Here is a 144,179-nt window from a genome sequence, read left to right as displayed (position 1 = left end):
CGGCTGTCATCATTATCCCCCTGTAAGAATTAGACAAATTTATTATACTTAGGGGGGCACTTAGAGTACAGGGGAGATTGGACTTTGCATTACTTCATTGGCATGCTGTGGCTGGTACTGTGGCAGCCAACTCCCACATGGGGACGGATTCTTACTCTTCCCATCTTCATTTCTTAATCAGATAGAAGCAAATATGCAAAGCAAAACATAAAATTATTTATTAGGGTATGTTATACCAGTGCTTAAAAACAATGCAGCAAAAACTACAAATAGCATAGAACTTTATCCCCGTGTATTTTGGATAAGATTTTATGGTAGCACAGGAACAGTTTCTTAGGGATTTGACATAGCAAGGGCATCTTATGGCCTTTCCAGGTATGAAATTCAGAACATTTTCAAGGTTTGTTGGCAGCGCAAATGGCAAGTTACTGTGGACTAGATGAAGTGATGCTGCCACAAATGGGAAGCGACAGATGAGGAGGCAACAACAGCTCTCAGGGTGCAGACAGACACTCCACTGCAGCACAGGACAGCTGTAGTTTGTTCAGTCCAAAATTGCTGCTAAGAGTCACCACTGAGTGAGATAAAGCTGAACTGATTACTAATACTGAGTGTCTAGTCCTTTTCTCATAGTCTGAATCTGTACATTGTATCATATCTGTTAGGAATGAACACAAATTAGGTACAGAGCTCAGAAGTGCAGATAACTGGGGAATTGTATGTTTATGAGATAAAAATTATATTTTTCCTGCCAAATACAAGAGGACTATTTAAAGAGGAGAATTTTCCATGGGGGAAAGACCATTTCTGAGAGTTTTTTCCCATTGTTTTTCAGCATCATTTCAGCCCAGACAAGGAAGCCAAGCTACCAGGAACAGGGCAATATCACCTGTGAGTGATCACCTGTGAGTGATGCAAAAGCAGCTGGACAAAAAGACAGTCAGGGATTAGTTGTTGTGGCATTTTGGGGGGCTATTGATCTAGCTCCTGAAAACAACTGGCAATGTTCAACTGGAGTTGAGAGCTGCTGCATGAGGGACAGGAAACTGGGGTGGATTCTCTTTCCCAAAAATGATCCTCTGGTAAGAGAGGACCAATAACTGAGGAGAAAAGAAATATAAGGACAAGTGAAGAAAATTGTTAGTAAGGGACAGAAAATGCTAGGCCTTTTTATAGTCCACTGACTCCCTTGCCAAACAGCTTTGTCCTGCTGCAGAAGGATAATCCTGGACAGAGAACAGCCAGCCATGGAAGGCATTTCAAGAGCAGGGTATATATGATGCCATGTACTTCTTCTCCAGGCCTTAGTGGAGGAAAAGAAGCAGAGTGTCCTGATGGGCAGAAGCAGGCACAGATGGGATGTTCTTTCATCATTCTTTTTTGTGGTGTGGCACCTGGGCTGAACACATTCATTTGTATTGCACTGCATGGTGTGTGAATGCTTAGCAGACATAGGCATCTGAAATCAAGGTATTAATGGAGATCAGGAGCAGAACGACCTAAATGTGATCACAAATAAGATTTAGTATTGCACTGCAGGACAGTAACTCCCACACTGAAGCAAAGAAGGAGTTTGAACATGTGGGCTGCTGGCTTCATGCACTGTGGCAAGGACTTACACATCGATGTTCTATAAAACATCCTAAAGAGTGTCTGTGAATAGCCCTGGGGTGCAGCAAGAGCTGGCTAGCTCTCCAATACATTGCATTTGAATTTAGGGAGTGAGGGACCTGAATTGGGCTTGGGTCAGCCAGCAGCAGTTCAAACCTTGTCAATTGTGCCAGGCTACACACCTGAGCAGACTTAGCTTGAACAAAGTACTGCACTGGGGCTCCCACAGCCTGGGCAGCATTTGCTGGTGGGACTTTCTGAAGAGAGTGGAAAAATACTGAGCTAGACAAGCAGGGCAAGCAAGGAGGAGACATTGAAGACTATTCTGTAAAGAGCCCAACTATGGCAAAGTGCCTGGAAACAAGCTTCCTTGAGAGCAAACTGTTGCACGTGAAATGCTGTGCTATGATAGGGAGTCGATGATTATTGACTTCGCAGGTGAATGACCAAAGTGCCCGCATGAGAAAATGAGCTCTTGGTTTGCCATACAGGTATTTGTTAAGCTTTCATGTGTTGAGCAACAGGAATGCAAGACCTCTTTCAGTGTGGAGACAAGAGGCATCAGAGAAGTAGGAGTACTCATCTGAATTAAAAATCAACTTTTGCTATACTGGTGTTCCTGGCAGGTTACACCTGCTTCCCACCCCGTGCCTTGCTGCCACTCTGTCTGGAGCAACGTGCTCTTAACAATAGCTGGTGGCTGGAAGGTACAGCATGTGCTGCATGCTCATTTCCCCTTCCTCCCACCCTGATTGTTATTGCAGCAGGCGGGAGCAAGAAGGGCTCTTTAACACCATTAAGCTGTGAGAAACCGTGACAGTGAGGACCTGACTCCATGCAATATGTAGTTGAAGAAAAATGTTTAAATAGAGAAGATGCCTTCCTGTAAGAACTTTGTACTGTAAAGTGTATGTATACACACAAATACTCACATGCACATGCATCCGGGAGGAGGCGTGTGTCCGTGGGGGGAAATCCTGCCTGCACCACTCAGTGAACAAATTCCCACTGTCTCTGGCAGAGCAAAGCTTCATTCCCACTGCCCCTGGCAGAGCAAAGCTTCAGCAGCTCTCTGTGCATGTGGTGGGACCTTATGCCAGTGCTCAGGCAGGCACACTGTGAGCACCTTACTCACTCCCTGCAGAACTGGGGATGGCACCTGGGCCATGCTGGCAGGACACTGAAGCACGCTGAGGGCCTGTCCTCAAGGCAAGGCCACTCTGCACGCCCTGCTGGCACAGCTGCCTGCCTCACATCTGGGCTGGGGCAGCTTTGCCAGCAGGGAGTGCAGAGTGGCCTTCCCACAGGTCCCCTCAAGGGACTGGTGGGGGTCTTTGGTTGCCTGTTTGGTTTTGGCTTGGGGACTCTCTCTTTGGTTTTTTCCCCCCTCCTAGTCTGTCTTTTAACATGTGTTTGGATTAATCTAAAAGTTGGTGAACTGCCTCCATGTAGTCTGTTCGCAAAATAGGTAGAACAGTTTTTGAGGGTCAATTAGAAAGGCCAACAAGCCTTTGGATAATCCTGACATTAGATTCACTGATTTCATCTATCTTCTTTTACCCTTGGATCTGCCTTTGGGCAGGCAGAAATTCAAGAAACCTACAACCTACAACTGACTTTAGTAGCTACTGTCTTGAAAACTACTATTTTAATGTTGATCATAATTCTGTTCCAGTCAACTTTTTTCAACTGATTTGAATTTGTGCAGCTCTAAGCATACTTCAGTGACAACATAGATGCAAATTTAAGATACTAGCATAATGAATATAAATCTGGGTTTCCTTAGGTACTATTTGGAGATTCAGTAAAAGCAATTTAGGGCACCAAAGTTTAAAGACCTGCTTTAGTATGTTTAGCTACAGTGTGCCAAAACTTAAGTGGCTATTTTCATCTCAATCCCTGCATGCAGTGAGCCAGCCACCTGATTTTAGCAACAGAAAATGAGTGTTCATAACTATCATTTTCTAATAGCTGGATTCTCATTTTTTTGGCCTTCTCTTGCACCATAGGTATCACTAACCAGCATCACCATGAGTGACCAGCACTGAGCTGCCACCCTCATCCTGACTGCCCACTCCAGCTCTTGGAGCATGGAATTAGGGGGCTCCCAAAATCAGAGCTGTGATTCCTGCAGGAAAGCATTATGTATCCATGTCTGGGACCAGATCTGGGGCAGTATGCCAAGCTCTTTTGTGAATTTGGCCTGAACTGTAATTACCATGACTGATGGGTGCCTGCTGCTGAAAATCTGCTGCAGTGTTACGGGTGCTGAACATTTGGACAATCCCAAAATAAAGGCCAGCCAGTCAGTGCAATGCTGCCTTGGTTTGAGGGTGACATGAAGGACAGCAGGACAGAGGCCAGAGCTGCTTGTAAAGGAAAGCAAAAATGTGTTCAGAGTAAGAGGCACTCTTTGTTCAAGATTTCAAATGTCTGGTAAAACCAAGCCAAAACAGGAGTATTACTGAAAAATGTCAAGCGTACCTATTTTTGTGTAATAAGTATAAAGTACCAAATCACTTCCACAATAATCTGACGTTCTTTTAAGACTAGCATGTCCTCAGTTTCTGTGGAAGAGTTTTGAACCAAGAACCTTCCAGTTGCTCTAGACAAACTAGACACAAGCTTCCATGTGGAGCTGTGTTCCCTTGGCCGTTCTCTGTATTTCACCGGGAACGTTGCTGGGAACTTTGCAAGCTGATGAAGAAGAAAAAATGCAGAACTGCTCTGGAGCTCTTAGTGAGTGAAATTCATTACAATTTAATGATTTTTTTTCCATTCATTTTAAAGATGTGCATGAACTACTTCAGAATGTCATTATCATCTGGTTTTTAATTATTTTTTCATATTCTATACACTGTCCCCTTGGCACACCCTATATAGGGAAGTTTGTACTGGATAACACATAAAGGACTGTGGTAACCATGCTATTAAGATGAAATTGCAGACGTTGCCACAGTACCTACAAATTATATTCTATCAAATTTACCTTCAAACAGTAACGTCAGCTGCCCCCAAGCATGTCTGGATGACCCCACATGTGTTAGCCATACACTGCAATGACACACATGTGTTTCCACACAGCACATCCCTGCACTGGCGGCACAGGTTTCTTTGTTCAGAGTCATATTGTGCATTTGTTTGTTCCTCATGTTTCTGCTCCTCCAGCTTTCCTTCGATGTAAATTTAATACAACTTCTTTTTCTTTTTTTCCCCCCCTGTCATTATTTGAAACAGAAACTCTGGGACAATAGCAGCATCAAATATTGGATATATGGAAAAACATTAGGTAGTGTGTTATACTTTTTCTGTAAGTCTAAGCCATAATAAAAAAGTACATATTTCTCAAAAGAAAAATAATAGGCTTGACATTTTTCCAGGAGCTACAGACTTTGAGTTTGAGTCAGGCTGTGATGCCATGGCAATGAGGTGGCCAAAGTCTACTGCAGAGCCCTTGTGTCAGGGGTGCCAGGAGGACACTGACTGCCTACAACACTGTTAGAGACATTTTATTTGAAGTGGACGTTGCTTGTAAGTCCCTTACAAATCCTATGCTGTGCCATACACAGTTTCGGAAAAAGAGTGGAAAGACTTGTGTGAAGGTTGAGAAAGATGCTTAGCCTTAAGCTTTGCATTCCTCTTTAAATGTTTCTGAGCAACACTTTCACTCATTATTAGCTTAGTGTATGAAGATCATGCTACTCTGTGCTTAACATTTAAACAAAATTTCTGTGATCTCTGGCCCTGGCTCCCAAAGCGACTGTGAGAATTGAACAGGACAGATGGTAGCAGCCTTCCCCAGTGGATGCTACAGAATATTTCTGTAATGATTTAAAGCCATGCTAAACAATAGCTTGTTCACATTCAAATGCAGAGCATCCCAATGTGCTTCATGAGACAGGGGAGAGAGCTGAAATTGCTTTCGCGGTGATGCTGGGCACAATTAAAGGCTTATGTCTGAATCTTACATGTATCAAACTGCTGTACAACAAGGGAAACAGCTCCCTAAGTAGCTTTTAACAAAACACTAAATATACTATCATAACAATAAAACCTAACTATCCAGCTGCTGGTGAATTATGTACATGTGGTACTGTGTCCATCACATCTCCTCTCTCCCCTTTAATCCATCCCTTCCTGCTACTGGAAAATAGCAAAGGTCCTCCAAGGAGCAGCTGAAAAGTTTAATAAAAATAAGTCAGAGCTGCTTAATCTGTTTTTGTGATCTGGCTGCACTTTTTCTGAAAATCATGATTGTTCCTTTGGCAAAGTTCATTGCAAAGTGAGAGCTTTTAGTGTGGCCCCAAAAGAGGGGAGAAAAAAGCCAGTTGCTGTCTTCTCTTTTGACATGGCAAATCAAGGCAAATGTGTGAAGGTATTAGAGCCCCACTGCAGAGCAGGAAGAGGAAAACAAATGACACCACGCCATATGCCCCTAATCCCAATTAAAATGCATTCAAACTCATTTCTCTTCTCCTCAGCTTACCTTTTCCACACCAGTGAACAAGCATGTTTGACAACAGAGTGTGGGAATTTCTAGTTCACTGAGCAGCTTTCCTTTCTCTTTGCTCCTGCATCTACCTGAGGCTGCAGCTCCAAACCCTCACCATGTGCTTTAAAGCAAATCCTGTCTCCCCTCACCACACAGCCAGGCATGCACACATTGCCAGGGACTCCAAGGGAGCAAATCGAGAAGCAACAGACACAGCTTGAGGTTAAACATTCTCAGTGGCCAAGCTGGGCTTTGTAGGAAATCAAATATTTTAGACTCCCTGATGATGCTGTGCTTAGCTCAGCATTTTTTCCATTATGGAGGTTCCTCTGTTTGAGCAATACAGCAGGAGAAGCATTGAGAAGGGTGAGCAGGACCTTCTGCCTTCAACAGGCACAGAGAAGCAGGCACAGCAGCCAAGGCGAGACCTTCTCAGTGCCACTGCTGAAGAAGGGGGCAGGGGGAAAATGCTGCAGGGTGCTTAGAAGACTGGAAAATACCTGGAGTCAGTGGGGACATGAGTACATGAGAGGAAGGCAGCATGAGCTACTTATTAGAGGCTGAATGGATAGAGATGGGGAAAGAATGTTAGTGTGGCAAATCAATCGACAAGCACCAAAATTATTTTGAAAAATGCAAAAAGATGCACTTGCCATTATAAAATCAAATAGGAAGAGCACCAAATAAACATGGTCTATGATTCATAAAACCATTGTTAAATAGATAGCAGAATCTTTTTCTCAGGCAGGAGAACAGGCAACTTCAGCTTTTTCTCATTTCTACTTTTCACAAGGTCCTTCCTTGCCCTCTTCATCTTCCCATTGACATAAAAGCTATTGACTGGATCTATAAGCACAGCATTGCTTTTCATTGTCTCTTGATTTAAACTCTGTTGCTTTCTTCCTTGTAGGGTATCTCAGATCTCAATGAGAATTCAAAACACTTCCTTATAACTTTGCAGTCTCCAGGTTTTGGGTTTTACATCCCCCTCCTTGCCAGCCTTTTCAGAGCACCATCCCACTGCTTCCTACACAGAGTACAGCTGCCAGGCTGATGATACAGATGCAGAGATAAAATTCTATTCTCAAAAGTTGGCTTAGTAAAATGATTTAAGCATACAGTTCCAGATAGTTTTCTCTGTATGCATTTTCTTTATGCTTTTAGATTCATAGCATTGATCTTTGCCTATTGAACAGGTAAAGAAATAACAACACAAGGAAGGTGTTAACCTCCATGCTCGTTCATGCCACAGGGAAAGTGAGCAGTTAAAAATACCAAGTGGCTCAATAGCTGTTTAGTCAAACGAGGCTGCTCTGCAAAGTGCAAGGAAACAGGACCTAATGGTCCAGAGCTATTTCTTCCCTTTGCCCCAAGCCTGGCTTCTTCCAACACCAAGATCTCCTCAGTCCTTCTCCAGACTTCTCAGTGTCTTTTCCAGTCCCAAGCCACTCTGTGTTTCTCAGATCTACTCTTTCATCTCCTTACCCCAGCCTCACCTCCATGCTGAGCTAGTCTGGGTCCCACTGTAGTTGCATTTGGTCTTGCCTGGCTCATTCACTGTGACAGCTTTCAGTGAACTGCCTGCCTGTGTGCTCAGAAGAAATGTCTCCTGCACCAGTTATTCCCCATCTTTACACTTTCTTATGCTAGAAAGGCTCCAGCAAAGGTCTAAAGGGGGAGGTCATGTATTATCTTATTCCTTAAAAAGGCAGAGAATTTCTAGAAAAATTCATCCGTAAAAGGATGCCTAGCATGGAAAATTTCATTCAAATTTTGCAAAATTTATGCAAACAGCCTCTTGCAAGGAGAAATGCAGGAAAGGATGGCTATTTGTGGCACACCAAGTCTGTGACTGAATTACATGAGCTCTTGTCCACTGCTTTCCTAACCAGGAATAAGAGCTCCCAAATGAGTTAAGTGTATCTCTATGTCAAGCCATATTAGTGCTGTACGAACTGTAATATTTGCTTAAAATCCTCTTACAGACAATGTCCTGATTCAAACTGGATTCCATAGCTGTGGCAAACAAGGTCATTATTATACAGCTTGTTATACCATGACAGCTGGCAGAGGTGAGATTGGTAATTCACATGCAACTCTGAAAATGTGGCTACACTTCTGTCACCCACCAGAACTTCTTAATGGCTGCTTGGACAGGCTTCTACTGAACAGGATTGGTACTGATGCTTCAGGCCAATGGAAAGAAACACCTGAGGATGAGGTAGGTTTCTCCTGGCATATGCTGAGGTTATGCCCATGGTCACTTTTTGCTGTATGACTGTGAAGATCATGCTGGCTCTGTCATGTGAGATAACCATGAGAGAAATCTGCAAGAAGGTACAAAATTTTGAGATTGCCTCATGATATTCAGGGTTTGACAGGCCCATTGTTTATACAGCATTAATACCAAATTGATGCTTTTGGGAAACTCCACCCATGAGCGATCCAGAAAATTTCCTGATATGCCCAACAAGATTTCAGCCAAGTGCCATAATTGAAGGTTGCAAAATAATTTTTCAGAGGAAAAGGATGGGAGAGAATAGAGGGTGAAAATACAGGGCAGAAGAGATAAGCAAAGAACTGATGGGCTATGGAAGAATGGACAATACAGGCATGACAAATATTAGTGCAGAGAGAGGCAGAGCTTGTCAGTCCATTTGTGAGGACTGTACAACCATAATATCAGAGGCTGCATTTATGCAGAATGGGGTTCATATTTTTCCTCTCTCTGTCTATCTCTCTGCCTGCATTCAGCCTCTGCTGGCATTGCCTCTTCCTCTCACACCCTCAAAACTTGAAGCTTCCTCTCCTTGGAAGATTTAGGGTCTGGCAGGACTTACAACATGGCCTAGAAAATTACACTGGAGCACATAACTTTCTTCCCCAATTCTTTCTATAGCTCCTGGTCATGCTCTGCAGCAATACAAAGCTTATCTTGTTGGCTGTGCCAGCCTCTTGAGCAATCCACTTTTGGAGGTAATGGGTCACTGATTGAGAAACTAAAACTAAAAGGTCTGGAAAAAATTATACACTCTAATGCTTAAAGAGAATATTAAAATGATGCTTGCAGCTGGATTTTGCTGTTTGGTAACACCATGACCAAGCCAACTTCAGAGGTTAAATCACCAGATCTTCTTGATGTTGACCAAATGCTTCTCCTCAGTCAAATGCTTTTCAAAGCCAAGGTAACCCAGGTACACAGACACAATCAACATACTGATGCTTATGAACTGAAGTTAAAAAACAGGTATAGGATGTTGTTAGAGGTTAAGAGTTTGGACTACAAAGGCAGATAAAAGTGACTGCCTATGACATGAGCCCTGAGGTGGAAGGGGAGTTATCTGCCTTCCACATCTTGCTTCACCCACTGAGCCCCCATGATCCCAACACGTGCCTGCACAAGGCCCTGTCCTCAGATAAACCCACATTAAAGAGAAGGAATGAAACATCCGACACCCCCAGGTGATTCAGACTGAAGTGCACAGAAATATCTCTGGCTCCAAGGGAAGATGGAGCAGATAAACCAGGGAGCAGCAGCCAAACCACCAGCAGCTGGCCACTGAGGTGGCTTTCAAGAATATGTCTCTGTGTCCCAAGAAACCACCTCACATCCACAATTCCAGCAGCCAGAGTGACCAGAAGACAGCCAGCCTCTGTCCCATAAACTGGCCTGGAAGAAGTGAGTAAAGGAGACAGAGCTGAAGGGCGCTGCTAGCATGAAGAAACCACAAGGCAAGTGGGCATTTTAGAAAATAGAAGAGACAATATTGGCACTGGGAGGTCTCCTGAAAATGCTCAGAAATGAAGCTCAGTGTGATATGAAAAATATTTCTCTTCCAAGGCAGTTTAACTGGAGCAGCTTCTCAGGAAGGGAGGAAAATGTGCCCTGGGTCTCCCACATAATAAAACATGAGACTGGGTTATGCAAGGTCCTTACTTATCAAAATGTCTAATTCAAGACAATCAGAAAAAGCCAAGCAGAGCCAACGTGTATTTCTGTCAAGACCTTTTCCCTCTAATTAAAAAAAAAAAAAAAGTCAAAAAATAAGTAAAAGAAGTCAGGAAGAATGGCAGGTTCAGTCCAGAGCCATCCTGGAGCCGTGGAGCCTGGAGAGCTGCCAGGCAAGCTGGCAGGAAGTCAGGCGGGCTTGTGATGGAAACCTGCCCTGTGTTTCATCGGAAGTGCATTCAAACAGAGACGTTTCTGCAGAACATTTTGCTTACGACAAATCGGCATTCTCTGACAAAAACCTGGGCTGGCAGAAACCTCCCAGCCCCTGCTCCCGATGGCATAATCCTTCCTTACATAATAAAAAAAGTAAAAAAAAAGAAGGAAGAGGAAACAAACTGGGTGTGTCATAGCTAATGTTAACAGGCTACATTATATATAGTTTTGTAAGTGATTCCTTATATGGAGCAAATCTTAAAAATGAGCTCTTGAGCATTTCAGTCTGATCTTCCACAAGTGCTGAAGGCTCAGATTTGTTACGCTACAATGTACACAAACATAGAAGTAACAGCCAGTTTTGGGTGAAGATGGAGCAATTTTATTGTATCCATCATCTTTCCTTTCTGAATAGCATTTTTCAGATATTACAAGTTGTTAGTTATTAATTCCTCCTTGTTCCTACCAAGTCCATTAGATAGGAAAATATTGATAACTTCTCCCCTAAACACAGATTCTGTAACAAGGACATAACTCTCTCACTTTGAAATTACTAACTAGAGCATTTAGAGAAAAGAGAGAAATGTAGAAAATATATACACAAGTTGGGTTACCTGGATAGTTGACAGCATTTTTCTTCTTCAAATAAAAAAAGACAAGGTGAGGCATATTTCCTCTTTTATGGTTTTGAGTGATACTGGAAGCCTCTCTTGGTCTAGCATCTCTTCCAAAGGAGAACCCAAAAGGTGTAGGAGAAGGTCTGCATATAAACTGGGGACTTAGTCCTACATTCTCTTCATTCACCTGAGAACCAGAGCCAGACCTGAGAGGCTCTAATTTAGATAGCTGTGAAATAAATAGCACAGTAACCTTTTAAACTAAGCAGAAGCTCGTTAAGTGACCATATTTGTTTTTCGTGTACCGTTAAAGGAAACAGACATCAGCTGCAATTCAAACTTTCTTTCTTTGCCCCCCAGTTATGTGAGCACAGTGCACAAGATTAAGACATTTCCAGCATGTAAATTCAATCACGTGAGAAGTCCCACTGATTTCAGGCAGTGACTTCCTATTGAGTCAGCAAAGCCCTTCTGCCTGTGTGTGATTTTAAGGTGACTGATCTCCCTGGCTGCGCCGCCGGCGGGAGGTGCATCAGCAGGATGTCCTGCGGCCCTGGCCCCCAGCAGACGTCTTGGCTATGTCCTGCCTCTAGTTTGGGACAAGATCCGTGTGACCACGAGTTCCCACACGCTGTGCTTTCGTCCCTGCGTCCAGAGCCAGCAAGAAGTGCACTGTGCTGTGAGAGCCTGCAGCCGGGCTGCCAGGGGCATGCTCGAGGGGGGCATCGCTGCTGCTGCATGGACAAAAGCCCAGCTTCGTGCTTAGTCTTACCCACATGCTGAAACTCTTTGGTAATTTGGAGTGGTACTATATCAGCCCTGGCTCGAAGGAGACTTCCACAACTTCTCTAATGAACCTCTCACAGTCTTTCAATAATGCAGCTATTTATAGGCGAGGTCTATACCGAATAGATTGCAGAAGCTGCACAAAAGCTCACAGTGTTTCAGCAATGAAGCTGCAGAGAAACATCAGAGCAGACTGAAATCACACAGTATAGTTACATGCAATCAAATATAATCTATGTTTTGCATGATTAGACTCACTGCTTAACTGAAAAATTAATGGCATTTCAACACATTTAGATAATTTTCTTAGACGTGAGAGCTGTTTTTGGGAAGTACAAGAATTTTCAAGTCTTAGACTAAGGGCTAAACCCTGCTCTTGCTCACGACATCAAATTTTAGGTGTGGCATCACTGAAGTTTAACAGAATACCCCCAAGTAGTCAGAGTAGAAATTGGACATTGTCAGAAATCATCACCAACCATGTCATCTTTCTCTTTCAAATTACTCCTTTTAGGCTTTAGCAAATATCCCGGGTCTTGCAGTCCCAGCACGTATCATGAAATGAAAATATTAATTAAAAACTGTTCAACCAATGCACTCATGAGAAAGCATCGCTGCTGTTCTTTTTATCACCGAAGCCCATTTCATCTTAAACATTTCTGAGATGTGCAAGATGAAGGTAACACAAAGCAACAGAACTTTGTGCATATGGCTCACCTGAATCTTTCTTAAAAAAATCAGAGAAAGAATTTTACTGCTTTGACCTTCCCGGACTTGTGTCTCTCTGACACTTGTTCATGAGGTCCCAGTAAACAGCAGATTTACACAAATATGCTTTGCTTATGAATGTTATAAATATTTTCCTGAATCTTAAGAATTGACATTCAATGCACAGGGTTGGAGTAAGCACTGCAGGCCTTTGGCTTTCACTACTGTGGTCAGAAGAGGGTTTAGTGACACCCTTTAGCATAGAGACTCCCAGCTCTTGCTACCTGCTGTGAGCTAAGGTTTTATCTCTATAAAAGGAGCAGGGATTTCCTCTGGGGATTAGGAGGAGATAAAAACCCAAGACAGAGCTACTATCTCATTACATTGCAAAGCACAAATGGATGAAAATGACAGTCAGTGATTGTCTTTCCTTTTTCTCTTCTGGCAATTGATTCTTCTTTAGTGGCTCTGAAAAGAAATAAGGTCCCTCTTTTTTATGCAGGTCTGTAAGGACACAGGCCACAGATGGACTTACAAACATAACTGCTACTGAGAGCTGCAGAATTCTATATTTATATGGCATTGAGACTCTCAGTATTTCTTCTCAGTCCATTCCTGCTTCTGCAAGTGCACTGAGCAGGTCCCTGCTACAGGCATGGGAAAATCATATAACCCCAGCCACCAGCACCCTCATTAACGCCAATGGGCCATCTTGAAGTAGATTTTCCTGCACTGGTTTAGACTGTTGATATACCCCAGGCAGAGGAATTTCACATCCAGTCCTTCTCAGACTTTTGAAGGATGAGGTTAGGCTAGGCATGTGGATCCAAACCAAAGTTCCTGTTGCAGCGGACTTGTATGAGTAGCCTAGAAATTCCCAGAGACCCCTGAACAGAACTATTAAACCATCCAACAGCAGCTCTTTTGACACATCCAGATAGTTTTTTTCCACCTGCTTCATTAACTTTTGCTTCTAAACTGTGGGAAAATGAAGCCAGGCAAGACAAAGACCTTGACCTGATTGTGTAGCTTCATGGCAGGAAATGCATTAGTGAAAAAGACAATCTTTCTGCTTTAAGTTTTATTTACAATTACACTGGTGATACCTTGTCTAGAACTGCTGACTGTCTTAGAAAGAAACAATTTAGAAAGGATGACACATTTTGTCTCATGTAAGGTACCAGTGCTCACCAGTAAAATGTGACAACACCATTAAACAATCAAAGATTTTATTTTCTTATTATTGTTTAATTGTAGGAACAATATTAAGCTATAAATATACTCTATGACAGATAAAAGCATCTTATCCCTCACTGACCAGTTTAGAAACATTTTTTTTTCTGCTGGATTTAAAATTCCTGGTGAAATTGGTGAGGAGTGCACTCAGCACATCCTGTTAGCTGAGTCAATTGAAATTGCACCTGTTCTTAGATGCAAGTCCTAACAAATGCAACCCATATACATTGTAAAGAAAAGGACTTGTATGCACTTTTTCCAATTAACATCTGCCTTTTGGCAAGTCATTAACCTATTTTCTCACAAAGAAATAGCTTCAATTGTATTATGCATCCGAAGCGTGCAAAAGTCCCTGAGGGGGTACTCTGACAAAAACATACTGTTCCTGGATCCAATGTGAACATACATATTCATTAATTGTTTGGGGCAATGAGTACAGAATTTCTGATTTACAAGTCCTACAAGGTAAACAGGTTACATAAAGCTATGTCCCTGGAAATAGCCACATCCTGGCCACTGTTGCTCAGTAGAAAAATCAAGAGTGATTTTGTGCTGTGATATGGCAATTAAAATAATTCAGCAACACTGTAACAAAAACTTCTGTGAAAAGAACATTGTTTACCCTAAAATAGTACTGCATATTTATTTATTTAAAGAGACATAATTTTCCTCATTCTATATGGATCTGTTCAGGACATCCTAAAATGGCAATGAGAACCTATTCTACCAACATTTTTCCAGCTAAAAGATTAATATGATCAAAATTTAAAACTACGGATTTAGATTTCTCACCATGAAGATGATAATGAAAAAACTAATTATTATCTTACATAAAAGCAAGAAAAAACAATCCCCCAAAGACAAGGGAATTGTTCAGATGCATTCACCTCCAGGAACTGATTTTCCAAAACCCTAAATTTATAAAAAATATATCAATATCCAAAAGTGAATGCTGAAGTAACAACTGGTAGCATTTCTTTTAATTTGGAAGAGCATTTTTAGTTTGAAATGTCTGCTGAAATACATTGCAATGAGCTGCTGAGCTCTGCTTTGACACTTGAGGAATTTGAAGTTGGGTTTCTCCAGAGACAGTCTCCCAGCAACAACTATTGCTGCCACCACCTTCTCTCTCTCGATACACAAACCTTGGGGATCTAGCACGTCATTATTTTAATAAGTAATTGAGCCATTTTTTCAGTAGCAGGTCTGAAAGCTGGAAGCAGTCTTTCTCCAGCAGGGGGGCCTATTTATATTTAGTATCAGAGGGATAATTTAGCCTGAGGGAAACTGTACTGCATCAGGTACATTGTTCAGCTTGTTTAGAACAAGTTTGGGCTATCAGTACTTCAATGCAGTCTCCAATACAAATATAATTTTCATAATTATAAGATCCATGCAATTATTTTTTTCACATAGTGCAAAAGCACAGCTAAGACTAAACAGCAGTCATTTCCCTCTAGTTTTATCATTAAAATTAGTCAAGTCACCAGTTACTTGATAGAGTACAAACCCTAGAGTAAATGCTTCTGAGAGTTTAACAGCCTTGGCAGGTGCTTTTAAAGGAAGTATTTCTGTTCCAAAACTTTATTAGAAATAATATGGATGAAGAGAATAAGATAACTAGACCACATCAATGCTTTTTGAAAAGAAACATCATGTTAGATGGTTGTGGCTGTGTTTTAGGAAAGCCATCACAGCTTGAGGAAAATACATCCATCCTGTTTTCAAGCAACCATGACCAGACATCCTCCCAAGTGTCATCATGCTGAGTTTCACTATCAACAGACCACCTGACAGAATGACAATAACATGTCTTAATTTGGGAATGTTGTGTTGGTTCACCAGATGCACAACAACGGAGAAATAAACTGGATTAAGTAGTAAATGCTCCAGATAATAGGTACTGAAAAGGTAGAGGGATTAGTGACAGGAGCTAAAGCAGAAGGGAAAAATTCAGCAGAGATTTTACTTAAAAATATGGAAGCAAAAGAAATATCTAAATCTTATTGATAAATAATCATGAAAAAAACTTAAAAGAAAAATCTGCAGATTTAAGACCTACATATATATATATATATAGTCCCCCAAGAGAAAACAAGAAAAAAGCAAAAATTTTAATAGCTACATGGTTTTGTGTCTTCTCATGGAGACAAGAAAAGGCAAAAGCCACACGAGTATTTGCAAATTCATAAAGTGAAGTACATTTGATCCAAAAGACAGCATTTACATAACTTTGTGTTATATAGGAGTATAAACAATTGCATAATCAAAGGTCAGGCTGGAATACATATGACCATTCTCTGACAAAAATCTGTGGTTAGGATGCTGCCTAGAAACAGCTGCATCCAAAAATTTTATAAGAGACTGCTTCTTTGCAGAACTCAAGACTGAGCTGCAAATATTGAGTACCTACTGGTAAAAATCAGAGTTAACAAAGGAAGTGAGGTGATGTCTGGCTATCTGAAGATGGTTGCTGAAAGAGAAAATAAGTTATACAAGAAAAATTGACTGCACATTTCTGTGGCCTGAACTGCAGTCATATTTACACAGTGAGTGTGTGTACTAAAGTTGAACTCTGCTGATGTTAATGAGGTTCAGCCTGGGAAATGGGCTTTATCTATATACAGTCAGGTGAGAATTGGATTAAAGTGCTTCCCCATTTCAAGTGTCCTATTTTTCAACAGACATGTAAAGTTACAGAAACGCATGATTACCTAGTTTTGACTGTGGATTTACAACAGGTGTTCTGCCAATGACATTTGAAAAAATAGACAGACATAAAGAAAATATTTTCCATTAAATAATACCCAAAATCATCTTTCTAAGAATTACGTTTTTATTAAAAATAAAACCCAAATGATCATACACTGCAAAGTTTTTCCTGACTTATGTCTGCATTCACAATGCATTACTTGATCAGGTACATTCACAGCACGCAAAGCTTGAGCACACGTGGACATTCTTATAGGATAAGAATCTTTTGTATTTATGACCTAGATTTTGCATATTTTTGTGTTTGGTTCAAATATATTCTTCAGAAGTATAACGCTCATTTTTATTTTTATAAATATGAAAAGTGAATTTTGATGGGGATACGATAAGCAGAAGTGTTCAAGTGCATCAAAACTCATGTTTTGCAGCTGGATTCACAAAGATGCAATTATAGCTTCAAAGTTAAAGTGACTTAATTTCTGCATTTGTAACTAAGAGCTTTCACACTACATCTTCTTGCAATCATTACTAAAATGTTTAGAAAACATGGAATAGCACACTACTTTTTGGTAAAACACTTGAGAATATGTAAGGGACAAAGAACACCTCTGGCATTTTTGTATTATGTTTGCCAACATATCTTACTTAATTTAGGTGTTTAAGTAACCTTGTCTTAGCACAAAGAACATTATTTTCACAATTGTTCACTGAGTTTAAAAATCAAATAAGAGTTCTGGAATGTTCAATGGAAATGATTTAGAAAGTTCTAGTTTTGATTGGGTTGCACTTCATTGAATAGATAACCAGAATAGCTGCTTGCTACCAATGTTTGAAACTTTTTTAATTTCTTCCATTTTATTACTTTGATTTGATGTTTCTGCTTACAGCAAAATCCAGTGAAAAAACATTCCTTGTGATTTTACTCATCACATACTCATACATACTCATCAACATAGTTCATTTTCGTATTTTATTAGTTCTGTTTTCCCTTAAGTAACATTTTTTGCTGATCTTTTATGCATTCTTTCAATTTATCTTCTGTACAAGTGAGACGTTCTTCCAGGACTGAAATGGTCTGCATGAAGAAGAGAATAATTTCAATTGGGTTTATATTATTCACACAGCATTATAAAAGCGTGCAACATAAGAAAAGTAATTTTAACTCAACAGGAAAAAATACTCTAAGATGGCTTCTCCTTAGCTATTCCACTATTTACAACTGTATTTAAAAATTACAGCTTTGCCTCCATGGAGATTGTCTAAAGGCTTTTGTTTTCACAAAACATTTTCACTGAGAAAGAGAAATACATACATGTATAATGTAAAGTACTCTGAAATACTATGTGAAAGTTGCATCCACAATCCAATAGAAAAACAGCCATCACTGTGACCACAAATGATATCTTTCAAAAAACTAAAAGAAACTTTTAAGGCATCCCCAAGAAAAGGAAGTGAGAAAAAATATACTATTAAAAGGCATTTATTCTCCATTATATTATCTTCAGTGGAAGAAGTAGGTTTTTGGACCCAGGCTGGCAGTTTCTTTTACAACTTACTACACAAATAATTTCCAACTCATGGCTTGACTCCATACTTCCCAAAACCTGTTTCTTCGTACTTAACATATATATTGCAAAAGAACACAGAAAAAAAACCCCTTAGCTGCTCCATTTTGAAGTGATTTAATGTCAATATATTACAGACTACAAAGAAGTATCTGAAAATATAAGCTAAATCTGGATTAAAAAGATGTATTGAGCATTTGCAAACAAACGACTCAGAGTCACTGACTGAGACTGAGTATTTGTGCAGTTTCATTGGCACAAGGACTTACTGCACTGCTTGGATTCCTACCTAAGCTAACACCTCACACACTAAGTTGGGAAAGGGATTTAATGGTACATTGACAATTTACTTTGTTCATCCCCTGCTAGTGCATGATTGTTCCAGCTGGAATGTCTGCTAAACAACTGGATTCTGACAAAACTACCCAGATCCACTGAAAAACAGTGATTCTCTTCAGCCAGAGTTAAAAATACAGCAACAATCTTTATGGTTATGTACCAGGAAGCTTTCACTTTGGCAAACACAATACATGCAATCAATATTTTCTGAAAGGAAAACACCAAAACAGTCACTTGACTATACAGCTATTCAATATAACCCCATAGTCTTTAATGTTCTGATTTATAAACATGACTCCAGGCTACTGCTGCCCTTTGATAGCACTGCCATTTTGCACTGCAAGCGTCACCTGTTATTGCATACTTACTAGAGTTAACATCTCCAGCTGGCCCACAATGTGGTCCAAAGCACAGTCCACGGAGGAGGAGATGCCTCTCTGCTGTTCCACATTAAGCACAGCTGACCCACTCTCACTCTCTGCCTTCCTTTTTGAACTTCTTGCTGAGGGAGAAGCAGAGGGACTCAGCAGTTCTTCACTTTTGCCAACACCCTTGAATACAGAAACATAATTTGAAGATTCAGCTGCCTTTGTCTTCATTTAAGTGGAACCACATCAGAAGATAGACAGGATAGCCAAAACTCAGGCTTTTAATTTAAAAAAAAATCTACACACACACACATATATATATACATGCATACACACAAGGACCCTCAGATTTGCTTTTTGTACCAGGTTCAATTCGTAACACTTCAATTTGTGCTGACCTAAGAGAGAATTCCAGCTGTGATGGATGAGGCAACAAGGGAAATCTTAGCAGTCTTTAGGTACATGTTTCAGGTGCATGTGATTGAAGAGCTACATGCTGTACCACTAGGGCTTGAATAAATACAATTAATGAGGGGCATTTTCTTCAAAAAGACAGCCCTGGTTGACAAAGAAATTCACTCAGAGTAGTCATACAGATGAAAAATCCATATGTTACTAGACAACCACAAGTGCTTCTTCCAACTTCATAGTATGAAACCTTTGTTTAGCATGAACTAACCTCTTATTTCAGCTTTTTTAAAAAGTAGTTTTCAGTTGCTTGTTCAGTGATGCTACTTTTTGAAAAATTGATTCCTTCAGAAAATGGGAGAAGGAAACAACAGAGAAGATCCATACAATGCAATGTTGAGAGGAAAAACTTTGATGTGTAAACTCTGCTTCAGGCTAAGTGAGAGAGCATGATCTTCTCCACCAATTCAGTTTTGTCTGTGCCTTGAAGTTCTTAATGGCATTTTTGAGTCATGAAAGGTTAAATCATCACTAATTCATTATAAAGTCCTTCACAACAACTTTACCTGAATAATTAATGACTTATTGAAATTTCTTTGAAAACTTCTTATATCTTCAGACAACTTTAGTTTACTTATACACTAAAATAAACAGCAGTAGTTAAGTTTTACTATTTCTAATTATATTTGATATATCTACATTTACAAAATAAACCTTTAAAATGGTTCCAATTAAACTATTTCTCTAGAATTTATTGACAGCCCACGAAAATATCTATTAGCTATGCAAAGGGAAAATTTTAGTCTCACCTGATGTATTTAAAATACACAATATTTACAATGTGCCCAAAATATATTTATGTTGTAAGGCTGAACAGATTTTCAAAGTAGAGGGTATTAAAATCATTGTCAAACACTAAAAAAAAATCTCCTAAGTCTCTAAAATAATCTTGTAGAATGTAAATTGCTAGGCAGAATTATTAGCAGACTTTTACAAGATCACCTAGGTATGTTGATGAGTTTCTGTCAAGAATGATTTACATGTAGTTGACCCGGCCTTTGAATCATGTAGGATTAGAGACTGATGGATTAAATACTGCCACGATGACAATGCAACTACTTTAAATTTAAGTAATACTAAATCATATCAATATTATTGTGAACTTATATTGCTGCATTATCCACAATAACATTCTTGTGTCTTCAGTGCCATTCTGCACAGTCCTGTGTGGTGGGAAACAGCTGAAAGCAGAGACTGTGGTGAGGTAAGAGAGCAAAAAAGAAAGTCTTACAACCCTCTCTAGGTTAAAAGTTCCATTGTGCAGTTGCATTCTACAAGGACAGGTCTCAAGCCCCCAGGCAAGAACCCATGAAGTGCAGAGCATGGTTAGTAAAGGTAGGGGCACATATCCAGGCAGGCACTTCAGACCTTAACTGACAATGCTACAAAGTCAAAGGGAACCCATCTCAAGGTTTGATAGTACCATGGTATTCACTGACATCACTTCCACTGATTTCTGTATCCTAGCATTGTCAGTTAAGGTCTGAAGTAAGAGAGATTATTTCAACCCAAGGAGGAAAGCTATCAATTCAGTAAAGAGAGCAAATGCTAAGCTACTAAAAGTCTCACCACTTTTTTCCTACAGCAAAATTGATCCAAACTTCAATATAGCAGACAAATAGATCTGAAAGAATGTTTTGTATCTCAGTAAACTGCCACCAGGATTCTAAGTCATAGTAATGGAAAAGTCCTCTTATAATTTACTGGGTTAAGCAGCAAATTGAGATTTTTCTGCTACATATTCAAAGACTTGGAAGCACAATACAACATAAAAGCATTTACAGAAATAAGACAAAGACCTTGATGTTTGTCAAAACTCAAACAAGATAAGCAAATAACTCCGCTTTCAAAATTTGTAAGAGAAATTAAGAAAGACCATTTCAAATTTTCAACTTATCTAACTTGTTACTTTTATTATAGTCTGGAAATTTGTATAGACTTTTTTGAATACTATCAGACATCAAGTATGCTGCTATAATTTTGAGGTTATCTGCTTTATATTTTAACCTTTCCTAATATCTAACTTTACAATCTCCTCCAGCTCAGCAAAGGGTCCAAAATGGCTGAAATCTAACACAACACTCAAATGCTAAAACCTTGCTGTAAAAAGTGACACTAGTGTCAAAGACTTCCCTTACTTTTGGATACCAGCTAGTTCATGTCCAACACTTTTATTCAGCACATTTCACTTTAAAGGAAGTTCTTTTAAAGAAAGTCTTTCTACTCAAAGTCTATTTCAAACGAAAAGTTTCAAGAACTAAATGTTGTCTTTCCTTCAAATTAGCCCCTTTCTAAAGTACTTGAAATGCCACCAATCCATAAACAACAATTCTGTATGTCACCAGCAATGTAGTAAAAATGTCTCATATTAAAAAAACCCCAAACTATTCTGAGAGTCACCAAAGCTATAGCTTATTTTGAGACAATAAATGTTAATAAGGCAATCAATTTTAAATTGTTACTTCTGAGCAAAGCAAAGAATAAAATTAAAATGTGTACAGTGTTTCCATTCACAGACCATTAGTAATAACATAAACTCACATTTGGGCAACTTCATGCAAGTTACAAATAAGGAGGAGAAGGAACAGATTTAATTAATCAATAGGAAGTTATTATCATGACATTACCAGCGGATGTTCAGCAGAAAATTAAATTTAGCTTATAAAATGATGTCACAAACAGCAAACCATAATTGCTCATCTTTGTTTTCTGTCAAGCAAAATAGCCAAAACTCTGTGGGTGGTACTTGATCAATTTGTGAAAAATCCTTACACATAACCTTATCACCTCTGCCTGTTCCCAAAAGTTTTCCCATGAAACATTCACACAGCACACAGACACAAACACTGCATCCCAGCCTCCCTTTGCTTCATAACTGTTAATAATAGAATCTGAGTAAAATGCATCCATATATAAGGATGCCTGAGCAGTTTTATTTATAGAAATTAAAAAAAAATCCCTCAAGGGAAGTAAGAGAAAAAGAAAAAATACAAGTCCCTTTCACACAATTGCCTATCAACAGGCTTCCATCCTCTATGAGCTCCAAATTTGGAAACTACAAAACAGAGTTTCTAAAAGCATATATTAGAATCTTATAATTAAGATGGGCTTATAAAAAAGTGATATTGGTAAGCTTCCTAATGACTCACAAAAATTGGCATGGCTTGCTTTTTAAAATTAAACCTTAAAATTTTGAACACATGGTATATATGCCTACTAATAGTAAAATATTTCTGATACTGTGATTAAAACAACTACAAATAATTAGTCATTAGTAGGGCATAAAGCTCAAACAGATCAAAAAGTAAAGGCATAAGAGAGTAGTGTCCCACCTTACCAGATGTTGAATTCCTGTGACTTTTGGTTATTTGAAATCACGGGAAATTTTCAGGAGAAACAGTACTATTATTATCACTACTTTTTTCCTCCTCTTGTGAACCTACCCTCATATAAAAATGGTTCACTGTGGAAATGCTAAATTTAACCATGCAAGAGTTGGGGTTTTTTTGTTTGTTTGTTTGTTTGTTTGTTTTTTTTTTTGTTGTTGTTGTTTTTGGAGGTTTTTTGTGGTTTTTTTGGTTGGGTTTTTTTTTTGTTTGGTTGGGTTTTTTTGGTTTTTTTTTTTGTTGTTGCTGTTTGCGTTTTTTGGGGGGGGTTGGGCTTTTTGTAGGATATAATTATTCACAGATCACTTCTTCTGCTGTGAAATTATTTTTTTCAGTCAATGAGTGATCCACATAAAACAGCTCTCTGATCTATTAGTCGAAGACTGAGTATGTTCAATCACAATCTGTTTTATCAGCTCCTACTGAAAAAAACTTCCCTGTAGTTTCAGCTGATGACAGCATTCTCTGTTTCCTCTCCTCTTGCATGCACATGAATCAGCACAGCAACAACTTGCCATGTGCTACCTGTGGCTTTCTGCCCTGTGTCATCTGATGAGGTACCTCTGGAATTGTTTATTTGCAAATTTTAATGAAGTTTTGCATTCAAGCAGTAAAACACAGATAAACTATGCGGCGCTTAGTAGAGCAAAGCTCTACTAAGCATTTCTAGCTCGAGCAGTCCGCTTTCAGAACTTGTAATGCAGACTCTCACACTTCAAAGTCTTCCATGTCGTCTTACACATCAGAATCTTCTCCAGCTTTTAAAAAAATGCCCAAGCTGAAATAGAAAATTTAAAGCGCATTTAACAGAAGTGCATCACATCCAGTCTGACACGGAAACACCTGGAAGGACCCCTGAAGGTAGCACACCCTTCAGTTTAGAGGCTGATCATGAGCAGTGGTACCAGGTTACAAACTCACAGCCAATAAAACAGGCCAACCTATCAGACTGTATTCTTTAGCAAAACTGGCACTTCCACCTTAGATGGAAAGCATAACATTTTAAGTCTTGAAAACAGCAAATTCAGCCTGAATCTAACTGAGTTTATAGACGTCAGAAGGCCAGTACAAAGCAATGAAAACTCTTAGCTTACTTTGGTGGAGTTTTTTATCTAATTATCTGGAGAAAATTAACTGAAATCCTGATGGACTTACAGCTATGGTCTGATTAATCAGATTTATTTATTTCTATCAGGATGACAGCTATACTGAATTTAGTATTCCTATGATGGTATGAAATAATAAACTCCCCTGCCCATAGGCACATCTCAAGATATCCTGAAAGTTCTAGGCAAAGAAATTACATCACATTTTACAAGCAACCTTTCACACACATATTGAGAAACTGACTACATAGTTTTCTTATGTCATCTTTTTCCCAAAGTGCTGCTTCTGGTTTGAGAAAACCCTGTAAAACAGTACATCCAATGCACGCAGTATTTTATAATTCCACATATACAGAATGTAGTAAAGAACAAAAATATTTTCTCTGTATTCCATCCATTCAAGAAAGCACTGAAAATGAACATATAATAACCCCTGTTTTCTAAAAAAAAAATTTAAAATTATTTCTATTACCCTAATAAAAACCTCTTAGAAGTCCGTGAATATTTGAGTGCATCCAGTTTGAAATGAATAATATTCCTGAAATACTTCTTTCTAAACTCTCAGATCATCAGTAATAAACTTTACTTAAAACCAGGTGATTTTTTCTTTCTAATTTGCTTATTGATGTTAATTTCTAATATTAATAGTACCCTGCACAGTCTGTATGAGTTTAAACTTTTAGAAAAAGCTAAGGATTTCTCCCCAAAAATAGGCAATACTGGTGAAAAGTTAGGAATTGATAATTAAAAACCAACTGAACAAAAAACCTCACAAAACAACAAACAAACAAAAAAAGCTTCCAACAAAACAACCAAATAAAAAACCCCAAAGCATATCATAAACATCCAAAACAAACCAGGCAGAAATCATTGGAGGTTCAATTTCCAAAGGTGAGAATCCCCTGTCAGGAAGTCAATTCTAATGTAACAGTTCAGGAAGACTATACTCAAACACTTTCATAAGTTATAAAAATACTTGCACCACAGGCACCAAAATATAAAAATGTACCCTGTAGAAGAAAGGCAAAGAAAGGTAATCAATTACCTCCAGTATGTCTTCAGCTTCAGCAAGAAGCTTTGCAAAACTAAGGAGAAATAACATGAAACTATAGAAGCATTTCCTACTATTTACAATTATGAAATAAAGTAGTCAAGTTTAATTTAGGCAAATTACTTTGGACTGCTTGCATGCATACCCAAGGGAACATCTTATGGTTGAAATTGAGAAAAATTTCCATGATGGTTTCTTTTTACCTGCATAGAGTCCTATAAAAATTGTATTACAAACTCTGCTTGAACTTCTTATCCACTCCAGGGCAGAGAAAAGTTAAAGGAGGGCAGGAGGAATACTTGCAACAGAAACTGGAAATATAATGAAACGCTTAATAGAAGGAAGTAACGATAGAAAATTAATAACTCTATGTGGACAAGGTCTCCTTTCTACCACTATAAATAGAATATTCTGCTATTTTTGATATTACAAATGTTAATGAATAAAAACAAAGGTATAAAAACCCTAGGACTTTCCTAGCACGCGGGCAAACTCCCTGTACTTCAAATTGCAGATTGTGGGGGTTGACAGAGGGCATCAAGCACATGGGAGGAAGGAGGCAGGGTGTGAGTGAGAGTAGAGCATCCTCACCAGGAACATATCTAATCAGAGAAATGACAGCCATTCTTCTGGCTTGCCTGCTCATGACTCCTTTCTGTCCTCTTTCCCCTACCTAGAAAAACTGAATGAAAGCCTTTAGACCAATACCTATCTAGAAAAGTCTAACTGAACTTTACAAAGAAACGATACCTGGTAGCAGTGACTTTGTTGTACAGAGTCTTAAATTATATATAAAGGACAGCACTTCCTCTATCTCATTCAAAGTCACCTAGTATATCCATATTCAACATGAATTTACAATGAAAAGAGGTTGATCAACAAACCCAGAGGCATTTCTTGTTCTCGAAGGCATGTTTACTCCTGAGAAAAAAATAAAACAAAAGAATATACTTTACAACATGCAATTGATTTCTCCTAAATAAGGCTTTCATACTTAACCTGTTGGGGCAAAACTAATCTTGAACAACTTACACTGTATGTAAAGGAGAAGAAGTAAAGGAACACACTTGTGTCTTAAATCCCACTTCTCAATAAGAATGAACAAAAAATTACTGAATAGACAAAAAAATCCAGAATAGACAGGCTCTGCCAGAACAAGAACTGAAGGCTGTGAATAATGTTCTCCTCAGCCCGGCAGACAGCTGAGAAGGGCTGCAGTCCCTGGGCTCCAGCCAGGGGTCTGGTGCTCCTCAAGAGCAGGAGGCTGGCACAGGGCAGAGCTGTCTGTGCTGCAGAGCCTTGCTCCATGCCCTGGCACTGTAGCAGGCCCCCTGCTGCAGGAGCACATGGAGGCTGTTTGCCAGCCCCTACATAAATATATACTTATATGCATATCTACACACAACTTCCTTCAAAGTTATATGCAAAGCTAAAAGAAACTCCTTTCTGCCAGCAGAGCTGCATCTGTATCAATGCTTTTTGTCAGGGTAAGTGTCTGTGCTATGGTACAAATTTTCTTATTTTGCTACCTCGTATCATCATAACTTGTGTAATAACAAAACTTTGTTGCACAGACAAACCTAAATCACCTCCTGTTAGGGGATGCTATGGGGGCAGGACGTCCACACAATAATTTCACAGAGAAATCTCTTCCTAGTTGAGATCTGGCAGCTTTGATTTCCTTTCAGAGCAGCAGTAACCACAGGCGGTTATACCACTTGACCAGGTGGCAGTTGACAATGGAGTTTGTTTACTCCACAGAAGCAAGTGTCAAATCTCCTCTAATACAAATTACTTACAGGAAAATAACAAAGAGTTAAAAGCATTTGAAATTAAGTTAGCAATCCAGCATAGCAGAGTCCAAAGTTAAATCCAACAGGGCCAGCACAACTGCTTGAACACTTTGCCAAAGAGACAGATACTACTATCTGCAAAAGAAAAAAAGAAGTCCAATATTTCATAGTTTAGAACTGAAATCCTCTGACTATAGCCATAAAAAGATATTTTACTATGTAATAGAAAAACATGGCTCTTCAGCATTTTACCAAGGTTTTTGTTAATGAAATGCTACACCTTTAGTGGATGGTGAAGGTTTCAAAAGAACTTCAAACATTTTAACAAGAGTGCCACAATACTCCCAATGAGGATAAAATGAAGCTTCAAAATTTTGATTGAAAAGTCAAATTTATGTGCTTTTATTAGATTTCACAAAATACCTGGAGAAAGTAGCAAAAGTCCATCCTGAGCTATTTCAGTGCTCAGCATTAGTAAATATTCAGAAGGTCTGGATAAGCTATCCCATTTGTCAAGGTAAAAATAATACTCAGTCCTGCTTTGTTCAGAGGTGGGATTGTAAAAAAATGCTTTGGTAGCACCAGAACAACTTTGCACTTAAGTCAGTTGAGTTTTGCAATTTACTGTGATAGAATCAAATTAGGGAACAACAGAAATTGAGAAATTTGAAAATTACATACAAATATCAAAGAAATGTTAACTTTGGAGTGGTCTGACAGGCCTGTTTCACTCTTGAAAAATAATTTCTGTAACTCAAGGATTATTTGTACTTTAAAACTATCAGAAACAAAAGAAGCCCCAGCAACAGCATTCTTATTAGCTAGAGATGTTAAAGCATTATGCATATTTTTTATGTGTTTAATGGCATCTTTTTATCTTCCATTTCAGAGGATAATAAATGTTGTATTTATATTTCTGGCAAAATACTTTCTACTCCAACCACAGCAAAAAAGACTAATGGTTTGTGCTGCAAATAACTTCACAAGTCAGATAATGATACTGTTTTTTAATATATCCTGCAATAATGGAGAAAATAGCAGGGGTGTGGGGAAGCTGAAATTCCATCAGTAATCACAAAGGATAAACAGGAGAATTGCATGGTCACAGGTCACAGTCAGCATGAGAACTGTATCAGGAAAAAGCCAAAAAATCAACTAAAAAGTTGACCTAGGGCATATAGAGCAAATATTTAAGGCTTAACATCAATACAGTTTGAGGGGACAGAAAAAAATGGTTTTTCAAACTGAAGACCTCTCTAATGAAATATTTAGTCAAACTGTTACTGATAAAATCATCCCTTTTTTTTTTATATCCATAATATGCATGCTGCAATTTTATTAATGCATTTTAGGTTGTAATGCATCATGAACTCAATTATCTTGCTAGTGTTTCTTCAAAAACTGTTAAATCAGAAAGACACTGCAGAATTATATTGGTTTTAGTGACTCCATTGAAATCTGCTCTTGTTTTAGTCCCACACAAAACATAACCAGCTATCTGGAAAATCAAGCTTACAGGTGACAAAAAAGACATCCTGTAAACTACTAAAACAGTCAGGGTGACTTGGCATTCTGACTTTATTCAACTGTCAAAATGCAACTTTATGTACACATGCAAGGCATCAGAGAAGAATACACTACGGAGTAATACACTACAGAAAGTGGAGGGTTGAAAATATCTACAATGACACATAACTGGACAAAATGATAAACCTTTATGATATGGTTACTGAGTGAAGAATCTGTATCTTACATGCAACTAACTGAAACTGCTAAGCAACTAGCATTTTACTATTTCACTACACTAGCAAAAATTGGAAGTATGGACTTAGAATTCCTTTCCCAAGAGACATAAGGAAGGAAGAAACACCTTGGAAGAGTAACCTTTTCAGTGAGGAACATTTGATATTGGTTAATCTAAGAACAGCTTAAGGATAAAGCAATTCTTTTAAATCCCTGTTGCAAGTAAGAAGTCTTCCTTTACAATAAAAATACTGCAGTATTTAACTCCAAGTTGCATTGCAATGCCTTCACTACAGGATCTAACATGCCGAGTGGAACTCACACTTTGGTGTACAGGAAGTAACTATGCAGTAAGAGCATACCAGAGGACAGCATCTCTCCCCTCCCCACCTCCCTCCTTCAAACAACCCAAACTGCTGCAACCAGAGTATCATATGTCAGGGGATACAGAGAAAAAAAGAACAAGCCCAAACCCACCCAACCAACTCTTCAGAGCAGTAATGCTGATGGTGTCACCCAGAGCTACTCATTTTTCCCCAAATATTTTTTATTCCAAAATGCAACAGAATCCAGTGTTCCTCTTCCAGAATCACTAACCATAGACTGTTTTTCACTTGCTTTCCTCTGATTTCATATACTCTCAGAGCTTTTACTTTACAATGCTTCAAATTCAAGCAAAAAGGATGGAGCTGCCTCCATTCAGTCTCAGTTACCTGCTGTTTACATTACACCCATGCAGACAGAAAAAATCTGAATCCTCTCAGGCTGAAAAAAAACCCTGAATCCAACATATGTACTTCCTGAACAAAAGGAAACAATTACTACCACCTCCTTTCCTCCTATTTTTTTCCATTACAACTTAAGAAAGATATTCAGCTGTTGCATGCATGTAACACACCTGTTTGTATTACAGCACAATCACACTGGATACGTGGCTCCACAGACATCAGTCAATATAGTCAGGTTACAGCCAGCTCTGATCTACTCCATCTCTAAATCATTTTTTCTCATTATTTCCTTTGTGCTCCTATTAGTGTTTGGACAGCTGAACAGATTGGGGAATTGACAGGGATGAAATTAACCAGATAAAAACAGCCATGAAGTTGAAATGACTGTGAAATCATCCTTTAGCATTGTTCTACCTAATTTCTAACCCCCACACTGTTTTGGTGGAAGATACAAGCCAAGATGTTTTTCTACATCAAACACCTATCTGCTGGAGAAAATCTTTCTTCCTTAGTTGCTGAATTTTATTTGAAAAGTCTCATTTTTCAGTCTTGTTTTAAGCAACCTATGTAATCTTTGGATGTGACTCAGTGTCTCCATTATCTCACATAAAGCAAGTAACTACATCTCTTACTGCAAACTCGACAGTAATGCAGCATGGCTTCAAGGAGAGATGTGTTGTATTGGAACAACTAAGATATTTGGAAAACACTTAAAAAAGCTTTTAGTCAGAAAGCATCCTCTGGGTTTAGATATCACTCTAATCTAAGTGATAAATATAATTTGCTAGCACTTGTTTAAGCACTGTCATTTAGGAAAAAAATAAGACTTTAAAGCAGTATTCAAGTGTTTGCTTTTATAACAAACTTGCTTTAACAATTCTGAATAGCATATGGATTTTATATATAAATAAATTTCATTCAAGCATGTATATAAATACATTATATATAAATTTCAGTCAAGTTCAGTCATAATATAATATACATAAATTTCAGTCAAGTTTCTACGCCACAGTTGCAAGCATGCTGTGCTAAACTTAGACTCTAGTTGTATTTAAGAATAAAGAGTATTTCAAGGGCAGTATTTAGCTTTACAACCTTGTTTTCTGACATACTTGATCTGTAGCTCAGCTTTACTATGCAACTTAAAAAAAGAAAATCCTGCAGCTTCCTCTAAGAGGCACACATTGTGAGCTAAACTTTGCATTCCCTTGCTTTTTAGTCCCACAAAATGTGCAATCTCAGAATTATTAAAGTTCTGTGAATACTAAGAAGTTGAAAACTTTATTTGTACTACTGCATTAAAAAAGCTAAACTAGGTGCTTACAGGGTAACAGAACCACTGAATGATAACTTCATTAACTTCCATTAAGCTAAATGACTCACAAATGGCATTTAGATCAGCAGTAAATCATCATCTAGGTCAGCAGGAAGCTCATTACAGACTGACAATCCAAGTGACAGAAACACTTTTCTACAAGTGCTATAGTAGCAATTTCCTGTGTGAAAGGCTTGCTGCTGTTCCTGCATTCCTCAGGGGACACTTCTCAGAGGATGTTACTCTTCCCCAGGAAGAGGAAGGAACCAGTTGATATTGGATGTGTGGGCTGATAGCTGTCGGGCATTTTCTGCATGCCGCAGAATCAGCTGTGAGAACTGTGAATACAGCTTAGATTTCCAGTCAAAGCAGAGGAAAACACTGCTTCAGCAGACAAGGTCAGAGCGTACATGTACAGTATCTCAGGAAACTGGGAGAGAAATAATACCTGGAACTTCCATCCCTCCAGTTCCCAGAAATGTGCTAATGTGCTAAAGGAACAATATACACACATGGATCAACTTGAAAAACATTCCTGAAACACAGCTGCCCTAAGTAAGACCCTAGACAAAGTAAAATTTTGCCAGTCTTAAAAGGTCTGTCTTCTTACAAAATACTTGTGTATGTGTGCACGTGTACAATTTTTTCCTGTTAGGTCCCTCTGCTAGGCTTGAGTTCTATAGGAACTCAAGCTCCCTCCATGTGTGTTGAGACACTGTTACAGGGTGGGTCACCAGTAGCTACTCCATGCCTATTCCAGTATCACATCCACTGACTTTTTCTGAAGTGATAGCACTAATATGTTTCCTTATTCTAACTGCTTATTTCCAAATTTCATTAAAAAAACAACCCACCAATTATTTGATTATGAAATTATTAAGGAGACAGAACGGTGACAGACAAATAAACAGCACAATTTCATAAAGTACATTTCCTCAGGAAAGCAGGCTAAAAATAGCATAAGAAATATTATATTCTTGCACTCTCTAGTGCCCAAATTCAGAACTCAGTCTCCGATAAAAATCTGACTTTCTCTCCAGCTCCAGTTCACTCAGAGAATATAATCAAGACCATTAAGGAACATTAGGATACGTATTATTACTTAATTATGTAGAGGCACAACATACTTCCTGTTCTCTCCTTGTAAACCAGCAGTTATATGCTGTATTAGAATAGCATCACCACAAAATGCAAGGAGCATTTGGATCATATGCCTCTTTTATTGCATGCATTGGGTTCACATTCAAGCATTTGATCCTTAAGTTCTATTTGATGTTAGTGGTACCAAAGCATACTAATTTTAAGATTACGTACACAAATCTTTCTAAACATGCCTAGACATCTACAGCAGCTCAAAATGCAAGTTTAGAAATTCCCTGTTCAATATGAGAAACACTTCATCTTTTCTGCACTTGTGATGAGTCATTTTGCTCATATACACCATACCTTCTTTAGAAGGCTCTTAGCTGGGCAACAGAAAAAGATGTCTACTATTTCATGCTTATTCCAGATGGATTAGGAGTAGCCTTTGGGGGGAATGGGAGACATTCCTTCTCCAAGAGCAGCTGAACATGTTTAACTGCAGAGTTTTGGGGAGAAGGCAGCCTGTCCTCTTGCACCACCCCCACACATTCTACCTGCCTAGCATGCAAAGAGTAGAAAGGTCTGTCTAAAGTGTACTATAAAGCCAAGATGACACTAAAAATTGCCTGTCTAAAAGCAAGATTGGACAGAGAGGGAGATTCATTTGCAAAGACACAAAAGCACAATTCTTATTTTTATTCTGCTGCACTGAGCACTTCAGACTTCCTCCATTTACAGTATTTATTCTGTGTTTGTATAAGATTTAGCATGAGCCATTCAGAGCCTGTTTGAGAGTTTTTTTGTATGCTTATCTATGAAAAAGGTGCAGATGGCTTTATCTCAAAACTTTGGAGACACAGTATCTCTTCACACTATTTTCTAACTTAATTCCGTTTGTCATTGGGAGTTCAGGGAGTTCAATTCAAATAAGCATTTACTGGTAATCAGAAGAACGGCAGTAAATGAAAAAAAAGTTCATAGCTATTCAGTGAGTGGCCTTTCTTATTTCCCTGTCTGGGAACAAAGAAGGTAAGGTGATGGAAGAGGCTGGGAACTGTCAATTCTTATCAAAGCCCTTTTACCCATGGGATCACTCCCCAGTGCAGAGCTCAGTCTAACTGGAAACTGAGTTTTGGACAAGAAACACAAGTGGGGCAGTGATTCCAGTCTTTCTTTCAAAGGGAATACTGCTGGAACTTTTCTTTGGTAGAGAAAAATGTATACATACCATGTAATGATCAGAGTTTTTGTCTGAGGACATTTAGGAAAGTTGATATCATTGAATTACAGAAAGCTATTGTGCTTTCAAATGATCTATAAGAAATAGCAAAGGTAACTACTCTGCACAATGAAGTGACATATGAGTTTTGTTCTACCAGCTGTTCCCTTCTGAATTGGACTTAGGCCCCAGAGGAGATGATCTACGTATAAAATTGCCATTACTTCCTTTCTTCCTTTTACCCTCCCCTTAACCTCACTGAAGACAGTTGGTGTTTATTTCCTTGTAAGGCTGAAGCTAGGAAAGGATGCAAATCAGAGTAAATCTGAAGTTGCATGGTAAGGAAAATATGAAATGTTTTAAAAATTAGTTTTAACATACAATTTCTATTGTCATCCTCTCCTACTGGATTCTGGAGTTATGTTAAGGAACAAGGAAGAGATATTACTGCAAGAACTTTTCAAAGCAAATTTCTATGAGGAAGAAGAGCTGACTAAGCCTTAATGTATGCAGAAATAGAAAAATACATGCAAATTTTTCATTCATAATTGCTGCCTTTCCAAATACATGGGGTGTTTTTTGATCGTGGAGCTTGGTTGGTTTTTCGGGGCTTTTTTTTTAATTCAAAACAAAGGCAGAGAAAAGTGTATCAAAAATACCTAAACCCTGAAACACAAACTGTGAAAGCGACATGTACAGAACAAATTGAGGGCACAGATACTTCTATTTTTTGCCTCAAGACACATACTACAAATGCAGTACAGATAAACCTTCTATTTTAAAACTTAGTATGTTCTTTTTGCTCCAAACAGAAACAATCCTTATCTTTCCTTACTCAGTAATTAACCCAGTCTTAACTTTGCAGGAGTTGTACTGTAAATGAACAATAAGAATTTCTTGTTTTTAGTGTTAAATGGCACTAGAAGAGAAAGAACAGCAAACATCTCCCAGCTAGTGCAGACATTCTGACTTCCAGATTACAGTACATTGCTTTGCGTCCTCCAAATCCTGTTTACATGAGCAAGGTCAGGGGATGAAACATTAGAGAGCCTCTACAGTGATTTCCTGCTTCTGTCAGTAAAAACTACAGAGACACCATCAACTTTCCCTTGTTTCCAACAGCTTATCAGGGACCGGAGGTTACCAGTGTAGTGCCTTGCAGAATTGAAAAGACCCAACCTCTCTCATGATTAAAACTAAAATTGAAGGATGAAACAGAAAGAAGTAGTCCCAAAGAGAAACAAAACTTCCAATTTTTCCTTTTCAATAGTTCAGAAAACAAAGGCAATGTTGAGCTGTTTGACACGTGGAGGAGTGGGAGAGAGGCACTAACGCTTTCAGAGTCTTCAGTGGAATAGAAAGGAGAAAGAAGCACCACCCCCAGCCCCCACATTTGACCTCAATTTAGTGAATATTTTCAGAGTGCAAAAGGCTAGAACACACCCAATTTCTGGTAACTGCAACATAGGAGGACTCTTATCATTGAAAAAGTCAGGACATTACATAAGTACCAGTTTGTTAGGCATTCACAACTAATTTTTACAGTGCTTTCAATAATACACATGAGAACTGAATAAATGAATCATCAAATCCAAAGCTATTTCCTAACCATAATAATACACAGGAATTCTTAACGGCTTTGTAATTGTAGTCCAAAAGAAAGTAACTCCATACTACAGATTTCACTGAAATTTTTCCACTGACGCAAGGATCATACTCCCTTCACTGAGTTTACAAAAAAAGTTGCATCAGTATGAACCTTAGAAGAAAAAAGATTTTTCATTCACCATGTTCAAAACAACTGGCTTTAACACTAAGCTAGAAAAGAAGCTGAAAAGATAAGGTGTTTACAATTCAGGCAATTTAATAATGTGTTTTTAGTAAAATCCCTGTAAGAACATTCATATCTGCCTATCTTAGCTTAACCTCTGAAGCAAGAAAATAGAACTAAATTAAAAAACAACAAAACACAAAAGCAGGCATTTTAAGTGTGGAAGCTGTGATGGATTGTTGCTTTTGATGAAGCCAGAAATTAAAATTCCTTGAAAAGAGGAGAAGTAGGAGGAAGAGATAATACTAATATTTTCTTAAGACAGCTACAGCTCAAAATAAATGAACTGCTAAGAAAATATCTAAATATATATTTTAAATTCACAATAAAGAATCAAGAGTATTATATTTTTAAATATTTGTTTTTAAAATCTTCTCTAAGCAGACTGTTGTCTAGAATAGATGACGGTGATACTTTGCTGCACCCTAATTCTCTAGAGTAGTGTGTCCTCTTTTGGGCTTCTTGGTCCCAGATAGACACTGACATCCTGAAGCAAATCAAGTTGAGAGTGAACAAGATAACAAAGGGGCTGGAACATGATATCGAGAAAAGGTAGAGAACCAGGTTTGTTCTCTGGAAGAAAAGGTACAGGGAGATCTTGCTGCCATCTCAGATATCTAATGGGTAGATAGAAAGAAGACAGACACACACATGTTAGAGGACCACTGTGAATTCAAGGCAATAAATATGTTGGAACATAGGATATTCTAGTTACATATTATTAAAAAAAATATTTTCATCAACCAAACATTAGAGCAAGCTGCCCAGAAAGGTGGTGGAATCTCTATCCTTACACATTATGAACAAAAGAACTGGACAAGGCTTATAAGAACCTGATCCAAGCTGGCCTTGCTTTAAGGGGAAGGTTAGATGAAATTACTCCAAACATCCCTCTCAACTGATACTATATTACTTTCATTAACAAATCTTCAAAGAAGGAAGGAAAAGGAAAAACCCTTTTGCTTTGTCACAAATCATCTTATGGGCAGTAATAATGCATTTCCCATAAAGGAGTAGAAGAATGGACAATTCAAGTTGAAGAAAAGATTCTCAGTAAGAAGAGCACTTTCTTCTATTGTCCTTCTCCTGGACTAGACTGAGACCTATAGAAGTTTTTGACCACTTACTGTCAGGAATTTTGGTAGTTATTCAACAAAACATTACAAGGTTTTGCATAGACTTTCACTCTTCCTGAAGGGGTTTCAGGGAGCTTTAAGAAACTCACCAGAAATCCTACAGAAGTTTCAGTGTTGTTACCCCAGAGAAAGGCTGTATTTAAAGACTCGCATTTTTGTGGATCACTATCTCAAGTATCTCTCTCCTTCAGCAGAAAAATTGAAGTAAATATGTTAATTAACTACTTTCAGTGGTCTAGTGACTTGCCAATATGTTTTGTAAACAACCCTTAAGATCCTGCTGTGTTACATGCGTGATAAATGCATTGAACAACAATGCATAAAAATACCTAAATGCAGACTGCATTTTTCTCTCTGCACATGTCAGAAGGGCAGAAGAACTCCTCAAGGCAGAGCCTTAAAAGAATAAGTAGGTATAGATAAGACACACATAAATTAACCCAGCAATCTGATCAAAGATTTTTGCTATTTAAACAGCATTCTTTCAGTAGAAGCAGTGCCAAAAAGCCATAAACAGATTTAAAATGGGTCTTGAAATGTTTGCAGGGGAAAAAATTGCACAGTGATAATGTCTTTGACAACCAGTAGAAAAAGAGAAACCCATTGAGGCTGGAATCAGGGATATGTATGAGATAGGATGATGAATTAGACTAGGACTAGAGGATGGTGACCTCAACTTGAAAAAGGACTAAGAAAAAAAATACAAATAATACACAAAAGTAGTATCATTCAATTGAGGACAAACTGTATCAAAAGGAAATCTGTCAGTGAAGGTGTGATAGAAATAAAGGCAGTGTCTGCTCTTTTCTCCTTGTTTCTTATGAAGAACACATCAAGCCTCTATTAGACAGCCTCCATACATTAGGGAAACTGAGAAAGCTTCAGATAAAAAGGTCCAAGTCACTGAGATCTAGAACCCTCTAGAAACAAGACACAAAGAGTCTAGGTGGCTGGCCTGATTAAGAAACAGATGATAATTCTACACATGACAGAAGCTGGTAATGTGGCAGACAGACAATGGACAGGAAGATGATACTAAAGGATGAGCTGACATTAGAAAGCAGGGAGGACCAGATTGGTTAGCAAAGTTGAATAATGTTATTGACTGTGGCAGAGGAAGGATATTATTGGCAAAGAAAACATGCAAATGATTCCTGAATTTGTGTGAACAGTGGCAGGGTTAGGGTTAACCTGTGTTGAAAAGGACAGTTGCCATTAATGATACAATCTGAGTAACAAGGATATAGAAATGTTTCTAGATGGAAAAAGAGGCAGATGGGGAATGCTGAAATACAACAGTGGTGAGAACCAATGATAACTGGTAGATTGAGATGCTGGGGGAAAAAAAATTGTGATTACTGACACAGTCAAAAAGCATAAATTCTGAAGCAGTATTTCTATACTGAAGATTGTAAAGCCAGAAAGACAGCAGTCAAAAAAGTGCTGTACTTCTTGGGTCAATGTACTCCTTTGAGTTCTGGGCATAAAGTTTTATCAGGTGCTTTCATAGGAAAAGAATTAAGGGAAACTAAGTGATTTTTAGGTATGGAATAAAGAATTACAGTGCAACCACACATTTGAACTCTGTGATGAGCAGAGTGAGTAATGAACACAGAGTACTTAAAAGTGATAGGTAGTCAATAAATTATATCCACCACAATGCACTGTCTGTGAAGCCTACTAAACAGATGCCTGTAAATCTACAAAGAACCATATTTCCATTAGGAAAACATGACAACTGATAAACCTTAAAATAGATAACATTATCACCTCTCAAATATAAGTTCTTATATGATTATTTGTTTTGAAGTAAAGGTTTCTCATCAACCTGTGCATCATGATCTTCAAAAATGATCTTAAAAAATTTTACATAGTACCTTCACAACATAGCTTTCAAAAAGCATTCAGGACAAAATAGAACAGCAGAAACCACACCTGCTGCCTTTTCATAAGTATTAACCCTTCTACCACACAAACTTTTTATGGTAACTACAATTGCTCAAGACACAATTTTGCATTCACAGGAACAGATTCAGAGCTAAAAGAAAAATTCTCATTTTAACCTAATTCTAGAACAGCATGTCTTTTAAATTTCATACCAGGAGAGTATATTTCTCCTCGCACGAAACTGCCGCTAAAACATTGCCTTCCTCTCCTCCCACACACCATACCAATGTCATATGTAAAGCTAACACTAGAAGACTCTAATCCCATCACTCTGTCTTAAAATGTATTACTTTTTTTTTTCTCCTTCTAGGGAACTATTAAATGCCTTAAAAAGAGAAATAATAAAACATCAGTTTAGAATTGTATTGGTGAGACAATAATTCTTTAGTGCTACCATTATTTGAAGATAACAAAAAGTGTTTGAGAATAAGCCACGAATTTTAACAGGAATATTTAGATGTACTTAGCATGGGCTTATAAATAGAATTTGTGCTTAGTATAGTGGTAAAACTGTAGGTATGAAATGAAAGCTTTGCTATTACACCATCTTCTGGTTAGACCTGGAAACTGTGACAGAAAGTTTAAGCTGAGAATTTAGGATATTGAGCTCTGAGCACTCAACAATTGCTAAAAAATCAATTTCATTCATATGGACAGTAAAAGCACATTTCCAGAACATGTTAGCTATACCTCACCCCTTCTTTCTTTTTTTTTTTTTTAATAACTTACTGGAGTACTGATATATGAAGATGTTCGAATATCGATGATAACTGGGTCAGGTGTTTGCATATCAGGCACATCAAAGGTAGGGTCGACCTGTTGAAAATAAATTATATCATTATTTCAGCACCAACAGAGAAAAGGAAATAAGACTGAAATAAAAAGTGAGAACACACTTAGCAGCCTAGATCAATTGGTTCCCAATCCCTATTCAAGTTCCTTAAGTCATCCATTACTAACAGACTGTCGATATGCTTACTTCTTCTGTACCAGCTCTGATTGCCAAAATAACTTTGAAAGCACTTCTGTGGAAAACAGGTAATAGGTAACACAGAAATCTGTGATAAGATAACAGATCAAAGACAAACGATGTTGCTCCTGAAACCACAGGAAAAACTGCTTTATACTGGGACAAATTCAGAGGCTGATTGATCAGAAAGAATGACAGATGACAGAAATCTCACCACAGTATCTGCAATTTTGCTCTTAATATCACAGTTACTACTTGCTTATTTTTGGCCATAGGAGTTAGTCTATAACTTCAGCAATATTTTGCTAATGTCCCTTCCTGAAAGTGAAGCATTAGGAAAGTATCAGAGATTATGAAATTTGAGAAAGCTGTTTTTCTCTTACAGTTTCACCTAAGGGATCAGAATATCCTCCCTATAAAAATCTGTGTGCATATTATCCCTACCACTATATTACCTAGGTGTATCACAGCCCAAGATGTTTGCCTTCTCAGAATGATGCATGGAAGTACTACTCTTAACATTTTATGAACTGGCAAAATTTACAGAAAGACTTTTAAATCACCAAGAAGTCTGATGTAATATCATCAGTAATCCAGAGACAGTATTAATCCCAACTACCTTATTGAAAGCAGAAAAAAATCCCAGAACCCCCAAAGCTCACACTTGCCTAGTGACAGGATTAAGTTTGGTCACTGAAAGTTTCGTAGCTACAAGAGTCATTTTACTTTGACTTCTCAAGAGGAAGATCCTACTATTTCACCTGAAGACTGTCAAAATTCTGGCTCAGCCAGAGCTGCTCTCTCAGTAACTGCTTCAGTGCTATTTCCAAAAGGAAAAATCCCTGATGTCCATACATTGGTATAAAGACCTTTAGGTCAGAGACATGTTTGTTAAGTAGCTAGAATACAATCTTATATCTGGAATTAATACTCAGGGAAGGAGGGTAGCAACACCTTGTACTGCCTGGAGACTTTTCATTCAGTTTATTTAGATTTACATAACTTAAATGCAGAAATTTAGGTTAAAATTAATAGAAGCAAGATCTCCCTCAGTAAATACAAGTTGAAGAAGACGGACAAAGTTTACTAGCAAGCTAGAAGGTAAAGAAACATTTAAAAACAGATATTACTTGATTATTCAAAGTGAAAGTGATTCTTACACTTTGCAGCACTTACAAATCAGAGATGACAAACCTTCCTTAAGGTGAGATCTTAACACTGTTTTTAAGCTTGTTCACTTCTCTGAGTAGCAGTGCTTAGTTTTTTCTTTTGTTCAGTTTCAACAAGCCATTCTTTATCTGTGATCTTTTTTTCTGTCTTCTGATTACAGGTGCATCAGTCAAGAATGAGCAGGGACTCAGGGACAATCAAGAAAACCCATTGAGCTACATGGTCATCACAGCTGAACACTTAAAATTCTCTCTCATTTGTAGATATTAGGATCAAGACTTGTTTTCTTTCAATTTTGTCATATAGACTTGGAGGAAAGAAAGGGAAAGAGGAGAACCAAAGCCAGGTAACATGGTCTATGTAATAACCTTTATTTAGCTGAAAATTCTACCATTTTAACTGGACTTCTCCTCTAGCATCTTCTCTGCAGAAACATGATTAATCAAAACCTCCTCTGCAGACAGTATTGCTTACCACTTTTTCACTGTTAAGGTGAGCAGGAGAGGAAGTGCAAATTTTACTGTTTTGCCTCTGTACATATCATATCTATTGAGATTACACAGCCAACTGTCCACAGAGTTTCCATTTGTTCAATGCCCAGGATAATCAGGGTCAGTTGCTTCTGACATTGTCAGCCCTACAGTAAATATAATTAATGTATTATCCAAGTGCCAATCATACTAGGTACAGGTAAGACTAAAGTCATTTTCTGACACACATCATTTGGGCACCAAAGAGAGGACAATGCATCTGCAGGATTCTGCAGAAGGGGGATAGTAGATGCTTACTACCTATCAGTACTCTAATGTGGAGGAACTACTGCAGTATTATCACTAATAGCTCTTGAAACATCTTCTTTGAGATAGTATCTCTTTGTTGCATACATGGAGATATTGCAGAATGAGTTAAATTCTTGATACTGGTTGGTAAATAAACACATGGTATTATTAAGTTTTTAAAAATGCTCTTTTTGTAGAAGTGTCACATCCTGAAGCTAGAATCAAAGTTCCTCTGATTATGCTTCTGCTTATTGCTTTGGCAGTGATAAGGGGAGGATGAAGACCACTGTAAACACTGACTGGAGGTGGAGGAACTGTCATAAGCCATACTAAAATAATTGATATAAAATTATTAAGCAACTACTCAGAAATAGCATCTAAAAGGTGTTTAAAAATGCACAAAAATATGAAGGCTGTATCTAAGTACTTCATACAAATATTAGTGTTTAATATTGCACTAAAAATGAATGAGGTAATGGAATGAAGCTAAAAGTAAAAGTTTCAAATTACTTGACATTTCCTGACAAGGTGATGTGGTTAGCTGTAAAATAATCTTACCAAGGGAAATCTTCAAGGTAAGTCTTTGAAAAGACTTAACTTTAAGAAACAAGACAGAAAAACCAGAGCACTAAAATGCAAGGCAGGGAGTACTGTCACATATTCCAGGTTTTCAAAAACACTCTTTTCAAAGCCTTGTTTTAATTACTTGGTAAACTGATACATATTTTCAATATCATCTTTTAACATGATAATGCAGTTATCACATTTTGATCCATAATACAATAAAATATATTTGAAGGGAAGGTTTCTACAGAATCTCTCATGAATTAGAAAAATTCAAAGAGGAAGTTTTAAATTACTCACAAAGTATTTCTTAGGAATGTGATTTGTGAAATAGTCTCTCCAAACACATTAAGAGAAAATTAGCTTTCAATTTGACCAAACACTGTTCTTCATTCTAGACTGGGGCCCTCAAGCCAAGCAAGCCATATAATCTTTTTTCTACTGCCATCTAGTGTATATTTTAATTTCCTTCATCTGAGAAAATATTTACAAACTGAAAATACACAGAAAATTTTAAGATTAAATTAAATCAATAAAAGCTCTTTGTGCACAAGAGATAAACTCTATGCACCTTAATGTGTTCAAACCTCAAAGTTGTTTTGAAAGAAATTAATTTATTTTAAAGAAGTCTTTAGCACATGAAAGGTCAATTACATACAAACATGGTAAATTCAGAAATACAATTCTCACCAAGTGGAATGTAGTTTTTATTATACTTCACTAAAATTGCATAACTGATTAAACTACTATTTTCAAATAACTCCACAAGGTCCTTAAGTTAAACAGAGACAACTGGGATTTAGCTAAGTTTAGACATACTGCTAGACACCTGTATTTGAGCTGGTAATCACCTAAGATTATCTCTGTGACCAACAGAAAAAAATAGGTGCCTTTAGAGAACAAATAATTTATTTACATTTCCAAGTTGTCTGAAAAATTGAAATTATTATAAGCATTAAAACTCTACTTACTCAAATATTCAAGAATCACATTGATGAGTGCAGTTGTAGAACAATTATAAACTCAGTATTTTACAACTCAAGAACATGAAATTCAACACTGCATTAAAATTCAGGCTACAGCTGGGCTGAGAAGACACAACTAATGATTTTCTTGTAAAAGTTAATTATGCCTCAAAAATAGGTAGGTAGAGAGAAAATAAAATAGGGAAGGTATCCAAATTTTACTGGCTCAATGTATAGCTTTGAAGAATGAATAAGAAAAAGAGATCAGAAAAGGCAAAATACACTCAAGTTTCATATTTCTATTACTATCCTGAAGGCAAAACACCAGATGATACCTGCAATTCTTAATGCCCTTGTGTCAGCTGCTTTATTCAAAACAGCATTTCCAACTGGTGATGTGTGAATACGTTGCAACTGTGCCTCTGATCCAATCTGAATAAATTCTAAGCCAGCTCCATTTTTGTGTATACTATTATTCCCCCAGAATATAGTTCTGGAATTACAAGGACTTTGCCACACTGAGATAAGCAGGGATAGAGAAGCAATAGCTAACCAAATGCATTAAAAAAAAAAAAAGAAAGGTGTGAAACACTTGGAATTTTTAAAAATAGGGGGCAAATTACTATCCTCTTGAGTTCTGCCTGCACATCTGCTGAACTTTTTGTGTTCTAACACCTTTAATTTTATCCTAAGACAATCCCTCTTCAGTCCTATTGTAGAGGTGACTAAACCAGCTGAGCATAACTCAAGGCAATGTACTACATCACATCTCAAGCATTTAGATGACATTGTAGTGGCTTGTAGCAAACCTTAAGCAGTCATTGATACTTTGAAAAATCCCGTCTCCAAACAGCCTCCTCTGCCTGCCTGTAACTCTTGTTTACGTTATCAAGTCTCTTACTTGTTACTTCTGTTTAGTTAAGATGAATTATCTTACCCTGTTCACATAGAAATATGATGAGAAAGGAAGAAAATAACAAGAAAGAAAGCAGTTCTGCATATGAGCTGAGGTGTAGATGAGATAATAGGAAAAACTTGGCATTGCAACTGCTATGCTGTAGTGGAATAGATCACACAGAGAGACAGGGGAATCTCCAAACCTCTTCAAGACCCCCTAACAGACACAGCTGAACTGATGTACCACTGATAAGAAGAACAGATCATCTCCAGAAGCTCCCTCTGACATGCCTGTAATTCCATTCCTCCTTTCCCTTATATATTAGAAACATGGTGAGCCTTTGAAAGATCAAGGTAGGATTGCAGTGGAACAGCCTAATGCTAGAATTCTCTGTATTGCCTCTGGCTTAGAAAGACGTTGGCATGTAAAAAAAAAATTAACTGAAGAAGGGCAAAAATACTTTTTTTGTCCTTTTCTTTTTTGTACTTTTTTTCTTTTTCTTTTTTCCCAGATTACAGCACAGTGGGCCTAGACATTATGCTTTTTCTTAGTTACAAGAGGAAATAGTTAAGAAGATGGAGCACTGAAAAATTTCAAGCACAGTGCTACCTAAGAATTAGTGCATGCTATCTAAAGCATGTTACTGCTGGTAGCAACCTGATACCAGTTTTGTCTGTATAAATCATGGTTTTGTCCAGTTGGTGAGGTCTATTCTTCCTGATCGCAACAAAAATCCCAGAGTTTTTGTTGAGATAGACAGGAGGAGCCATAAAAACAAGCAAAGACAAATGGAGTGAGAAAATGTGATAATTTCACCTTAACACCATCTCAATTATTATACTATTACATTAATTCTAAAAATTAGCTGCAAAAGCCATTCTAATCGCCATATTATTTAATTTACAATAGGAAAATATATTATATTACAATAATGAGTTTTGTTGAAACTGCCAGACACTGTTCTGTCTCAAAGAATATAACATACTTGATGTTTACTTGAGAGAAAGATATTCTACTGATAAATATGATGTTAATAGAAAACTAAATGCAGCAACTCTCATTAAAACCCTGAAAACAGCCCAGAAAATATAACACAGAGTCCAAAACTTCGCTATGACAAAGCCATAGAGCTCCTTCACTACTACAGAGCAGCCCAAGAGCCTATTAGCTTCTACAAATGCTGCAGCCATTAATAAATGCCTAGATAAAGCTAAGTTAACTCTGTCAAAGCTAACTAATAAATAATTTCTTGACATTCAACTACTGAATTTCCTTGATGAGCCTTTTCAGTATTGATAATGAGGCTTCCTTGCCTTAGTTTAACTTTAGCCTGAACTCATTAATGCTTTTCCAGAGCTTCTTAATTACCCAGGACCAGGAACAAGAAAAAAAAAATTGAAAAATTCATTTAGAGTATATTCACATCTTTACCAGGCATGTAAACAGCAGAGACGTCTGGAAATGTTGACCTGAAGACAATGGACCCCTGCAGCTATAAGCCATTGTGCTTGTTTAGTACATGTTATAACTGAGTGCAATTTGAATGATCTTGAAGCAAAATGTTGCTCCAGCAAGACTGGCTTGAATCTGCTGGCAAATGCTGTGATTGAGTTTGTTCTGGCACTGATCAGCTATACTGAAGGCTGGTACCAGTAAACTGAACATCATTCATTTACCTTGCAACAAACATGAAAGTCCAGCACGGAAGTTTGTTTATGAAGTTTGTTCATTAATGAAGCTTTTGGTAAGAACAGGATGCAGTCATCCTGTTCTGACCAAAATGCTAACCATTAGAAAGCTACACATCCAACTTGGCAATAGAACCAGCACAGAAGAAGTTTTATTTTGTCAAGAGTTGTCTTCCTCCAGCAAATATTCTCAATCTTTATACCACTCATTTGCATGTATTCATACTGCAAACACACCCACCCACCCCCCAGAAAAAGCTCAATATCCCCAGATGTCAATGTTTTAAAACTCTGATTAGGAAACAAATGCCATGGCAGCAGTATCTACATTTTCTAGGTAGGCAACCAGGCAATGGTAAATTTCTCTAGTACTCTGATAGCATATTACAGCAACCAGAAAGTTCTGATTGCTGTTCTTGATTTATCTCAAGTAAGTTCTTCAACACTAGAGGAACCTGGAGACTATCAAAAAAGAGAAGAAAATATAGGTAATCACCATGCAGGAGCCAGCCAGCTCTATCAGGGACTGTGACAAATAAAGCATAAACAATGGCCTCATTGAAGGCATAGCACTATTTACCTATTGAGCATAACTTTTAGACTATTTGACAAACACAAGATTTTTCCTAATACTGACAAAGAACATTTGACATTGTACTTTGATTCCCTAATTTCCAACACTTTCAGTGGATGCCAGTAGATAGTTTGACAGTAACTACTGTTCAAGAATGAAATATCAGGAAATCGGACTTCATAGTGCTGTAAAACACACTGCTAGCCTAGAAAGTCTTTTAGGTAGATAACAAGACCTTCTTACAACACCTAAAGGTCTTGGAAAGAGGGACAGCTTGTGACAAGCAAGTATTTGACTTTCAGTAATATCACCACTTTGTCCTCCTTATAACAATGTATTTTGATAAGTATTGTAAAGCTCAAGATACCTACTGCAACATTTGCAGGGTTATTTCAGAAACCAGATAATCAGGTATGTTTTGCTTGAATGAGATGTAGAGTATAGACACAGAAGAAGCATCAAAGTAATTTCAGCTTAAACCTGCCAGCATCAGCTTGCCTAGTAACCCTAATGAGGATTCATAAATTATGGTGCTTCAAAAGTATTACACATAACAATAAAAAGCTCCCTGATATACATAAAATATTTAACTATAAATGTCAGACAGTGTTAACAGAAGCTTCTTGTTTCCTATATTAGACAATTTATTGCACTCACCTCAACTGATGTAAGTTTTTCATCATGGAAATGACATGACCTTGGGTAAATATCAAGAAGATGAGGAGGATCATCAATATGTGTTCTTCTAAAATTGTGTTCGAGAACTTCTTCATAATCCAAAGTATCAAAGTTGGTTTTCCATAGTAACACCTATAAGAAATCTTCATATCAGTAACTACTTGAAGGCTATTCAGTGCTCAAAATCTAACTATTTAGTAAAGTCTGCTATTACTAGTAGATAACTGCATCATAACAATACTGTAATGATGTCTTAGTCTGATCTCTACTGCAACACAGGCACTTCCCCAGAGTATGTTTACTTCAAATCTAAAAGATGTGGTTCAATCTATTAACAAAGTAACCTCTAAAACACATCTATAATCACAAACTGTCCCACTGAACTGTCCCAAGTTACTTTTCTGCCAGATTAAGGAATCATATACTGTTGAATTTCTTCCCCCTATAAAGGCTTGCAGGTCTAACAAGAAAGTTTGAAGGAATAAGAGAAATAAGAGAGTTCCACAGAATTCTAAAACACCTGGTTCCAGTGTTTTAGCAACAGGAATCTCTTTTCTGAACTTTGTCTCATTATGTTCTAGGTAGAAACCATATATGAAGCCGCACATACATAACCAAATGCAGAAGGTCATGGGACACAGAGGTAGTCCAAAGGTATTCTATCCAGTCTTATGAATATTCCACATAGGCTACTACTTTTCAAACAAATAGGTATAACTTTGCTCTTTCACGTAAAAGGTCTTATGTTTTCCATGGCAACAGGTTAATGAAACAAATTGCAATGTGCACATGCAGCCAAAAATGTGAGGAACATGACAGAACACTACACTTTGAGATCTTGTTTGAGAAAAGAAGCAAATAGAAAGAAACAAAAGTATCCAGTGTTTGTTTCAAATATTTAACCTCCATCTGAACAACCCTGTCAGCTGGTTCTGCACCAACGAGAAACTTGATACAAGAAGCAGAGATACTGGTTTTCCTTCTTTGATGGAAAGGTATGGAAGGATCTGTTGATTGAAAACATCTTGAAATAATATACGTATGAAGGAAGCAGTCTTCCATAAACTTGAGAGTGTATCAGCTGCCTCAGTGTATGCTGTGAACAGACCATATATTTTGGGTACTGCATGAGAGGTAGAAGATGATACTTCTATGGCCAACCTCTGTTCATAAGCATGATATTGCCAGCAGAACTTTCCCAACAAATACACCCCAATAATCACAGTGAATTGAGAACTCCTCCTGGCATACCTGGAAGAAGGCTGTGGACAGGTCAGTAAAATAGGATGTTTAAGAAGTATGTGTGTATACACCAAAAGAAAATGGACACAGAATAAAGTTCTTATGTTTACTATAGATAAAGATATACACCTTGGTAGTTACCCAACAGTGGTTAGCACATTTTAAAATGTAGAAAAGTGAAAGCTGCAGCAAAGTAAGTATTCCTCTCCCACCAAAATTTTCATAAAACAAAGGGAAAAACTTCAACAAACACAGGAAGGCCCATTTTTAAGGTAATTGAAAGTTATTAGATCTGCTGTGACTACTTTTTAATTCAACATTTAATTCAACATTTCATCAGTGTTTCCTGATGAAACGGGATCTTCCCTCTCATATATTCACCATGAACCCACTATACCAAACTGCTGAGGACTAGAAGACATGGATTTTTACCTACTTTTTCCAAGCTCTCATGCCCCAGCTTTACAACAGAAAATCAGGGCAGGAAAAAGGCAATGACATGACTGCACTGAACACACATGTCATTCAGTAGGCCCCAAGTTCAAAGAACCTTGAAGTAAGACAAGCATTCCAGGGTATGGGAGGCTGTGCTAGGTTTAATACTCTAAGTCTTTGCCTTCATCAGAGCTTCGCAGATTGATGTTCTGTCATGTGAACACATGCACTTTTGCTCCTCTCAAGTATAATGTACCAACAGTCATAAAACTCAGAATAAATACTCATGGAAGGTAAGGTTAACAATTCAGAATTACATAGGGCTAAGTTGCATTTTGGGACTTAAAATCTTATTTAGAATTTCAGTATGGAAAATCAAAGATCATACTAGTGGGTCAAGAAATAAGTATCTTTCTCCCATTCTCAGTTGGTTTTTGTGGGGTTTTTTCCCTGCTTGTAAAATTAATATTGGATGTTTGATAACATTTTCACTTTTCCAATAACTTCACGTCTTGGCAGTACATTTTATTTAACACTTTCTGATAGAAAGCAATTTTTTTTTATCTCCCAAGACTATCTCTGCTACTAGCTGAAATTTATTTCAAACTCTACAAAAGAGAATATAGCCATGAATTATGGTAAACTCAAAAAAAATCTTAATTTCAACAGCACAGCTTTTTATATGTACATTGAGCTTTTAGCTTTTTGTAACAGAAAAACATGAAAAAGACAACTAAGGAACATTTCAGACTGAAAATTTAAATCTTGTGCTACAAAATTTCTTTCTTTTTGGAAACTTTATAGACTTGATAGAGATGATTCCAAGGTTGATAGTATGTGTTCTTAATTATGAAATTTATTACAGAAGATAGAGATTAATTATAAGACTTACCGCTAACTTTTTTTTAATGCTCAAATTACTCTCTTCCCTTTATAAAATCCAATACTTTACTGTTTCACCGAAGTAAATTAGTAAAGGTAACACAAGAGGTTTTTTTCCCCAATTCTAGCCAAAGTTTTCCCAGTAATACAACTTAATACCTACAATTACAGAGTAAAGACTTTAAAAGCAGTGAAAACCTAACAAAGCAGGTACCACTTAATAGTAATTGCAACATAACTACTTCATTGACACTGAATTGCAACACTTTATATATTCTTAGTCAAAAACCACTAATTACTTTTAGCCATATTATTAAAATATGTAAAATAGACGTGGTTAGTCTTCTCCTCATCATAACATCCAATGGAAAGTCTAAATAACACACGAGTAGCCAGAATGCATGTGAGTAATTAGCAAGTTATTGCGACATACTATATTTAACTCCCATCCACCATAACAAACAAAGACATTTCATTTAAGGAGACAATACCACAAACCTGAGCATCCACTCCACCTGAGGCAAAATTTTCACCACCTTTTGAAAAAGCCACACAAAGTACAGGTCCCTGGAAAAAAAATAGCATACAGTAAAATTAGGCTATTACTGTAATCATGATATTTTAGTGCAGAGAAAAACACCAATGCCATTACCTAATGTAATAGATTTTTCAATTTTAATAAAATAAGGAACAATTTTACTGTAGTGAAATTTCTGCAAAACTTGATTGAAAAGTTAATATTGCACATTTTCATAAGATGCTACATTTACAACTACAACAATCTATACTAGGAAAATAGTGGCATTATCCTTAGATTTTATACTTCATCTTTGCAATGAAAAATTACAAAATATATATTACATTACTGAAAGGCAATATGTTTGAATGATTCATTATCAAAAACAGGGTTTGTTTGGCATTAACAGGAAAAGGAGGAAATGCCTTCCATTCTTCACAAAAGTTATATTCTGTAAGCTTCCCCCTACTTAGAAAACACTGTTTTTCAATAAACAATAGGACTGAAGTGCCAAATAACATGATTTTGAAAATCAAGTGAAATATTAATGAATTTAGAACAATTTTACTTAACATCAAGTGTGTCATATTGACAGTTAAAAAGCATGGTAACAGGTAAAAACTGATGCATTTCCTCAACCACTTGTGACAAGGTACATTAACACAACACCTTGCTGTCCGCTAAATTTAATCTGCAAGTTGCAAGATAAAAGACACAATGGCATAAATGTTACTTTCCCTCTGTAAAGATACTGAACAGCCTATTAAGATCTCCATTTAAAGAGGGTTATTGTGTATACCTTGTGTCCATGAAGAGTGTAAATAAGTCTTTCTCCTAAGAGGTCCAGAATCTTAAGGGTACCGTCAGAAGAAGCAGTGATGAGGTAGTTACCAGAAGGATGGAATGATATACAATTAACCCCTGCTCTGTGAACTGATTTACAGAAAACAATATTCAAAAGCTGTAGATATCTACTAAGAAGATATGTACACTTTATTTCTTTGCTCTTTTCTACTTCCCAAAGAACTACTTCATTTAAGAAAAAAACAACAAAAGTGCTGAGGCATAGAAGACTTGTCAGAGTATTTGCTCAGTTCAGGTCTAAAAATTAAGGGAAGCAAAGAAATAAAAAATATTCTGACTAGATTCTTGGTGTTGCTAGACTACAAAAAGATACTTACAACATGTCAATATGACTTGTTTGTCAACTTTCCCCAATAATACTCTTAATAAATCACATTTAATTGCAAAGAGTCCCATTGTAAAGAAAATAAAACAAACTACATTGTTTTTACCTTTGAAATGCTGCAGTAGCTTGTTCGTTCGAATATCCCATAGTTTCACTGTGTTGTTGGAACCTGCAGAAGCTATACATGTTCCACTTGGGTTGAAATCCACAGAAGTTGGAAATCTAAATATAATTAATGAAAACAGATTTATAATGCGTTCCCACAGAAATATTTAGGTGCGTGTATATATACAAAGCCCACGATATTAACACTAAGATACCACAAACGTGTGTGGAATCTACATGTATGGAAACTCAAATAAGGCATTTCAAGTAACTGAAATAAGCATAAGAAAACAAGATGTACATGATAAATCATAATCTCACTTTTGTTCAAAACACGGTATAATTGATCCAAGTCAAACCTTCAGAGTTTGTGCTAGAGTACAAAGGTCCTGGAAGATAGTGCTGCAAAGAGTTCATAACAAATAAAATAATTTTGTCTAAGAACTGGCAACACTTTGGACTTGAAAAAGGATGAAGGCAGACATGAAAATCAGCAAAGCATATATATAAGATAAATATTCCATTGAGTTGTTAATTAAAACTCTGGATCCAAGATGTTTAAGAAAACTGCATATAAGTAAAAGCAAGTATTTTTTAAACTTAAATTAGGCAGATCACTGAAAGTGTTACTGAAAGTAACAAAATACTGTTTTCATCAACAGGTGGAAAAGTCTTCAAGCTTTCTTCTTGTTGAAGCATCCAATATCAAACAGCATTACCAAAATTGAGGGAAAACATGGAAACATTCCAAAATCCAAGAATAATCTTACTTCTGTTTGGATTATCTCTTGATTGCTGGAAAACAGCTGTTTAAGTGCAGCCAGTTAACCTCTTTAGAAAACCATTATATGAATTATTTTAGTTGACATGGGTTGTAGAAGTCTGATCTGTTTTCAGATTTAACATATATAGATGTTAATACCACAGAACATTAAATTAATGCCAGTAAAATTACACTATTACATTTCTCCTTTTTTTCTAGTAAAACTTACCCTTCATAATCTGAGAAGGTATTAATGCAAATTTTATTTCTTGTATCCCAGATTTTAATAGATTTGTCCTCACCACAAGATGCTATTATTCTTCCATCAGGCGAAAATCTGGAACACACAGGTGTATACATTACTTAAGAACTGATTCTGCCTATATTAGCATTAGAGACATAAGTAACAAAACACCAGAACCAAGGAAGCCTGTTTGAAATAAGGATGCATAGCATTTAAAGGACATTTGAACTTCTAGTATTTCTCATGGACTAATAAAACTGAAAAGCTTCTTCCCTATTCCACTCTGGCCCATTTCACAAGGAACTACAATTAAAAACAGAGCCATAAGCAAGAGGAAGAGAGGGGGTTGAGGGGAAGGTATCAGCAGCCTAAGGATGTCACTACAGATGACAAAGAGATTAATAAAGAAAACTATAGGTAGAAATACACAGAGGACACAGTAGAATCTTGTGTTCAATGTTAACCTATATTTATGTTCTCTGAGTTCTTTTTAAACTTACAAATAGTGGGCAAAACATTCACAATTATTCCTAGACTAGCAGACCAGGTTTTTATAGAGGAAAACTGACTTGTCTATAACTTCCTCAAGCATTATTATTTCACTTATTGAGCAACTGCACAATGACACTGAAAAACTGTTCAAGAACTTCCACATGTGATTTCCTAGAACTTTCCTTCTTCTTATATCAGGCCTCTCTTAGCTGCAGATTTTCCATTAATATGGAGGAAAGGAAAAATTTTTTTCAAAGATAGCAAACAATATTTTCTTGCCCTTGAGAAGCTGTCCTGTCTTTAAAGAGTATAAATCCTAACTTGCAGTCCAAAGGCCATTTCTTTTACCTTTTCCAATTATGTAAGCTTAACTCATCTGGATTCATGACCATTCTTTAATGTCACTATGATTCCAAGAACAGTTGACAAAACCCCTACAACGCATAGATAAATCTAGACATGAGTGCTGGGAAATAATACAACAAAAAAACAAACAAAACTGGAGAAGACAACACACTGACTAAAAATAAATACAGAAGACCCCATTTGTCCTTTAAGGTAGTAGAATGAAGACAGCAACTGATTTAGTACGTACACATACTAACATAGAGGAAGCTTTCATACTTCAGCTAGGTCTCCACAAAACTTGTGCACATAAGATTCATTTATTAAAATTTAATTACTGGTGAGAGATCATTGCTTGTCATTCACAGATGTTTCTTCTCTTATTTCTACCCTGGGATATAAAATCCCCTTTGTTAGGAATTCTACTTTACCAAGAGAATAAAAACAACACTTACTTGGCACAGCAAACCCAACCAGTGTGTTGGAATAGGGTAAACAAAAGGCGCTGATAGCAAACACTCCATATTTTTATTAATTTATCATTGGACGCTGAAACTACAGAGTAGCCATCGTGGGAGAAGCTCACACTCCGAACAGATGCTGTATGACCTTTCAGTACTGATGACTCTCCATGACTAAAGGGAGAGCAAAGAGAAGGAAACAAAACCCCAAATACCAAGTCACAAATCACAGTTATATTAAAGAGCTTAAATCCCCATAAAACTCAATGTTGGCATTTTTATAATCTTACTCAAATGAAAAAGCAGTATACAGAGGCCAAATCTTAATGGCACCATTATATTTTACTTATTTAAATATTATTAGGATAACATTCCTTAAGTTGCATTTAACATGACAAATTTTACAGAACAGTGAAATTAAGTAGCATCATTGGCCTTTAGTCTCATTAGCCTAAGTATTCGAAAGAGAATTTTTCTATATAGTAATCTATAAAACACTTGAAAGTTCAAGCAACATCAGTCTAAGATCATACTGAATTACTCAGAATTACCACTACTCGAGAACAGTCTGATAAAGCAAGTCAAATAATTTTTTCCCCAAAAAAACTATTGTTCTCTTCATCACTTGTCTCCCCAAAACGAAGTGCAGCCATGCAATCCTTATTAAAATATCATCTTGAAGCCAGAGAAATATTACAAAGCATAGTATGAAATTGTGACCTCTGAGTTGTTATATTTTTCTTTTGAAACTACAGAATATTCAGAAAAGAACAAAGTAATACAGTAAAGAACTGTGTTGCTTGTGGTCCCCAGTCTCTGTTTCTGTCAAAGCCCAGGCATGGGGGAAGGAAAAAGAAATTTTTTTGAGTAAAGCCTCCAATATTCACACTGCACAATAAAGAAACACATCCAGCATTGCTCAGTTATACTCACATGCAAGGAATCCATAGCCTGACAGTGTGATCCTGAGAAGCTGAAGCCAGCACCCGCCCATCTGGTGAGAACTCTACACTTGTCACCGCTTCTGCATGCCCTGAAAATCTGTAGGCACTGCACGGCGTCCTCAGCTTCCACAATATGAGCAGCCTGTCCACAGAGCAGGTAACTGCAAAAGTGAAAGACATTAGGAGCCTGCTCACTGTTCTTATGAAAGTCAGAGCTAACAACTATGGATTTGGATTCACTGGAGAACTTAATGGGTATGATGGGAGGGAGGACTTATTAGGCTTTAATAGATACTTAGCCTAAGCAGAAGCCTAGTAGCCAGTAATGGCAACACCAGGCTTTCAGAAGGATGTCACAAGACTGGAAGAAGTAAAGGATAATTCTTAACAGGTAGCTCTCTCACATACTAAGCCAACTGGCTTACAAGTACTTTGATGACAGAGAGCAAAACGTTCAAAGCCAAACATCATGCACGTGAGTATGAATCCAGATTTGGTTTTACCAAATCCTAAGAACAATAGGCAAATTCTTCAGTAATCTCATTTTGATCTCTTGAGATAGAATTTGTTTCAGGTATCAAGAGTTCAACTCCAAAAAAACATGCCAACTTAAACTGAAGACGTGACTTCTAATACTCGAGTGACAATATTGATATATGATAATTCTATAATCCTATTTAAGAATCAATTTTATAATACTAACATTTGTCTAGTTCAAAAGAGAACATAAAGTTGTTAGCCTGAAAATAGAGCATGCTTGAGAGTGGTTTTTTTGTGGTCACTTTACAGGTGAACTATACTATCTACAGTCAAAAAGGCAAACCTAACTTTTACCAGAGCTTGATCATTTTCAGGAAACTATAAGAAGCAAAGATAATAAGCAGTTGAATTAAACTGGTACATGTGATTTTCTTACATCCCTACCATCTTCATCTCTGCTAAATGTTACTATATAGACATAAATAAAAACAAGGTATTCACACTCCCATCCCTCAGTTGTCAAATTCTGCAGCAGAGAAAAGAAGGGAGAGGAAGAACAGGGGCCTCCTGGAAGCTGGAAGAGTATACGAAGATGGCTTTTCTCTTCCCAGTTTCTTTCAAGCACCAACTTAGCACAAAGAAATTGAGTTTCCTTATTATCACATGTCAAGGCAAGCCTCAAACAAAATATTAGGGTATTAGAATATTAACTATTAAATTTCCTTTATGAATTTGCTACAAAGATACTGCTTTTATTCCTAAAAGACTAGCTTCTGCTAAAAGATGTGAGACCAGACTATCCCTATGCCTGCATCAATGGACCTATATTTGGTAAAGAAATACAGGATATTTTTCCACCACTTCAACTTTTCAAAACCTTGTTTTACAGCAGGGTCTTTCTAATTGTACTTGAAAGAATTCCTTTTTCCCTTTGATTCTGAAAAGTGATCTAGAGTGGAATAAAACTAAAAGGAAAAAGTGAAACATAAGCTAAAATAGAATTTGAAGGCATAGGGCTGGAAATGTGAAACAGACAAGGCTGATGGTTTCTAAAACAAATCATTGATGAACTATGAAATACCTGTGGTATCTTATGAACTGCATGGAGGCTGTGCAGTATCAGATTTCAGTTCTAAAAACTGAGGGTAATATTCTTAGAAAGATGACAGCACCATTCATTCAAACCCTGGTTTCTTGTAGCTTGCTGTCTCATAGATAGGCTGTCTGAAGGTAAATGAGGCACAAGCAGTGATCTGAAGTTCTCCTTCCTGCGGGACATCCATGACCATCGTTCTTATTTTTCCTCTGGACTCCCTGCCACCTACGCAATACTTAAATATTGGATCAGAAACAAAAAAAGCACAGAAGGTGCTGAAGAAATTTTTCAGGATGTGCCATAGCACAAATAGGCCTGCTGCTCTTCAGAGAATACATGACATAACCAGAACCATGTTTAGAGGTGAAAGACAATTTGCCCTTGCTATGATTAACTGAAAAATATAACTAAAATGTAGAAAACTGAAAATTCAGAATGAGCTGACTCCAATATACAACTTACTCCAGTTTATAACCTGAGTGCCTTTTCTTCTTTAAACATCAATGCTTCTGTAAACACCCACATATAGCAGACACATCACTGGATAATTTGCTTTTCTGCTGATGAGTCATTAGAGAACTGAACACCAAAAAATAAAGACTTGGTCTTATGCAAAGGCCAGGTTGAGAGATCTACAGCCAAGTCGCATATAAGCAGATACCTAAGCTTCACATATGCCATGAAAATGTTTCATTGCAAATACCATAAAATCTAAGTTCAATTTATGAATTGTGACTATTGATGGCATACATTTTTATATATACACACAGACAAATATATGAACACAAGTTGCTGTAATACAGAATAACCATTTCACTCTCATGTCCCACAATAACAAACTGGTGACTAAAAAAGTTGGGCAAAGATCAAAAGAGACAAACTCAGACAGGCTTTAACAGCTCGATGTACATCTCTCAAAATACTGAAGCATCTCCAATATAATTAATCACTCAGTGCAAGAATTACAGGGCAGATGGAATACAGCACAAACGATGGGTGTGTGAATATTCAAACCCTACCACTGCCAACAAACCCCCACACTTTACAGGAACCCTGCAGCTCTCAATGATACAGTACAACTTCACAATGCAAACACATTTTGCAATGAATTGCAAGATTTCCTACTTGGAGAAAAATTATTATTAATGGAACTTCTGTCAAAAAAGCCAATCTGGAACTCTAAGCACATTGGATAAAATATGAAGAACTTTTAATAACTCCCATAAATTCAAGTTATTGGCAGATTTAGTTGCATTCTGTATGCATGTACAAAAGAGGAAAAGAACTGAGAGGAATCAGCACACTAGCCAACATTTAATTTTCTAGATTTTATTTTTTCAAAAGAAATCCCAAAGCCCTCCACATTTATTCAGTGTAAAGTTTACATTCAATTTTTTAAAGTCACTTAGAATCAGTAGTTTAAAATATATACAAGCATTCACCAAATCTTCAAAGTCTAACAGAATAGAAAACTATTCAGATTTTCAGATTTTCCAGAAATCTCTACATACTGAAAAATAATTGGATAGGAGTATTGAAATGGTAAGGTGTTGTCTGTTTTTTCCTTCTTTCTTTCTCTCTCTCTCTTGCTCTAGTCTCTCCTCCTTTTATTCACATTTTTTATTCCCATTGGGAAGGTTTTTTATTTTTTTTCTTTTTTTAGGGACAGGTAATTTAATTTGGTTTTCTTTTTTTTCTCCCCAGTTTGTTTCTAAATCACTCCAAAAATAGAAAGGGAGGTCATGGGGAGAAGGAAGGGTTCAGATACATAGAGAGAATAACTTTTCAAACTCAGAGGCATATTCACTTATAATTATTGCTTAAATAGATAAGGAACACTTTGAATGTCAGGTTTAACTTGAAAGTACTTCTTTATACAAAAAGTAGTTTTTGCCAAGTGCTAAAAAATTAACCGTATAAAATTTGCATAGTCTGTATTCATACCATTTAATTACTTTCATCTGAAGAAACATGCATTGCACACACTATTTATGATCTGCCACATAAGAGAACCTAGGCCTTTTCCCTGTCATTTCTATTGAATGCAACAGCCTACAGAAAAGCAGCCTACAGCTTTCACAAAAGCACATACTTTATATAATTTATTGCTCCAGTACCTAATGACTGGCTGCCTTTTAAAATTCAATAAATGGTTCGTAACTTGCAGGTACACAAAAGAATTCCTGCTGCAAAGTGGAATGCAATTTTTCAGGAATGTTTCCCTTATGTAGTAAAAAGTTCCCTTTTTTTTTAAACAAACAAACAAAAAAACCACTAACAACAAAAACTCAACTTAGGGGGAAAAGGAAGATAAAGGGGGAAAGAAATGAAATTGCAAATAACTGCCTAAAAATAAATTAAAGTCTTAAAAGAATCCATGCCACACAGTGGCAAGCATTTTTAGCATGACTCAATGCTGCATTACAAGCTCCAAATTTTCTTCTGTCCATCTTCTATGTTGACCTGCTTCCACCCAAACCTCTTTCAAGCTTTCAAGTCACTACAATTTAAGAATATGTTATAACTTACTTTATTTTTGGCAAAACTTCTACTATATCACGTCTCACTTGTCCCTTTTTAACCCTTCTACCTACTAACACCTGTAGCAAATCTACATCCACTACATTCCTCAATGCTCACTAGCTTAAGTTTTTACCTACCATGTAAAGACTTACTACACTATGGCTACTGAAGAACATTTATCACTTCAGTGAGAGTAATAAAAACAGCTGGAATGCCCAACACACTAAGAAAAGTGTTCAACTTAAATCTTACGAAACTAAAATACAGATACTAATGCAAGATTTTTTTTCAAGTACGCAATATATCTATCACATCTACCATCTGTAATCACTATCAAAACAGATTAGGGACACTAAGAGACACTATTCGAGAATCAGTATTCTTCAAAAACCCAGCATAACAGAAAAAACAAAACATTCTAAACAAGTAATTATTTGTATCACCAACAAATCTTAGTGTTTTCCTTTGTCTTCTCAACTCCCTTCATGTCAGAAGCTTCAGCTTCCCAGTCTTACCCAAGGTCTCCAGTGGTATTGTTTTGACTAGAAACAGGCAACTTATGCTGTATTATTTCAAAACTCTTCCTAGGGCTGACCCAAGCCAGCTGTTGGCAAAACACAAAAAGCAAAATAAAACAGCCCAAACGTTCCCCTGTTACCTTTCTCTACCCTGCTGACAGACCTAATGAAAAAAAACCAACAACAACAAAAAACCACCACAAAAGAGCACATAACTTTTGTGTCCCTAAGATATGGAGCTGAACATGGAAAAGCTTACAGAGAAGCAATGTATACATTAAATATATAGCTGAGAAACAGCAGTAGCTAAGGCAATTTTGTGATTCCTTTCCTTCTCCACTGCCTTTAAACAAAATTCTTACTTGCAGCCATCCCTATTTCTTCCATTTCTGGTAACACCAGCATGTCCTTGGTTCCACTGCTACCACACTCTCCTCTAAATGCATGAGGGCTCCTGACTAAGCCCCATGGGGTAAGACTTTTACAATAGGTACAAGACTGCAAAGCAGTGCCAAAGCCCTTCTAGTAAATAAACTTCCTATTCTTCTGTATAATATAGTACCCTTAACAGCCTGTACATTCCCAGAAAAATGCAGACCATTACAAGGCTTGGATTCAACTTTCCACATCAATGTCCATTCAATCACATGCTACTGTAGCATTACTTAGGGTGTTAGACACATATTTTATAATGTATCTGTAACACAGTCGGCTAATACCACTGCAAGAACCTTAGCTTTTACTTCTGTAAGTAAAAATTTTTTGTTTACATGGAACATTATCTCACAGGATTACTGCATAATTTTAAGATTAAAAAAATCCCGCTTCAGTACCCTCAGAAGCCTTTGTTTTATAATCAAGACTGAGGAAAGTAATAATGGATCAAAATTTTACAAAAATAAAAGGCATTAGATGTTCTAATCCATGTTTTAAAAACCAAACCCCACTATTTACTTTTGCTTTCCATACAGTTCATCATAATAGACAGTTTCTATACCACTACAGACAGATGTGAAAAGATTCCAAGGTATTCAATAAAACATTGCTATCTGCTCGCATGTAAAAAGCTTGGAGATCACAGTCCATCCGATTCATACTACCAGTAGTGCTTATTTCTCAAATTTCCAAATCTGATTTTTATCTCCGGCACTACAAGTTCTCATTTGCACATCAGCATGCCCCTCAGTCGTACGATAAGCAGTAAGGCACTTCCCCGAATGAGGATGATAAATAGTCCCATCTTCTTTGAAGTGCCAGATAATAATTTCTGGGACAGGAGATCCATCTTTTGGGCAGCTCCTCATACCTATGAAGTCTTCACGCTCAGGGACTTCAGCACATAGCTCAGTTACAGAGTTAAATCTAATCTCCTGATTTGATGTATATTCAAAAAATTGGTTGCCTCCCTGACCATGACAGCCAAAGAGAGACAGGTGAGACCCAGTAGGATTATGCTCCTGTAAGACATAGTCAAGGCACTCTGAAGGTATTCCTGCACTGCGGATAGCGCCGTGCCAGCCAGGACGATCTTCTGGTACATGCAACTCGGCAAATACATTTTTTAAATACCAGTGAAAACTCTTGCATTTCAAACGCTCCCTAAGAATCTTTCTTTCAGAAATGTCTCCATAGTTTTCTTTCCTTGCTGAAGGATTTCTGTTGTAAAAGTGATCTTTGAACTCATCCATCCACACCTCAGCAGCACGTGCTGTGTTCTGAAGGAAATTTGGTCTAGCATAGGGCGCACGCTTTGGAAACACATGGCCCACATGGGAGCATGGATGAATTTCCAACATGCCTCCGCACTGCCAAACCCGAAACGATAATTCTAAGTTCTCCCCTCCCCAAACATCCATTCCTGTATCATAGGTTCCCAGGTACTCAAAATACTTCTTGCTGACAGCAAACAAGCCACCAGCCATAGTTGGGGATCTGATGGGGTCGGTTTCCGACTTGCGCCGGAGACGTTCGTGTTTAGGCACCGAGTGCCACTGGAATGTCAGCCGCCAGTCAAAGCCCCCAATCATGGGCTCTGCCGTTTGCATGTAGTATTCAAATGTTTTCCAGTCAATGGTGTCAATGACAGGACAAACAATAACAGTCTCATTCTCAGCAATCCTCTCGAGCAGTGGTTCCAGCCAGCCGGAAACACATTCACAGTGACAATCTAGGAATGTGAGAACATCACCGGTAGCAAAGGTAGCACCAATCAAGCGTGCACGAACCAATCCTTCTCGTTTGTTGGTTCTTATCAAGCGAACTCTTTTCAGACTGCTTATGTATTTTTCGAGTTCAGCCTTCAAATACATTTTATCACTCAGGTCATCCACCAGTATAATTTCTTTCAGAAGCACTGAAGGTGATGTTTCAAGAACACTATGTATCGTCCGCAGCAGGGTTGACCAGGCTTCATTGTAGAAAGCAATTATAACAGATGTTGTGGGCAGTCTTCGGTAGTTGTAAGATTTAGTTTTACAACCACTCAGTCGATTATCTTCAATGTGCCGGTGGAGAGAAATTTTATCACTTAAATAAATATTTATTGCATACTTCTCAATCAGCTCTTCTTCCTGTTTCTGCTCCTCAGGACTCAGCTGGGGGCGAGACGGTTTACCCCATTCTCCTGGAGCATAAGGATCGGGTGGGGGTTTGTCATAAACTGGACGAGCCAAATCGACAGCTTTTTCTGCTCCGTCAGAAAAGCGCCTCTCCCATTTCCCTCTAGTGATGCTCTTGCCGGCGAGGGAGGCACCGAAGGAAGAAACCGACAGCTCGACTACAAAGTAAGCGATCATTAAGAAGCCGAGGAACACGCAGCTTTTGCGGATCCACGTCCATCTTCTCGCCAGACGAATCCTCATCTTAAATAGTTAAAAGCAGCTCCTTGGCAAAGAGGGGTCCGTGAACTCCTGCCGGCTTCTCCCCACGCCCCCAGGGAGTATGGGGCGGCAGGCACCCCCAGCCTCGGGCTCGGGACGCCAGCAGAGTTTGCAGCCAGCCCTCCGTGGTGGGCCCGGTAGATTCCAGGGGGACCGCTGGGGAGAGGGGCGGCAGCGGAGGCACGGAGCAGCCCCTGCCCCTCCGGCCTCGGCGCTTCCCTCACTTACTTCCTCCTCCTCCTCTTCTCTCTCCGCGGGACAAACCCCTCCTCCAGCCTTGTGGTTTGCTCAAAAAGTTGTCGCTTAAGGAAGGGGAAGAGACTCCTTAGCCCGCCTGAAGGCGCGGGAGCCCGCCCCGCCTCCGCGCCCGGACCTGCGCCCGGAACCGCCCGGTGGCTCCGGGGAGGGGAAGAGGGAGGAGGGAGCGGGCTGCCCCGCCCGCAAAGCGAGCGGCGCCCGGCCCCGCACTCACCCAGCTCCGCCGCGTTCGCGTCGAAGGCGACGCCCGTCACCGCCGCCGTGTGGCCGCGGAGAGGCCGGATCAGGATGGGGTCCTCCTGGGGAGAGGGTGCGCACCGTCAGCCTGCGGGCGGGGGCGGCCGCGCTCGCCCTCCCCCGCCCCTCAGGGGCCGCTAACGCCCCGCGCGCGGCGGGAGCCGCAGTCCCGGCGTCCGGAGCGTTTCCACCAGCGGGGGCGGCAGCCACGGCTGGGCAGCTCTCGGCGCCTGGTGATACCCGCCGGCCGCGGCTCGCCTGCCCACCGTCCTGGCTGCCAGGGCCGGGGCCGAGCCCTTACCAGCGGGGAGGCCATGGGCGGAGCGGGGGGAGCGGCCCGTGAGAGCCCCGCGCTCCGGGCGCGGCCTGCCGAGCCTCGGATTCATGCGCCGCGCCAAGAGCGCGCAGCCCCATCCGCCCATGCGCGGGCGCGCTGCGCGGGGCGGGGCCGCACCGCGGGCGCGGCGCCTCTTAAAGCCGCAGCGCCCCCGCCTGCCCCGGCTCGGCGGAGAGGGAGCGGACAACTTTAAACCCTCCGAGTCGGTCCGGGGATCGGGGCACGGCGGCGTAGGGGTTGCGGGGGCTCTCAGAGCTCTCAGTGTGAGGCGCGGTTCGGCGGAGCCGCAGACGTAGGTGGAATGCTCGGCCAGCGGAAGGTCTGGCCCTTGTTACCTCGATTTTGTGACTTACAAATTCATGCAGGACAGCTGTGTTTAAAGCCTCGGACTGATTTTGTATTAAGCTGCCTTAGGTAGTTTGGCTTCTTGTCTTCTTCTTCTTCAGTTGTTTTTTATTTTGGTCGGACTTCCTGGATTTCTAAATTGGCACTCGCGTCTGTATCGTACAGGGTGGTCTTTTAACAGACCTTTATTGCTCTAACAAACTCCACCGACCTTAAACAAGCATTAAGAAAACAGCAATGCTGCAACGTTGGTGATAGTAGTGCTGTGAATGTTCATTACCTAGGTGAGGGAACCAACCTCGCCGGAAAAGTAGCGCTCCCATAGCTTTGCTAGTAAAACCAGGGTTGACAGCAATAGCAAAAGAATGGCTGTGATGTCAAAGCTGTCATCCGATACGCCAGTGGCCAGTGTTCCTGAAGAAGTAAAGCATACTGCAATTACCCTTCCTTTCTGTTTTAAATCCAGTCTGTTACTGGTTGTGCTGACATTAAATTGTTACATCTACAGAATCAGGTCAGTAATTAGGCCAACGAATAAGAATTGTCACTTATAGGACAGTTCCACATAAATTGTGTTTAACCATGAAATGCACATTTAAAATAATAACTTTGGAAGTGGTGAAAAAAGTAGGATTATCACACGTATATAAGGAAGTTTCCATGAAAATGTACTAGCAGTCCTTACATTGAGGTCGTGTAGGTTGATAATTTGCCATTTTGACTTCACAATATGAACACTTTTCATAAATATAAGTGGTGGGACAAGACACATTGACTTTAACTTGGATCTAGCAAAAGCTACAGCTTTTTTGCCATTATTTGGTTTTGGTTTGGCTTATTGGTGGAGTTTTGTTTTGGTTTGGATTTTTTTCCTTCTACACAGCTCACCCTCCCATCCTTTTGTTTCAGTCCCTATTATTTAGATCACAAAGTAAAATGTAGCATTTAAAAAAGTTACTAATGATAAGACTTAAGTGCTCTGCACTCTACCCCACTGCAGGAGCAGTAAGTTAACTAGTTAAACTTAAATTCACCTCTTCACCATTATTAAAGTCTTCCAGCCTTTCTCAACTTTTTTTACAACTATCTTCTTTCTGCCAGGTTTTTTCAGCTGTGAATAATGTATCTCATCAGGGAGACTACATTTAGATTCTATCCCTCTGGGCTACTACTAAACTTTGTGTGATCTTAATTTATTCTGCGTCTTCTCATCTCCTGGATGGGAGAAAGTACAATCTCTGCTGCTTTAATTGTGTGCTGCGTGCTTTCAGTATTTTTTGTACTTTGTGTTTTCAGGTTTGGATCTGTTCTGGAAGCTGCTTAAAACCCAGTGGTCAGAAACATGTTACTTTTGTTAGAAACTGAGCTGAATGACAATTCCCAGTCCTGCTGAATCCTTTTCCATTTGCCTTCTTTAGAGCTGCTATGCTTCCAGCAGGTCAGTATATTTTACTAATTTTGGTATGCTCACAATAAACTGGAATCTCTACCTGCCCACAAAACTCCTGGACTATAAATTGCCAGGTGATAGGCATAAAGCACAGGAAGGGTTGTGATTTTGGAAAGAAGGAGGGTGGCATCTCTCTTTCTACAAATTGATAGGTGAGTGTTTCTCAAATTGTAGGGCTTACAAAGTTAATCTGTTTCTTGCTGTTTCTCCTCACCAGTGTTTTGAGGATTCCCAAATGCGCGTAGGAAGCAAAGTATTCCTTTACTGCAGACATGTAATTAGCTAGAGTGACTGTAGTTATGAAGCTGGCAGGTAATAGTTTTTATGATGATGATGTTCCCTCATTAGTACATATAGGTTTTATTTTTAAAATTATTTAAAGATTATTGTAATCTCCTAATAACACAATTATGAGTTGGAATTGTCTTTTTAAGGTTGTGATATGCAGGAGCAATTTACTGTAATAAGTTGTTGTGCACTGTGATGACAATGATAAATGGTGCCTCAGAAAATATGTCATGTGTCAGCAGGCTGCTGTTTCAGCAGCTATGGAGTTGGTTTTTTTCTCAGGCACTGTGTTAAGGTAGTATATGTCCAAACAAAAACTGTATCTAGAGAAGAACACTTTAAGATGGTAATTCCATCTTGTGCTGGCTGCATGGTCACTGAAGGAAAAGAATTAGTAAAAGGATGTGTAGAATTCAAGGACACGTGGACAGACATGATAACCTCGGTGCATGAATGCTGCAATGCACACATCAATTACACTAATTACATATGGTTTCATAATAATAATTGATGTAAAACAATACATGAGCATAAGGGGCAAATGTGCTAGCCATATAGTAGCCCACCAAAAATTCTTTCATGTCTAAAATGAGGTATTTTAACTTGGTGTTGTTCCTACTTTAAAGTAGAACTAAGAGCCCCAGGTGTAATTATGTGGGATCCTATTGGGAGCAGCTGTGTTAGCAGCAGAGCTGTCCAGGCTGCCGAGAGGCCTCAGGAGGTCGTACTCTGTCACTAGAGGGGAGTGTGAGATCTGTTTTGCCAGTGTGGTGTTATTCCACCACGTGGGTATTCATCCACCTACATACAGGAAGAGAATGTAGTTCAAGGGCACAAAGATTTAATTGCAGGCTGTCTTGCTGTCGTAGAACTATTATACCTTATGATCTTTCTTTCCATCCTCTGATCCTACATTTTTTTCTCCTCCAGCAAAATGGTTATGAAAATAAAATAAATATTAAATCTATGAAATAACTTGCGGAGTAGTGTTGGGTTTTTGCTTCTGTTGAAATTTTCTTATTAAAATCTCATTAAAGTCTTTTTGCCAATGGCAGTAAGAGAATGGAAAAGAAAAGTATATCAAGTAGGTACATAACATTTGAAATACAAGGATGATTTGGAATACATATGATGTTACTTTTAGTCTAAGAAACATCCTGGGGTTCTGAGGGAATTGGCAGTTGTAATGGCAGAGCCATGTCTCCATGATACTTGAAAAGTCATGATAATCAGACTGTGACTGCCATTCAGTGACTGGAGTGACAGTGACTACCTGCAGCTATCTCAGGCACTGGAGGGAAGGGATTATCACACCCAGACCCTGGGAACTGCTGATGAATCAGCCTCACCTTTGTGCCCCACAAGATCATGGAGCAAGTCCTGCTGGAAGTTATGTCAAAGCATATGAGGGGTGATTGTAGGAAGGTGATTAGAGACAGCAGACATGGCTTTGCCAAGAGCAAATCATTCCCAAGTAATCTCATGGCTGCCTATGACAGAGAGACTGCATCAGGGGACAAAGGAAAGTGATGTCACTTCTGTAAAGCCTTTAATACTGTTCCTTCCAATGCTTTTGCCTCTAAATTGATGTGGATTTGATGGATGGACTATTAGATGGCAAGGAATTGTATGATTGCAACCAAAGAGCTACCAGTGCTGAGTGATATCCCCCCAGGGGTCTGTTTTGGGGCCTATAGTATTTAATATATTAATGACATTGATAGTGGGATTGAGTGCACCTTAAGGAAGTTCATGGGTGACACCAAGCCGAGTGGTTCAATTGACACAGGGGAAGGGATGCAATCCAGAGGACATTGACAGGTGTGAGGAATTGGCATGTACAAACATCATGAAGTTTAAAATTTTTCTGCACCTGGCTTGAGGCAATGCATAGTATCAATATACACTGAGGGATGAATGGATTGAAAACAGTAGAGAAGGTACTGGGAATACCAATGGATGAGAAGCTGGACATCACCCAGCAATGTGCACTTCCAGCCCAGAAAGCCAAATGTATCCTGGGCTGCATCAAAGGTAACGTGACTACTGGATTGAGAGGGGTGACTTTCCCCCTCTGCTCTGCTCTCATGAGATCCCTCCTGGAGTTCTGTGTCCAACTCTAGGACACGGACCTGTTGGAGCAGGTCCAGAGGAGAGCCACAAAAATACTGAGTAGTCTATTGATGCAGATAGATGTTTGAGATTTTTCTTTTTTCAGTGTAGGGATTGTATTTGTACGGAATGATGAATAAGAGAATTCATCCCTTATTACTGATGCCTGAAGGGAAACGTGTGAAAGAAAACTGCATAATTCAAGACCAGCACTTTAAAACAAATAACCATCTGGATTAGAAGTTGAGAGTGACAATTACTCTGCCAAAGAACCTAAAGACGTTAGAATTTATATAAAAGTGGGTGTGTTATCCAAAGGTCCATTTTTGGTTTTTTTCCTTTTAATTAGATGCTTTTGTGCATAAGATACATATCTTCATAATGACTATAGGGATTAAATCCCTTAATGTTCCTCCCTTAGTACCCAAACAGCACAATAAAAACACTGATAGGGAAATATGCATCATGTGTAAAGCTGCATTTAAGTCTCTTAGTGTTACCTTAAATGCCAGACTATAATTCTTGTCCTCTATAATGAGTGTGCATTATTTGAATCTCAGAAAGTTTGCAGTCACTATTTGTTTTTGGATAATTGAACAGGTTTTATTATAAAATTTTCTGGGATAGTCTTATTATGGTGCTTTATATCAGTAGCATTGCTATGTGGATGAATATCCATATGCAATTCCAAATTTTAAGAACACCTTCCTTTTTTTCCCTCAAATGTTTTAATGGATGATCAATACCAGTAAGGTTTCCTGTGTTGCCAGTAACATGGGTATGTCAGTAAATACATTTTTATTTCAATGCACTTTCATCCAGCTTTTCTAAAAATAAGTAAAGCAGTTTTTTTTCTAAATAGATATGTAGTTTGGTGTCTCTTTGCCATACAATACCTGAAATTCTGTCATGTTGTAAAATTCAGTGTATTGGAATCAAGTTACTTTAGCAAATTGTTTGGTAATGTTCACTTAAAAATCAGTTACTATTCCTGTGTCTTACTGAGTTTGTGAGAGCTAGATCAATTTTGGAAGAATTTAGTACAACATAGCAAAGGTTAGTACAAATTAATGCTTCAGAAGATGCCATATAGAATGATTTAGAACATCTTCACTTAGTACATGTCATAACAGGATCATTCATCTGCTATAATGTGGGTGTTAGCTGCAAAGGTGAATCAGTGAAAACTGGGGAATTGTGTGGAGATGCCTAGTTTGGCAAAGTATCTCTTTAGGTATGTACTAGAAGGGGACATTTCACCTAAAGGAGAATGATCTAGGGAATAGAATAAACATGAATGATGAGTCCAGAATAAGAAATCTAACTAGAAAAATGAGCTCTTGATATCAGAACTCACCTAAATTTTCAGGAAAAAATGTAACTGTCCAAGTGGATATTAAGCATGTTTATAGGTAATTTTAGCAAGTGGCCTTTAAAAAAAGACTCTTATAACTCAGAATTTTACTTATACATAATTTTCAGGGGTAAGTATTCCCTGGAAGCACGCTAGCAATTTCTTGGAGTGCTGAAATAAGAATGGTGAGCTAGACATTAATCCAGTTTCTGATTTTTCTATAATCCTCCATAAAATTAGTTTCTTTAGAGTGCATGTTTTCAACAGCAGTCTTCCAATAGCAGTAAAGCTAAAATAAGTGCTTAAAACCATCTGCAACTACCAGGTACAAAGTAAGACAAATGATAACAATTGTAATTATAAAAACAAGTGAGGAAAAACAATATGCCACAATTACTGAAAAATAAGGAACCTAATGGTTCTTGAACAACTGCAGCTACAACATCCTTGATGTTAATTTCTTCTGCTAATTGCTTTCTGAAGGGTGAGGTCTGACCCACCAGAGACTCCAGGTGCTTAGCAGGGGCTGTGCTCTATTTGTTTTGCAATGTCACAGTGCAAGTCTCCCAGCTCCACACCCCCTATGCATCCTCTAAAAGGATCCTTGACTCTGTATCTCATGAGTGGTCCAGAAGTGACCACTTTGAAATGACCACTTGGGTGCTGATTTAGAAATGTCACTGCTCTCTCCACTGCTGCCGCTTTGTGGCATCTGTCTAAGGAGCGGGTTTATTTTACCAGGGCTGAACCAGACTTCTGTTAGTATGTTCAGAAGAACTAGGAGACTTTGATTCTCTTAGGTTAGCTACCCATCCAGTGGGACAGGACTCAGGCAGCAGTGGCAGCTGCTTCATTTCAGGATAGTTGCTGAGGAGATATGAGAGACAGCATTACCAATCACATCTGTGTTCATCACTACTTGACCAGAGTAGGGCAGGGACTTGTGTCTGGACAAGAAAAACCTCCATCTGTACTCTTCTTTTTTTTGCTTCCTTTTTTTTAATGTTGCAAGCACTGGGTGCTGGGGCAGGAAGAACTTTCCAGCATGACAGTTGGCAAACCCACAACATGACGGACTGCCACAGATGCTTCCTGCTGCTGTCATAGATTTTCTCTTGACTATTACTTGTGTGGCTGATGCAGAGAGAAAAATGAAGGGAGTGGTAGTAGTATGAGAGTGGGGTGAAGCAGAAGGAGGCATCTGCTTAGTAGTACAAAATGAAGCAAGGAAGAATGCCCACAATTTTCTCATTAGAACAAGTTTTCAGAAAAACCACTCAGCTTCCTGAGGAGTTAACAGCGTTCTGTTGTATCACAGAACATTAACTGTTTTTATCAAAAATAATAAAAGGGACTGAAATACTCTAGCATAAGTAGAGGGCATAATTTGTAGTGCTCCTGACATTACTGCCTCAAGGTGGATAAATCTGCTTTAAAACACAAGCTTTTCAACTTGTACATTCATGTTTTCTGCTCTTCTTACTCCTATCCTGTTACCCTGCTTTTCTTCCCCCAAAGTTTTCAAAAACCTTCTCATTGCTCATATGTTTCCTTCCATTCTCCCCTTTCAATTCCTACCTTCCCTCATCTACAGTGCCTTGGTTGTTATTTCGCCGAGCTGGGCAGCAGGAGTCACGGGGGGAGCAGGTCTGTGCTGGAGTTGCTGCTGTGCAGAGAACCCCACCCCAGCAGCAGCAGTTTGCCCAGAAATGGTTCCAGTGTGGTTGACCACACTGTCACAGAAGCTGTTGAAATGAAACAGAGGGAACACTGCACAAAGAGAGGAGTGGTAACCTGGGCCAGCATCACATACTGCATCTCCACTCTGTGAAAGGCTGTTTCAACCCAATCATGTCCCTGCAATGAGGTGGAGGAGTTTGCTTATAAAAGCCACAGTTTTGCTGGAAAGTTGACAAGGCTGACTGTACAGATACTTATAAATTGAACTTGTTGATGCTTCCTACTGGGAGAGCAAAAGAGATCCCCAACACCAAATCCTCCTTGGCAGGTGGCAAAGCTTGTTCAAAAGCTTGGAGATGGTAGACCAACAGGCATGAACACAAAAATAACAAATTTCCTTCTTAGAAATGGCTAAGCCCTTTCATTTCATAACACAAAAGCAAACCACTTGAGCTGTATAATTTTATTAGGGTGCTTATTACATAAATAAATTTTTCCATGAAGTTTCCACTGAGGCCTGATTTCTGAGTTGCAGCAAAATCATCAAGACTTGCAAGACTAAAACAAAGCAAGAAAGCCACGGGAGCACTTCTGGTTTTTTTGGCTATATCTCAGATGTAGTCAGTTTGGAAATAGCTATCTATGGCTTAACTGTTGAACTTGGATTGATTCCAAATGCAATGTTCCAAATTGGGTATATGATAGCATGCATGAGAGTGTCCCACTATTTCAGTCTTTTTGACAGTGATTGTCAGAGATGAAGCATGACCTTGGAAAACAAACACTGAGGGGTCTATTGGTTGTGCTGATTGCCTTTGGGAACAGTAATAAAGAAAACCAATGGAAAATAATTTTCTCAAGTGGTATTTTATCAGCTCACACTCCTCATCCAGTGATCAAAAAGCCTGTAGCACTTCTTCATTCAAATATGTAAAATACTGATTGTGTTGATTGGTATCAAGCTGACACTTGATCATTTAGTTGATATTCAGACTTGGACTGTTTGTGGCCCTTTTGAAAAAAAACTGAAGTCGGTAAGATTTAAAGCCATAATAACTATTCATGTACTGACATGCCTACAGAATTGGCTGGGCATCATCCCAAGCTCCTTAAAAATGGCAGTTCAGAATACTTTTAACCTCCTGCTGTAGAGTTATCTTTTATTGAATCATTCAGACTTGAAACATGCTTCAATATATTGACTCCAGAGATGAAAATTATAAAGATTTCTGCACCTTTAAGGTAGAGAGCCATTATACAGCATATTGGAAGTTAATGTTGTAGGCACTCCCCCACATCCTCTAAACATACTTGTTTTAAATGTGTTTTAGTTTCAAAAGGGATGTGTTATTTCTAATAAAAAAAGACCATGTTTCTGAGTTTGCAGAAACTCAGCTATTTCTTCAATAGTTAGAATGTCAAATTTTGGGTTAAATCATCTCATTACTATGACATTTGATCAGCCAGGCAGCTGGTTTTACTATGCAGGTTATGTATGGACTCTTTGAAACTTTTTTGTATTGCAACATTTTGTAGATCAGAATGGCAGTTTCATAATGTCTTCTTACATTAGCATTAAAGTTTTATAGACAGTTATGTGAGAGCCAATAAAAAGAGAATCCAATTCTGATACAACACTAAGTTCTTTAAGAGTAGCAAAATATTTCTGCTGCAGAAGAAGGCAGCATTTGTATGCAGGATCAGAACTGATATGGCATTTCATTTAATTTCACCTATACTTTGCTCAATTAGATAAAAGCCTGTTATACCACCACTCCATGAACTAAGATAAGGAGAAAAGTTAGCTTCTCAATTCCAGGTAAATTATGGCCTTCTATGACTAAAAACATACTTTTCAGTGCTCTTTGTCTTGATCCATTAGAATAATATAAATTTCACTAACTTTATATGCCTGCAAGAGAATCTTTTTTAAAAGCTGATCTTAAACACTTGAAAGCAGGAAAAAAAAAGGTCCAGGGTCTTTCAAGAAAGTCCCAAGTAGTGAGCACAGCAAGGAAACCACACAAATCTTCAAATAAGCTGGACTTAAATTTCCCTTAGAAACAGCTAATTTTTTTTTCTTTCTACACCTGAAAGAGGCAAATAACAAATTGAGAAATCCTCTCCTTGAAGAGAAGATGATTTCCACAGGTCTGCAGCTTTCTATAGGTCATGTTAAAATCTATCAGCTTTCCTATGAACTACAGACTGCCAGTCATGATTCAAGAAGATTTACTAGAGCAGAAGTGATCCAAGCTCTGCTACCACAGTAAGCATTACAACAGGCAAATATCAGCAAGCCTTTTGGTCAGGTCAGTTTAAGATAAGAGAAAGAAAATAGTCAGTTGCTTCCTTGCTTTCCTTTAGGTTTGATTGTTCCAGTGACTGATGTCTTTGTTGAATTCCATCTATATATGGAAATAATATCCATGAGCATAATGAAGAAACCCAATAGAATTACATCCAGCTCAAGAATTTCAGGATCAGAGAATTACTGAGGTTGGCAAGGGCCTCTGCAGGTTATCTTTTCCAAACCCCTGCTAAAAGCAACATCAGCTACAGCAGGCTGCTCAGGGCTGTGTCTAGCTGAGTTCTGAGTGTCTCCAAGGACGAAGACTCCTTAACCTCTCTGTGTGTTTTCTAATGTTCAGGCAGTTTCATGTGCTGTCACTTTTGACTGGCTGGGAAAATCAGAAACTAATTTCTTATAATGGGATCAATTTAGCTGTGTTATGAATCTTTATAGGCTAAGTAACTAGCCAAGCCATTCTGGTGATATTTGGCCTGCAAATTCTTTTGGGCTTAAAAACTTCGTCATGAAACTCATAGCGGTTTTTTTTCTAATGGGGAAAAAAAAAAGCTGTCTGTCTCTTTCATTCTTTATTTTCCCAAAGCCAGTTCTTTTCACAGATCATGTTGAGAGAGCACCAAAAGATGCTGCCATATAAAAAGTACTCCCAAAATTTACTGAGAGTGGGTGAGAACTTGAAGAAGAAAGCAGAAGAGAGGATCAAAAGGCAAGATAGAAATATGATAAAAGAGACAAATCCACAACTGCACATCCTACCCCATCTGTCCTTCACTGATTCCCTGTAATCATCCTTAGCAGACTGGAAGGGGGAAGACAGGAAGGAGTTACCAAGTTGTAATTTATGTCTATGTACTGCTAGATTTACTAGAGCAGAGCCTAGTGGATTTGGCAAAAGGAAAGAAGCTAAGAATGACTCATCTTTTAGGGAAATTAAAATATGACAGAAAAGTACCTTCTCCGGAGTTTTCTTTTTATTTAAAAACACTTGTTTATTAGAATGCTTTTTGAGTGATGGTCCTCAATGAATTAAATTGTTGCACTGATCAGAACATTAATGGCCAATACATGGCAAGTGATTAAAGAAAAATCTTCCCATCTCTAAAGCAGTGTTGTCCAAAACAAAATCCTGGTTTCTACCAAAATATCAGTTGGAAGAATTTCCTATTTCAAGTATTCTGTGCCACTCATGTATCCTTTTACAGGTCCTATTGCATGCATCTGAATTTTGTAAATTGTTCATTTTGCAGATTCTCTCCTAAAATACATAGCACAAAACACTATGCAGAAGCTGCCAGCACAGTATTCAAAATAAGCTATGTACTTCCCCATAAATATCTGCCAAATACAGGCTTACCTTCAGATCTTGCAACAACCTTAGGTCATAACTGAAGAGGCTTTGTACCTAGCAGCCATCAGAGCAACCAACTTGTGGAAAGCTGAGAAAGTCAAGTTAAATCCTGTATTTGTAATACTGAAATTGTCAAAGATAACAAGCATATCTTCCAGGGTTTATTTGTAGACTGGCTTTGTGGTTTTTATTATATCTTAAATCAAAAGCTTTGGGAGGCTTTTCACACAAAGCATTTGAACAGTACACCCCAATTCTCTACAAGAGACTGAGAGCTTTAAAACAGGAAAAGCCAATATTCATTCTGTGCCTGAGCAGTTGCCATAGAGTGAAACCAAGGCCAAGGAGGCCTCCTTTACCAAGGAGGAAGACATTGAAAAGTTTTCTGTATGATCATACTTACAGTCTTTCAGCATAATTCAACTTCGTGCCCTGCAAAAAAGGCAGCCTAGGAAAGCCAGTGGAGATGCTCAGAACAGTTAGATACTGCTACATGTGCAAGGCTCAAAGGGATCCAGAATGCACTTCCATTTTAGTGAGCAACTGCTGCTACAGGTTTGGATTGACACTTTGGATTGAATGTGAGATGATGTTCCAGTATTCCAGAATGTACACTTCCTCCCAAAGCTGTTAATTCCCCGAAATACTCCTGTTAGTTATTTTTTCAAGTTTAAATTCCCACTGTCTTCTATTTGAGGTAAGCCAAGGATTGTATAAATTTTGTAAAAAAAATTTTGTAAAAAAACCCTACATTAGGTGTACATAACAGTAGTAAAGGGTCACTATCTAGTGTGCTTTTACGTGTTGTCTTTTCTCAGTTGTCTAAGCTCATGCCATCATTTTCTTAGCAAACCCTCATCTTGGAGTACAAAGGACAAGTAGTACCTGTAGGAGCCTTCTGTTTAAAAAACTAAGTCATATCTCCTTGATGTATGCTACAACCTCCTGAGGAAGGTGGCTAGGTATTTCTGGATACAGTTCAGGGGAGAAGATTGGCAGGAACAGCTATGAGGCTCTTTATTCTGGCCCAGAATTTCTCATGACATGGTCCTGAATAAGCAGGCCTAATCAATCTGGAGATAAATTGGAGCTGGACCCTTCATGCTGGCCAGGCTCATCCAACAAAATTAAGGTACTTCAGTGAGGGCTTGAAATCTGTAAGATCAGAAGAAATGCACTGCTGGGGGAGAGGGTGCAGGTGGAAAAAAGCAGCAACTCTTTAAAACCAAGTATTTGCATTAGAAAAGTAGTACAGGCATTAAGATATTCTACTTTAATCTATGTAATGCTAACTATGATCTGGATTATTCTAGAGCTCTGCAAAGGCTAGAACTACTGGCAGTAAAAATTGAACTTACCAGGCCTTTGGAATCACTTTCCAATACTCAATATACACAAGTTATACTTCCATGAATATTACATTTGCTTGCTTACTTCAAAACATATAGGAAAATCTGCTGTTATTCTAAGAAAGCCTGTGAGTATGTTACTTCATATTTTTTGGCTGCTTGTACTTGCTATAGACCTCTGCATTTACCCACTTATTTAGCATTAAGGCATTTGGTTCCAGACTACTCCGTGATGCAGCATTTTCCTCTTCCTATTAAGGCCAATATGGAAAAAAAAAAAAAAAAGTCCTCTTATATTAGTTACTGTTTTCAGACGTCCTTCAGAGCCAAGATGACGTGTGCTAAGATGTACACAGCTATAGGAGACATCCCACCCAGGAAACCCCATTTTAAGCCACTCAGTTTAGAATTATGTTCCAAGTCACTATCACTCAACCATGTACACTATATACCATGACCTCTTCAAAGCAAATGAGTGCAAAATTGTAGCAAGAGCTGTTTTATACAACTGGCATGCATTTCAGGATTAAATCCGTACTGTACTGACATTCAAGAATTTCAGTCCCCATACAGACTGAGATGAACAGCACTTTTATTTATTTCAGTTACAAGAAGAAAGACAAGTAAACCTTACAACCAGAAAGGCAATGAAGGCCTCATGAGCTTAGTGAAAACCATTTCATAATCTAGGCAATGTTATGATTTCTTGAGATCACAAAGAAAGCATACCCCCCTCTTAAACAACTTTTCCTTATTTCTGTAAGGATGTTTCCTGCAAGAACAGCACATTGATGTTAACAGAATCAAGAGGGACCAGCGATGTACAAAGCCTACATTCACCATCCCACCCCCCACAAAAGGTTTAAGTGTAGATATTATTCCAAAAAAGATTAACATGCAGTCATGATCACACCTAGAGAAGAGGGGAAAATTAAAGTTTGTTTTGAAATGAAGTCAAATCATTACTCATTAATGAAGTTAAACGAAGATAGTTTTCCACATGGCAGTGTACTTCACAGGTAAAGAAAACTCCCTTTATTTTAAGCCAGTGCTTATCTGACTTTTGTAGTAAAGAGAAAATAGCTTACATAAAAACTGACCCCCCAACCAAGCGCTCTAGATAAGAACTATGATGTAAGAAAAGTGCTAGAAACATGTGGGAGAAATCACTATACAAAGTGTCAAGTGCAACCCCCCCACCCTCGACCCCCTTGCCTAGAATTCAGTGTATTTACTGAAGTACAATAGAAAAGATGGAATTCAGGAGTGGTTGACAGTGGGATACAGTGCCACAGGTTGAACAATATCCACTAAAGGACAACCCCAAGCATGCATGTACCCCACCACAAGGGAAAGATGTGCTTGAGCTTCCCAACCTGCTCATTTCTGCAGTTAGCTCCACTATTATCTCCTTCCTCATTGCCAACATAATTCTTGCAGTCCTTTGAAGGGACCGCTTTAAAAAATGTCCACAATTCTGGATTATTTGACCAAAAAAATCATTTGGTATTTTTAAGAATACAGAGCTGGAAAAAGAAAATCTTACAACTCATGTCTTCTGTTGCTCTTTTAAGCAGTATTGGACCAAGAAAACATGAGGAAGTGCGAGACCAAGTACTGTTTCATCATCCTTCGCTGTCTGAACAATACAGCAGAGGCAGATCATAACTTCTTCAGTCAATCTCTAGCTGATCAGTTCTGGTGCATTTCACCTGTGCTTTATGTCAGTTCTCAGTCTCCCTCACTTAAGCAGTCAGAGATACATTTATTACACGGTACTCACAGTAAGTCTCGGAATTTCAGGCAGACCTGATAATTTCCCATGAGTATCCTTTTGGCTCAGTGAAGACTTTTGAGTACCTTAACTTACATTCATTCTGGAGGCAGCCATCATGATTCCATTTACCCAGAGAGCTATTTGGAGTGGGGCTGTTACCATCTTGAAATTTCAGTTTAAAGGTAACCAGTAACACAAAAGAGTACCTTCTGTATTTCCAGTGAAGGAGCTGAGAAAAAAAAATCTGTAAGAAACCATTGCTGCAATTTTATTTTAACAAAAGGGCAGATTTATTCATGTTTACAAACAAGTTTTAAAAACAAAAAGGAGAACATGTATGCTACCCACTAACAACCTTTCAAAATGCCAACAGCCCTCATGCTGCATGAAGGATTCTATAGATTAGAAAAAAATCACAGTTCCACTCACAGTTCACCAAGACAGCACTAAACTAACATGATTAGACAAAAACAAAGGACTAAGATTCTGATGTATTTTGATTTAATCCATTTTGCCCGAGATAACAGAAATATTTCAAGCAAGTTCCATCATGTACTGATGTCCTGCATTAAACAATCCTACTAAGTTCTGAACAAAAGTTATTCATTAAGTTTCTCAAAATTTTTAAAAATTAAACAGTTGTTTCAAAACCATTAAGTAGTAAATGTATTTAAGAAACTAATTAGGACAGAGGCCATAACTTCATTAGAACACCACTGCTCATGTTTTTACAAAGCATTAGTGTTATCTATTTGGCTATTAGTAGTAGCAATTTATCTACAATATTTAACAAGGTAAATTGCAGGCAAAATTTAGTACAGTTTCAATAGAAACACCCTTTTCCTGAAAATACAGCAGTATTTGAAGGACTAGTTTTTTTGGTTTTTTTTGTTTTGTTTTTCATCTTCTCTGCATCATTTATAAGGAAGCTTCCCATCTATGAACAGGAACAAAAAAGTATCTACAAACCTTGTAAACAGATCTGTATCATTTATAAACATAAATAATCCAAATTATTAACAGCCAACAGCAGAAATTAAAGTATCAATGCAATGATCCAGGGCCTCCTTGCCCTTCCCAGCTTTCCCCTCAGAAAAGGATCATGATAAACTAAAGCTCTGCTAACACACTCTTCAGGACCATTCTTAGTACAACAGATGATCCACAGGTCACTTATGCTGAGTTACTGTTTATCTGTCAGAGTTCATTATTACTCCCACCCCCAGAAAAGCACCCTCCAGTCTGGCAGAAAGCTTTTTTTTAAAAAAATAAATCTACATTCGTACAAGTGTTTCTTCTGTTGAAGTCCAAGACAAGAATATCATCTTGTCCATCATAATGTGTGAAGAGACCCAGTTTCAATTTCTTTACAATGCAGCTAGTGTGTTAACATTCAGCTTACAATCAGAGTGATGTTTCCAAACTATGTAGTGGGCTCCCTGGGGATGAAGAGGTAGCAGACTTGTTCTTGTCTGTTGTAAGGTGAATTCCACTGTCAACCGCATTGTTATTTCTATTGGGAGAGGGAGGGGGACTAGAGTTGCGTTTTGTTGGAGCATCATCTTCAGCATCAGTATCATCAATAAGGGGAATATGAGGCTCGGAGTCTTCTATTCTAAACTCAGGATGCGTCATAAAATTGTGAATTGAACTTCGTGTCTCAGGTTTCTCTAGCCCCTCGTACAAGGAGCTACGAAATGCATTCACCACTCGGATCTGTAAACAAAGAAAAAGTATTGTTAAAATGCTGCATATTTACTGATAATGGCATGGTTCTTATGAGTTTGAATCCACAAACAGCTAGACATGAGTGAATCAAATTTGTATGATGCAGTGGAACTTGCAATAAACTGTAAAAAATGAAGAGCATTTCAGTAGGGCACTGCCAGTGTACACAGTAGGAATAAAAATTGTGAAAGTACTGCAAAAAGCTGAAGGGCCCTAAAATTCAGACATGGCACTAGAGTTGTTTAATTATTTAACATGGGCTAAGCATTTTTCAGAAGTGAGGCCAACAAATATTTACTTATTCAAAAATTAAATAAATCTCTATGAGTGTTTTATTGAATATTTGGGTGAGATTGGAGGGAGGGAAGGAGGGGAGAGGCTGAAAATAAGTTAGGGGATAAAAGGGTCACTAATTCTCATGCTAGGAATTAGGATGTCAACTGAGTATGAAAAAGCCAAGCAAGTGTAAGCCAATGCCACAATGAACAAACATTTACGAAGTCATGCAAAAAAGGATACCGCTGTAACAGCTGTAAATATTCGAGTATATAGCCATTTACCACTCTAGAGAAAGCTCCTCAGTGAACAGTGCTTTGGAAACTTAAGGCCAGAACTAGGAAATTGAATACTGTGTTGTACAGTTTAGTAGCCAGGACAGGTTGTAACTTTGAAGAAACTACTTAAGTAATGCCAAGTACGAGAAAAGCAGGATGATCAGCCTTTGCTGAGTCTTCGATTTACATTGAATTCATGGACACAGTTCCCAGGCTGAGGACTGTTTGGCTGTTTAATATTTTTTGAATCAGAAAGCTAACAAAAATAATAAATAAACCTTTCATAGTTAAATTAGATACAAAAGAAAGTACAGCTTTATTTTGCAAATTGTGCATGTCCAGGCTGACTTGAATTTAAACTTTCCTGTTATTTGAATGATGAAACCAGCTGCCCATGCCCCCCCTTCTCCCATGCCTTGTGTTTCCCTGATCAACTAGAGAAATTGAGGATCCATTCTTGAACTGATAAAACAAGTAAGCTGAGGCAGAAGTCATTCACTCGTTTATCCAACACTTTTCCCGAGACAGTTTCCCCCTCCTGTTGACTCCTTATTCAATTCTCAACATCCCTACCCTGAGCAAGTCTCCAGCAAAGCAGTGTGAAATAGTGTTAAATAGTAAGCAGCAGAGCAACTCTGTAGTAAACAAGAACTTGCTGTTACAAACAGCAAGTCAAATTTAAAGCTTTTCTTAGCACATCCAAGATGACTTGTTTCAAGCTGAGAAACACATCATGACTAGTGCTTCCAGAGTTCCTCAACAGGAAAAATAAAGTGACTTCCAGGTGAGGGAATGAAGCTAGAAGGTCAAGCAGATCAAGAGCAGAGACTTCAAAACAGCTAAGATACACCTGGGAAGTTCACTGTAAACAGAGAAGGGCTCCCCAAAAGCAATGTCTTAAATCAAATTGGTTACATGGAACCACTGCACATGATAAAGTCTCATGTCTCAACTGTGTTCTAGAAGTAACATTGTTTCCCCACCTCTACTCCCTCAGACCACGTGCACAAAGAATTTTACTCCAAAGTGATTGTGTCCCTATTTTTATACTACAGGTACATGCTGAGCCCAATTAACCATGGAGGCAAGGGAAGAAGGCACAGGGAATAAGGGGAAACAGGGATGGGGCACATGATCAAGGGAGAGGACATAACTACCAGTAAGGGGAGGACAGAAAAGAGAGTGAATGTGCTGGAGAAAAGATTATAACAGCAGCTAGTACTTTACTGTTCATGGCATGAAAAGAATTGAGCACACTGTCAAGGAGTTGACGCATTATACAAGGTTTAAATAAGTCCAGCCAGCTGCCTAAACTGGACTGGCACTTACCAAGAAAATTAGCAGTGACAATACCAGACTGAAAGCTTGCAATGACTTTATTTAGCATGTTACATCCCACTGTGCCTTTTGTGTGGCAGAATGAAATATGAATGTCTCATGGGACTGTTTGTTCATTGCTTACAGATGAGAATCTAAAACATCAGCAGCAATGAAAAACAATATTGGCTTAAGAGGACAGCTGTAATTATCATAGAATATATGCATACCCACAATAAAGGCTTGGTGCCCATGCAGAATGCATACTACACAAGTGGACTAGACACTACAGCAAGCCCAGGACCCTCAGAGTCCACCCACAAAGGCAGAAATCAAACTTTCAGCACTTTAAAAGAAAGTGTTTTGAAGGCTCTATTTTCAACCACTCAAGATAATTAAACTAGAGGGATAACTATAAATAAATCATGTAAGTGAGGTGCAAACAAGACAATTTGTTAAGTGTAATTCATACTGTCATCAGGCCTTCCTCATATTAGTACCAGAATAGCAAGGAATGCAGTTGGCACTCCAAATCCTCCTAATCAGATGGCTGCTTAAGAGTTGCAACCTTACTTCATAGGAACTATTTTCCATCAAGCAGCTCCAAAATGAGACAATAACACATCTGCTTCCCATTAATCTATATTAGTTCTCAAAAGCTGCTCTTCTGGAGGGTGTAGCAGAAGGCTGTAATAGTGAGGATAAAAAACTAGTTCTCTGCTATGGTAGCTCTGTATCTGCATTGGTCATTTGATGCAATGAGATGCTGCAGTGCCTAGTAGATTCTGCTCAAATAGCAGCATGGAATGACATTGCTCTCTAGAGAATTCTGAATGTCTAATTAATGTTCTGGAGTGTAGTTAGGGATACAGGTTACTAATTAGCATTTTAACTAGGAGATGCAATCCTGTGCATCCTTAAGTGTTAAATCTACTTTTCATTTTGTGTTCTTGAGGCATGCAAATTTGTGAGCTGAGCTTCTCAGTATTACTGCAGGGAAATACCTGTCTTGACACCGGAGAACAAATACAGAGGTAAATACTTGTGCAAGCTCACACACAATTCTGGCTGAGCCCAAAAATAATAATAAAAATAAATAAATAAATAAAGTCTGAAGATTTCACCATTTCACTTAAGACAGCTCCTGAAATTAAGGGTCTTCATCCATCTGGTAATCTGAAAGTTTAAGCAGGGAGGGGAAGGGGGAGAAGAAGCCCTCTCAGAGTTATTTTAAAAAACCAATTATTTAACCCGTCTCTAGGAAGTTAGAGAAGAAAGTTAAACATGTATTAAGGTGGAAAACTCTGAACAAAGAATTTGGCTATCAGTATTCAACTACAACTACTATGCATCTTCTGGCTCCAGAGTTTAGGCCTACATCCAAGAGTAAATAAATCTCCAGCCTCTACAGAGAGGAAGGCTGAAACTGAAATGCCACTTAGAGCACAAGATAGAGTTGGTAGAATTGAGGTGAGACAAACTTCGCTGTCACTGATGGCTTATGAACTGCTCCCAGAAGAACCTAGAGAGGAAAAAGAACCCTTCAGATTCAAATGAAAGTTTTGCCATTTAATGCTTAATTTTTTTTCCTTTTTATATTAGCTAACTTGCATTTCTTCTGACTTGTATGCATTTTAGAAACCTTGTTTCGCCACCTGAATCCTGATGTTGAAAAAGTTGTTATTCAGTAAAAAAGGTCCAATGAAAGCAGAGATTCATAAAGTTCCTTACAGGCTACAAAGAAAATGCATTTAGTGCTCCATGTTCTAACTACATTCATAACTTCAACATACCGTTTGCTTCCAAATCAGCTTGCTTACTTAAGTATTGCTTGTACTACAGTGCAAGAGATCTATTTTTGTTGACCTGGGTCCATGATTATACAGTTAATTCACTTATTCAATGCAAGTCACCCTAAGAGGCATATACTCGAAAATTTACAACAGTTTTCCCTTTTTATCTTAAAACTCCCTCTGTACACAAATGGATGAAGGCACAGGATGTGCAGGCTCACAGCTTTCGCATTAAAGTCTTTTGTTGAAACTGTTCCACCTGTTCTCAGCCCTCTAAGAAAAAAAAGTCTTGAGGACTCCACTTTGTGGAAGAGCTCTATAAAAGCCTGAACGATGATTTTAAGTACTAAGGAGAAAATGAGAAACGTTAGGTACGTGAATTAGGAAATGTTAATTTCATGCACTTTAGGAACACACACTCACACCCCACAGTAGTAGAAGCAGTAGTAGAGGAAAACACTACATGTGTAGGGGTAGAAATATTTGTTACATCATGGTGCTGGCTGGCGATGGAGGGTTGCCGCCTTAGAGCCCCCTGAATGGTACTTCCACTCTGGAAAGCATTCACTACATCCATCTGCAAGGAATCAGAGATTGTGACAGCTTGCTCAGCAAGAGAGAGAGAGAACAAGAGAAAGGACCATCCCATCTATAACACACAAAAAGTAAAGAAAAAAAGGCACTTTTTAAAAACAGAGCAGATAAACAGGCAAGAGTTGCATTTAAAGCTGAAGAAAACAGAGGACCCTGAGGGATTACACATCCATCCATACCCCCTTTTGATAGTCTCAGTCACACCAGTTAGAACAGCCACCTTAGTCAAAAATGGAGAAATTTCCCTCATAACACCCATTGTATCCTACCTTTTTCAAGACCATACCTGAGTTTGTATCCTGTTTAGGCCCCTAAACCACAAGATCTGACCACGACGCAATTCTCTCTCAGCATGATCAATCTCTTCTACATCTTCTGCTAGTTCTTCTTCAGGAATCTCTTCCTTTTGTGTTCCATGACCAGCTTCTTTAAGGAATTTCAGTCGGCTGGTTGGAATTGTTGAAATCAACTAACAGTGGATGAAATACATAAATCAGGATTATTCTTTGTTTAACAAAAAAAAAAAAAGAGTAATACCAGTCTTAAGGCTTAACAGATATCCTGCATACAATTAGCAAAATTGAAAAAACTTAGTTACATAGACAGAATGAGTGCATCAATGTAGAACAATCACTCCAGCTGAATAGCTGCAAAGCTGTGAATATACTTACTACCTCAACCAAGGTGCGAAATTAAACTTGGACTAAAAAACAACCTTGCCAGGGACAAAGAATTCCACATTAACATTACTTGACAATGCCAGGAAGGAGCAGTACTGAAACTACAAAAAGCCATTAATCCTGTAGATTGTACTTTTATCTAGAGCTTTTACAGTTTCATCAGTTTGATGAGCATGACTTGTCACCTCAAGTGAGACCTCCATCAACTAAAGTAACCACAATTAATTCAGAATCACAGAAGAGACATTCATTCATTTGTGACCTGGGAGATATCAATCCATTTGCAAGGTGAGTGATGTTTCTGAAATTTTATGTATCTCAAGCCGTTACTTTGCTGCTTGGTGTATAGCAATTTATGTATCTTAAACAAAAACTACATGTGGTTAAGGGGAGTCATTTTTCGGTATATTAAATCTAGCAGATTCAGATAAATTCCAAGACTGCTTTCCTTGATCATTACAAACCTAGACCATTTTTGCAGCTGCAGAGGAAAAAAGTCTGCACCAAAAGCAAGATAAACAGCCCTTTATGCTGAAACTGCTACTATGAATGCTCCCAGCTCACACTTCAGTTTCTATTATTCTCAGAAAATTCAAGCTCTTTGAATTTAATGAGATGCTAGAGCAGCATGAATGGCAGTAGGGAAGCTTTGCCCTTGCAAGATACTTTGGGTCAAAGGTATTTCAAGCCATCTTGATTCTCTCCTAGGAGTCACCTCAGAGTGACTCTATTTGATTTTTTTTAAATAATTAATTTTCCAGAGAACCTTGTTAAAAAGCTTAGTCACTTTTAGAACATACATCTATGTATGTATTTACAACTAAAATTCATCCTACCAATTTTATGGTGAAACATGAAGTGTCTTTTACTTAGTGGAAGGAAAGAAACTGTAATGGAAAACTCTTCATGTGGTATGAAAAGTTTAGACAACTATGTCATTAAATAATAGAAAACTCTGTAGCTCTAAAGTTTCACGTAAATAAGCTTGCTGCTTACAAGCACTGTTGTGCATGCAATAGTAATGACACTCTGGGGGGAGGGGAAAGGAAATAAAAGTCCAAATGTAATGGCTTACTAAGTGGGAAGACTTTTCAATTATGCCACAATTATGCAAATAACGATTAAAAGAAAGTTGGTTTGAGTTTTGCTGCATTTCTTGCTACTCTGGGAGGTTTTTAAATCAAGAAAATACTGACAAATTTAGCAAATCTCATTTTTCAAGAAAACTTCTAAGCACCAAGTTAGAGATATTTTAACATTAGCGTGTTCATTGCATCTTGTATTCTTACCACATTTTCTGGTACTCATATCTGGCTGATATAATTTCATATTTAAAAGGTAACTACAGTTGCTTCTAGTTAAAAATTGCTAAACAAACCAGCCACAGGATCTAGTTATGAAATGTTAACAATTGACAACCTCTGAGGAATATTCAACTAAAGACTTTTTACATCTATTGAACAAGTCAATTGTAATTAATATTTACTGTTAGTCTTCATATATTCATATAGTCCACTTGAAAGATCTGAATGCTAAATACAGTGTGGGGTTTTTTTCCATTTAAAGTATACTGTTGCAAGTAGACATTTGGCATTTTGAAAAATCCTAGTTTACCTGGCCCCAAAGTAGTGTGCCCATGCCCAGGAAAATGGACCACAGCCACTGTTCAATTGAGAGTTCTGAGCAACTGAAAGGCTTTCCACCAAACTGCACAATAATTATCTGTGAAGAAAAACATAATTAAACATATATCAGTGACCTGTTGCTAGAAAATTCCCTAATGCTTTAAGATCACAACAGACCGGTCAGCAAGAGAACATGGGATTTCCCATCTTATTAAGCATATTCTTTCATTGTCTTAGCAGTTTGAGCAAGTTTCCAAACCTATGCCATATTCTTCCACTTTTCAGCATTTCAAGAACTACCCATTCATTCTTCAAATGTCACACTCATGAAAACTTGCTGACTCCTCAATTTTGCTTGAATTTTTTTCCCTTCATTTCATGATTACAGTGTGCATTTGATGCTACAAATGTACAGTGATTACTTTTGCTATGAACACCCCTCTTGGAACTAAGTCCAAGATCCAGAAATTTGTATTAATAGAATTCATAGATCCATATGACATGAAATATCTCACAAGTAATTCTACAGGATATTACTATGTATCACATCAGTGTTAAATATCAGACTTTAAATCACCACATGTAGTAAATCTTGGGGGAAGGGGGCAGAGAGCACAAAAGCTAAATTAAATGAGCTCCTACTGCCTTAGCTATTACAACAAGCTGTACGGGCCCTAATGAGCAAGGTATCCCTCTGCATAGGAATTATATGCATGAAAGTCTGCCCTGGAGAATCAACAATTCAAAGCAGCAGGGCAGGCATTAAAAGGAGACAGTATTGACCATTAAGTAGGACACCTGACAGCTGAAAAAACAAAGAGTATCTTCTGTTTTAACTCCAAATTAAACACTGAGATAACAAATCAGGAGTTGGGAAGGCATTCAGTCTGCCAAATTTATAAAGGGAACAAACACAGTGGCAGTCAGGAGTAATTTCTAAATGTTTGGCTTGGTTGCACAACAGTCAATCTGCTTATTCGTAACCCCAAAAATAAGAGCAGTTTCTGAAGAAGTGTCATCTATAAAAATCTAAACCTGAGAGAGTAAGTTCCCTGACTTAATGTGAAGCAGCAGTGCATACATTTCCAATGCTTGAACTGATCTAACTTCCATCAGCTTCATGAATTATCAAGTCTAAGGAGAAGCTTAATATGTAGGTTATGTGTCCCAAATAACTTAATCCAAAATGAAAATGGGCTCTGAAATTAAGTAGTATACTGATTTCTTTGTTATTTCTTCTGACTAATTAAAGTGAAAGCTATTTAGAGGGGGGAAATAAACTAAACTATTGTAAACTATTTACTGTAGATTGTTTTAAATTGGTGTTTCTCAACACCAGCATGTGAACCCAATCAACTGAAGATCATTTCATTTCCTTTGTTAACATGTACTGAGTTAACTAACTAACTTTTATGAGTTCCCCCATGTGCTGGAACAGAAGATCCCTAGATACTAGATTTTTTTCACTTAAAATAAGCACCTCTACAATATATACCAGTAGGCATCACTGGTTCCTGCACCAGAAAGGTAAAAACTGATACTCAAATTTCTAAAGCTTATTCATGTCCTAATCTCATTAAGAAAATAAAAGAAGTTGTTCTTTTTCTATAATTGTTTAAATGGACTCTCATTCAGATACACAGGTAGATATTATAAGAAAGATTTAGGGGCAAGGGGTGAATGAACAGATGACACACATAACTTCTTCATATTTTGCCAAGAGATTAGAATACTAAGATAAAATTAAAGAAGCTGAAAATTTGAAAGGTAACTACAAATACAACATTCCAGTATTGCCAACTTCAAAGAGGTTTGAAAACTCCATCAAGCTGCACTTACAACTTAATTATTGTGCGCTTGACCCTGGAGGTTTTCCACATTGCAGAAATTAGATCTCTGGCACTAGTTGATTGGCATTTCCAAGGTAAGCAAGTACATCAGTGCACTAAATGTATTTTCCCCCCACCCTCCAAGAATCTGCTTACCTGCACAACAAATGTCCCCAGCACAATAGAACAGAAGATAGCGTTGTTAAAGATTCCTTCAAAAACATTTCTTTCACCATGAATCTTTCGGGCATTAATTTCATTAAAAAGCTGCATCATCACAAACGTATTAAATACTATAGTATAATGCTCTGAAGGAGGAGCATGCAGAGGCGCATTTCTTCCACTGTCAATGTCAAAAATTTTCTCACCTGTATATAAAAGGTATTTATGAACAGCCTGATTAGTGTCTTCACACACACACTACAGCAAAGAAAATAGTTTTAAAAAAACACCTCCCTACAACATTCAGAATAACTCTGTAAAGCCTCACTATTCTTACCAGCAAACAGGAGTGTGAAGACCACTACAAGCTGGTAGAATGCATGACCCAAAATGTTCTTCATCATTGTACGAGAAATCAAAGGTTTGTTTCTACCATAAGGCTTCCGCAGCAGAAGAGCTTCAGTGGGTGGTTCTGTTGCCAGGGCAAGAGAAGCTAATGTGTCCATTATGAGATTTACCCACAGCATCTGCACGGCTTTAAGTGGAGAATCCTATAAAAATAGATACATAAACCCTCCAATAGAAGTGCAGAAATTGCAGCTATTAAAGGCATCTATCATACAATATCGGGATGTTCTGAATAGCATTATGATCTTTGGACTACTGTTTAAGTGAAAGTTTGAACTCAAGAATTAATCAATCATGACTCTTTCAACGTCTATTAGCTGAAACAATTACCCACTGGTACGTACTTGTGTTATGCATGCTCCTGTAAAAGCAACAATTACTGCTACTACATTGACAGTAAGTTGGAACTGAAGAAATTTGGAGATGCTGTCATAGACATTTCGTCCCCACATAACTGCTTTAACAATACTGGTGAAGTTGTCGTCTGTAAGGATAATATCAGAAGCTTCTTTAGCTACGTCTGTTCCAGCAATACCCTGATAGGAAAAGAAAAACATTATGAAATATAACAGGATGCACTGACATTTTATGACAAAAGCTATTATGCCCTTGGTCAGCATTCACTTGGATGCACAACTTCTGAAGGACTCCTTTAACATAAGCATATAAAGGCCTATTGAAACAAGTTCTACTTGAAAGTCTTGGAAAAATGAAAACAAAGTAATGCTCTCTTTAAAATAAAGACCTTAATATAAATTTGAGAGTTGACAGTAGAGACACGTTAACTTCTCCCAAAGAAATGTTACTGAACCCTGTTCAAGCTGAAGGCCACCAGATGGTGCAGTGCTACAGTTCAAGCTCTGCCCTAATTATTTTGTTGTATGGATTCCAGCAGCAGGCAACACATGTGCTTGCAACACAGTAGGACCACAAACATTACCAAAAGCCTTTTGCAGAAGGGCATTAGCATTGAACAGTAGACTATGCAATGGAATTGCATATGCATTGCAAAGCAACATGACATTCTTAAATTTTAAGCACTTCTAGTCTCCTACAGTACCCAAACAACTGTGTTCTGCAATGATGCCTGAAGACACGTACTTCAAAAAAATCTTAATTTTTCTTTTGGCATTCCAAGTCCACTAACTCAATAGCAAACTTAATGATCCCTACTCTTGATATATCATTTTGTCAAGGAAATGAGTCACTTGCACAGCTATGTGTACACCTTAAAAGGTACCTTTAGACATCATATGGTATATTTTAAGTGCTATTTACATAAGCAGTTAGAGAAGATAGTTCCTTACACTGATGAACACAGACAGCAACTGCAGGAAACATTCAAAACAGATAAACAAATCTGCCCCTGACAGGGGCAACTACAGCAGCTATACAAAGATACTTGTTACAACAAGACTGTTACAGTCTAGAGAACATTTCATATGTACCTGTCAAATTTTTAAGTTATGTTTTTGAAAAGAGTTCCTTGAGAATGATGTGAAATCTCTTTCCCATTTTTTCTTTCAGGAGCAGAATCTGAGTCTGTCCTTCTTTTTCTGCATGTGGTATAGGAGAGTGTGGTCTTCATTTTTTTCTTTCCTTTCAATTGCTTTAAGACTACAGTGAGCTGCCATGACCAAAGTGTACCTCTTACATTTAAGACTGAGGAGGAATCCTGTGGCACAAGGAAGCTTGAGGAATCTATCTTACTCTGTGTCTTGAAAGAAGCTGAAACCCACATACTTAAAGCATGAGTCTATGCAGTATAAGCACTTAAAAGCCAAGACACCGTTTGGCAGCCATGTGAAAGGGTAGCAAGAGAAAGCCATGTAATGTAACAAATCATCCAGACAAGTGCAGATCCTACACTATCATAAAATGCTGTTGCTTCAATTGTACTTCAGATGTACAAGATATGGCCTCCAAAGCCATTTTGAACATCAACTGGCAGTCTCTTTCATTATGGTCTTCCTGCTCATGAAACAATGTTCTTCAATCTGAAGTGATTTGATAAGTCATTGATAAAATACTGAGGATGCAAAAAAAAAAATCCTACCATAGCAAATCCAACATCTGCCTTCTTCAAAGCTGGACCATCATTGGTACCATCACCAGTTACTGCTACAACTTGCCTCTGGTCAAAGACAGTGCTGTCAATTATACCTAAAATAAAATGACATACAAGTGTTATAGTTATAAATTAACAACACAGAAAAGACTTAGCCTGAAAGAGAAACCCAGGTTTTGTCTTTATCAGTCATAAAACAAAAAACAAACAAACACAACAGTCACCAAAAACAGTTCTTATTTGCTCTACCTCTCAAGCAGAAAAGAAAAAAATCATTTGGAAACATCTTCACAAGCATTTCCCATTGCTCAGTCCTAATTTTTTTTTTCCTAGAAGCACAGGGAAAAAAATCCAACTTAAAAGCTCAGAGAATTTTTACCTACCTTTTACTAGAGTGTGTTTGTCAGTGGGAGAAGATCTTGCAAGAACACGAAGCTTTGGCCAAATTTTATCTATTCGCTCTTGCTCAATCTGCAGAAAGAGCATTGGTTGTATTTTACATAGGTAGGAAACTTAGAGTATCTGTTGTTCTACTTGCTGAGAGAGTCAGTATGCTTACCTCTCCTTTTTCATTGCGTATTCTCCTGTTAAAGTCTTTGCCCTCTAAACACAGGAAGTCTTCACCAGGATTCAGAATACCACATTTCAGTGCAATAGCACGAGCAGTGTTAATGTTATCACCAGTGACCATACGTACAGTTATGCCTGCACGTTGGCACTTTTTTATTGCATCAGGTACCTGTAAGCAAGGAAAAACCCCACAGGCTCAGAGACTGTGCATTAGTTAACTAAATCTAGACGTGTGAGTGAAAGGAATGTTTATGGCTCAGTACAGGATAACTGCTATTTTAAAATTAAGACTGTAGTTATGGAACATTAAAAAAAAATTAAGTAGCATACCACAATTCTTTTCCTAAAAACCACACAAGCTGCAATTCTGGCAAGGGGCTTTGTGCCACTGCTATATCTGTTCCGCTCCCTCCTGCAATTTTTCAAATACTACAGTATTCAAAATACCACAAAAATCCTCATGACATATTAGGTTGTACTGAGTACTGACATTTTATTTATGATTATGTGAAATAAACTACAGCTCATACGCCACTACTTCATCAGTAACTTTTACTGTGAAGTGACAGTAGTGCAGATTAGCCCCAATTTCCACATGCATATGGGCATAAAAGATTTCACTATTGAAAAACCTTACACCTCAACCACAAGCCATACTCCTTGCCCCCAGTTCTCAGGCGACAAGCTCACCTCTCTCCACATTCCCCATGAGAAGCTGGTAACAAGCACAATGGCTAATCTTATCCAAACCAAAAGTCCTAATACTCCAAGTGGTAAAAAAATAAAAAGTTGTTTCATTTACTGAGATCCTGCACAGTAAGTACCTTAAGTTATTAGTTTGTACAGAGCTTCAGTAACACAGCATAAGTGACATTAAGTAGTTTTAATCTGCTTTTATAGCTCCATTAACTTTCCCTTTAAGAAATTAGATTTTCATTTATTAACTATGCTTAAGGCATACAATAGCAGTTCAGTTCCTTTTACTCTGCATGATGAAAAACATGAATCCCGTGTAACAGAATAACTGCAGCTTAGCTGGTGACCCTACCTCAGGTCTCACAGGATCTTCAATCCCAACAACAGCAATGCATGTCAGACCAGTAACAATATCATTTTCATTGTCCCACTCTGGCTCAGGTTCCCCTGCTGGGAAGTCTCTGAATGCCAGGCAGATGGTTCTGAGACCTTCAGAGGCCATTGGCTCAATTACAGTTTTCACAATATCATCGCGGTCCCTAGGTCTAAATACCTTTGGTTCTCCATTAGCACTCAGTATTTTGAAGCACCTGGAAAGAAAGGTTTAAACAGTTATCAAATTTTAACCAGAAGTTCAACTCACTCTTTAGCATATCAGTCAAGTCCAATAAGTTTCTATAAGCTGTGTTTTTGCTAGACCCTAACACACAGGCACAAAAAGCCAGTAGTGGTATCTCTCTAAGGTAATCTTCTCCAAATGCACTTTCTTCAGTTGCAAAACATACTTTCTGTAGAAAGTTAAACTGAGCCAATCATCCTAGGATGAAAGTAATGCCCGACGAATTTCACACACAAACATCAGTTACCTCCCAGAAGTATCCATTTCTCCATTGTATGTAAACAGACTGGTGTCTGCACTGGTTGAGTCAGGCAATCCAGTTTCAAGCTCAGCAAAATAATCCCACCTTGTTAACAGCAATACAGTCTCAGAAGTAAACACACTTTCAGAACACTCATGAGCTGCTTGAACAGTTGCAAGCATTAAATTTACAGCACTATAAGCAAACTTAGGTACTGCTACCCTTAAGAATAAAAAAGTTTGCAGCCTTTGCCCTTCCCCCCCAATCTAAGTGCAGAGAATTCAGAGAGCATCTGGTATGTGAGACAATGTGAAATATTAAAAACAAATATTGAAACTGATTAAAATGTTTGTATAGGAGACTGGATTCACTACTATGCACTCTAGCATTTCAATACTTGCTCCCCTAATTACGTTTCTTCATGCCAAAGATGCCACTGCTTTCACGGAGAGCATATATACTTTATGAATATTGATGCCATGAATACAACACTACCAATGATTTGAACAAGAAATTAAATCTTGCTCATGGGCTCTTTGCAAAGTTTTGCCATAAAGTAATGCTATTAAAAATGACAAGTGTTACAGTTAAGTGTATGGTCCAAGGATTTAGGGAATTCCCCTAAAAGTTTCCACCTCACACAAAAAATTAAAATGAAGCAGTCCCTTAGAGCTTCAAAATTCATATCATAACTGAAATTCAAAGTCTGTGTGAATTTTATGATTTTACTTATCGGTTCAAATGTCAGCAATCATTAAGGATATCTAGTGTTAGCTGCAATCATAAGGCTGGTGACCAATTTAAACATTCCAATATGACTAAATACACATAAATAAATTCCATGCAAAACCGCACTGGAACTCATTTCAAATATTTGACTTAGTGATAAGGAAAGAAAAAAGAAAGTGCTTTACCTGCAAAAGTTTCTGCACTTCTACACTTACTAGTGATTCATTTGTGCCTTATAAATGTTCATGTTTAAGTTTCACTATTCAAGTGTAGTTATATATGTTGAAATAGAGAAGGAGCAGCACAACTGACAAACCAGATTACAGGTACTGCATAGGAAGCAGATTATGATGGCTATATCTTTGTCCAATTCAGTGTATACTCTGAAGTAGTTTGCTATTTGAACACTATTCCTGTAATATCCAAATCAGTCTAGGTTTTCTTGTTCTTTGCTAAATGCTCTTATTATCTATTTTGTTATTTCAGTTACTAAGTCAAGTGGACCATATGAGTCTGGGATGACTGAGTTCTAGCAGCTTCTACAGTTCAGTTGTCCAATATTGTAAGTTACAAAATACTTCAGAAGGTGTAAGTAATGTGAATATAGGCCCATCTATTCATTGATAAGGTTGGCTTTAAAATGTAGCTTTGCAAAAAAAAAGATTTTAAGTTTCATATCAAGAACAAGAGTCCTTTAAAGATTGACATTTTGTTCTCAGCAAAAAGCTGAGGAGAAGGAAGAGCTCATATTTTTTCTTTAGTATATTAGTACCTTCCTAGGTAATGATTTGGGGAGCTATTAACAAGCAAAAAAGTAAATTTAACTGATGAATATAATCTATGTGCTACTCAGACTAGAAATACTTCGACATCAGAACCAAAACAGGCCTGGCTACCAACTGCTGTTCCTAAAGAACATGATGCATACATGTGTGACATCTCTCCTCACCTAGTTAGGAGTTACCACAGCTGACTTCACACCTATAAAGGTTTGTCCCAGTGGTACCTAATCGCTCACTAAGTCTAATCTCATCCTAATAAATCCTTTCTAGGTGGGCAGATGGATAAGGAAGCAATTGCTTTGTCACATTAAAACCCCTCAAGTGGCTCGAACATTCAAGTTCAAGCTCCTGTTAAAATTATCAGCTTCAACAGAAAGTTGCACAGTCTAAGCAGTAATATGCTAAAAGTAATCACTCTTCAAAGGTACAAGCCCTTCCTGGAATTTAGGCATATCAATTGATAGGACTTTACTATAAGGCAGGTGAGCATTTTGATCAACCACACCTAAAAGTAAAATAGTTTAACTAAAGAATGATGACCATCTCTTTCTCTTTTCTTTTGTTTTGAGGGGTAGGGCTGGAGTGTTTGAAATGCTAATGGCCGATCTTACTGCAGAAAGTCAAACAACAGGAGAACAGGAGGAGACAAGCTGTGAAGCTGAAGGGTGTAGGACTGCTGCCCTTATCTGTGATTTGATAGTCTGTGGAATACTTGTCTATGTTGTTTAGCATATCAGTCTCTCCACCTATCACAACACATAGCAAAAGTTAAGTGCTGAATCACAGTAATAGTCATTCTTACTTTTTAAGAACTATCTCAGAGGCACCTTTACTGAATATCCGGAAACTGCCATCAGAGTTTTTCAACACGGTACTCATCGATTTTCTAACAGAGTTGAAGGTGTACACTTTGTACAAATCCTCTTCTGGTATCTCATTTCTTACATCCTGATAATCACGTTTTAAATCCAAGAGCAATCCCAGCAAGGCACATTCAGTTTTATTTCCAACATGACGTGGTAGGCCACCTTCCTTTTCAGGAGGCTGCAAGAAGAACAAGAACCATCACTGATTAGGTTAACTTATAAACCACTGAAGCATAGCACTTAAAACACAAGGAAGGACAAGCTTAGTTCTGGGATGGGGAGGTTTTCTTTTTCAGTAATTACTTAATAAATTCCTATGAGTCATAATCTAAAGTCATATGCTGCTTTTTAAAAGTAACTTCTGTACCTATTTAGGACCTTTCAGTCCTTCAGAAATCACCCATTAAGTTTGTATCAATCCCAACATGACCTTTCTAAAGGGCATTTTCCATTACTTTAAATATTTATCTGATCAATTGAGTGTAGACCCTGAACAATTGTTTTGGATTTTAAAAGTACAGATAAGTTCACATATACTGACTTCAGCAAGCTAAATGGCATTATTTCTGCTAAATTAAAGTATCCTCTCCTGTAATAATTCTCCAATGACTTAGACTATGACCACATCACCTGTTAGCCTTCTTCTGAACAAACTAAGCATTTAAGCTTCTTAAGTCTCACTACAAGTTCTGTTTTCCAGGCCATGGCCTATTTAACTGGAAAGAGTTCAGAAACAAGTTTCCAATCCTTTAATACCAGAAAAAGTTTCTTATCTCAACAATGTGGGTTATGCACATGCTAGTCCTGCAACTAAAGAAGTATTTATCTCAAAATATTTGAGTTTATATATGCATAACACCACAGTATTTTTTGAAGCAAAATATGGAGAAGCACTTACTTCATCTGATATGTCTTAGGTGGCTAGAGCTGAACTACATTAATCATAAGTCAGTGGTCCATTTTCATTGTTCAGAGCTGCAAGATTTTGAATTTGGCTGTACTGAATACTCACACTTTGAAAACATTCACTTTAATGTGCGGTTTGAGACACCCAGTTCTGGGTGCCCCAGTATGAGAGATACCAACATCCAGGAGTAAGTGCATCCATGGCACACAAGGATAATACAGAGACTCAAGCACCCGACATACGAGGATGAGCTTCAGTCAGGAGAAGACAACACTCTGGGAGAGAAACTTTTTGATGTGTATTGAATGTCTGAATAAGGCACATGGCTGGAACAAGGCTAAGGACTGTCTGGCCAGACCTTCCTAGTGGTGCCCAGTGAAAGTACAACAGGCAATGGATCCAAACTGAAGATCTTGAAACTCAATAAGGAAACACCTTTTACTCTAGGGGTGATAAAATACTTGATCAGGCTGCCCAAAAGGTTGCAAAGTCTCCATCCTTTGAGATTATTAAGTGCTGGGTGAGTGCCCTGAGCAATGTGCTCTAGCTGACTTCACTTTGATCAGGAGGAGTGGGTCAGAGGCTCTCTCAAGAGGTCCCTTTCAGCCCTCTCTGATTCTGCAAAGCAGCCTAACTTTACTGCAGTGGATGTAATTCAGTTAAAATTGTAGTAATAAGGGACTTGGTCAGCTTACATACAGCTACCTTGTTCTTGGTATAGAAAGAGCTTTAGAAGACAGACTGTGAAACTCCTCATGTGCTGTAACTCATTATAGAATTTCCATCTTGTTTCAGAGAAATCAGTGCTGTCAAACTTTATGCGCTGCCTCAAGTACTTCTATTGTGGAAATTCTTGCAGACATACCATTTTTATAGGCTGATAAGTAGCTTTTGAACTCAGTTTTCAGTGCTATTTGTGTACAAAGCATCCATAGTGGAGGCTTCTGCAAAATCTTGACATGCTAATTCATTTACTAAATCTTACTTATTATTTTTACTGCCTGAAGAATGTAAGTTATACATGTTGGAATAACTATAGCAAGGAACCTATGTTTAGAGATTTAGAAAATAATGCACACAAAATGTTAAATAATCCACTAGGTAAAATCTGTAACAGTCCATTAGTCTTTCATTTCAAAACATTTTGCAAGTTTCAAATAAGATTTTGGCAAATATGTTACAATTCTAAAGCTTACAAACTTACACAGCAGTATCTGGAATAAAAATCCATCAAAATCCTTACCTATAGTTACATTTTTTCATTATATTTTATTTAATGTACTACTCTTCAATATTAATAGTTTAATATTTATTTTCAAATGGTGCTCAAATCCAGGCAAGACACTCTTCAAGTGGCATAAACAGCCCCACTTATAAAAACAAACAACTGTGAACTTGAAAGGAAATTATCTTGAGATGTTATCTTTGAATTATCAGTTCTAACTGAAATAAATTATTTTTTCCATTAAGTTTCAAATGAATGGTTGAGCAGTTTACAGCAGGTACAAGATACCTTACCCTGCATTGTGCCACACATTTACACCGAAATGGCCTGTGGCCATCAGACAATTTGCATCTTTTGAGGAAGTTACTCAGTTATCTTGATTGGAATTAAGAAATCAACTTACCAGTATTTTGGAAGTATAAGCACAATTAACAGAAATTCCTGTCACAAGATAAGCCATAGTTTTCTCTGGAATAGCTTCTGGTTCTGGAATTTTTTTATAATGTTTTTCATTGATGTAGGCTTGGACCACTGTCATTCTGTTCATAGTCAATGTTCCCGTTTTATCTGAGCAAATGGCTGTGGCATTGCCCATAGTTTCACATGCGTCCAGATGTCTCACCAAGTTATTATCTTTCATCATTTTCTAAGGAAATAAAAGCAGTTAACAGCAATCCATGACCATTACTTGACTTCAGAAATTCTCATTTATGGGATCCAGCCTTACACAGCACTTTCAGAAAACACTCAGTCATTAAGTTATCTGGCATATTTCAGAGGAAGAACTTGCAGCTGCCACTTTCTGAATAGATCTCCTGAAGTCCATTATGTCACAGTAAGCATCATTTTGAACAAGGTACATAAGTACAATCTTAATCCCCTGTACCTTCATGTCACACTGACTATTGATACTATTCAGATTGTTAGGAGAAAACAGTTTATAACAATATTTAGAAATTGAGAAGAGGTAAACTTTGAACTTTACCAGATACAATGATTAAAAAATGTTTCTGCTTACAAGAAAAGTCTAATGCAGCTTATTTGGTCTATCTGAAGATCAGATAATACTGATTTCAAAGATCCTAAATTCAGACTTATAATCAAATACAAATTGGGAACCTAATGTTTCAACTAAAATAGTGAGGGTTACATGAGTTTCATAGATTAAATATCACTTTAAATTCTTTCCTTAACAGGCTTCTATAGTACTTTCACCTCTTAGAGGAAGATAAATTTCAAATTATACAGTAAGGCTATTACTAGTAAGTGCTGTAAGCTATGAATTTAGAACACAGCCTAAGCACCCATTGTGTTTACAAATAGATTTTAGATAAATAATCAGTCTCAGCACGCTGATACAGTAAGAAAATTAAGAACACAAAGAGCTTAAGTTAAAAAAAACGTGCTGTATAGTAAGCAGAAAACAAAATGCTTTACACTAGTTAGTCTTCCAAAAAAAAAATCAATCCAGAAGCTTTCATAGCAATTTTTTAATGCAACAGCTAGGTAGTTCACATTTACAGAAAAGTTTGTTATTTACAAACGCTAAGACATCTGTTTCTTGTAAGCAAATGCTACAATGCTACATACTGAACCCATTTATCTTTAGCTGGTGACAACAGGCTGGCAATGCTCACCGTTCTTGTCAGTGTGTATTCATTCAAAGATGAAGAAAAGTATTGCAGGAGAAGTCTTATGCAGTTCAGAAAACAAGAAAAGCTTCTTCCCAGTCTAACATAAATATATATATCTGTGATGCAGCAGTAAAACTCAGTTTGTATTTAACAGCCGATGAATATGTCCACCTACCTTAAAAAAAAAATCTATTTGCCCTCTACCCACTTACCTTAACAGAGTAAGCCAGAGATATAGTGACTGCAAGTGGAAGACCTTCTGGTACTGCCACCACCAAGACTGTAACTCCAATAATGAAGAACTTCACAAAATACTGAATATAAATTGGGGTACATTCAGCAAGCCAAGGTCTCTTCTGAACCCAGAAGGTATCAATTACAAAATATAACACAAGGATAATGACTGTGATTGCAGACATCAACAAACCTTGTTAAAAAGAGAATAAACAGTTTTAAGAAATTGTTTCAAATATTTAGCAATACAGACTGTAGATACATGCAAATACTTCTGCCCTTATACAAGCTAGATTAGAACTAAGGTTTCAAACAAGCAAGTCAAAACATGGAGGCAGCTCTCAGAGGTGTTCCCGCTTCCAATGCAAGTATTTCCTCATGCATTTCACCTAGAAGTACCTAGAAATCTTTTTTTTTTCTCCAATTTAATTGAAAAGCATGGAGCTAATTAGTAACAGGACAGACCAATATGTAAAGTCAATTGACTAAGCAGAACAAGAAGTGAAAAAATTCAGGAAGCCTTCACCAATTTTATGCTGACTGATTCAGTAGAGTGCTTCAGTGCAGTCTCAAAGCAGGAGGACAGGCAAATCCATGCATGAAGTAGATGAGTATTAAAGCTGTGTGGGGAACTACAATGGGTCAAAAGGTACATAAAGGAACATAACACCTCTTGGAAGATATGAAAAAAAAATCTTTGATGAGGACAGTAGTTTACAGTACACATATAATGGAATTTGTTTATCTCACTTAAAAATTAATATCACCATACACAACTGCAGAGTGCTACAGCTAAAAGTTTCATTGCTCCATTTCAAGCTGTAAGTGTCTGACCCAGATGCTAAAGTCAGCCCTTCTTGAGTCATGAGCTGGGCTAGAAGTCTTGACATTCCTTCCAGTCTGAACCTTTCAACAATTCTACATGGACTATCCTGAAATATTTGAATTAAACCACTATACACTAGATAATATAGCCTAAATTTTATAGTGAACTTCACTGTTGTTTTAGCCTACTTTCAGGCAGAAACAATCAACCAAAGATTTTGACAAGGCAGCTGAATATTAGCTGATAGAAAAGTAGGAAGTCAATAAGGCATATGTATCAACAAGGCATATGTTAAGTGGAAAATTCTAAGCCTCTGAAAGTACTAAAGATAATCTCATTGACTGTACCACATTTTCCAGGCTTCACTCAATTTACAGTTCTCTTGGTACATTGCTAAATGCTACGTCTAACCTAAAAAGATCTTTCATAACAGTTGTCCAATGTACGAAGCTGGAATTTCCCCTCCTAGAAACTGGCACTTGAAAGCCTGACTCTATTTAAACTAAGGAAAAATAAAAGCCATCCACATGACAGAGCCTGAGATGCCATCAGCATACTCAGGCACAGCAGCATACTTACAAGCATTAGAATTTTGCACTTAAGTAGCCAGCCTTGAGTGGTTTGATTATTTTATCTCCTCACAAACTATGCATGTTCCAACTTTTTTTAACATTACATCAACATAAGGAGAGTACCAAGACGTTGTACCTGCTTTGCCAATCTGAACTGCAAGCTTTGTGAGTTTGCCTTGGAGAACTGACTTTTCCTTCTTTGGCAAGTTTGCTTTCTTCTTGTCTTTCTCATCTCCATCTCCACCATCCTCACTCTTCAGCGGCTGCATTTCCATGGCTGCACCATCCTGAGCTTTAGCTAGAAGTTAAAATCAAAAAAAAGTTTAGTCATTGGTGAGTCTTTCAAATCAAGGTTACCTAAAAAGCTTAATACCCAGCTCCACTAAATATAATAGCACTGAGAATTATCTTCTATCCTGAGAGGCCATACTATACATGAATGTTTAAATAAGTGTATTGTGTATAGCTGATAGAATACCAGGTTCAGTGAAGCAGTTGTTTTGGGCAGATTCACTTATACCATCCTTACCATAAGAACTTTGGATATAAGCATTCAATATGCATTTTTATAGGGAAGTCTGTATTCACCTACACTCTTAGAAAACAGAGACTTGCAAGAAAGAATCAGGGAACCTGCATTTACCTTTGTTACGGTTTTCAACAGCTCCATCTTGCTTTTTACCTGTCAGAGAGGGAAACAAGTTGTGTTTTAAGCTGGCTGTGCAGAATTCATTATTTTATTTATGTTTTTACATAATAACTACATTACTCTGCTAAAACAGGAAACTGCATTACAAAAAAGTAAAACATGTAAGTCTGTTCACAGAAACAGCTCATGGCACTTTTTGGACTTTACTTTTCTCCTACCAGACAAGACTGATGCAGTGTTAATCTACCATGGTTAAGTTTGCACAAATTACTTATACTGACACTTATGGCTTGTGAGGAAAGCTTCACAAAAGACATCCTGACATGTTTTTCTAGGAAAGATATTTGTGACAATTCAGTGATTCTGGTGGCCTCCATCTTGCTGTATTCCTCCAATTCTTGCCACCAGAATCTGACTACCTCTGTAAATAAACTGCAGGGTCTCACTTTGAGAATCAGTGCTTTTGTACAACATTGCAGAAGCTACTGTGGTATAAAATACTCATAAATCCATAGCAAAGCTTAGTGGAGGTACAGCACTGGATTACTGGATTATTATTTACACAAACATAAGCATAAATCTGTATGCAATGTAACATACATCACAGTGAGAATAGCTCAAGTTCATAATAAAATATCACTCCTACCTGTGTTCAGAAATGAGGCTCAACAAGAGATCGTAAAGAAGGACAGTGAAATAATGACAGAATTTAACAAGTGAAATATTAAAGGTTGGAAGACTAACACATCACGTGTTGGTTTTGGGGGCTTAGAAAGTGACAAACTTTATTTTTAAGTAGAGAAAGCAAGGGTTATATTGTGATAACCTGAAATGAAAGCACAAAATTGAGCAATTTAGAACAATACCCAAACATTTTCAGGATTACTGGTAATTCACCAAGTCTTTGGCCTTAGGTTATGTAGACCAAAATTTACAACAGTACTCAAGTAGAAGAAAATCAAATTATCAACCAGCCCGTCTGGCATGACATTTAATATCTCCACTACACCATTACTGTAGACACACTCTGATTTCTATACATAAGATTTCTCCCAGCGTTCTCACAACAGCTTAACAGGAAAAAAAAAATGTTCATTTTCTCTGGAAGATGCCACCTCAGACTTTTTAGGAACTCATCATTGCTTCCTGATTTTGTATTTCTTCTCCCCTAGTTCCTCTCTTCCTCTTTCAGGAGCGAAGTTCTACATTTGAATTACTTGCAACTGCTTGTACATACATTTGCTTTCACTCTGAACTGTGCCATATACAGCTGGCTAAATATAGTCCCTATAATCTCCTTAACATTCACAGAGAAGGTAATTTAGTTTAACCCAAGTTTTATCAAGGAGAATCTTATTAGGCACCTAACTTAAGGGAAAGAGGAACCTCTCTATCTTGAGAGACAAAAAAACTCCACTAGTGTTTGGGTCCTAGGATACACCAAAACACTGCTTGTCAAGAGACTTCTGCTTTTAGAATAATAAACACTGGCAGAATATTAATAAAAGCTATAATCCACTCCATATCTCCTGTAGCAGCCGGTACTGTTATTTGTTTCCTTCTCCTTCCTCTGTAAGGGGAAGTCACAGGATGGCAACTGCTTCACACTAATGACTGCAAGTGTGGCAGGTCAGCTTTTACTTTTTGCTGTCATGCTTGAGCTTGAAACTAACTTAAAACTTTCAATTCTTCTTGTAATAATTTTTCTAACTTGTAAAGAAACTCACTTTTTTCAAGTTTCAAGAAGGGTCAGAATTGTAAAGTATTTGTGGATTAGGACAAGACGAAAAAATTTCAATCTCAATTCCTCCACAGAGCACACATTTTAGCAATTGCCTATTGAGTGTGAAAGTCTCTGAGAATCTTAAACACATTTCTGTGTGAATTTTCCATTATTGTCTTGTATCCCTCTGATAAAAAGGTCACTTATAAGTATGACTAGATACTTATTAAGTTAAACTTCATAATAACTTGTTTTCCATAAACAAGTATTTGCTATTAGACATCAATGCACCTTGAAGTTACACAGGATGAGAGTTTAACTATTTATACATGGTATGTATGGCTAGTTAGTAATTGCAAACTTTCCAAACTCTGACTGATCAACGGGATCTGAAGTTTAACTAAATTCCATGTGACAAGAGTTAGTAGCAGTGGTGCACTCTCAGGTCACTGGACCCAAGTTGTTTTTCCTGTGAAACCTACACAAGGTATGAGTTTTTTAGAAAGCTTTCTGGCTTTGGATGACTGGAACATGTTTTTATCCAGTAATATTCAAAAGTTCACCACCATCCCCACTCCCCCAACAAGGTATTTAAGATTATTATGCCTACTTTTCTTTTCCTTCTTTTCTTTTTCCTTCTCCTTCTCCTCTTCATCTCCTCCAGCCCCAAGTAAGGTAAAGATGATTCCAGTCTGAGAGTTCACACCTACAGCAGTAACCACCATTCTTCCAGAGCCTTCCATCACATGTGTACCTGAAAGATTGAATCAGGATTTCCACTGAGACGTGAGCAGGGCACAGAAGTACTTTGAGGAAGTTAGCTTTCAGCCTTGACTTTGACAAAACTCTGAGCTGTGTGTATGTACCACTGTGCTCCCCCTAAAGCTTTAGCTGCCAAAGCTATCTGGAAAGTAAACCCATAAGCAACTACACAAAATATTTGTCAGTTTTATAGGTCTGATCACTCCAACAAAGTTCTCTACTTTGTGGACTGGTTTGGGATAGTTCAAGGAGACAACCTGGATAAAAAACAATTTGCTAGTTCTAACCACAAAATTTTAAATAACCACCTTACTGCAGAAACAACCTACTTTATTGAAAAATTGTCAAATGCTACACACCTGACAGCAGCATAGGATCTCTGTCCAGAGATTTCTTAACATGATCAGATTCCCCAGTCAGCGAGCTTTCATCAATTTTGAGGTCATTTCCTTGAATGAGTACACCATCAGCTGGTAAAAGGTCACCTACGAGAGATCACTGGGTTTGTTGACTGCAGTTCCTTTTTTAAAAATAAAAGAAAGTTCAACTTTAAAAATATGTTTACCATATTTCACTTGTGCAATATCTCCAACAATTATGTCAGCTACTGGTATTTGGATGACTTGGCCACCTCTGATGACTGTGAATTTCTGTTCTTGTTCAATACGGCTCTGCAATCCCCGAAATTGTTTCTCTTTACTCCAGTCATTGAAAGCTGTTACTAATACCACACAAACTACAGATAGGAGGATTGCTGCTCCTTCAATCCAACCTGCTTCAGATTCCTCCTCTTCTTCACCAACATTTACTGATCCACATACTGCAGAAAACAGGTTTTAGATTTAAGAAAGTTCACAAAGATATTTCAACAATGAAAGTTTTGGCACACAAAAAACTTGCAGCTGCTAAACATTTTCCATGCTAGCCTTCTTTGCAATTTCACCTCTATTTCTGTAAGGGTAACATACAAAGAAGATAAAGAACCTGAAAGCTAGAGCAACTTGAAGTTAAACCACGTTGCTTATCTGAGCACAAGAGAAATTGATAGAGAGAAAGTTTCCTGCCCTTATTTTGTTAAATGATGGCATAAGAATGCCAGACTGGTAAACAACACTCTGCTTTGTCAACATATCCAACTTTACGTTTGTCTTAACAAACCAGATATCACTGCAAAAATTCAGTTAAATGAAGTCACAATCCCTTTATTTTCTGTTTAAAGTATAAATATAGCCTCATTTCTTAAATTATAAAGTTACCAGTGTCGTATCACAAATTAAAGAAAATTTCAGACTTGCTGACTCCTCAAAGAAAGCCCATGACTGCAAATTATAAATTGCTTAAATATTTGAGGCAAAGCTAAAAAAAACCCCACTTGCACAGAGACTGGATTTCAAACAATTTCTTGTTCCTGCTGCTTGCAATTTACCTTTGGTCAGAATAATACCAGATCATGACCAAGGAAATCTCATGTTGCCCTTTTAAGGCAAGCTAGAGTTTTAGCAATGTGCTCTCAATAAGGAACAATAAGCTGCTTTTCCACTGACTTACTGTCTCCCATCAGATTTACAGTACAGGCATGTTGAACCAGGAAAGTCAGTAGTATAATAATAGTAGATACCTACTTTTCAAAAAGTTTACTTACACGATTCATTTCCTCCTGGAGGCTGGTAAAAAGAAAGGCCCAAGGATACTACGGCTGCAATTTCTAATATAATTAGTGTAACGTCCTGTAGTGCTTCCCATACTAACTGAAGAAATGTTTTTGGCTTTTTAGGAGGTATAAAGTTCTTCCCAAAAACTGCTTCTCTCCTTTCTATATCTGCTGGATTTCCACTTAAACCTATGTAACAATAAGACAAAGTTAGTGACATACACATTTCACCCTCACATTAGAAGTGACTGAAGTTTCCCACTCATGGAATCAAGTCCCACTCCATATTTCAGTAACAAAACCAAAAAAGCCACATCTCAAACATAATTACGGAAGTAATACCCTTAAACCAGTCACTATAGAAAGCCAGCTCCATTTTACAATTCTCACCTTGCCAAAATAAAGTTGATGGTCTACCTGCTTAATATGTCACTTAATCTGACATAGGAACAGAGTAATAATAACAGACATACCTTTGTTCAAAGTAAACAAGTTTGCAAGACAAGACCATTAGTAGAGTTACTACTACTGAGACTGAGTAGCACCATAAAGCTTTAGCAAGACCACAGCCCGTGAAGGCAGCTCTGGTTCCCAGTGTAGGGATTCTGTATTCAGACACAACATCCTAGGATCCTAAAAGTAATGTAACATTTATAATGAGATGTTTATTATAATTAAAAATGTGACTATTATAATTATTATACTTCCATAATAATTATTATATAAAATACTATTTAAAATGGTTGAAGCTCTCTGCAGGCACCATGTGGAAAGATGCAACCACTTTTATGATGCTGCTTCCACCTGGAATGGTGGTAGTTATTTGTTCTTCTGAAGCTTCACTTTCTATCTCCTCTTACACAGAGAGAGCCCACGTTTAGCACTATGCCGGGTCTATCACCTCAGTTTTGTACCTATCTTCCTTCTTAAATGGCATTGAGTCCTCCTCTGTCTCAATTCTGGTACCATCCTTAAGGGACATGAGCAGACAAGAGTGAGGGGCCTACACGAAAACTACAGCATGTTTCAAGAACTTGCCAAGATCTTAAAAATAAAGGAATACCAAGTATTTTCAGTGCAAAGTCATGCACTCAAGGTCTTCAGTGAGCAGATCTCCTGGTTACTTCTCTAAAAATGTCCAGCTGACTAACCCACCCTTCAGAATTAAGCTCATTTTTCAAATCAAAATTGCCAAACTTCAGAGCAAAGGTCTGGGTACTTCAATCATGTTGACCCCAAGGTCATGATATTAGCACCAGCTCAAAGACAATTATTTTCTTAGTAGCAATTTTTTTAGTAGCTAACCCAGCTGCTTAGTGATAAATGCATTGCAAACATGCTCGGTAATAAATAAGAACAGTAGCCACTCCAGCTGGCTTTCATAATAAGGGGGGTTTTTAACACCTCTAACAGACATATCCAAGAATCATCACATATTTCAAGACACTTTGAAAAGGTTACTGAACTGCAAAGCTCAATTTTGAATGCTAACAACTGCTATGGAATCACTTAACTGAAAAGCAAACTATATGCAGATCTCTTCAAAAGAGAAATTAATTAAACATACTCTGTGTATATGATATATTACATTTATTTTAACAGTCTTCAATTCACCCTGAATTCATGTCTTTGAAGGTTTAATAGAAAGCAGAAATTGTACTCATTAGCCATAATCTTACACTTCTTGCAGTTCAAGCTTTAAGGTGCTTACTTTCACTCTCAACTCAAAGAGCACTGCAAGAATATTTTCAAAATCAAGCGATACATTATAGGATCTACAGAAACTCAGGACAGTGTGGTCATTCCAAAAGGCTGGGCCATATTGCTGTTTTGCAAAAGATACTACTTCTCTATTCCTTTAACATGGCAGAGTTCGGAAATTTATTTACATAACATTAGCAACATCACCCTCTTCCTCCCTTTCCAGGGTACCACAGTACAGAAGTATACAACATCAGAAGTATACAACAAAGGTCCTTGAAAAATGAAAAATGCTTCCAAATGAGGCTATATAAAGTCAAGCTACTATCAGAACCACTTAGTGAAGATTAGTAAATAAGCCTAGCGAAGACAAAAACCATTTGTATTTTTAGTATACACTATAATACACCATGCACCATTACTGAACTTGCTACATTTACCAGACAGCAGGCAATTTCACAGTTCACAATCTACAGTCCTGAGATCAAAACTACTGCCATTGTATTCTTAATTATGCGTCTTAACAAGGGCAATTTATGTTATTTGGGGTTAAGTTTGAAAAATATTAGCCAAGGGACTAGTTAATACTTCATATTCAAATTTTATTAGAAATATCTATATCTATCCAGAATATTAGACCGACTGCTGCTACTAAAGATATGTCAAACATTCATTTTGCACATTTGCATACACGTAAGCAGTAAAGTCTGTTCAGTGTCATTTTTTTATGTAATACTGGTAAAGGATTGTTCCAATTTCTCATTTCAAATCAGATAAGTTTGATCCAAATTTTGCCTGAAAATAGATGTTGTCTTACATTGTCAACAACTTCACAGTAAGAAACAGAACAAGCTGAACTCATCCAGTGTGTACCATGTCAGAACTACCTGTACTTTTCCTGTGTAGCCCCTGGCAATTACATAGTGGTAAGAGTGTCATGTCATAGAGAAAGCATCTGATTAGGAAAAAGTGTCCTAGGGCCTTGCAGGTATACACAGGAGGTTTTAGAGAGCCAGTATTAGTGTAACACATTTTCTGCAAGATCTTCCCTAGACATTTTTCCGTTGGTATTGTCTCCCTTCCTATACTTGTGGTTAGAATTTGACAAAAGCAGAGACCTAGTTCTACCTTTACAAGAGCTCTCCAGTACTACCTCCAGAAAGTTTACAGCAGGTTGCCTGACAGGGAGGCTGATTCTCATGTTGTGGTTTAGAGTCAAAATGACACCTCTGTTGGACGCTGTTCTAACTCAATTAACCTTTTCTGAGCCTGTTAACATGTTCAACTGTTGAGTCTTTGGTGTGTTTATGAGCTTCTCTTACACTTAAAAAAGGATGGCATGCTTTTATTAAGTCAGTGACAGTATGTAACTGATTGCAGTGTACATCTAAATATCAAATCCTTTTGCAAGTGAAAGGCCTTGATCACACAGCCCTCAGTACAGCACGATCAATCTGCAGGAAAGGGCATCCAACCCTTGAGTTTTAGTTCTCTGACACGTGACATGTTTAGTAACCTGCATGTTTGTTACATTAAGAGACAAAGTGAATCCTGCAGCATACAAGGTGTTTAGTGCCTCATGGCTATGTAAAATTGTATTTCCACCTAGCTTGCAGTAATGATGGACCTTTAGCCTTGCAGATCACTGTACAACAGATTTCAACTCTCAGTTCAATTCCCAGTTGTAGAAAACCATATCCCTTTTCAGAGAGAAAGGAAACTGCCTTCCAATACTATGCAACAGGTCAACAGGGTAACAAGAGCCTGTTGCTCCTGAGATGTGTTACACTGCTTATACGCTACAGTGCTTCACACACATGCACTGTACTTTACAACTGCCAAGGAACAGAAGTTTGTACTCCTCATGTTTTACAAACTTCTTCATCCTGAAATTGGTCTACTCCAATTCACTGGAAGTTCAGCCATGTCAGCTGGCTGAACAGTTTCAGTTTGGTAAGAGGAACCCAATTCATCTACTCATGATTTCAGGAGTCTGAAATCTGGCTTCAAAAGTGGATCAAGCCAAAACATGCTAAATGCAGATGTACCCAGAGGTACCTTACGGCATTAGTAGGCTGCTCTTGGTCCAAGAAGGTAAATCTTTCCAAAGCATTTCTGAAGAACAGAAAGCAACGGCTCACCAGGATTAAGACAGCAGGTACTTTGCTGCTACCAACATGACACCACATTGGTTAAAATCTATGTGAGTCCTTAAATGCAGAGACACTACAATTTACCAAAATCTTGATTTTGGTAATTCTCAATTGCTCTCAACAGCAGGACTTCACAGTAAGTTTCAGTCAATGTTTTTACATATTTTAATTTAAGTACAGTTTACTGCAAGTACTACAGTATGTAGATACTACAGTACCTTATGCAGTATGATTTTCATCTTTCACAAATACACTTAATAGTTTTTATTAATATTGGAAGAAAGCCTGCTGGAAGGTTCTCAAGAAGGAGACTTAATAAATTTATTTACTTATTTCTTCACATTTGTACAGTCTATCTTGGAGCAATAACTCTAGATAGCAAAAGCATGGTGTAGACACATTTTACAGAATGCCACTAAGTCAAACATGGTAAAGACTTCATCAGAAATGCTTATTTCAAGGGAATAAGATTGTGTAATCACTTTGCAAACCTTCTACTAAGAGTAAACACCAATGCTTCAAATTATATTGATAGTTATTTTGAACAGTTCAAATGAAATCTACAGAATTCTGATACTACAGAAATACGGCAGATTTAAAAACTAGATCCTGCTATTAAGAATCCAATAGAACACAAACACATAATCAGTTTTAAAAATTGCTGCATTAGCAAATCCAAGAACTAGGTAGCCACACAGAAGCATTAATAAGCCCTGCATTAGAATATTAAAACCCTGGGCTCTACAACAGCATGATCTGAATTGGGAACTATAGGTCATATGAACTATTTAGAAAACTGGTGCTTTCACAGTGAGTTGAACACTGCTATATTGCATTGCTGTTTCATATGTGGATGTCTACATCAATGAACTTTGTTCCAAGTGCCACTTCATTAACATAACATCTCACATGCAGCTAGACCAACTGAAAAAAACCTGCTTACTTGTTACCATAGAATACTTCTGTCTTAAAGGAACAAGAAGCAATATTTTGTTATGGTAACTAAAATGCTTTTACAAACTTTGTTCTATTAAAGAAAGAAGTTTGCTTACTAAGCCTTTTCCTAAATGGAGTTTCCTCAGTAAGTGTTAGAATTTACTTACCTTCATTTGGTGAAGTTTTCAACTTTGTACAGATGCCATGTACATCACCATAGCATTCCTGTATTTTATGCAGTGCATCTGCAGCTCGAAGCTCCATAAGAGAACGGAGCTCTGCAAGAGTAACTCCAAAATCTCCATGATTAGATTCTTTTACAGCGTTTTTTACGCTGCTGTATGCAACCGAGTTGTTTGCCATGTCACCCATGATGCATGCAGTCTTTAGCGTAGACAGTTTCCAGCAAGGAACAAAATTTCAACTCAAAGTATTTCCAAAAGAAAAATAGATCCTTTGGGTATGAAGACAGTCAGGAGAGCAGACACATCACCCAAGCAAGAGAGCCCGTCTGGAGAGATATCTTTGAGGTTGTCCCATGGTGCGTTCTGTTCCCCAAAGCCAAAAGGCATGTACAGTCTAGGGAGAGAATAGATACACATTCAGTTACATAACAGCTATACTGAAATGCATTGTAAGACAGTCCCCAGTCTTTGTACTAAGGTTACAGAACAGATTTCTTTTTTAATTTCCTATAATATTTTTAGTTTACATTCTGTGGACAAGAGCGACAAGGAAGAAAATGGATATTTTCCACCCCAAAACAACCTTGCATTATTGGATTTCCTTAAATCATTAACTTTGTAACAACTGTTGCCTTTAACACTGGCATTTTCCTTCAAATGTCCATATGGTTCATCATCAAGCAGCAACCTTTAAAAATACCTAAAATTAAATCTGTTTCCAGGGAAATGGAGCTTGCAGCATCCACAAGTGACGTCACATGGGGAAAGAACATGCTCAAGTTAAAAATTCCCACTTTCCAATGATGCCCTCACCTCAGAGTTCGGGAAGAGGAAGATTTTTTGTGTTCCCATTAATTGGTTTACGCAAACCTCAAAAAATTTCAACACTAAGCTAGCCCACACATGAAGTACTTTTGTATTCTAAGTAGGATTATGTCTTCAGGCAGACCTAGCTCTTAATAAATTTTTCACGTCCATACAGTTTTAGCCCTGCTCTAGCCCACCTCATCACAACTCAAGCCTTGCACAGTATCTCCATGTAGTTCTTTGAAGAGAGGGAAAAATTGCACAACATCCCCATTCTGCAGAAGGGATGAGCAGACTGAGAGCAGTTCTTCTGTCTGATGATCAATGTATTTACTGTAGTTGAGAAATTATCATCTAGCCAGAGGATCTGAACTATATTAGGTACAGAATGCCTCTGATTAGGCATTCTATACCTAATCCCTGCTCAGCAGACATATCTTGCACGTACACATGTAGCTACACAATAGCGCAGTGCACACACCAACTCCTCATGCCTGTGTGAGGATTTTCTGTGTGCCAAAACCAGACTTCTGATCACATAAATCAGCTTTATTGGCATAATGAAGTGCAATGAGCATGTGTAACAACATATTCCCCCACAAAACATGACTGCCAGGCTCAGATGAACAACAACTTGGACACTTTCAGGTCAACAAGACCCTCAGGTGTCATATGCCTAGCAAAGGTAAAAATATAAAGGCAAGGCATCAGCAAAGAAAAGATCTCTAGCTATTTCCTTGCCAGGTTAGAGGACTGTTTGGCTGAACTGCTGAGTCTATGCTGAAGTAAAGGTGTAAGCACCCAATTACCAGAAATTCAAGGTTTGGTTCCAGGAAAGACTCAGATTTCTGCTCTGGAAATAATCAGTTGCAGCTATACTAAATCTACCATTTAAAGCACCATGGCACAGTACTTGGTTTGCCCTGAGAACAACCACTGACACTGTAAAGCCCTGAACTGATGCCACCTGACCACAAGTGACAGGCACATCTCTGGCAGAACTACAACTTCTACAACTGCAACTGCTCTTCTCTTCCTGTCACAGGAGGTTCTGAGAAAACCACTGTCCATGGCTGTTTTCCAGAGAGTGACAAAAAGCATAAAGCAATCAATATTCACATGCATAAAACTTCCAACATTCTATAACATCCAAAAATTCTTAATTTTAAAATAATTTTAAATCTTCATTGTTTTCTCTGTTACTTGCAAGAAAATGTTGGAACAGTTGAAGAGTCCATGATGATAGTGTTAACCTGCATGCTAGGATATAGTTTTGATTAAGACTCTAATGAGTTCTGCTAGGGAACAAGTGATCCTGCAAGTAAAGAATTTCATGCAAACCACGTATGAAAGAGTTTTCTTTAAAGACACGCCACATTGTTATCCAATGCCCAAAAGCTGGATGCTGTTGTCCAGCTGGTAGCCTAGGAGGATTTATCAGCTGGCATCTGATCATAAGCCATGACAGTATAACAAGAAGCAGATCAGGCAAATGAGTTTGTATAGCTATGGAGAAGATGCTGCAGCTGCTAATTAAGCAAAAATAGACCAAGCAGAAGGCCCCACAACCAATTACATCAAACTTGATTCAATTTTAATTAAGAAAAGCTCTGCTCAATCCTCTAGCAGGAGCCCTGTACTTGATGCCCAAATACACCCAAATCCAAGAGAAAAGGATAGAAAAAGCTACAGCTCTAGTCACTGTTAACTTGTCATCAAAGTTTTAGGACTTTCTCTCTCCATATATATGCATAGAGTGGGCCAAACTTGCTTTCATGTGCAACTAAACTGAAGAGCAGTAACTCTACTTAGTCATAATTCAGTGTGCTTTGCACTCCAGTCCAAACCTCTCTATGCATCTATATCAATTTTTACTAATAAGTAATAATCCATATTAGTCATTAATAAGTTTATACTGAAGGGGGTCCTTCTGTGCTCTAAGTGCCATCCTAATATACCAATGGACCCCTAGGGTTCACAGGCAAATTCAATAAGCATTCATTAATTACAAAAACAGTGCAGTTCTACAGATCAGCTCTAGTAGTGACACAAATTATTTGGTACATCCCTGTTAGCAAAGAACTGTGGAAAATTGAAAGGAACAGTGTGGAGACTTCAAAATCTGAATAACTGAACAAGTGCAGTATTGCTCCAGATTATGAAAATTTTATTAAATATCATCAATTTTTACACAAAATCAGACCAGGATCTGCTTCAGTAGCCCATTTTTACCAGCCATTTCAACAGAGAGTTTCAACGATAGCTTCTTGTCATTAGGGTAACAGGACAGACTTAGTCTGACACAGATTTTTCTGTAAGAATCAGCAAAGAAACTTTCTTTAAGAACTATTCTTAATGCAGTTTTGATGTAAAATCTTGCAACATTCAATCAGTTCCTGTTACAGCAAGTTCCAAGAGTCCACTTTTGTAACATTAGTGCGATACATAATGAAACTATTATGACTGAAATTTAGTAGCATAAAAGGAAGCGCATTTTAAAGCTACAAAGGTCAGCTAATAGTATTTATCTTCTCGACTAATGAAATTTTTTTTTTGTTTTGACCAGTGTTTGAGTTCTCAGTTATCGCATCAGTCATTTGAAATAACTGAACAGCGTGAGCTCTGAAGCACTACAGTTTAAAGCAACTCACCTCAAACTTCCAATCTGTTAATATCTCAAATTTTAAATTCAGGAAACAGTTATCAAGCTAAAACTCATTTATACACCAATGCTGAAGTTCCAGCCTATTTAAAGTTTAATTCAGTTGAAGTTTTTGTGTTAGTTTCCAGCTTAAACAAGCTGCATACAAAATTATTAAGATGTCTACCTCTCACTGGACATATCAACTTTTGAGTAATACTTAATCACTGACACTTGGTTTTTCCCTTTATATCACTGAGACTAGGAATAACTTTAGAAGTTATTCTCTGTCACACAAAAGTGTGACAGAGAAAAACTTGACTAAACTTGACAGAGAAAAACAGACTAAAATACTTGAACTGCAGAGGCATATTTCATTAGCAGCACATACTCTCATAGGTAGGATTCAGATACTTATGTAAATCCCTCTGAGAAGACCTTGCTGCTCTCTGGTTGTAGTAACTTCACTGACACATCATATCATTGTAGCTGCTTATGAGGAATAACTTCCTTACCCAAATCAAATCACTATTTATTGCTAAGGGACTGTGTTTTGTTACCAGACAGACACTAACCCATAACCCATTAAACAAAGGTTAGACAACTTTGCCAGTGTTGGAAGTTCATCATCATAAGCTTCTGTAGTTGGACTGGAGAAAGGAAAAGCTCTAAACAGAAATCTACATGAAGAGATGCTCACCAAAGCATGAAGAGACTATAGATTACTTATCTATTTTGGTGCTACCAGAACATTCTGCTCTGACCAAATTAGAAGCTGTAACATGTTTTTTGAAGTGTTCCTGTGGTGGCACAATTACTATTGCCCAGATGCACAGGACCTAGCATGCCTTAGACCCCTATTCAAGCTTTTCCTATGATTACATTTACATTTAATACTTGCTTCACTAACCTACAAGGAAACACAATTTTCTTAATTAATATTAAAACACTTAAGCCCACTCATACCTCAAGAGTCAAAGCTCCAGCAATTATAAATCTTGTGTCATTCAATTTAATTTATACATCTGCTTGAACAGTATGCATTCAGATATTGAGCATTAGCTGGTAGCATTTGACCTTCAGCAACACACTAAAACTGGGCCCTGTAATATAGGAAAGGGCTTGCAAAGTGATTATCTCAGGAAAGCCTTTGTTTAATCTAATTAGTAAAATGAATACCAGACAGATCTGCATATCAAGAAGCTGTTGTGATAAAAACCATCCCCATATGTTTCAGTTGTCATGCCTTTTAACCTACCTACAAAGGCAGGTTAAAAGATATTGAAAACATATCATATGCTTTTGCATACTTCAGTTTGGGCATGATCCACAGCTTCAAGCCATCACATAACATTGCAGAGGCGGGGGAAAGAAAGAAGGGAAGCTGTCTGCAATATTATTATAATGGAATATTATTACAATAACTGAGAAAGTAACATGGAAATCAAACTGAAATTGACTGAGGTTTTGTGCTCATAAGGGTCAAACTTGTTACTGTAAGAGACAGATCCTCCCACCTACTTGACAGGCTACAGAAGCTCACCAGCTGTTTCACAAGGAATATGAATGAATTCTAATGAGGCAAAACATAAATACAGAACAGTATGCTTTTACAAGTCACTATTCTGTAAGTTAAAATGTGCCTAACTGAACAAACAGGAGTTAAATAACTTCAGTGCCATGCTATTGTTTGAGAGCAAACATCTCAGACAGCCTGGTTTATGAAGAGACACATACAAGTAGACTGAAGAACTAAGAGGCAAAGGGCACAAACAAATTTTTTAGCATACCATCTTCAGTCTATGTCCAACCGTGTTGCAATGACAAGTTTCAGTTATTACAGCTTACGTGCTATAAATGGTAAACTCATCAAAGGTCATGACTTTTGCTTAGTTTTCAAAGAGAAATCTGATTTAATTCTGAAGCCTAATCTCCTGGGAAGCAGATGTACTTACCTATCTGAAATAAAAACTGGCCTAGATTCTGCATTGGATCTAAACACCGGTATTGTCCCTGCTCATTGCAGGGAGGTTAGACAAGATGACATTTAAAGGTCTTTTTCAACTCAAATTATTCTGTGATTCTGTGATTTATGGCACTTAATCTAAGGGATTTCTGCTGCCTACTGTGATTGACACCTGTAGAAACCATTTCAGCCACTGGTGGTTTCTTTCCTTTAAGACCCCAAATTTATTTCTTATTGAAATTATAGCAAACAAATTAGGACCTCAGTAGTCTGAAGTCAGTTTGGTAGTAGTACAAACCAGCAGTGTTCACACACGGGTTCTGCATAATTTTCCTCTTGTTTTGGTAGTAGCAAGGAAAAATTGTACAAGTCTTGAAGGTGAGTTATTATGGCACAAAGGACATAAGCTTCTCTTACAAAGCAGCTTGGTCCACAGCCTCTGCCAGAAGCCCAGCAAGCAAGCAGACATTTTGTTCTGCCATGAACCATCTGCACAGGCCTGTACTGCCCTGCCTTGTCCAAGCCAGGGCCTCTCCCCAGTCACTAGACAACTCAGCACCAGCTGCAGTGACATCTGGATTAAGAAACGAGATCAGAAAGTGCTGTATAGAAGAGTCTGAGTAGGAAACTATTTTATCAAGAGTTTAAACTAATCACTAACTTTCTGAGGTAACCAAATAGATATTACTGATCCAAAAATAGACTGATGCAACAAGCAGGCTTCAGAAAAACCTATGACCACTTTCAAGGAACATCAGACTTTGAGACATACTGGAAAATCCCAGAGGACAAAACCAATGTGATCATCATTAAAGAAAGTAACAAGTGTTCTGTGTGTTTGAAGTACTAGGGTTTCATAGTCACCTATTTCATATCACATTGCTGGCCTGTCTACAAGACGACAAACATTTAAGACAAAACCACGCAAAAAGGTCAAGTTTGTAAACACTTAAACCGCTTTTCTGCAGTCCACAGCTCTGATCAACACTCAGGCAGCTTCTGTCTTCTCTACCCACAGGCCCTGAAGTTTCCTTCTCTGTACTTCTTTTTCCTAGGCTCATCTACTTTCTGCTCTGTGACGACACAATAAACTAAAGGCTACATTCAAGACAACTGTTTGCAATGAAAGGTTACTCCAGTTTAAGACTATAATCCCAGTGAAAAAAAGAGTTTTAACCTCTAGATGGGACTCTGTCTCATTCAGAATCATTTTGAGTGTGTTCAAACACCTAAAAGGCATTTACTGTGTGTGTCAGCTTCCTCATCTAACTTGAGGTGAGTGAAGCTGCCAAAATTTGGACGAAGGCAGCCGATGGCTGAAGGAAAACCTGCTGGTGTTTAAAACGCAAGAAAAAAAGTTTGCCCAAAGCCCATCAATATTTTCCTTTCCTTCAGATCCACCGAGTTCAAAATAAGATGACTGAGGATTTCAAGTCTCTTAATCCTGCACAGTTTAGGATAATTATGCTGTAAACCAAGTTCTTTTAACAGATCTGTCATATTAATAGCTAAATATATAAACCTAAAAGTGGGTTTAAAAAAAAAAGGTAGTAAAGTTATCCATTAACAAATATTCACATTACTAGGTTCATGAAAAACTTACCACACTTTTCCCATCAACATTTGTCAAAACCATATTGACAAAAATGACAAGACAAAGCTGAACTTTTCCAAAAAGAGATAGGGCGGTAGCATGGCAACCAACTCACTAAAATTATGCATCAGAAGACTACAACAGAGTTTACTGGCGTTCCCAAAGTGCAAAATGTGTTCAGGTCACAAACCCTGACAGGCGTGTGTTAAATGAGGTATATGACATCACTATATGCAGCTAAGTTTCAAGTAAAGGTAAAGTGAGATGGTACCAAATTTCATTCAACAGACATGGAGTTGGATTCCTGGATTTCAGCTACTTGTTGTATTTAGGGCTCAGTGCAATGCATCCAGCTGGTCACTTCTGATAATGTCAGCAAACCAGCAGCTGACTTCATCAGTATTCCTACAGGCATATGGTTTGTCTTGAGAAATTTTTTCACCTCTTTTTCACAGAACTTATATTTACCATTTCATCCTGATTTGAACACTCCCCATTTTTTTCTTTCAGAAAGTATTCTTTTATGCTAGTATCCATTTATGCAGAGCAGTAGGCTTTTGACTGTGATCCTGCTTCATGACATCAAAGAGATGCAAAAAGCTCTTTAGATACATGAGCCTTCAGGCAAAGGCAAAAGTCCATTCTTACCTGATTTTTCTTGTATTCAGAAAACTTCAAAAGATATTTAAAATTAGTCTTAAAACTACTAGCAAATATTTATGCCTATGAGCTTGAGCTGAATTACTTCCATAAAGACACTCTGCATATAACCAATTCCTTTCTGTTAGAGCAATAAAACTAACTTAGGCAAAATTTTAAGGCTTTTCTGGCTACTTTGGACTAGCTTACTGCTAAGAACAAACAGTACCACAAAAGTCTATATGATCATTGAACCGTAAACAGGTAATATACAAATCATGATATTAATGTGGTAAAGGATCCATTTATGATCCTCAAAATCACCATTCCAACCAAGCAAGTGTCTGGAATGTAAGAAAAATAAAACAAAAACCTCAGGTCTGGTCACCCATCTCAATGAGCCCACACTATGATGCTAAATTGGATGTATGTTTTGTCCTCTTGTGGTCAAAGTTTAAGAAGCTTCCCTCTTGGTCCATAAAAAAAGACAGTTTGAGAACCTTCAACTTCAGATTTTTCACAAACCTTTTGGAAATACCAGAACACAGTATACCCTTACCCTCAAACATTTAAAGAGCCTTACTTCTTCAGAAACCTATCGTTTAGAAAGATATGCCAGCTTTCCCTGAACGTCATTAATGCCTGCCTGCCAGAAAAACACCAAATAAATAGGCTAAAAGAGTCATTCTGATAAAATCCCTTTCAAAAACTGCAATTATGTTTGCCATTTTTCTCTTCCTAAGGAGACAGAGGGTTTTAAAATTCAAATATCATAACTAGTCCACACTTGAGCAGCACTTTGAGAAATACTTCACAACTTTGCTGCTCCTGCTGGTTATGTCAAGAGGTTCAGGGGTCCTTTTGGTTTGTGTTTTCTTTTGTTTGGTAAGGGCTTTTCTACCTCAATATTTGAATTTGAGAATCCAGTGTATAGCTTTGCAGAAACACAAGAGTGAAATCTATTGCAAAATTCTTTATTATGATTATACTGGTCATCCCTTTAGCTCTCTTTGATAAGTTTGAGAGCTTAGCTCACTGATCCATTCTATTGGGCCTTCTCTTTCTGGTACAGTGTAAGAAGCATGTTCAGTAGGCTTCACCTCATGGTGTTACCTGACATTATTTTTTAAGCCTACATATTGCTTTATCCTTCAGGGACATCTCCAGTTTCAAAACTTTCCTCATAATAATACTTTTCCATCTCTCTGACATCTGACACCCACTTAAAGGCTAAGTTGTCGCGCTCCCTGCATTGTCACACACTTCTAACTACTCCAAAGTTTCTCATTTATGCAGGGTTGGTTGCTGGTCTGGGATAGTTTTACACTCATTGAAGCATTACTGCAATATAGCTATTGGCAACTGTGTGTAGAATGATGGTAAAGTAACTGCTCTGTGATCAGTGCACACATGACAATCCCATCTCCACCATCTAATATAAGATAATAAATACTTCTCTCAGGAGTTTGTTTCTTTAGCACAGACAGGGAATATATAAGCAGTGTTAGTAGACAGAATGCACAAGGCTGAGATTCCCACCACAGCACTTTGTAACTCTAACAAAGCAGCAAGTCTGTCACATCCTCAGGTGACCAAAGGTATGGCTGTGCTACAGTGACATGGTGTAACACTCCCACTCACAGAGGTCCTGAAGCAGCTCATTATTTGACACTAACAACACTGCAACTTACACCTGCCACCCTTATCCTTTTGCATTGGGAAAAGCCATGGGCTCTGCCAACTGCATTAATGAAGTAACAGAGTATGGGAGCTCTGCTGCTGCAACAGGCACACAGGCAACTTTGGGCCTGGAACACACTTCTTTTGTACTTCCCTACTCTTCTTTACTGCACCTCAGCCTCTGAGAGAAGGTATTTCATTTTGGGTCCTGCTCTAAGTCCATCTCTCATGGGATATACAGCACTCCAAACAGTTTTGGCATTTTTTACTTTACTAATGCTTTTTTTTTTCTTTCTTCCTGTCTCCATGTACTTCTATGACCTTTAAAAACAAGTATTTTTTTTTCTGGCCATGAAACCTGCCCCCCTCCAGGATCCAAGGAGCAAGAAAGCACCATGTCATGGTCCCAAGCCTCACCCTCCCACTAGCTGTGATGGTAGCCGTGCATTTCGTGGTTCCACACCTGTGAGTGGGCTACTTGTAGCTGTGTGGTGCAGAAAGCTGTCATCCAAAAAGGATCTCCCCCACCTCAGTGGAAAATTTAAATAGCAGCATTTCTACTGTCTGAACAAGTTTTCCCACAAGACACCAGGAGGGTCTCATTTATTTGTAGAAGTCACACAAGCAATGGATATGCCAGCTTAAGGGACAAGACACACATTCAGCTAATGCTAGAAGAATCTTTATCGTGGAACTATATGGCTGCCACCTTAAAGATAACAGTAAATCTCCCTTCAAGGGAAGGTTCCTCTTCCCTCTGTTATTTCAAGTTAAAGTGGGTTGAGCAAACCCAGGACACAAGTCAACTGGCTTGCCACAAAAAAAAATAGCGGTGTACATAACTTTTCAGTGAAGGGCAGACACTGTTTGGACTGAACAGCAAACTGACATGACTGTCAGACAATGGCTCAAGCAGATTTAGTAAACTTAATTAATTTCTCATGGTAGGCTATACAAAATTGCTATACAAAGTGGCTACGTGCAATTAATAATCACAGGTTCATTTCTGAAGTCCTCAGTTGTGAAGTACTTCATTGTGTATAATTCTTTAGGTTTCTGCAATTACAAAGACATCAGTGCTTGATTAATTAATTAGAAAAAAGAAAGCAACTCAGGAAAAGTGCAAATAAAACCATGCTCCATGATAATATTTATAAGTCCTATGCCACACAATAAAGGAAATCCCTTCTCCCCTTCCCGTAAGCCGAAGGCCTTAAGTCTTCACTAGCATCAGTGGATCCTAATGCACTTTTTGCACACAGCTCTGCTTCCAGGCTAATAATAATTCAAATGCTGAGGTGTGCTAGGTGTCTAATTTAGCTCTGGTACACCTCCCCTAGGTGGAGAATGGCCATGCCTTGAAGAACTTCATCAGAACCAGCTGAACCTACTCTGTGCTGATGATCAGCTACCAGATTCCATCACTCCCCTGCCCTACCAAAGCACAAGGCCAGCAGAACTAAAGTGGTAAACCAGCAGGTACTCAGATGCCTGCAGCATAATCACCTTTAGCATATAAAGTGAGATGTCAGTCTTCTGATAAGGTAGCTCTGAATCCTCAGTAGCAATTGCTAGTTTAACAAGCTTAATATCTGTCCTTCCAAAGGATGGTATCTGGATTGAGAGCCTAATGCATTTAGCACAGCTAAATGCTCATAGCTCTGCTGCAGCTGACAGTCAGGGCCAAGAGACAACCCCCCCATGAAGACTACAGGTGATCATTCTGTCTCAGCAAAGTCAAACCTATTCTGTTCCTTCAACAGAAAGTTCTTCCCACAAGTGTTTGCTTTGCAGTGGCACATTGCTCAAGTTGCACACTGTTACAATCATGCTGTTTCTAGTGATACCAAAATCATACAGTATCTCTGAAGAAAAGAGATTGGGAAAGGCAGTTATCAGCTTCTCAAGTGGCAAACTTCAAGCATCCTGCCAAAATTCAGCATGTTATAACTGCTGATGGCACAAACTCTTTAAATAACCAAGATTTGTATGTTTAGCTCATGGCTTCCAACAGACTCCCTCAAAGGACCAGCACCATTGCACGTCTGACTGTATCACACCTCAGCTCAGCATGAGATTCTATCACTATACAGCTGAGTAGGGGCTCACCGACCTTGTTAAGTCAGAAACCAACTATATTTTTAATCTAAACCCTGCAACTTACAAATTTCTCTTATGTAGCATGCAGGTAAAGCAGAGTAAGGAACACAAGAGCTTCCTCTAGCCTGAGGCAAGTAATACTCAGTGAAATGCCTGTTTCCCCAGTGGAAGGAAATGACTGAGAAGATAAAGTATCATGAAAAAAACAAAAAAATGACACAGCACCATGAAACAAAATATAGCACAAATTATCCAAACTCTCACAGTTAGGGACTCAGTTTTTCTGAAGATAATTTTAGGAGATTCCTTCTCTGGTCCTATTGCTCCACTTTCCTAAGCCGACTGCTGTATCCCTGTTTTCCTCAAAGGATGCCATCAGCTGGTTTCTCAGCATTTTCAATAGACCCTTAAGCTTGAAGGACACATAGCATTTGGAGAAGAGAAAGCAGACTACTAGGAAGCAGCTGTGCTAGGACTGTTCTCCAAAAACCTGTTTTTCAGTCCCATTAAGGATGATTTATTTAGTTTACCGAGGGAAATATAGAAAGAAGCCATCTGAAAACCTCTATAATCAGGCATTATTTTAGTAGCCTTTCAAAAAAAATCCTACCTGATATAGACAAGACTTAGAAAAAACTGGTGCAAGTATGTAATCTGCTAGTAACAAGTAGCAGACTTGTTATTCACACTTTCAGACCTGAGGTAAGGAAAACATTGGTAAGGAAGATGAAGAGAAAGTTAATGAATAAGTCCTACACAGTGAAAACCAACCATACACCTCATTTCAAAGTTGTTATGAATTTGGGTCATTTAAGTTACACACAAATTCAAATCTGTACACCATGACAAGCAGATTGACAGCCCAGTTCTACCATATGGTCTCTAACCTATTAACTTTTTAGTTTGATTTTACAACATTTGTTTTCCGTTTCCTCCTTTTCTCAAGGAAAGGGATGCTCTAAGAAGGACAAAAATTTATATCCTAAATCTCCTTCATGTTTATTCAGACATAGCAATACAGGTTATGAAAAATGTTCCCAGTTCACCTTCAGACAAAAGCCATGCATTATACTGAACTTTTATATGTAGTTTTGTATGTTACGCTCAGACTTATTATGAGTATCTAGTAGCTTGCTCTAGGTTACTAATAGCAAGTTGCTACTTAGTGTGTCATACCCCTGCTACAGGAGTCAGATGTTTGCACATGCACCCATTGCCTTTGAAATCTTCTGCTCTAACCAATACAGCATGAAATTAGGGTAAAGGTTGGTTTGTTTGGGGGGATGGTGGAATAACTAATTTTGTTGGTGTTTAAACAGTTATCTAATAAAGGAAGCCAGCAATGTGATCAAAGCATATGCAGTCAGAATCCAGAATCAAACTAAGTGTAAAAGAACAAACAATTTTAGGCAGTTACAGAGCTGTCTGTCAAAGTCATGATCTAGTTTGACATGTGATGCTTCAGGCACGTAATTAACCTAAACAGCTTTCAAGACAGCTTTCTTTCTTAAAACTGAAAAAGTAGGTAGTTACTAAAACTTTACCTTGTTTTTGAGCAATTATTATTAAAATAAGCCATCAGCTGTCACAAAGTATTTTTCACAGAGCAAATATTTTCAAGTATTTAAACAATTGCATCATGGCAAAATTGCCCACAGGAAGCCTAAACCAAGCTATTTTATTAAGATATTTTAAGATCAGGATTCTCTGACTCTTTAATTTGGAGATTCTGAAATGTACTATTAGAGGTTCCTATAAAATTGATGCATTTTCCTGTGGATGGAGAATCCTGCATTGTTCTTGTTTGACAAGACCAGGGTTGAAGGCAGACATTGCTGAACTAAATGTAATGGCCTATATTATGGAGGTCCACAATTTTTGGTTTACTTGTCAATTTACATGATTATTAAAATGGAACTTTGGACATTAAAAATATATTGAGCATGGTAGTAAAACTCTGAATTCTGATCATAAGCCAAGTCACAGGGATAAACTTCAGAAACTTAATCCACCATAGCAGGGGGAAGAAGAGTATATTTTGTAGGAGGAACTCACTTGTTTTGAGAAGATGACTTGTTCTAACCTCAGTGTGAAGGCCTGGGCAACTGTCTGGTTTTTTGCAGCCAAAAAGCCCCTTCTTAGTACAGCAATGACTGAAGACATGTGCAGACAGGTACACCCAAAGAGAAATTCAACAGGAGGAACTACAGTGGCTGCATTGAATTCTTAATTGAGTTTGCTCAATTTTTTACTGTTCTGGAATATTTGACAGTTATGAATGATACAAGTAAAGTGTCTGGATAAAAGACTGGAAATGCATCTTGCAGTGTCAAAAATCCAGAAAATCTCCTCAGACTTCACAACCAGAAACCAGACTCCATGTCACAAGGCTCAAAGGTTCTTGTTCAGAGATGTTTTGAACTGGCAAATGGTAAAAAGGCAGTTTGGGTTATTATTCCACTTATGTCGTTACTGATCAGTATATTAGGGTGAGTTACCCTTTTAGTTCTCCGAAACTGTTAAACTGTCACTGAATTCCACAAACTAAAAATAACCAGAGCAGTAGTATAATAGAATAATAATACCAGAAAACAAGATAACAGAATGAACTACATTGGCATGTAAAGATGCCTACTGAATTCCAAGTGCAATTGTTTTGATTCTGTTCATAACACCTATAAATACACCAAGACTTTGTTCAAGACCAAACTTTTTCCATTCTGGCTGAGAATTTTTATATTGAACATCTCTTCACATAGAAAGAAACAAGTAGTCTCAGAATAAGCAAATAAAGGTATATGGTACTCGAATTTATGGAAGTAGATAAGTTCTCTTTCCCCATGTGAGGCTTCTAATCATACCTCTTCATATACATATGGAACACAATACCTATAAGAGCGGAGCTTAGATCTATAACTAGATGTACAAGTATTTTAATGGATAACCCCATCCCATTATTGATACACAAAAACAGATCAGACTACAATTACAAAGGTATATAGAACACCAGTGTTTACCATTTTAGCAGGAGATAGCATCTGAGACACCTGATTGGCTTTCAGGAACTATTTGTTGACCCATTTTTCAGGAAAATCCCTCTTCCATTCCTTAAATTGTTCTTAACTCAGAATTACACGCAGGCATATTTGTAAGAGGTGCTACTCAGCTATTTAAGCTCATGAAAGCTACTTATGCAGAGCCAGCAGAGGGAGTACAGACATCATTTTACTTATCAGCTGTGAAAAAGATACCTTGTAAGAAAGGACTAAAAGAGCTGTGCCTGCAAATCTAATGCACTTAGTTTAAAGCATGCCAAGAACTTCCTTGGTCTTTCATAGATATGTATGCCAATGGGCAGTAGAGTTGGTATTTCGTTTCTGATCCTCAACCAGCTGTCACATCTTAAAAGTCTCATACCTGATGAATAGCAGGAGCAATTCTAACAGTACTAACAAGTACCATAAGGTCTGATGCTTCAAATACATTTTAAAAAATTAAAAAAAAAAAACCAACCAAAAACTCAACAACCAAAACTATCACACAGCTGCAATTTAAGTTTTTATTCCTATGGATTCCACTCAGTTTCTGAAAAACTAAACCCTTTTGGTTGTCCATTTTTTAGAAAACCACTTCACTTGGAAGACAAGGTGAAAAACTCAGAGTTCAAGACAACCTCAAGCAAAGGAGCCCTGAAGGCACATAGCAGTGTTGGACTAGGAGATAACAAACAGTGAGCCTTTCTGCTGATATTCAGAGGCACACACCTCCTGGCAAATCTGGTTTCACACAACCTCTGAGGCAAGAGCCCTGCTGCTTTATTTAGCATTTCCATTGATCAGCCTGCTTTGGAGTTGACAATTATGACTGAACAGTGTTGACACAGTGGCGGCTGTGGAAACAGTTTTGGAAAGAGAAATAGGCTTTGAGCAGACAGATTGATAGCTTGTTGCCATCACCTCATGGAGGTGAACCCAAAACTATAGGCCAACATGAGACAACATACCTTCCTGGCAAAAACTCCACAAACAGACACCCACGTTTTTTAGTCTACAAAATTGACTGGATTTTTTTTTCTTGAATAAACTTCACATTTCTTAACTTTTTGCTATGAGGCTAAGCTCATATAAAATTCTTTCCAATTTTAAGCATTCATCAAATAATTTTTTGGGTGGCTATTTCTAAGTTTCACTATTTAGAAATCTGTATATGAGAAAGTCATACAAGTGCAATGAATGCCCTTTGCCTGAAAGTTTCCTCTAGAAGAGCAGCAAAACATTCCTCCTCCCAAAGAAAAGATAAATTTCCATCATCTTAAACTTCACATGAACTTTAAAAAGCTTTGACAGCTTTAATCATTAGATTTTGATTACTACCTACTGAAGAAGAATGTGCCTGTAGCTACATAATTTAGCCTTCACTTGTTTCAGGTTGTAAAAATAGAATAACCACCCTTCAGCAAATTAGATGGCTGTTTCTTCTCCCCATCTACAAGAAAGTGGTATTCACTTCTCAGCTTCGTTTTCACACGGCAACATTCACAAAATTAGTAAGTCAGTGTGGGCTGAGCTGGTTCCCATCTTACAGAGCTTACATGATATTTTATAGCTGACTAAAAAGTTTTACCCCTATCATGCAACTAAGCCACCTCACAGTTTTGCTGTTGAAACTCAGAGCTCCTGCAGTGTTCTTTATTTGTGTGCTGTGCCTGGGTGGTTCCCAGGACTCCAGCTAGGCTGCTCAATACATTTTATGCAGAGCAACCACAGCAAGGAAAGCCATGCTTCTTCCATCACAAACATGGTGATGATCGAGTGTCAGGATGCATACCAACCAGTCTGATCAACCCTTACTTCCCCAAGTTACTGCAGTCTCTTGTGACAACAGTGAAGTTCCTGCAGGTACACAAGAGTCGTATACAGATAGTAAAAATGCTTTTTTTTCAGGCAGAATGGTTATATTATATTAACCAGACTCACCACACAGATAATCCAATGCCAGTGCCAACTCAAAACATGGCACAGGACTACACTGAACCTGCTCGAGTGAAGCAAATATGAAACCATACTCACAGGAAATAGACCACAAATTCTAATTCATCCGGCAACTAGAGCCTTGCTAAGCTCCCAACTAACTGTTTATAACACACTTCACATTTGAGAGGCTGACATTAGGGTTCTAATGAGTAAGTTAAGACACATGATCCGTTTATATAAAGTAAGTAGGGTGTGGGGGAAAGTGCTGAAATGCCCCTTGAAACATGAGCATCCTTCCTCTTGGTGAAGTTTCTACAGCAAATTCCACAGAATTTTATACTTTAGAATTACTACAGCAGCCTTAAAGGATCCACAGAGGCTTGTTGTTATCTCAGTTTTTAACCTGAAACCCTCCCATTTAGTACACAGCTGAACAACTACTGATTCTAGCATTAATCACTCCCCATGATTTAGTACTTCAATAATTGGTAATAGACAGCATGCAGCAGATGCAAGAGCTTTTTTAAAAGTCAGTCTTGAAATTGTGCTCAGGTGATGACCTGTTTTCACCACCTGAAGGGTCTATCTCAAGTTCTGAAGCCTGTGTGCATTTCGTGGGTTAAAACCTTACATTCCTTCCATCATATGCAAGATTCACCTGCCCAAACAAGAACACCTGCCTCTAAGGTAGGCATTTCGGGCGCTTTTTGTAAATAGGCAATGGATAAATTTAAACGTATCTATCAAAATATTATATTTAGCCACCTAGGACACGATCTAAAATAGTCACATGCATCTCATCGTAGATGCGCTTGCGTCGCTTCAGCAACAGAAGCAGCGCAGAGTGACTGGTTTCAGTTTTTTAAGACGCTTATGTAAGTGGCCAGGATTGCTCTGCCGAAGTTAAGCACAGTCGGCTGGGCTGAACTCGCATATCAAGCAGCTGCACTACCATGTCAGAGCAAGAGGAAGGATGTGGCTTCACAGTTAGTTTAGGAATACCCAAGGCTGTGCTACTGCCAGAAGGTACAGCCCTGCGCCAGCACCGCCGCTCACCTGACCTCAAGGGCAGGGGACAGCCCGAGATGAGAACCGGTGACAAGCAAGACAGCAGCAACACCAGCAGTTCCTCCTGAAGGTCACACAGTGACAGGGACTGCCCCTTCTAGCCAGCACAGGCCTCACCAGCTCAAGTCAATCATGGAAGTTCTTCTCCACACCCCCACGCTCATCCTGGGAAAAAGACGGGCCTGGCTGCACCTTTCCTGCAAGGCCCCACTACAGACCGTCACCACAGTCCCTCTTTAGCCTTCCCCCTTCCAGGTCAAGCAAAGCCACCTCACTCTAATTCTCTCCACACACGACAGGACAGCCCCTCATCGACTGCCAGGAGAGGTGCAAAACAAGGCACCAGTTTTGGATGTGGCCTCACAAGAACGACTGAAGGCAAAACCCACTGGTCACGCTCTTGCTCGTGCTGCCCAGCGTGGGCCAGTCCGTGCCAGCACAGGAGAGCCCTGCCTGCAGGGTGGCCAAGACCTTTCCTACAGGCATCCTCATCCCCATGGTAGGGTACAGGCGCCAGCCAGCCTCAGCTCTCCTGGTCACCCTCACTCCAGGAATCTAGGCCATGCAGTAGCCCTACAACCACGTCACCATTTTCAGCTACTGCCAGCTGTGACAGTGAAGAGGAAAGCCTGTCAGAAGTGTTTGTACTGTGTCAGTTCAGTAATGCTCAGGAGGGGCCTTGGGCAGCTCCCCATCAGGAGCTTGAAATTGGCCTGTTTTACAATGGCTGCCTCAAAGTAACATGTATTAACTTTGTCCAGTTCAAAGTATTTTGCCCAGGGTTATATATACAACCTAATTCTCCATAACAATTTCTGTAGCCTTAGATTTGACTATCAGTAGAAGGTAAATATAAAGCTTTGAGCTTATTCAAATTCAGCGCTGTAGTTTTGGAATGAGAGGTTCATCTGTCAAGAACGTTCAACTATCTTCCCAAAAACTATGAAGTACTCCCCTCAAGCATACATCCCTTGTATTTTTCCATTTGGTAAACCAATTTCCAGTGTTAGAAGGTAGCACAACACAGCTTTAGGGTATCAGACTTCTCACAACCAAGACAACTTTTCTAAACCATTTTGCTAATATGGTTTGAGGAGCCGCTGTCCAGTGCCCAGCAACACCAGGATCAATAAGAAAAAAAGAAAGTCATACACAAATTACTCACTCACAAGCAAGACTTAGCATGTACCGCTGCTTTATATGCTGGCATCTAATTTTGGATTTGTGTGTTTGCACCAAAGTTCTTTCAAAAGGTTCCCATAACCTGGTATGCATTGCAGAGGGAATAACTCTACAGGAAGGATAACTCCACTGTAAGTGCCTCCACTTCCAGTAAACAACACACATACACACAAATCCAGAGAAAGAGACCATGCCTTTCTCAAATCCCAGAGAATTTAGTCCTTTGTTCCCAAATCTCTTTTAACTCACTTGAGAAATACAGCTCTAGTTTAGGAACAAATCCTTAGATCTGCAGTCACTACAACAAGATCTACCTATAATCAAAATGCATCTGGAAAGCAGACTTTGTGAAGATGTCAAGATGTTTCACTAAGCAAAGCAAGCTCTTTGCAGAATAAGAAAAATCACTGTCAATGTTAACTACTTGGATTGCAGAGTAGAAGTAGGTGAACACAAACTGTAATGATTTGAGTTATTAATAAAGCAGAAGTAAAGCAGTTGTGCTAGCAGTGGTAAAGCACCTTCCCTACTCTCTCCAGCTGTCAGTCTCAACTATGCATATTTGAAAGCCATCTGGCACAGACCCTGACAGCCAGTTTAAATCATTTCATGTTTCATACAACCTCAACTGAGTGAGGCTGGTAGACACTGCTCTAATTCAAGTATTGATTTGCACTATGCTCCATAGGCTTCATGAAGTTCTGCACCAGCTTCATTCCCAAATGAAGAAAAACTGGCAGATCCAAGCAATATAAAGCCATCTGAAGTGCAATATCAATATAGATAGCAGTAGCACCTGCATAGAAGTGAAGAAACTCTTGTTCAATATGCATATTGAGATCCTGATCTACTATCTACTAGATCTAAACAACCAGAAGGGATTCAAAAATAGCACCCCCCTTTCTTAAACAGTTTAAGGGCTAACCATACCTGCCACCTTGTCTAGCCATTTCTTGTTACTATCTACTCAGTCTTCTCTATGTAAAAACATCAGAAAGCAAGTCTGGATGCTCAACACAAGCAAAATTTCTTTTACTCCACTGCAGTATCAGAAACCACCTAGGCATATAGTTCTTGTGTTTAAACCCAAACATACTTTTATGGAACACCATTAGTTGAAAACTGGCACTCAAATGACTCTCCCATCAAAACAGTAAGTTCAAGTTCTCCCATGTGAAAAGGTTAATACTCTCCAGGGAATGGTTTCACGTGACTGCTGCACAAGGAGGAATGCTCCCAACCATCAATCCAAAGATTTGTGTTGCTTTCCTCATGTGAGCCTCACTTCTCACCTTGGAGAGACCAGTTTGTGCACAAAGATTGTATAACAAACCATCTAGTGGTACACTTTGAGTAGACTCAAAGTGGCAGAGATGGCACAAAAGAAGGGGGAATTACTGCAGTTAGACTAAGATGGAAATGAAAGTAGCCATGAGGTCACCTCAGCCAGCCGGTGGAACTTTGCACTCACAGTGACAAGCCAAATGGGCAATTACAAATTATGCTCTCTCTGTCCCCGGCCTCTTGGATTACCAGCAGCTTCAGAAGGCCATCATAAAAGTCTGACAAAACTTTGGAATATTAAAAAAGCATCAAACATATTAACACAACTGACTAACATATCTTTTGATAGGGACTTAAAAGACTCCTATGTCTTGAAACACCTACCATACAAAACCAAATGTTTTCCAAGCTTTTGGAGAGTCACAGTGACCACCTTCAACTTTTTAGAACACTCTACAATATTCTTTTAAAAAAGTGTGCTGTAGCTACAAGACTTCTCTATTGTTAGTGGCCTAAGTTCCTTATTTCAATAAAGACCATAGCACTATGGTTTTTTCTTTCTACAGTGGAAAACTCCACCAAACACAGCTAGTGACTCTTCCTCCTATCCCCATATGGAGTCACCAGTTTTATTTAAAATCTAGACAGAAGCCAAAATACACACCACAAGAACACATCCTTGTATTTGCAGAGACACAGGGGCAATCCTCAAAGAGCCATGCAGACAAGCCACCAGTCACTGGTCAAATAACAAGTGCAGAAAAAGTTATGTGATTTCTACATAAGAGCACATCTGTAACACTCCACTGAAGAGCACTTGGGTTTATTTCACTGGTGTATGTAAGGTAAAAGTGACTAATTTAATCTTTGGTTCAAAATCTTAAAATGAATATGAAAGTTTAAGTTTTAATGACCATGTAAGCAGGAAAAGAGAACACCACTATAACCCTAGGGGTGAGTCCCAGAAGTTAGATAGCTGCTTAAAGCAGAGTGGGCTGAATCATCTTTCCTGCCTTGAGTTGGGGTTTGCTGCTATCAACTGTGCAGAGCATGGTACGTCCTGGGCCTCCTCTCTACAGGACCAGACACTGTACACCAAGTGGTGAGAAACCAATAGTGTTGTTTTCCCTGCTGCTACCTTATCTTTCTGTGAATATAAGGGCACAAGTAAGGGTAGCAGATTACAAGTGATAGGCTCCAAGAAGTGTGTTTTAAGAACATGGTGTTTCCTGTGCTCACTGGGAATGAAGGCAACATCCAGCTCAAACACAATATTAAGAAAAAAGAGACATGCAAACCACTGAAGTCCACTGTAAATAGGAAGCCATACAGAAAATTACCTAACTCTCATCTACAAAGCAGCATCAGGTTATAGCCAGCAAGAAGCCAGGGCTACCTACCCCTAGTCCTGAGACTGGTCACGCTGTAAGTGGCAGAACCAGCCAGACTTAATGGCCAGCACTATGGAGGATGACCATGAAATGTCATCCTCAATATGGATCTATGCACTCTTTAACTGCACAGTGCACTTGCCAACACCAGAAAGGAGGAATACATTCTCCTTCTCAGTCCATTTCCCTTCAAAGGCAGGGCAGATGTTATTTGTCTGCTTTGTAACAGCAATTACATATTATCTCTTACTGGACAAAAAAATAAGTTATATTTATTTTCAAAGCTATTTCTGATTTCTTTTTTAAATGCCTCCTACATTTTCCTTAGATTTCTTCTCCCACAAGACTTTTGAAATACCAATGGAGAAAGCCTCATACCTACTTTGCAATTCACCAAAATTAAACTAATAACACCTCCTGCTGTCATCTGTCAGTTAGAGTAAGATTTATAAATGGCAGCAGAAATAATTTTCATAATGTTTACTGGAATACCAATAGCTTGAACAGACAGCTCCTTCAAAGATACTGCTCATATCAAGTGAATTCTGTCATGAAAACTAGAAATTCATTTTAATTAACAGTATTTGAAAGCCTAATACTTTAAGAATAAAAGACAAACTGGACAATACCATGGATCTGTGTAGAAATGACATTCTGTCTGAGTAGGTGCAATTTCTTCAAGATGGGTTAGTCTAATATTTTGCCTGTTGATTTCATTGTACATGGCACCTCCTGGAAATCCTCCTTCTATACTGCTCATTATCACTGCTTACATCTTCTGTGTGAAACTGCTGAACACATTTTTATTTTTCACATGCATTAAGATATGTTTGGAGGGCTTCATGAACAAAAAAAATCTTACTTTTTTATCACTCTGCTGTTCAATTAATGAACATGGTCTTTTCAGCTAACTGAACTAAAGTTAAGAGAAAACTAACTAGGTATTGAAAAGAGGAGGAATCCAGTCTTTATAAAGGCAAGCTATTTTGAATAAATTAATAAATCTTAATATTCGTGAGAAATATCCATCCTCTACACAAAGTATCATATGTTCATTTTTTTTTCAAACCAGCAACAGTATCACCTTATCTTTCCTGCCTCCCTTATTCAAAGGGACCTGTTGCAAGAAATAAAAATGTCTGCCGAGAAAATTTAACAGGTTTGAATAAAAAAGCCAAAAAAGCCCTGCTTGAGACCATTGCACACACTCTAGAAAGCCAGTAGGCAGAGCTAATCCTAGCTTTTTAGACACAATTCTGCAACTCCTAGATTTTTATCTAGTTTTTAATTAAAATACTGTATAGAGAAAGATCCTTATCAGCTGAACTGCAACTTTTAACAAGTCTTATTATTATTACTTAAGACAAGTAGAGAATACTAGAAAATACAAATTTAAGACTATTACTGCAATTTTATTGATCCTTTTGTAACAAAGTAAGCATGTATTTTTATAACAGAGATCTCTTATAGATTCAAGCAGTCTTTCTTATTTCTCAGAAGATATTTACTTTTAGATGCCCAGGACTAATCATAGTTGTTTGCTATTCTGCATTAAATTTGGCGAACTGAAATCTGACTTCACCTTTAAATAAAATGTGAATCCCTTTTTGCATCAGTATTATTTTCTCTTTAAAAACAGAAGAAAACATATATAAAAATAAAGAGTTCAAACACTGAAAGACATTAGTGAGGTCACATTTCAGTGGTAAAGAATGCCATTAATATTTAGTCTACCTTAATGGAAGAAATTCGAGTTAGAAGATACTTTAGGTTATCTTGTCCATCCTCATGTCAAGGGAGACTTTCTTGCTATGGCATGTTATTGATTGTTTTGCCACATTCATTTTGAACTTGCCAGTTAATATTAAGTTTCCAGCTCTAAAATCTTAAATATTGGTGAAGTTAATTCTTCCAAAGCATCTGTTTTTGAGGTGGCTTTAGCAGATCCAGCCTATGTCTCTTCCTTCTTAGTATCATCTCATGATAACCTCCCATTTATCACATTCTCCTTTCCAAATAAATTCAAACAGCTAAAAATAAAGATAATAGAAGTAATTACTAGACCTTTGTGCTTTTGCTACAGGACACTTTCAAGCCTGAATTTCCTTTGAAACTTTCTACAAAACAGTTTAGATGTTTACAATTTTAACAGGTGACATAAGTTTTCTATATTTTGTGGTCCACAAAGGAGTGACTTTCTAAACGAGACTCTTCCTTTAGACTACAGTGGATTTCAATTTGCAGGATTAACCCCAGATTATTAGCAGAATATGTATTACATACATATTCTGGGGAATGGGGATCCTTTCCTTGCACCATTATCTGTATGTAATGCAACTTTGTGTAAGACACCGATACATGGTTAACTCAATGCTAATGCAACAGAAGTCTTGTTTTCTGCTTTAAATTCCCAAAAACATTTGCCTCATATACATAAGTAACAGTATGTGTGCTTACAAATAGTACATCCACAATTCCCTTTAAAATCAGTTTTGGCTTGTATCGCTTGAATGATCCACATGGCTTTCCATGCGTTTTTCTCGGAGTGGAGAGAAATAATAATGTTGCAATTCAGCACTGACATAGGAACATTGATTGGGAAAACCTACAAGTATCTGTACACAACACAGGATTCACATTTCCTTCAGCTAACTCAGCCTGGGTCGGTCACCATAATCATCAGTAGGAGCAGCAATAAATCGAACCACACAATGATGCTCTTCCAGACTGAAAATTTCACATTGAAGTGTATGAGTTTTTTTTTCCCTCACTGAATTCAGTGACCACTTTTTCCACTGACACCAAGAGTTTCCATTCATTATGCCATAAGTATTAAAGCCCTAGTACACTGGAAGCTGTTCCTGCCAGAAGAGCCAACAGTTTAAAGATACACAAGTTCTATCGGAATTCACAATTTGTGGTGTTTGGAAGAAATCCTTGAAACGCACCAACAAACAGCTGAAAAAAAAAAATGGCCCCGGCTATAGCTACAGCTACCACCTTCTGAACACACAGTATCGTGAACCAAGGAACTGGCAAGTTATCTAACCAACACCTTTCCAAGTACCAAAACACATTATTTTAACCCAAATTCATTAGGACCCAGGAATGTTTTAGAGATGCAGCAGCTTTCCTACAGGCAGGAGTTTTCCAAAGGCACGCTCACTTCATTCCCCAGGAAACCAAGACTGCCAACCACTAATGATGAAGATATTTCACCAGTACAGTGGGCTGTGAACTTGACTTCTAAGAAGGGACATGATTTGAATAATCACCTAGCCAGACACCTCTCAAGCACTGTGAGGTGAGATACCAGCAAACATTCACAGAATGACAGTTTCAGACACAGCATAGGTGTCACCAGCTCCTTCTGAACAGACCTTCAGAAGAAAGCCTCAGCAACTAAAGTTATAAATGTACAAATGTCATATATAACAAGTATTTAAGGATTTCTGTAATGCGGATCTTAAAATGACAAAAAAAAAAACCCGAAATTTTGTTACTGTCCTTGTCACCAGCCTCTACAGTTTAAAAAGTCAAACGTAAAAAAGATTTTTGTGGATCCCGCACAGCACTACATAACTGCCTATTACAGCTGAACTAATACACTGCCCCTGAGGCTGCGAACCCTGGGACAGACTCAACCACAGCTCTCCGTTCCTAAACGCTTCCCCGGGCTCAGGCTGAGCCCCTTCCTGCCCCTGGCGAAAAACACGCGCACGGCCGCTCTAAAGGAAACGCTCCCGGGGACAGCAAACCGCTTTTCATGAGATCTTCCTCTCGAAATCGTAAGTCCTTCCGACTTCAGCCTTTACCGACTGACCGAGGAGCTCAGCAGGAAGCCAGGGCAGACGGCAGCGCGGACACCCACCCCACTGTCCCCACTGCGAGCGCTGCCTCCCGCGCTCGGCACCGGCCAGCCATCCCCGGCGGAGGCTCCAGTCCGCTTCCAAACTCACGTGGTGCAACAGCCAAAGGTTACAGGCACCGCCGGGACGAGGATGACACCGCCGTTAGAGGCGCTTCCCACCGCGGAGCGGCCCCGCGCGGGGTCGGGCTCACCCGCGGCGAAACGCCCGCGAGGGCTTCGCTCTCCCGGCACCCGAAGTAGTGCCGCATCCCTTCCTCGTCCGCGCCGGTCGATGAGCAGCCCGGCTAGGCATCGATAAATCAAACCAGCCCGTCCGCTCCGACGGAAAGCTGCGTACGACTCAGCCGCGGCCAAAAACACAGCCCTGGGAGCGCGGCGGGCGGGCGAGGCTGCGCGGGTGCCGGGCTCCCAGCCCCCGCGGGGCGGCGAAGTGCCCGGGATGTCGGTGTCGTGCTGCCGCAGCGGGCTAATCCCGGCTACTTAACCCGGCGGGCGGCAGGGGCTGAGCACCACCTTAATCCACGGCGTGAGCGCGCCCGCCCGCCAGGAGCTTGCAGGGCCGTGGCGTGCCGGCCGTGTCCAGCCGCGGGGTCCCCGACAGTGCGGCGGCGCGCTCCCGCGGCGGCTCAGCCCCGCATCTGCTGCCCTCAAGGTCACGCCGCGCCCCGACTGCACGGTGGCGGCCAGGTGCACGCCCCGATTACCTGCGGGGAAAACCGGCGAAAGCCCAGGAGCGCGGTGCCCGGCTTCTCCGGCCCCCCGAGCGAGCCCGGCCACAGCTCGCAGCCCCGCGGCGGGAGTGGAGCGACGCTGCACCTGCCGCCACGCTGTTGCCCGCCCCAGTCGGCGGGAGGAGAGCCGCCCCGAGCCGCCGCCGTGCTTACCTCTGCGCCGTGGGGCCAACAGAGCCGCCGGTCGGGGGCCAGGACGAGGCGCCCGTAAACCTGACGCCGCCCGCTCGTTCGCTCGCCGAGCGCACAAGGTCCCCGCGCTCCCCGCCCTGCCCACGGCCGGCCGGCCCCGCCGCGCCGCCCCCGCCCTGCGGCCGCGCGAGGAGGGCGGGAGAGGGGGCGGGGGGGTGAAGCGGCGACCGAATTGGGGAGGGAAGGAGGGAGGGAGGGGGCACCGGCGCGGGGAGAGCCGGGGGAGGAGAAGGAAGGAGAGAGGGAGGGAGGGAGGGAGGGAGGGAGGGGGGCGCGGACTGCCCGCCCCGCCCCCGTCGCCTCACCGGCAGGAATCAGCGATTCGCCCTCCTCTCGGGCGCTCCCACCGTCGCCGCCGCCGCTCCCCAGGGCCCGCCCGCCTCCTTTCCCCCGCACACACCGGGCAGCGCCGAGCGCGCCGCCGAGCCCCTGCGCCGCAGAGCAACCGCTACAGGAGCCGGGCGCCACCGGGCAGGGCGGGGCGAGGAGGGGCGGAGCGCAGCGATCCGCCCGCCTCCCGCCTCCCGCCTCCGCCCGCCCGCCGCGGTCACTCACTTGCCCGCGCCCGTCGCCCCCTCCTCTCCCGGCGCCGCGGCCGCCGGTCCCCGCCGCCTCCCTCGCCGCCTGCGGAGTGCGGGCCACGTGACGGGGCCCCTCTCGGCCTAGGAAGGGGGGTCTCGACGTGCGGAGCCTTCAATGGGGGAGGTGGAGGCGGGGCCCCGGTAGGCACGGCGCCCGCGGAGGCGGAGCCCCGCGTCGCTGCCCGCCCGCCGCCGCCGCCGCCACTGGCGGGCGGGAGGCTGACGCGCTTGTTTCCATGACGTCGGCGGGCGGGGCCGCGGCGTTTGATGGAGCCCGGCGGGCTTCGGGGGTCGGTGACTTTGCCACGAGCTGCTCCCGCGGGGCGGGGCGGGGGCGGGGCCAGGCGGGGTGTCGCGTCGCGTCGCGTCCCTCCGCCCGTGGGTCGCGGGCCGCCGCCAGCCAGCGGGGGACGCGGGCCGCCTCGATGGGGCGGGGGATCCCCCGGCGGCGGGAGAGGCCGCGGTCCCACGAGGGAGGGGCGGCCACCGTCCGGACCGGGGCGCGTCTATTGCCCCGGTGGGCGGGCGCCGTGCCCGGTGCCGGAGCCGTCCCGGGGGCAGGGGCGGTGCCGTCACCGTCGGGGGAGGCGCCCTAAGGGACCGCCGGGCGCCCGGGGCGCGGTCCTCCCCTGCCCCAGGGGGCGCGGGGGCGCCATGCGGTGCCGTGCCCGCCGGGGCAGGGGCGGTGTCGCCCCACGGCCTCCCCCTCCCGAGAGCAGCCGGTGGGAGCCGCGTTGGCGGCTCCTGAGCGGCGGGCGCGGCGAACCGGCGGAGCCTGGGCGAGGCTGCGCTGTGTCTGCCGGGGCGCGCTGCAGCAGGAGGTCCCTGTTGCGCGGGGCCGCTGGCGGGTCCGGAGCGGCAGGAACCAGCGTGCCGCTCGCTGCCCACGGGGGGGATTAGGGAGCTCCGGATCCAGCCTCCCGTCAGGCGTGTCCGCCTCTCGGGGAACCCTGGCAGCTCCCTCGGGAGAACGGGGAACGTGTGGGGGCCGCAGGTGTTCAGCGCTTCCCAGTCTCCAGCCGAAGGCTCTTTGATTGGAGAAAGGAAAACAAATGGGGTTATCAAGGTATGAGCCCGAGTGAGCTCTCCGGGGAGACACTGGAAGTGAATAACAGGATTGGGAATTACACTGGAAATGAAAACCCCGATTTCAGTTCTCTTCCAATGCAGTAGACCTCCTACCGCCCCCTCCCCCCAATGAAAAATACCCATGCATAAACTATGTCATTCTATAAGCTATTTGTGTGGGAGTTTGAGCTGTGTTTTGACATCCTCCACTCTCCTCTGTTGGACATCTCGCTCGAGTGACCGGCCAGCTGCATTACGGGCTGTCAGATTCTTTGAGCCTGCCATAAATACCCTGCTTCACCTTCATTATCGTTCAAATTCTAGTGTTGCAAAGGAAATGAATGGAGAAGCTTATGCAGCTCTACAGTCGCAGACCCGAGATGATGCAGAGCCTAGAGGGTTAAAGCAACAGGATGAAGTCAGCACAAAGCAGCCCACAAGGACTGGCAAATAAATAAATCATCCTAACTACGCTATTATTATGGCTTGCCTGAGGTTCATTGTCTCTTTCTTTTTTACCTGAATGTCTGTTACATTTTTCTCCTTGCTCAAGCGAAGCAATCAAAAGGGACTGTGAGCAGTAAATGGCTCCTGCCCATTTTGAATGTTGCTAAAAATACTACCTTACCTCTCCATATCTAGAGGTCAATTGAAAAATCAAAATAATGAGGTAAGCAATCCTGCAGACTGTTCTGTTGAGGAGGTTTCTTGCATTTCTTCCCAGAAGGAGAATATAAAACTATCTGAACATACATAAAACAAATTCTCTTGCATTCTGTTTCCAGTTCAGCACCCTCCTCTGCACTTATGGCTGTAGCTCAGTAAGGCTTCCTTCCCCAGGCACTTGGAAATTACATTTCTCAATACAGCTTTATAAGACTGGCAGATGTGTTCTGCACAGTTCTGTCATATCTCCTGGCTCTCGGGCAGATAAAATTAGCTTTGGTACAGCTAAGAAGGAGATGATGTGTTTAAAGCACTGCAATTTGGGTACATGTCTGTACCTGCTTCCGTTTGTCTTGAGGGATGGTGGGTAGGTTGTGCTTCAGTGCTTTTTCTATGAAATGGGGATAATGTCCTATTTTCTTCACAGGAAGGAAGCAAAGGTGGGAGGGGTACATATCATCATTATCTTTTATGATAGAATTCTCTCAGTGGATAGATTTTTCAAGGCACACAATAGTCATTTAATGTTCCTCTTCATTGATACACAGGGATAGCATAAAAACATGCAACACATTGACTGAAAATAAGGAGAAATTTCTTATATCTCCACAGAATCTTCTCTCTGAGGATTTAAAAAATTTCCAAATTAATCCTCAGTATCCAGCATGCTTCATGATTTTTTAATTTTTATTTTCTTTTTGTGAAAAAGAGGTTCTCCTGCTGTTTCTAAAGATTAGGACATATAATTGACTAACAGAAAACATTTCCTATAATGTAGGTCATCAACAGTATAAAGCAAACAAAACCAAGATGCAGAAATGAATATTTCTGGAGACCTTTCATTTAACTTTTGAAGAAGCAGTACCATTTCAGAAAAATTCAGAGTGGTTTACTGACCATTTGGAAAGGCCAGATTTGATGAATCAGTGTCAGTACTTCGACACATTCTATGACCAACATGCTAACAACACAAGCATCCAACATTTTAATAGACACAGAAAATGTGTCACAGCAAATATAAGTAGATTGCCTGTATCTAATCTACTTACTATGAGACTTTTAACATAAGAGTAAGAATTAGAGTATTTGGATCATTACAATATTTGGTAAAAAATTATTCAGGTGACCAAGATCTAAATGCTCACCTCACCATCCTGTATTATCTGGAGGGGTTTTGGTAAAATCCCACTATGGGCTTGATCTGAGAAGAGAAAAAACAGGCTTTTCATAGTTTGTGTATAGATCTTAACTTTATTGAAACTGTTTTCTTGACTGTTTTGCTAGTGCTAGATCCTGTTCAGTTTATTAGATTGGATGGAAGCGGAGAGCACAGACAAAGTGTGAGAAATTAGGGGAATATTTGTGTGAGCAAGGAGATATGAGTGTTTTAAGCTTCCAGGGCTTTTGCAGAGCCAAATGTTGCTGTACCAGGTACAGGTCTCCCAGATGACATTCTTAGTACTGTACTACTGTTTGACCGATCTCTTCAGTCCACATGGAGAAGATTCCTGTTTTCCATGCTCCTGGTTGATGAGCTGGGCTCATTCCTGTCTGGCCCCGGAGGCTATATCTTGTGATTGTTCTAGTATCCTGCACCCTCAAAGATCAATCTGTTGCCTAAAACACTAAAAAGCCACCTTGATAGGCAAACAATAGACCACTCACTCATCTTTAGGTGGCACAATGACCAAATTGCTCTGTCATTCACCCATGCAGCCTAACAATGACCTTGTGTCAAAACAGTATTTCCATTTCATCTTGAAATTCTCCACCCCACCCTTAGGAAAGAGGCCTATCCTCCACCCCACCCTTAGGAAAGAGGCCTATCTATAAACATTTGCATTTTTATCAGCTCAAAATTCTTCCTCTTGGGAACTCAGAATTTGTACTTCCCTTCCAGAATGCGTATGATAATTTCAAATAGTTGATTTTATTTTCTCTATTCAATTTTCCTCTCAACAATTTTGGATCATTTGGTTTTTGGTTTTTTGTTTTTTTTTTCATTCAGTTTTATGTTTTACTGTGATACTGCAGGATCAGGAGGGTGAAAGATTCAAAGAATAAACAAAGAAATGTGAGGAGTAATAGTTATTACACAAATCCGTTTTCATGTATATTGTACATTAAATATAACAGAAAAAGATACACTGGACTTAATATGTTAATACCTGTTCTTTTCAAGCACCTCTGCAGCTCAGCAGCATTACAGTCCCAAAGCAGATGAAAGAGTGGAAAGGTATTTCCTGAGCAAGGGCAGGATGTCTACATGCCAATAAAAAGATAATTTAAAAAAAAAAACCAACAAAAAACTCAACAAAACTCCAAAAACCAAACAAACAAAACAACAAAGTATAAATCCTGGAATTGATGGAGAATTTGATCAGTTAAAGGAATTCAAACAGACATGAGAGAGAAGGGGAAAATAGAGTTGGGTGGGATAACAATAATTGACACATCTATAAAGAGCAGGGAGAAAAAAAAAGAAACGTTGGTGAAGACTTTCATGATAAGATATAAATCATTAGAACCAAGTATGGCTGGTGATAACATAGTATGACCACGGCTGCCTCCATGTGAAAGTGAGAAATGACAGGTGAATGGATGTATGCTATCGCTCAGTAAATGACTACTAAAAATGCATCCAGTGAGCATCCAAAGTTTCAAGCAAGGCTGTCCTTGAAGAAACTGGAAGCAGTTTTGTCCAGTTGACTAGAAGGGTTTGTTAAAAATGAGCTACTGTCTTAATTTCCCAGGAACTGCTTTTGGGCATCAACTCACAGTACCTGTCCTTGTTATGGACACACAGTGCTCTTGCAGCTCACCTATCACCCCAAGACTCAAAACGATAGGAGTGCCCATTATACTTACCAAACTACAAAATCCTTTTGGGGGTTTGTGGTATGTACAGTTCTGGATTGAAATAAAAATGTTAGTTCATTAGGTTGATGATACTGAGGGTATTTGTAGATATGATGCTTTTTAAACCTTCTAACTGGTCTGATGAAGCTGTGGCCTTATCTTTGAGAGCCTCTTTTCAGCTGATGATAATTTGTGAGGCTTCATTGATTCACTCCTTTTTGTGACCTATTCCAGTTCATCCTGACTGAATATCTTGTTTGTAAGTTGTAATGTTGTGTTCCTCTCCTCTGTGATCAAGTGACAAGGGACTTATTTTTTTCTTCCTCTCCCCAGGATAAGAAGCAAAAGGAGTAACCAAACTATCTCTCACTGATCAACATCACTGACCTGTCTGAGTCACACTCCTGACTCACAAAAATTTGTCTTACAAAGAATAAGTGTAGACCCTCCCTGATCTCATCAGTGCTGGGTAATTTTCTTAAGAAAAATAAAAAAAGGTCTCTTAGCAATGCTAGTTCTAAGTCCTTTGGATAAGAAAATAGTTCAGTTAAGTTTTAGGCTCCTTCAGCAAACATTATCATTTCTGCCCCTTGGCAATTTTTCAAGATGGGTTTGAAGCATTTAAGAGTCATTAGAGGTAACAGTTCCCATTCTGCATTTCTTTCAGAAGAGATGCACTGCCTTATTTATACTACCTTAGTCAAGAATTTATCATTCAAATAATAAGTGACTACCAGGACATAGCCGAATAAATTATTTGTTTACTTTGTTGATCACATACAGCTCTAAATCATCTTGTCTGGTTTCAAGACACTAAGGAAATTATCCCACCTACCTAAAATTGCATTTGGAGAATATTACTAATGACGTACTTCACATGCATTTTTAAATAGTTTAAACCTCTGGGCTCAGCCTTGCAAGACTTATTCAAGAATAATCTTTTGCAGATTACAAATACAGATCTGAAGATTATCAAGGTCAAAATTTGGATATCTATGAAAAGGTGTGGCTATAAAATATCTAGTATGAAAGCTTCAAAAGAAATCACTCTCCACAGTAGTATAAATTATGGCAAAAGTATTTAAAAATGTTTATATTTGTGTATATATAAAATCAAGTATGTTTACCATGTTTAAATATAGACTAATGGGCAGTCAAAAGAAGAAAGTCTTGCCTTGAGTGTTGTTTCTATTGTCAGATAATAATAGAACGATATATATTTAGGTAAGTAGAAACAAAGTTTTAAAAGTAATTCAAAATGTTGCTTGTCAACTCATAAAAATTAGGAAAATTAACTAAGTTCTTGTAACACAAACTATATTTCTATTATGTACTAGTAGAAAAGATCAATAGGGTTCTCCTCTAAGTTCCCTTTTGCCAACTGGACAACATGGCAGCCTTGTCTTGAGCTAGCAGAGCTTGAATATATCATGTTCTGGGTACTTCTAGTAACAGTACTGCTGTGGGTTATCTTCAGGCTACAACGTGTTAGGCAGAAGTAGAGGCAGTTTGTTTTACAAGAGAAGTGGATTAAAAGATAAAAAAATATTTTGTTTGTGACAGCAGTCCAAACATTGACAGTTTCGTTACCTTCAGTTCTGATTGGATTCAGTGAGAGCTGCACATGCTTAGTAATTCCTAAAGCTGATGTCTATTTTAGTAAAAATATCTTGGATTACTAGAAGGTATTTTAAAATAAATACATGTAAAAAGCTTTTAGATCTATGCAATATTAGACCTACAGTAAAACCTAAATTTGTTTATTTATTGCGCTTCAGTCAGCTTGATGTTAATTCACTGTTCAACCACTTCTCAGTGCCTTTCATGTTCAAGCCCCTAAGCCCTGGCAGTGCCTTTTTTATGAAGCCATACCCTCAGAATGGTCCACCAGGGCAGCAGAAAGGGCCCACAGCTCTCTGTGAAACTAGGTAGGAATGATTGTATGAGATGTCCTTGACAGCATAAGTAGTGGCCTTTAAAAATGTTGCAAGACCAGCTGGCCCTAGGAAGAAAATGACTGTGGGTCCATTAACAGATGTGCTTCATGGAGTTTCTTAAGAATAAGGTTCGAGTTGCAGGGTCAAAGTACCAGAACTATCTCAACCTGCTTCGAAAATGTCAAAAACTTTGATCTTTGTAATCACTACATGTTTATCTGCCTCCCACCCTTATGTGGTTCTGACAAAGTTCATGATGCTCTGTCAAATTACAGGGAAATGTAAGCATTTGGAAAAGGCTCAAGAATCCCTCTCAAAGTTGTGGTGTGTATAAATAAGTATAAAAACATACATATACAAATAGAGATCTTCCTTTAGAAGGAAACTCTAATTTAAAAAGGTGTCCAGCTAAAACTCTGGGACAGTATTATAATTAGCAAAACAAAAATTGAAAAATTGTAAGACAACAGCAAAATGACTGTAAATTCTGTCAATATTAGAAAATCCACCTTGCTACCTAAGCCAAAATTGTTCCTTTCCTTATTACTGTTTCTTTCCCTAGGCATATATCCCTGTCCATTTGAGTTTTGCTGGGAAGACAAGCAAAAATAACCATTTTAGAAAAAAAGTTAGGAGATCTGATGGTTTTAGATGGGAACCATACAAAATGTTTGTTTGTTTATTTTTGTTTATTGGTTTATTTTTTTTTTTTTAAAAGGAACCAGAACTCTTATGGTAAACCATGGAAGTTAAGCATAAGAAATGAAATCAGCAAGAGTTAATTAAGACATCTGTAGCCAGAAAAAAAATAGTGTTGTACAGATAAGATTTACTTAGCTTTTTTCCCTTTTCCTCTGATCTATTCCTCTTTTCTAAATTAGATAAAAAAACTCCATGAATCATTAAATTGGCAGGCAAGTAAACCTAAGATAAAGCACCTCTCTTAAACCCATAATGCCAGGAAATTCAGAGATGTAGCTGTAACAATACTCTTACCCCATACTGCAGTTCTTTTAGAGTGTGGAGTTTCTCATTGTTGACTGAGATAAATAAAAATCACATAATTTTTTCCTCCCCTCAAAAATTTTTATTTTGAGGTTGAGGAGTGGAGTTTTTTACTAGTTTACTACAACATTTCTGTTTTCCCCTGCAATGTGTTCTGCACATCGGGATGTATTCTTATAATATTTTTGGGTTTATGGTTGACAAAAGTAAATATAGGTATGTGAGAAAAATCAATTATATAATATAAATCTCATACTTGTATTAGATGGGACTTTTTTCTTGTCATTCTGTTGCAAGCTCCAAACAGAACAGGTATGTAGATTACTTGAACTTGTGCATGCCTTTGCAGGTTTAGGACATAAACTGCCTAAAGGAACTCACGAAATTATATTACTTGTGTTGTGTCAGAGAGTTTCTATATCTTTCTCAGTATAGACATTGCCTTCCATATGCAGGATTTGAAAGTCATTTCCAAAACTCCTTTGAAAATTTAAAGTGCACTTATATACCATCCTTACCAGAAAAAGTAATGTTTGTTGGGGTTTTTCTCTTAATATATTTCAACTTTATTGCAGGCCCAAAATACATCAAAGAAGCATGGTGATCTGAAGCCTCATAGTGTGTGGCATTTTCATCAGGGTTACAGGGATCAGCAAGTGTTTTTAAAAATAGAAATCACCAGGCAAGTCCAACCTATTTTGTTGTTCATCTTCCCCACTTTTTACCTATGTCCCACTGGGTGGAAAGGACGAACAACTTTTCTGAGTGCTCGCCTCTTTAATGAAGTGGTGGGAGGGAGGAAGGAAGAAAATTAAATAATGAAGTCCTGGTTCCACACTCCCTTACTCAGCTAGCACTTTGAATATGTTGACCTATTGGAGTATAAAGATTTAGAAAGGCATTTATTAATTTTTAAGAGTAAGGGAAAATTAGAGAGGTAATGGATCTCAAGCAGCTCCTGAGTCATTGTGTCTTAGATATTCATCAGTGGACTGGTGCAATCCAGCCATCTCCTATTTTTCAGGGCTACCTTTAGACGAACTTTATCAGTCTACAGGAATTAAAAACTAACTGAAAAATGTACAAATAATTAATCATATAAAATTCATTCAGCTGTGTTCCAATTACTTTAGTTTGTATTTTGAACCATCAGTGAAATAAGAGGTGGGATACATGCAAATGTATCTAAATTATATATCAAAAATAATTTATTAGTGTTTAAGACAAATATTTAATTTGTATACCATAATCTGTATGGTATGGCATGTTTCCACTTGGCTTTAGTGACACAAGTTTTGGGGTATTGTAGTGATGATGATGATGATTTATTTTTAAACATGACTCATGATGTTTCTTTTGCATGCTGGTTATATAATGTTTCTTCCTTCGTGATAGTGACTATCTGTTTTCTACTTTTGGCTTGCTTTTCTATTGTTATTTCTAAATTGTGTACATTTACCCGAAGACTGGAGAATCTGTTTAATTAATCCAATAATTAAAGAATATTAAGAATTTAAAGAATATTAAGAATTAAGTTGTCGTATTTGCTGTACATTAAATATCTTAGCAGAAATAATTTTTAGTATTTGGTGCTTTCTTTTTATTATTCTACAGTATTCTTATACTATGATATCTGTTATGCATAAGTCAGATTACAAAGCAAAAAAAAAAAGAAATTAAAAAATATAATCAGGTGTTCCTGATGAAGGAGGAGTTTTATGTTGTCAAAATCAAATGCACAAAGGAGTAAAATGAGATATTTGTGAAAATTCTGGGAGACTGGGAGACATATGAAAGTTTCATGAGAATTGAGATGAGCTTAAATAATGTTTGTGTACATTGGTAAGAAAATATACTTACCTTCTAGTGTGGT

General features: G+C 38.7%; 3 protein-coding genes across 8 annotated transcripts; all 3 read right to left on the bottom strand.

The window, feature by feature from the left end:
* Positions 1-16,475: 16,475 nt before the first annotated feature.
* POC1B (POC1 centriolar protein B) lies at positions 16,476-61,715 on the bottom strand. The gene is given in 13 exon segments (XM_030959803.1): positions 16,476-17,402; positions 18,600-18,782; positions 38,135-38,221; positions 45,671-45,823; positions 48,749-48,817; positions 49,567-49,700; positions 50,063-50,178; positions 51,054-51,161; positions 52,361-52,540; positions 53,300-53,471; positions 61,279-61,363; positions 61,603-61,631; positions 61,634-61,715. Coding segments are annotated over 13 exon segments (1,500 nt in total). The 3' UTR covers positions 16,476-17,300.
* GALNT4 (polypeptide N-acetylgalactosaminyltransferase 4) lies at positions 56,214-61,653 on the bottom strand. Its single transcript, XM_030959802.1, has 3 exons — positions 61,603-61,653; positions 61,279-61,363; positions 56,214-61,108 (listed from the first exon to the last, which is right to left on the bottom strand). Exon 3 carries the CDS (start codon positions 60,786-60,788, stop codon positions 59,037-59,039), a length of 1,752 nt encoding a protein of 583 aa, XP_030815662.1. The 5' UTR covers positions 60,789-61,108; positions 61,279-61,363; positions 61,603-61,653; the 3' UTR covers positions 56,214-59,036.
* A 12,735-nt stretch (positions 61,716-74,450) lies between the features above and the next one.
* On the bottom strand, positions 74,451-134,946 carry ATP2B1 (ATPase plasma membrane Ca2+ transporting 1). 6 transcript variants are annotated; one of them, XM_030961119.1, is made up of 22 exons: positions 134,746-134,946; positions 108,054-108,465; positions 103,088-103,285; positions 102,011-102,265; positions 101,805-101,930; positions 101,294-101,437; positions 98,955-98,993; positions 98,448-98,609; positions 96,892-97,106; positions 95,449-95,691; positions 92,850-93,091; positions 90,029-90,266; positions 88,970-89,149; positions 88,794-88,881; positions 88,399-88,505; positions 86,687-86,878; positions 86,272-86,485; positions 85,929-86,140; positions 83,933-84,040; positions 81,925-82,107; positions 81,535-81,621; positions 74,451-77,368 (listed from the first exon to the last, which is right to left on the bottom strand). In XM_030961119.1, the coding sequence occupies exons 2-22, from the start codon at positions 108,256-108,258 to the stop codon at positions 77,057-77,059; spliced, it is 3,750 nt and encodes a 1,249-aa protein (XP_030816979.1). In that variant the 5' UTR covers positions 108,259-108,465; positions 134,746-134,946; the 3' UTR covers positions 74,451-77,056. The 6 variants fall into 6 exon arrangements, with proteins under 6 accessions (XP_030816979.1, XP_030816980.1, XP_030816982.1 ...); XM_030961120.1 differs by lacking the exon at positions 134,746-134,946 and adding an exon at positions 134,591-134,648; XM_030961122.1 differs by lacking the exon at positions 134,746-134,946 and adding an exon at positions 134,496-134,621 and having other exon boundaries at positions 81,468-81,621.
* Between the last annotated feature and the right edge of the window lie 9,233 nt (positions 134,947-144,179).

Source organism: Camarhynchus parvulus, chromosome 1A (genome assembly GCF_901933205.1).
Source record: "Camarhynchus parvulus chromosome 1A, STF_HiC, whole genome shotgun sequence".
NCBI lineage: Eukaryota > Metazoa > Chordata > Aves > Passeriformes > Thraupidae > Camarhynchus > Camarhynchus parvulus.
The sequence above is the reverse complement of the archived record's forward strand: the minus strand, read 5'-3'. Positions and strand labels throughout refer to the sequence as shown.

What these genes read in the sequence shown, in the direction of transcription:
- ATP2B1 (XM_030961119.1), bottom strand. Translation starts at nt 108,258, where the DNA reads ATGGGTGACATGGCAAACAACTCGGTTGCATACAGCAGCGTAAAAAAC. An exon ending in CAGATGTTGGATTTGCTATG is followed by an intron (nt 86,879 to 88,398) that starts GTAGGATTTTTT and finishes TTTTCCTATCAG; the next exon opens with GGTATTGCTGGAACAGACGT. An exon ending in CTTCACACTCCTGTTTGCTG is followed by an intron (nt 86,141 to 86,271) that starts GTAAGAATAGTG and finishes TTTTATATACAG; the next exon opens with GTGAGAAAATTTTTGACATT.
- GALNT4 (XM_030959802.1), bottom strand. Translation starts at nt 60,788, where the DNA reads ATGAGGATTCGTCTGGCGAGAAGATGGACGTGGATCCGCAAAAGCTGC.